The sequence below is a fragment of the Orcinus orca genome, chromosome 13, assembly GCF_937001465.1.
Source record: "Orcinus orca chromosome 13, mOrcOrc1.1, whole genome shotgun sequence".
NCBI lineage: Eukaryota > Metazoa > Chordata > Mammalia > Artiodactyla > Delphinidae > Orcinus > Orcinus orca.
The window spans coordinates 11,253,207-11,371,217 of NC_064571.1; the positions used below are offsets into that span (position 1 = coordinate 11,253,207).

General features: G+C 44.9%; 1 protein-coding gene and 1 non-coding gene across 2 annotated transcripts; one reads left to right on the top strand and one right to left on the bottom strand.

Annotated features, from left to right (window-relative positions):
• Nucleotides 1–2,731: 2,731 nt before the first annotated feature.
• Nucleotides 2,732–115,721, top strand: MERTK (MER proto-oncogene, tyrosine kinase). Its single transcript, XM_004276752.3, has 19 exons — nucleotides 2,732–3,114; nucleotides 27,126–27,546; nucleotides 38,067–38,167; nucleotides 41,271–41,444; nucleotides 52,260–52,346; nucleotides 55,650–55,765; nucleotides 61,328–61,511; nucleotides 68,460–68,611; nucleotides 82,136–82,289; nucleotides 85,890–86,043; nucleotides 89,046–89,131; nucleotides 90,869–90,964; nucleotides 91,687–91,767; nucleotides 96,994–97,086; nucleotides 98,616–98,734; nucleotides 105,044–105,153; nucleotides 107,164–107,323; nucleotides 107,996–108,132; nucleotides 114,824–115,721. Exons 1-19 carry the CDS (start codon nucleotides 3,054–3,056, stop codon nucleotides 115,335–115,337), a joined length of 3,000 nt encoding a protein of 999 aa, XP_004276800.2. The 5' UTR covers nucleotides 2,732–3,053; the 3' UTR covers nucleotides 115,338–115,721.
• Nucleotides 12,755–12,889, bottom strand: LOC117195404 (small nucleolar RNA SNORA70). The gene has a single exon (XR_004475130.1). It is a non-coding gene; the product is annotated as a small nucleolar RNA SNORA70 (small nucleolar RNA).
• Nucleotides 115,722–118,011: the final 2,290 nt, after the last annotated feature.

Consider the following 118,011-nt stretch of genomic DNA (forward strand, 5'->3'; position numbering starts at 1 on the left):
CATGCTTGAGGCATGCATCGTGATCACGATACCACTTGATTTGAGACACAGCCCTGCTACACTTGAGTCGGTGGGGGTGGACTTTCCCAGCCCCCGGATGAACGCTGCTATAGCCCCTTGACTTTCCCTCCTTTTCTTATGTAATAAAAGTAGGGGCTCCACCTCGTAACATGTGGAGTCTTAGCAGATATAGAAGACAGTGTGGGCACCGAAGTATGGGTTCTGGGTTGGTGTCGCCCTGCTAAAGTTGCACAAATTAGCCTTTGGGGGCAGACATCCTATAAGGATGGAAATAGTTGTGTAATATGGGGTCTGGTTTTTCTTTTAAACCCACATTTCCTGTCATATATTTTGATGACTTGAATAATTAGGATATTAACTTGCAATAACATTTAGATGCATGGCAAGTGTGAAAAATTAATACAATAGAGTTGATATCCCACATTTTAGCTAAGCTTTGTTCTTCGTGAAAGTTTTAAAAGGTTGCTGCAAATCCTTTGACCCTTCCATCATCAGGAGGTGGGAGCTACAACTCTTCCGCATGAGAGTGGGGTTGTGACTGCATCCACCAAGAGAGTCTGGTGTAGTGGAGTGGGGTGACCTCTGGGCTAGGTCATGAAAGGCCATGCAGCTTCTACCTTGTTCACTGGAATGAATGTTCACTCTTGGAGCCCTGAGCTTCCATGTAAGACTTCCAGCTACACCAAGGCCACCATGGAGAAGCCTTGTTTAGGTGCTCTGGTCTGCAGCCCTGGTCTTTTGAGTCATCCCAGTGTAAGTGCTAGCTATGTGAGGAAAGAGATCTTTAGATCAGGGGTTGGCCGACTTCTGTAAAGGGCCAGATCGTGTGGCTTCGTGGGCTCTCTGATCTCTGTCACAAGTACTCAACTCTGCTATTACAGCACACAAGCAACCATAGACAACACACAGTGAATGCCTGTGTTCCAATAATGCTTATTTGCAAACACAGACGATAGGCCCACACGCTATAGTTCGCTGACCCCTGTTTCCGATCATTCTAGTCCCCAGTCATTGAGCCTAACATCCCAGCAGAGATGGAAGAGGAAAGACAAACCATCTTCCTTGTGCCCCATCTAAATCTCTGACCCACAGAATCTGTGAATCGAGTACAGTGGCTGCTGTTTACCCCCACTGCGTTTGGGGTTGTATATCACACAGGAATAAATAATTAGACAGTTTTATACTAGGTGGGCCTCATCAGGAACCTGAGACTTAGCAAAGACCTGAAGGAGGAGCATTAACCAAGAGGGTGTGAGTCTGGGGGAAGAGCATTCCAGGCAGAGGGAACAGTCAATGCAAAACCCCACGGTGGAAGGGAGCCTTGTTCTCCCTTGCAGGAGAACAAGGGCTCTGCTGAGATGGCCCGGCGACCTTGCACATCTCCACATAGGCATGCAGGCGAGCCTTGAATGCAGCCTTACCCAGGTCTTGGGGGACTGTCCCGTGCTTCCTCCTGCGGCAGGGGGAGGTGAGCCTAGTGAGCAGCTGTTGCAGGCAGTTTCATATCTCTCTCTCAAGGCATGCCTGTTTCTCTTCCTTCTCCAGACTCTCAGTTGAGCAAGGTGTTTCCATGCCTTCCCTCCATGCCTCTCCCTGCCCCCAAGGACACAGCAGCAGCCACCTGTGAAACTCTAGAAACTGTACTTTAGAGTTGGCTGCTCAGCAGCAAAGCCACCCACTCCTCAAGTCTGTTCATCTGGCCCCTCGGGCTTGGTGTCATCCTATGGGACAAGGGACGCCAGAAGCTGACATCGTGCTGACTGCTTTTGCTGGCAGTGCAAGTGATAACCGATTTAAATCCCTGTGGGCTGGTTGCCTCCTTACAGCCAAATCTAGCCCAAGTGAGCAGCCTAGGGGTCAGGGACTGCTGGACCACAAAGCAGCATAAATGGAGGTGGAGTATGGAGATGAGGTCAGAGAAGAAAAGGGACCAGGTCGTGCAGGACTGTGGCTCTTATGCAGAGAGAAAGCGGGAACCACTGTCCAGTTTTGAGCAGAGGAATGGCTCATGTTGTCAAAGGATCGCATTAACACACATAAATTCTAAAAATGTTTCCTTAAAGTATATATATACATATATATGTAAGTTATTGTTGCGATTATTAGTAAAAGTGGCTGACATTTCTTTCACGGTTAACTTTCTCTGCGTCTGCCTTCCTGGCTCCTCCACACTTTGTCGTTTGGGGGCTGCCTCCTTCCACTCACGCTCTGCACTTTTTCATTGACGTTCGTCTCCCTCCGTGAGCATCACCTCTCTTGGATTCGGGGGCACAGCGAAGAGTTCTTCTCCAGGAGGCGTTGAGCTCCTCGACGCCGAGGCTGGTCTCACCCCTTTGGCCGGGTACCCAGGGTCGCTCGGGCGGGAGCGGATGCATGTGGCGCTCAGCAGGGAGCGCCGCCACGGAGGCCCTGGCCTCTGGGAGCGTTGCTGTCTGGGTTTTGTGTTCGCAGAGCCGAGACTGCGGGACTACCGCAGTCCCCAAGCTGCAGGCGCCTAGTCTTACGTCTGGTGGGGCGGCCTCCGCTCCCCCTCGCCCAACCCCGTCTCCTCCCTCTGTCCCTCCCACCTGCACGTGTTGGACGTCGAGACAGCCCAGAGCCAGGGCCCCTTTCTCCTCCCCACCTCCGGCCGCCCCTCCCCTTTATGGTCCCCACCTCCCTCCCCTCTCTTCAGCCCCCGCGCCCCCATCCCGGTCTGCCCAGGCTCGACCCGAGGCCCGCCTCTGCCCGCCTCTCCCCGCCCCTCCGGTCCAGCCCCGTCCCTTCCTCCCCCTCCGCGGCTCTCCTCTCCCGGCCTCCTTCCCGCCCCCTCCCCTCCCCGACTGGCTGGGTCCGCTCAGACTTGGCCCGCGTCCCGCTCCCTCCAGCCCTCGGCGCCACCCTCAGCGGCTCGGCTCCGCCACTTCAGCGCTGGCTCCCGGGGCCGCCGGGAGTGGGCTGCTTCGCGGGCGCGCTTGGCCGGCGACGCGGCAGGTTCTGGACGTCTATCTGTCCGTCGGTCCGCAGAGAATATCCAGTTCCGCGGCCCCGGGATGGGGCGGGCCCTGCTGCCGCTCCTGCCGTGGCTCTTCCTCCCCGCGCTGTGGAGGGGAGGTGAGTGCAAGGGGCCGGGGGCCGGGCGCGGGGGGCCGGGAGCTCGCCGACTCGGGCGCACCCAGCAGCTGGCAAGTTTGCAGACACCTCCCCTCCCACCGACGCACTGTCCCGGCACCCAGGCTGGGTCGAGGGCGCGCGTCCCGGTGGAGCCGGGGAGGGGTGGGCGCCGAGGGCTCCCCTTAACCTCCAAGAGGGAAACAGAGCTCGGCCGGGCGCGCTGCAAGTCCTGAAATTTTCGGCAGAGGGGAATGCGCCGAAAACTTTTCCCTGGACATGGTTGCGTGGTTGGACCCAGGCTCTGGCGGGAGTTGTGGGAGCCGCAGACCCCATCATCCCCCGAGGCGCCGGAGACCAGCAGGCTGCGGGAGTTGGGGTCGCAATCCGGGTGCTAAGATCCCCCAAGGCCCAGAGTGCGACCGGGAGGGACTGTGGTCCGGCTGCTCCCCCCGGGCCCTCATGGGCAACATTAGCAGGGACACCCTGGGAGCGTGGGGACCCCGGAAAAATGGGAAGCATTCTTTTCACCCCTGTTACTGCTGAACCGAATCTAACGTGCTTGGTCAGCGTCTAGGTTTATCTCGACTCTGCCAGGCATTCCAGTATAAATACTCTTACCCATCCAGTACTGGATGGGTAAGTGGTGGCAAGGGAGGGCAGGTCCCATTCTGCATCAGCAGCTTGTTTGGAGGGTAAGTGATTAACGGGTTAGAAGTTTAATCGCTGATGCATTGCTTAAGGAAGCTGGAAGAAATTTAACCAGGCTTTATACTGAATGAACACATCTCAGGCATTTTCCCTAAACTAAAAGGTTTAGCTTTCACCTATTATAGTCAAAGATGTTTTTTAAGAATACCTGGGAAGTTCAATTTATAGTTAAACAATTTACTTCAGATTTTTTCCCCGTGAAGTTTTCATTGGAAAGCTCAGTTGCTCAAATAAGAAATTCTTAAGCAGTGCACACATTAAATTACATAGACAATTTATAATTTGGGGCAACATAGCAATTTGAAGCAAACATCCGAAACATAAACCAAGCAAAGAATTAAAGCAATTCTGTTCTTTACCCCCAGCCCTCCACTAAACCCTCAAAAATTCCTCAGCATTACTGCCAGATCCTTTTTCATAATCTGCTGCAAATCTGTTATATTTTGCTACTAGGGAAGGCTGGCCATTAATGGTAATCTTGGACATAGTGAATGTGGTGAAAATTATGGGAAAAGTAATAGAAACAGTAGTTTTGGTGGAAGACATTTTTTAAATGGGCTGTTTTTCTAATTTTTTTAAAAAGCTGTAATAAAGAAACTTTTGTAGCCAATAATCAGTTTAGGCAGATAATCATAAAAGGTCTGTTAAAATCCACCCAGCGGGAAGAACGAAAAGTTTCTCCAGTGTTTCTTTCCCTACCTTTTGCTTTTCATCTCGAATTTATCTGTGAGATGTCTGGCAGTGTTACATTTTACTTTGTGAAAAGCTGGAAGAATGGGCTTCTCACTGGCCAAATTAGGGCAGAAGTAAGAGTGCTGTAGGAAGAGATTAAAAATGGTTATTGGACCCCTCGTCTAGGTTTACGATTTTCATATTGCATGTTGTGGTTTCAAGTGGTTTGCTCACCAGGCAGGAGAGGGGAGAGAGAGACAGGGTGTGAATGTGTGTTTAGACTCTACACTGTAGAGGAATGGATAATTACAATTTACGCATCACTTTCACCCTGGAATCCTCCCTACCGCTCACCCCCACCCCATACACACAAACACCCTCCCACAGAGACAAACACACACAGAACTGAAACTGCTGAACCAGGGGTGTTTCTGGGCTCACCAGTCTTTCCTTTCTGTTCCGTCTCTGATGGGGGTGCCAATGAGCAACGAATCAAGCAAAGGGTAGCTCTAGAGGGCCCAGGAGAAGCTAGAGGACCAGAAATACAGAGGTGGATAGAAGCGAAGGCATTGCAAGGACCTAGCCGTTGCCCCGAAACTCAGCCCTTAGAACTAATTGGGCTTTTAAAACTCTTCAGTGTTAGCATTTCTCTCCCAAACTGAAGCTGTCACCACGTTACAATATATTGTCAACATTTTCCCAGAAAGGACTTTAAGATGTCTAGTTGCTTATGGGCTTTGTATCAATGGACTCAAATGCTTTGTGGAAGTAAGCAGGGCACGTTTCAAAACTAAGTAATTTTTCAAAACTTATTCTGATCCACTTCCTTAAAGTTAGGGTTAGGGTTAGGGTTTTTCAAATTGAGAATAATTATTTTTTGTCTTATTTTTAGAAATAATTTCCAGGTTATTCTAGGAGCAGGGCCAGTGGGTTGCCAATCAGAGCTGGTTACGAACAGGTTGCATCTTTAGGTGCCGGTGAATTGGGAACATGCCGCCAAGGTAGGGAGGCTGAGGCCGGACCTTGGTTTAAATGGGTTCCCCGGCCTGGAAATGAACATATGCAGACCCTCCGCTTCCCACATAATGGCCAGAATGAGACTTTGAAGATGAATCGGGCTGGGTTGTCCCCTTGTCTGACGTCCTCCAGTGGCCTCCCTTCTTTAACGAGAGTTGGCAAGGACTCAGGGGCCTCCCTCTCCCTTTTTGACTCATTTCCAGTTACTCCCCCCTTGTGGCTGGAGCGGCACGTCTCTCTGGCGCTTTTGCTGTGGATGTCCCCTTTGGCTGGAATCTTTTCCCCAGGATCTCTGCTCACTGGCTGTTTCTAGCCGTTTGGGTCTCAGCTCAGATGTTCTCCCGGAGAGGCCTTCCCTCACTGCCACTGCTGCCAAAGTTATACAGACACACTCCGTGAAATAACAGTACTGCCACCTGATGGGTTCCTCTTCACCTTCAGAGCGTGATACTCATTTCAGGTGCTCAGCATCTGCAGATGGTATCAAAGACCCAGGCCTCTGCAGGTCTCACCGTGTGTTCCTCCCGCTTCTCTCTTCCTACTGGCTTTTCCAGAAACAGGTGCTGCAGCTCCCATGACCTTGTGCTTGGGGCTTGGTTGCTAGAAAACAATCTTTCGTTTCACCGTGATGCCAAAGTGATCTCCTTACTAGAAATGTTAGGGTAGATTTTTGGACTATATTAAGGCCAATAGAGCAAGGTTAACGTATTTTATAGTCTCTTAACGATCCCAACTTTAAAAATAAGTCAAAAGCCAATTTTTCATGTTAAAGACACAGTTTTAACAGCTCCTTGCCCAGGGCGAATTGCCCAATTCCCAGGTCATTGGGGTCCCGAGTGCCTTGACTCTGGCCTGTTGTTACTAGTTTAATCTTAAGCCAAAGCACATGGCTCTGCTTGGGATGCATCTCAGCAGGAAGTTAAACATTATAAAACCTGAAAAAAGCGGGTTCAGTCTGTGTGCTCCTAGGGCTTGGAATGAAAATCAACAGGGGCTGCAGCTCAGGGGCTGAGTGGCCAGTGGGCTGGGCTTCCTGTCCTGCCTAGCTGGCCTCTGGGGAGCCCTGGGGCAGTGACTAACTCTCAGGACCTCAGTTTCCTCACTGGTCCTGTGGGACTCTTTGTTATTTATGGAAGGATGAATGAGCTGGTGTCACATGGTAAATGCTTCAAAACTGTTAGCCATTATTACCCATGCTTCCTCTCCCTTCTCAAATCAAATTTTGCGGTAATTGTTTTTCTTAAACAAAAGGTATTGGGGGAAAAGTTTCTTCTTTTCTCACTGAAATATGTCCTAAATTGCAACTTGAAATACGAGGGCGGACCTATGGGCCATCCTCCACTGTTCAGAGCGCTCTGGTGGAGGGGCTGTGGGTGTCCTTCCCAGAACGCTGAAGTCCTTGCTCTGTGGGACTGTTTTCTATTAGTTCTGCTAGCAAAACCCACGCTTGTCGCCTCAGATGAGGCAGGGCCTGTCCTGACCACTCCCCTCTTCACCCCCCCATCACCCTCACTTGTCGAATTCAGGCTTAACTTAGTCCAGGAATCGCTTCCTGTCATGTGCCTCTCAGGAAGGTATAAAAATGAAGTCCAATTCCTGCTCAGCTTTTCCCACATCACTCTACTCTAAAGTGGGTGTGGTTTTGTTTTGGTTTCATAACTTTTGGGGGGGTTGTTTGAGTGTAAACATCCAGATAATTCCTTTCCTTTTTTCCAGCTAAAACTAGGTTTGCCAAATGCAGTCTTCTGGCTGCAATGGCTAGAGAATGAGGCTTTGTTTCTTAGATGACGTTCTGTGTCTGAGTGGGTGTGTGCAGGTAGTCTTGTAGCAGATAGACCGGACAGGGAGGCCCAGGTGCACTCCTGGCTTCCAGATGCTTCCTGCTTGGTGGCAGGTGTAAGCGAGCCCCCCCTTGGGAAAGGCCCAGACTCCTCTGCATCCCACACTCTGGGCATTTGCTAACCCCTGACCCAGAGGTAACTTCTTCCCTATCTTGTTCCAGCCCTGCTGCCTCCAGCTAAAATGCTGAAAATGCAGCGTGGCAGGAGGATCCTGTATGCAGCCCGTCGCAAGAATACCGAGAGTACCTACCAACCCAGCACTTTCTCTTTCCTGAGACTTTTTTTTCTTTGTCTGAAGTGTGGCTATTGAACCGTATGGAAGATTTTTAACCACAGTGAGAGCCCAGGTCTTCCCCAATTTTGTGAGGCCTGGAAGCCTGGCCCCTCCAGCACCTGGAGCAGCTGGGCAGCCCTCCCTTCTTGGTTGCCTTGCCATTCCCACTCTGTCTGGGCCTCTGTCAGCCAGCAGGATCCAGTAGGCCTGGCCTAGCTACCACGTCCAGGTCACCTTCTTAGGTCCTGGTGTTTTCAAGTGAAGGAAAGATAGTATGTCTTCAAGAGTTTGTTGAGAAACGTGCACTCCATTCTAAACCATTTTATTTCATCCTTTTGTCCATTTCATCCGCTGTTAATGCCTCTTTCACTTAACGATAAAATGGATTTTCCACGAGTCTTGGGGGTGGCAGGGGTGGCGGAAGGAGCAGAGCAGAGGGGAGAGGGAGAAAGAGAGAGGAGACATACGTTGACTTTATGTTTGGCCCAATATCATACATGAGAAGTTTTACACCAAAAGCTAAGCATGTTTGAGAGACTTCCGCTTGGAGAAAAACCATTGCATTTCATAAGAGCAATGCATAGATATTTGTGGCACCACATTTTGTGCTTGTATGTTTCTCCTTGTCCGCAGTCATTAACGGTGTCTTCCGGATTTTTCCCAGTCGATCCCTTCAAAGGTGTTGTCTAGCTTCTGGGGAGCCAGCCAAGGGCCCAGCAGGATCTGATCATCATGGGGTTAGAGCTCTGCCCCAGCTCACTCGGGGGGGGGGCCCATCCTCACAATTTAGGTCTCAGGCTGCCGCTCGACAGTCAGGCAAACACTGCTTGACAGATCCCTTTTCTTTGTAGTCTGCTTTTTGGGGCACGGGGTGGGGTTGGGTGCTCTAGCTACTACAGGCATTCAGGGCCAGTAGACGCCTTAGAATGTGCCTGAGCTCTGGTCCTGCCTCTCCTTGGACATACAAAGGAAAGCCTTGTTTATTTTGGAGACGAGATTGTTTCACTACTGTAAGCCGTGGGGCTTTTTAAAGCTACTAATAGAAGACCGATTTCATTATCGTTTTAGAAAATGATCTTTTTACCAGTAAGGACAGGCTGTCGTCGTGGAGGATATTAGAACATAGACTCAAACTTGCTGAAAGTACTCTTCTGTCCCTGCGCTACTTAGTGAATGCACAGCGAAGTGATGAATATTCATGGGCTCCCAAGGGTGGCCTGTCTTTGGAGGCCCGTTTTCCACTCGCTGCAGTTCAGGGCAGGCTGCCTCCACGCAGGAAGTGAAAGCAGCCTGTAAGCCTTTTTCCAATTCTGGCACACGATTCAAAGATTTGTGGATGAAAACAATGTCCTTTGAAAGTTTGGGGACAAAGAAAAAGAGAAGCTCTTAGATTTAGCATGAGATCTCAAGCATTAGGTTAAAAAAAAAAATAACCACTTTGAGAGTCTGAAGATGTAAGTCCTCATCCCAGTTTCAACGTGCAGGGACAGCTGGGGTGCGATGCTTCGCCTTTCTGAAATTCCACATCTCCGTTGATTAAATGGCGTGGGGGGCGGGTTGCAGATAGGTGATTCTGGGGCCTCTGGTGGGTAGAAAATGGATTGTATCTGAAGGAGACAAGTGGGCTGGGATGTTTTCTCATCGTGAGGTTCAGACATGGTGCCTTCCACGAGTGTGATGCCGCCAGACGCCAGCCCTGCGCCTGACGCTGGCAAAAGGAGTGCAGGCATCAGCCCAGAAGTGGGGCTAGAGGCAGCGTGGGGTATTTCTTAAAAATGAGTCATGCCAGTGGCTTCTTTACTGTGGGAAGTTGCCCTTCCCCGCTGCCTGGGCTGTGTCCCCATGAAGGACCCCCTCCAGCTCTATCTGGGGCAATAGAATAGTCCGGAAACACGGAGGTGTATTTCTGAGGATACTGGACCTGCCCAAACAAATGACAATATGTTAGGTCACAAATTAAGTCTCAATACATTTAGAAGGATTTAAATCATACAAAGTGTGTTTTCTGGGGCTTCTCTGGTGGCGCAGTGGTTGACAGTCCGCCTGCCGATGCAGGGGACACAGGTTCGCGCCCCGGTCCAGGAAGATCCCACATGCCGCAGAGCGGCTGGGCCCGTGAGCCATGGCCGCTGAGCCTGCATGTCTGGAGCCTGTGCTCCGCAATGGGAGAGGCCACAGCAGTGAGAGGCTCGCGTACCGCAAGAAAAAAAAAAAGTGTGTTTTCTGAACACGTGGAATGAAGTTAAAAATTAACAATGGAAGAAATTTAAGAAATCACAAAAGTAGAAATTGAACAACACTACTAAATAACGAATGGGTCAAAGAAGAAATCACAAAGAAAGTTAGAAAATATTCTGAGATGAATGAAAATGAAAACACAGCAACACTTATGGACTTATGGGATGCATCTAACGCAGTGCTAAGAGGGAAATTTATAGCTGTAAACACTGATATTGGAAAAGAAGATAGCTCTCAAATCAATAACCTAAACTTCCACCATAAGAAACTAGAAAAAGAAGAATAAACTAAACCCAAAGCAAGCAGAAGGAAGTAAATAATAAAAACTAGAGAGGAAATAAGTGAGATATCACTTTATACACATTAGGATGGGAATAACAACAAAAGGCCAGTAACAGAGGTTGGCAAGGATTTGGAGAAATTGTTCATACACTGTCGCTGGGAAGGTAAAAGGGAGCGGCCTCTTTGGAAACAGGGTGGCAGTTTCTTCAAAGGTTAAACATGAAGTTACTCTATGGCCCAGCAATTCTACTCTTAGGTGGATATCCAAGACAAATAAAAAATGTGTATTCACACATACAAACAACAACAAAAAAGTCTAATTATTCAATATTATGATATAACTTTATATTTAGAAATTTAAAACTCTTTTATTAAAAACATTGTAGAATGTTAAGCTCCAAAGCATTTTGGCTGCAAGAACCAGGAGAAAGGCAACTAGGAAGCATTTTCACAATACAGAAGCCCAGGTCCCACCCAGGACCTATGGACTCCATCTCTGGGGTGTGACCCTGTCCTGCGTGGGTCCAGGCCGTTGTGTGCCACATCTCTTGTTACACTCCATGGATCCAGTGTGTCTGATTCTTGAGGAGGGGTGCAGAGCCTCACACCACCCCCTGGACTCCTCCCCCCAGGGCATGTATCAGAACCTGGCCACTGAGGGTAAGAATAAAATAGTTATGTTTATCCGGGGAAGGCAGCAAGTCTGGGACTAGGATGAGAGCTGTGAGGCTGGATGATTCCTCAAGCCAAGTGCTCTTATTGAGACAGGAAGGGGGCAGGGCACACAACCTTTAAAAGAATGGCATAGCCCTGGAGGACATGACATAAACTGGTTAGAACCAACTAGGTCCAAGATGGCAGACGAGTCGACTTCCACTAGACTCTGAGCCTCATTATACACTCACGGTAATACATCAGCCAAATGACACACCCACAGGAGTCATGACAGTTCCCCGGTCAACCGTAAAATGTCAAAAAGTGGGCAGTGACCCAATTCCTGGAAATCCGCACCTTCCCCAAAATAGTTGCAATAATCTGCCCACTCATTAGCCTATGAAATTACCCACCCGTGTGAAAACCAACAACCCCCAGACCCTGGCATCTCTTGCCTTCTGAGACGGCCCACACTCTGTCTGTGGAGTGCGTTTCTCCCTGAATAAACCTTCTTTCACTTTACTATCGCTCACTCTTGAATTCTTTCCTGCGTGAAGCCAAGAACCCACACTTGGCGGCCCATCCCAGGGACTCGCCCGAGACCTGGGACGAGACCATCCTCTTGTGCCCCACGCTTTTTCTTGCAACATTATGATTTTGGGACCTACGGGTGGAAAAAAGATTCAAGGAGGGTTCCCATCATTCTTGTCAGGTGGGCCAGCTAGTAAACAGAAAGGCCTATCTTTCTCTTTTTACCATCATATTTTTTTTTTCTTACCTACTCTTTTATTTACATACTCAAATCTTGTGATGAAATATTTAGGATACACAGAAGAATATACAGGAATAAAACTCACCTCTGTGCTCACCACTCAGCATCAGAAATCAGACATGAGCGGTACAGTTGAAGCCCCCCACTGCTCCCCTCTCTAGTCTCATCCCTTTGCTCCCCTCCTCCTGGAGAAAAGCACTACCCCCTCCCCGCCATCGGTGTTTTAATTCCCACTCATCTCTCTATCCTTTGATCACGCATCATTATATTGGTAACACTGTAGTGTTACCATGTCCTTGGGGTTTACGTTTGTTTGCACGTTACAGAAAACCTCGCTTCAGCGGCTCCACCAAAGGGGACATCAACTGGGAGTCCTACCATTCATTTCGGTTTTGACACTAACTGCCTAGAGTGAGCAGAGGCTCCACAGGTTAAAGGCTCGATCCCGTAAGACTGCCTCCCCGCCAACACCCACTTCAGACACCAGCTCAGATGGAGTGTCCAGGCTGCCCACACTTCTGCCCAGCTGACTATGAATTCAGAATTCCCATGGCCTCCTCTCCCCCTCAGGTTTGATACTTCGCTAGACTGATTCACAGCCCTCAGTAAAGCGCTATACTTAGGATTACTGTTTCATTATAAATGGTACAACTCAGGAACAGCCAAATGGAAGAGACATATAGGGCAAGGTATGTGGGAAGGGGCTCAGGGCTTCCATGCCCCCTCCGGTGTACCGCCCTCTCAGCTCATCACCAACTCAGAAGCTCCTCAGACCTTGTTGTTTAAGCCCTTTATGTGGGATTTTATTATACAAGCATGATTGTTTAAGTCATTGGCCATTGGTGATTAAACTCAGTGTCCACTGTCAGACGTATTTGACCCCGAAGGCATCTGGGATGAGCCACTTTTCTGTCACCATAGTTGCAATTCGTCCTCATTAAACTTAGTAAATCCCCGCTTCTTGGGGATGTGGATTTTCTGGAGGCTGGAGAACTTGAACTTGGCCCTGCCGAGGGCCTCAGTCATGTGCTCCTTGTTCTGCCACTTGATGTGGATGGACATTATGACCTGGCCAGTGTGGCCACTGGCCACTGTGCCCAGGGGCTTTCCAAAGGCACCGTGCATACCTGTCTGGAGCCTAGATTGGGGTTAGCATGCCAGACATGAATGTCCACTGCAGAGGGCTGTCTCCAGGGTCCCTTAGAGCAACCCATACAGGCAACAGGCTGCGTGTACTTCCGAGGAGGCTGCTGTTTGCATCCACTGCACACTGGGCTCCCATGGGGAAGAGAGCATGGTGGGCTTAGTTGGCTGCAAACATAGTATTTAATTATTATACTTTTGATGTCTTCAGAGTCTATAGTGATACTCCCTGTTTCATTCCTGATATTAGTAATTTTTTTTTTTTTTTGTGGTACGCAAGCCTTTCACTGTTGTGGCCTCTCCTGTTGCGGAGCACAGGCTCCGGACGCGCAGGCTTAGCAGCCATGGCCCACGGCCCCAGCCGCTCTGCGGCATGTGGGATCTTCCCGGACCGGGGCACGAACCCGTGTCCCCTGCATCGGCAGGCGGACTCTCAACCACTGCGCCAACCAGGGAAGCCCTGATATTAGTAATTTTTGTCTTCTTTTTTTCTTTGTCAGTCTTGCTAGAGATTTATCAATTTTATTGATCTTTTCAAACAACCAGCTCTTTGTTTCATTGATTTTCTCTATTGCTTTTCTTTTTTCAATTCATTTCCTATATTTATTTTCTTCCTTCTGCTTGTTTTGGGATTGCTTTGCTCTTCTTTCTCCATGTTATGAGATTAAACTACTAAATAAAATTTCCCCTCAAAACTGTGTCAACTGTGTCCCACATATTTTGATACATTGTAATTTCATTTTCATTCAGTTCAATGTATTTTTAAAAAAATTTCCCTGAGACTTCCCCTTTGATCCATAGATTATTTAGACATTCAGTTTGCAAGTATTTGGAAAATTTCTTGTTACCTTCTGTTATTAATTTATAATAATTTCCATTGTAATCAGAGAGTATAAACTGTATGATTTTAGTTCTTTTAAATTCGTTGATATTTGCTTTATGGCTCAAGATAATGGTTTTTCTTCGTTTATATCCCATCGTCATTGGGAAAGAATGTGTATTCTGCTGTTGTTGGGTGGAATGTTCTATAAATGTAGTCTAGACTCTTCATTGGCAATCTCATCAAGTTCTTCTTTATCCTTGCTTATTTTGTGCCCAGTCCTTTGATCGATTGTTGAAAGAGAGATGTTGGAAGTCTCCAATTATAATTGTTGATTTGTTTATGTCTCCTTTCAGTTCTATTGGTTTTTGCTTCACATATTTTGAAGCTCTTTGCTTTAGTGCATACTCATTTAAGACTCCTGTGTCTTCTTGGTAGATTGACTCTTATCCTTACATAATGTGTCTTACTGTCTCTGATAATTTTCTTTGTTTCGAAATCTACTTTATCTGATGTTAATGTAGGCATCCTGCTTTTCTTTTGGTTAATGGTTGCATGATATGTCTTTTTTCTATCTTTTTGTTCAACTTGCCTATATCATTATATTTGGAGTGATTTTTTTATAACTGGCAGATAGTTGGGTCATGTTTTTTAATCTACTCTGCCATTATCTTTTAATGGAAATATTTATGTCATTTACATTTAATGTAATTTGTGGTCTATTAGGTGTTGATGTTTTACCAGTTCAAGTGAGTTATAGAATCCCTACCTTCTTCTAAGTCCCTTTACCTCCCCCATTTAAAGCATAATTATCTTAAATATTTCCTCTTCATATATAAAACCACATCAGACAGTGTTACAGTTTTTCTTCAACCATCAGATGTAGTTTAGAAAAATCAAGAGGAGGAAGAAATTCTATTGTATTGACCAGTATTCTTGCCTTCTGTGTTTTTTCCTCCCTCCTGATGATTCAGGTTTTCTTTTTTTATTGTTTCTTTTCTGTTTAGAGAATTTCCTTTAGCTATTCTTTTAGAGTAGGTCTGCTGATGACAAATTCTCTTAGTTTTCCTTAATATGAGAATATTTTGATTTCCCCTTCATTCCAGAAGAATTCTGAGTTGACATTCCTTTTCTCTCATCACTTAGGAAAATGGCCACTTCCTTCTATCCTCCATGGTTTTTAATAAGAAATTCACTGTCATATGAATTGGTTTTCCCCTCTAGGTAAGGTGTCATCGCTCTCAGTGCTTTCAAAATGTTTTCTTTGTCTTTAGTATTCAGAATTTTGATTATAATGTACCTTGCTGTGGATATTTTGGGGGGTTATCTTATTTTGGGTTCATTCAGATGTTTAATTTTGTAGGTTTATATCTTTTGTCATATTTGGGGAGTTTTCAGCCATTATTTCTTCAAGCGCTTTTTCAGCCTTGCCATCTTTGTCTTCTCCTTCCAGGACTCTGATGATACAAATGTTAGCTCTTCAGTAATATAGTCCTACAGGTTGCAGTGGCTCTGTTCAGTTTTTTCTGTTGTTCAGATTGGATAATTTTCTATTGCTGTATCTTCTGGTTCACTGATTCTTTCCTCTGCCCCTTCATTCTGCTGTTGAGCACATCCACTGAGTCTTTTATTTTGGTTATTGTATTTTTTAGTTCAAAAATTCCCATTTGTTTCTCTTCTCAGTCTTCTCTTTCTTTACTGAGACGTTGCATTTATTTGCTAAGGCTTCCTATTTTATTCATGTGTTTCATATTCATAATTGCTCATTGAAGTATTTTTATGATTCCTTCTTTAAAAGCTTTTTCAGATAATTCCCTGTCATCTTGGTGTTTGTATTTCGTTCAGTTTCAGACAGAATTTTTTAATTGAAACCTAGACATTTGGGGTACTATGAGACTGACTCTTATTTGTCTTTTGTTTTACTTGGTTTTCTCTGAAATGCTCTGGTAGGGGGCCTCACTGCCTGGTGGGGGTAGAATTCTAGGTTCCCCACTCAGCCTCCATTGACATCTAAGTATGGGCTGGTCCTCGTCCTCATTACTGCTGGTCAGGGGTGGGGTGGGAGTTCTGGCTGAGGGAGGGGTGGGCGTGCCTGCTTACTTTCCAACTGTTCCCCACCTGACCTCCACCGACGCTAGGGAGTAGTGAAAGCCCTGAATCTCTACTAGGCTTCCTCTCGTACCACCCTGCTGGGGACGAGGAGGGATGCCTTGTTAATGCCATGTGGGAATAAAAGTCGAGGCTCCCCACGTGGGCTTTACTAACACCAACCAGTAGGGATGAAAGTGCCTGTTCCCTCCTTGACCCGCTCTGATACCACCCAGTGGAACATTTGTAGCACCTCTTCACAGCCTGGGAAGGGTCCAAGTCTAGGCTCCCCACTTGATCTTTTCTGGCCTGGGTGGGGATGGGGCCGTGGTTTTTCCTGGGCTGTTTGCCTGGAGGAGAGCAGTTTACTGTTTAAAAGCCTTCTGTCTTGCTGAGGTGCCCTTTCCTAGTCCTTTGACTAGAGATAGCAGGCTTTTGTTGTTGTGTTTTGTCTTTGCCTGTTAGCATTTCCAAATCTGGGACACAAAGGACAAAAGGAGACCCAGGGAATTCGTCACCATGTTGTTCCTGGGTCCTGAGGTCCCTAGTCGGTTTACCATCTGTCCACTCTTCAGGGTTTTAAAAAATGTTCGTTTTATATATCAATATAATGCCCTGTGTTTTTAGGTGTACTTAGTGGAGGAAATAGGGGAAAGTCCATCTACTCTGTTTTTGGAGGGAATTCTGTGCCCTCTGTCACTTAAGAAAGACTTGGACAAACTGTGCTTGCTAAGGTGTTTGGTCTTTAGCGACGGTCACGTTTTAGAAGGAAATATTTTTTCCTGAAAAGAAAGACTAAAATTAATAGGATTTCAGGTATTGGTGGGCTGGAGGATGTGTGTCAGGGGTGGCAGGACAGAGGAGTTAAACTTGGGGACAGAGCGTCTCTCCTGGGTCTTGTGAAAACCATAGCTGGTTCTTGCGGAGAAGCAGCCCCAGATGACCCGGGGACCAGCGGGGCGGCTGCTTCACAACCCTGGCCAGAAAGTGTCCCCTCAGCCTTTCTGTGACACTTGGCATGCTGCCAAAGGGGAAAGAGAAGGAAAGCCACCCTTGGTTGGGTAAACATATTCCTGTTTCACTGCAAGAGGCTGAAGGATCTAAGTCAGCATAATCGGTTCCATATGTTGGCCTTTGATAGTCCAGACATGACTAGTTGCACCTTTGAAACCAGGCAGATCAGATGTTTCATGTTATGAAAGCCGTAACTGGCATGGATCGTGTGCGTGCGCAGTGTTCCGTGCGCAGTGTTCTGCTCTGATCTCTGAGAGAAGGAGGTGTTACCTGTCTTCCTTCACAGAGGAGGAGACTGAATCTCAGAAGGACAAGGGACTGGCGCCTGGCCTCTGAGTGGCTAGAGCTGGGACTGAACTCAGGCACCAGAGTTCTTGTTCTTCCCACGCTCCCAAGCCACATGGACTCTAAGCATCAGGTCTAAACCCTCAGGAGCGCCCCCCCCCCCACAAGATGATTTGGGCCACCGGATGGATCCATTCCCTAATTCTCTAGGAATTAGATCTGACCCTAATTCCTCTAGAATCACTAGAGGAGGTTTTTTAAAATCCCGAGATGCCTAAGCTGCACTGCTGGCCAGTTAATTCAAGCTCTGGGTGAAACCTAGGCATCAGAGCTTTAAAAGCTTCCCTAGAGATCCTGATGTTCTGCTGGTTTTGAAAGCACGGTGGAGAGCTAGAAAATGATGGGAAAGAGTCAGTCAGTTGCAGTCTGCTGGGGAAGCTTCTTTTGCAAAGCACTTCTATCAAGAAACAGTCAAATGGGGCTTCCCTGGTGGCGCAGTGGTTGAGAGTCCGCCTGCCGATGCAGGGGACACGGGTTCGTGCCCCGGTCCGGGAGGATCCCACATGCCACGGAGCGGCTGGGCCCGTGAGCCATGGCTGCTGAGCCTGCGCGTCCGGAGACTGTGCTCCGCAATGGGAGAGGCCACAACAGTGAGAGGCCCGCGTACCGCAAAAAAAAAAGAAACAGTCAAATGCTCGTCAGAAAGTGGGGTGCAGGCTGAAGGGGGTTATGGGGGGCTGCCTAAAGCCCTTTGAGTTCCTTGGAGCTTCTACTGCTAAAGTGTGTGCACAAGGCCATGCAAGGGGGAGAGGCACCTGTGGGGCTCCAGTCTTTTTTTTTGGAGCCAATGCATTAGGGGGCCGGGGGAGTGAGGAGTCACCCTGATAATCATGCGTTTGGCTCAGAGGCCCGAGCCGCCGCACATCCTCCAGGTGAGGGCACAGAGAGGTTGGCTAGCTTGCTTGGTGTGGTGGGGTCCCTGTTTGCCCCTCTACACCCCTTCCTCATCCTGCTCTAGGCCCCAGGAGGCCAGCCTGGGGGAGGGCGACAGTGAACTCCCTGGGCACCGGCTCCAGCTGGTTTGTGCTAAAGGATACTAAGTTGCATTTACTTAACTAAGTATAACCCACATAGGCATTGTTTATCTGAATTCCAAGTGTAAGTGGGGCATCCCATTTTTTATCTGGCAACCCGGTGCCCGCCCACCGGAGCCTGTGTAGAAAATCTGACTCACCAACCCCATGTTTTATACCAACCCCACTTTTTACCCGGTGCGGGCATCTCAGTGGTTCACTGTCACCTCTGATTTTTTCTGCTGAGGCTGTGACCCCTCCAGACACATGCAACCCACCAATTACTCCCCCTTGTTTTCCGGTAAAGCCCCTGCCGGGGCCCCTTCCCTCAGCAGCTCTCGGTTTCTGCCTGCACTTTTCCTGCACTAGGTGCATTTATCCCATGAATGGCCCTTCTTTTTTTTTTTTTTTTTTTTTTGCGGTACGCGGGCCTCTCACTGTTGTGGCCTCTCCCGTTGCGGAGCACAGGCTCCGGACGCGCAGGCTCAGCGGCCATGGCTCACGGGCCCAGCCGCTCCGCGGCATGTGGGATCCTCCCGGACCGGGGCACGAACCCGTGTTCCCTGCATCGGCAGGCGGATTCTCAACCACTGCGCCACCAGGGAAGCCCCCTTCTTCTTTTTAATTCTCTCCAAGTGGCAGAGTGCTGTGCACTCAAGTTAATTTTTACCATTTACAATTTGGGGACAATCAGGTCAGGTGATTTCAGGTTGAAGGTTTTTTTTAAATGTCCTCTCATTCAGTGTTGCTACGCTTTATCAACTGAGAATCCTTTGCGTTTGCATAAAGTGAAATGATTCTAAGTAGACAGTTTCTGCTTGTTCTGGGTTTGGCCTCAGCCATCTTCGGGGGTGAGAGGAGGAGTTTTTAACCAGGTGACAGCGAAGCGCCCACGGACACGACTCAAACATCGGCCTGGGGGGCACACATGGAATGGGGGGGGCTCTGGTCCACATAACAGCCCTTTCTCCTGGGCAGGGGGGCGACACAGGGTGTGACAAGGGAGAGGGACGGGGAGTGGACACAAACAGGATTCCAGATGCCAAAAAGCCTTTACTGTAAACTACACACCCGCCCCAGAATGGGGCCTTTCTCCTCCCAACCGCTGGGGCCTGCTTGATAGCAGATCCCACCGTGGGCAGCGAGGCCGAGGAACCCTTAGCGCCTGGGCCAAATCCTCCTTCTGCTCCGCAGTGGGGAGCAAAGAACCCCTAGGAGTTCAAGGATAAGTCCTCCCTCGTGCAGCTGCCTCTGGGTCTCCGGATTTTGAGGCTGAACTTCAGAGAGCTCGGCTCATGTCCCCACCTGTTGTGTTGTCTAAGGAGCAGGGAGAACCCAGTGTGGCTCCCACTGGCTGGCACTGCAGCCCTGCTGTTATTTGACCCATCCGGCCCAGGTGCTTCTGGTCCTTTCCCAGGTCTTCGGGGTAGTAAAGCGGGCTGATGGCACGTAACACCAGCGTGCACTCTCCCTCCCGCGCAGCTGCCGCCCTGCCCAACCCTCCTCTTGCAGCTTAGAGGGACTCCAGGGTCAGGGAGGCGGCGTGAGGTTGCCACTCCACCCAATACCCCGGGACGTGCGATTTCAGCAGCCGCTGCTTCCTTTATCCACCTTGGGCTGTGATCCTGAAGCTTCAATAAAAATCTAAAGGAGGGCTTCCCCGGTGCCTGCTGATGCAGGGGACACGGGTTCGTGCCCCGGTCCGGGAAGATCCCACGTGCCGCGGAGCAGCTGGGCCCGTGAGCCATGGCCGCTGAGCCTGCGCGTCCGGAGCCTGTGCTCCGCAACGGGAGAGGCCACAACAGTGAGAGGCCCGTGTACTGCAAAAAAAAAAAAATCTAAAGGAGCTCATGCTGGGAAAGAGTGGTGAAGACCAGCCCTGGAGAGATTCCTTAGAGCTGTCTTTAATGGTTGCATCGATGCCCACCTAACAGAAAGGACTGGGGGCGGGGGGGTCGCAGTTCTGCTGGTGAAAAGTGCTTTCTTTTGCAAAGCACTTCGACCAAGAAGAAGTCAAATGCTCGAGTCAAAAAGTGGGGTGCAGGCTGAGGGGGGTTACTTCACAGACTTGAAGTATGCTTTTGCCTCTCATTCATGGGTGGCAATTATGTTGCTCCAGTGTTGCCATTCTCCATGCATTGTCTAAGACAGACCTTACCCATTAGTCCCAGCGCTCATTCCCACAAGGCCCAGAAATTCCTCCTTGGTGTGGTCAAAGGCCGGGTTCAGATGCAGGCCAGTCACAGCAGCAGCTGGTGTCTGTGGAGGCACTGATCATCTGATCGTCTCCCACCCCGCCGGGTACTCCTGTCCTTACAGGGGGTCAGAGCATGACAGAGCTTTCCTGAGGTCATGGGTCAGGCATCCAGGGACTGGGTGGGCTTTGGCTCTCCAACCACAGGGTTGCTGGCCAACACCCAGGTATCACTGCCCACCAACCCGTCTGCCATCATGCACGCTCCACAAGCCCTCAGCAAATATTCATGGATTTAAGGGTGGGATGTGCTACTCGATCACACAGAAAATCGCTTACTTTTAAAATTTTATTTTATTGAAATATAGTTGATTTACAATGTTGTATTAATTTCTGCTGTACAGCAAAGTGACTCAGTTATACACATATAAATACATTGTTCATATTCTTTTCCACCATGGTTTATCACAGGATACTGAATATAGTTCCCTGGGCTATACAGTAGGACCTTGTGGCTTATCCATTCTGTATATAATAGTTTGCATCTGCTATTCCCAAACTCCCTCCCAATCCTTCCTCCCCCGCCCGCCCCGTGGCAACCACAGTCTGTTCTCTATGTCCTTGAGTCTGTTTCTGTTTTGTAGATATGTTCATTTGTGTCCTATTTTAGATTCCACATATAAGTGATATCATATATTTGTCTTTCTCTGACCTACTTCACTTAGTATGATAATCTCCAGGTCCATCCATGTTGCTGCAAATAGCATTATTTCATTCTTTTTTATGGCTGAGTAATATTCCATTGTATACATGTACCACATCTTCTTTACCCATTCATCGGTCGATGGACACTTAGGTTGCTTCCATGTCTTGGCTATTGTGAACAGTGCTGCTGTGAACATAGGGGTGCGTGTATCTTTTTGAATTAGAGTTTTCTCTGGATATATGCCCAGGAGTGGGATCATATGGCAGCTCTGTTTATAGTTCAGAAAATAGCTCCTTCCCTAGCATCCCCTCATTGACCAGTTTTGAGTCCGAGAGGCTGTGGTCCTCAGTATCTGCCCCACCGCAGCTGCAGGTGGTTTGGGGAGGAGATGCTGCTGCAGAGGCCTGGCTACAGACCCACCACAGTCCCACTCCCAGCCACAGCAGTGTCCCTGCCTGTGTCACACCCATTTGTTCTGTAGGTGTTTGCTGCATATCAGCTCCGTGCCAGGCATCAGGCTGGGTTCAGAGGATACTGCCTCCAGCCCTCAAGGAAGCTGCAGGCAAATTTGTTCAGAAAAACAAGGCAAACCTCAAACAATGGACCATAGGTCTAATCACTTTATTCGTTGGCTGAAGAAACATTTGCTAATCATATCCCATGGGCCTGTCCCCGTGCTGAGCACTGGAGGAAGATGATGGTAACACAATCCTTGTCTTTATGAAGCTGGCCTTGGAATCTGGTCAAGGCCTGGGTGGTCATTGGAAACACAGGGGCACACAGCAGGGGCGCTCCACGACCAACTCCAGGACTGGATGGATGTGGCCCCCTGGGGTGGGCGGATGAACGGCTGGAACATGTGGACAAGCTACTCTTGGACCTGAGTGGGAGGCCATTTATCCAAATTGTTCAGCTGCATTTGCTTGTGAGGCCAAACTTCCCACTTTAGCTGCTGTCCCGTCCACGTGAGAAAATAACCGTGAAAGAAGGTGGGAGTGGGGAAGGGAAGGGGGAGATTTCTCGTGAATTCCAGCGGCAGCCTGCTTTTCCACGTGTGCCATGGAGAGAGGACCAAATTCTCATTAAGTCTCTGGCTGTGGGCTTTTAATACACCTCTGACTCTGGCTAAAAACATTGTCTCCACAATGGGGATCATCAAACAGGCCCACCACGTTTGCTCTTGTCATCTTGAAAATGAATTAACAAGAACACGTTAATAAAAAGTAAAAGTTTAAAAGATTTTTGGTCTGATCGCATCCTCCTACTGTCACTACCTCGCCCCACCAACAAAATAATTTTAAAGTCTTCCACTTCTGTGAGGAAAAACAGGGGGAGGGACATTATACAACTGAAGTAGTCAGAACACTGAAAAATTAGCAGCTTAAAATGTAATTTCTAATCGATCATTGCCCTGACTTTGGGGTCCAAAACCTTGGAATCGTTTTCATCTTGCCTTTTCCCATATTATCCGTATTCAGTCAAGGCCCCCATATACAGCTGGCGAGGTTATGCCCTGCACAGCACATACTGTAAAGCACTGTTTACACTGAAAACTCTGCGGGGCGACACCCCATCCCAGCCCCACTCCTTGCCAGAGCTGCGCAGTGAGAACCTCACCAAGCATGCGTGGTTGTTCAGCCCTCAGCGTCAACCCCTGTAGGTCAGCAGTTCTCAAGTACTGGGCCGTGGCAGGTTTTACTGATACAAAGAGAAAGTAATAGAAGTAATAATCACTAACGTTTACTGAGCGCTTACTATGAGCCAGACATAGTAATGACTCCTTTATTCCTAACCGCAACCCTGTGGGACACCATTATTATTACATCCCCATTTTCCCTATGGGGGCCACGCTATCCAAGCAATGGCCAGGATAAAGCTGCCAGGTGTCCACTCCTGAGAGCTGCCCTGTGTTACGCCCTTCCTAAACATTTGGTGTCAAACTGACGTATCTTTTTTTTTTAAATATATATATATTTTAATTATTGAAGTATAGCTGATTTACAATGTTGTGTTAACTAATGCTGTACACCAAAATGATTCAGTTGTACCTATATATACATTCCTTTTCATATTCTTTTCCATTATGGTTCATCACAAGATACTGAATATAGTTCCCTGTGCTACACAGTAGGACCTTGTTGGTTATCCATTCTGTGTGTAGTGGTTTGCATCTGAAACTGACCTTTCTTTTTCACGTGATGGCAGTACTCGAGGACGCTGTTGGGATCAGCCCCTCTTCTCTTTCCTGCATCCTTCCTGCTACGTCCTGGCCCTTCCCGTAGTTAGGGCTCCGATACCTTCCTGCCGGGTTTCCTACGTCCTGGCCTCCTCCGTCCTCCCTCTCAGGCAGATGTCCACGCCCCGGTCAAGCACGGCTCTGATCTTCTCCCTCCACTGCTCAGAAACCTTCCAGGAATCCCTATTCCCTCCGCGGCGATTCAGGGCTCTCCACGTTCAGCCTCATTTCACTGTATCTCTCATTTTTCTCCTAGCACAGAAGCACCACCCTGCAGCTAAACTGGTGTTCCCAAACTATGAGGGCCTCTTCCTTTCACTCCAGTTTTCCACCACCTCTGCCCCTTGAAACCCTGTCAACCCTCCCCTACCCCTCCTTTAATTCATGCCCTTACCTATTCATTCAACAAACCTATTTTAAGCACCTCTGAGGAACTGACTACAGTGTGGGGGACTTTCAGTCAACCCGGCAGGGGAGAAAGAATTGAATGAGAAATTACAGATGTTACAAAGGGGAGGGTCCCAGCACCTGACCTGGGAGGTTTAACTAGACAGGGTGGCGGTGGGGAGATCAGGGAAAGCCTCCCACGAGCACACAGTTAGCTGTGTCCCCTCCCCCCTTTAACTCCTGGGACCCTCTGCTGCCTGTCTTCTGGGGCAAGTGCCTTTCCGTATCCCATTAGACAGTCACAGCAAATCTTAGACCTGGAGGGGCTGTTATATAAATATCTGTTGGCAATTCAATCATACTACCAGCTTCTGGCAAATGAAATTGTGGAGATCAGTTACCTTTTAAACCATCCATAGTGATTACGGGGTTTAACTGCTCCCCAGTTTCAGTGATGTCATCTGACTGGATGGCTTTGCCATTAGTTCGTTCAGTGAGCAGCTCATAGTAAACTAACGCTTATACCCCAGACTATAACCAGAGGTTATCTTGCACGGTTGGGATTACAAAACAGGTTTCCATTTTATACTTTCTGTGCTCCCATAAATATTTGAACTTTTTACAACAGACTTGTGTTACCTTTATAATTAGAAATGCTCGATTTTTTTTTTAACATTTATTTATTTGGCTGCGTCAGCTCTCAGTTGCGGCGTGCGGGAGCTTTCATTGTGGTGCGCGGGCTCTTCCCTGCAGCGTGCGGGGCTTCTCTCTAGTTGTGGCAGGTGGGCTCCAGAGTGTGCGGGCTCAGTAGTTGCAGCACGTGGGCTCCCTAGTTGTGACTCACGGGCTCCAGAGCGCACAGGCTTAGTTGCCCCACCGCATGTGGGATCTTAGTTCCCCAACCGGGGGTTGAACCTGTGTCCCCTGCATTGGAAGGCAGAGTCTTAACCACTGGAGCACCAGGGAAGTCCCAGGAATGTTCAGTGTTTTTAAGGAAATTAAACAAACCAAAGGAAGCATCATTTGTTTCTCCCACTCTACTTTTTTGCCTTATATTTAACACACAAGAAAAAAAAAGTTATTTGGACAAAACCCCTGACTCCCCACCTCAAGAAATAGGAAAGACTGCAGGTAAGTTTGCCTCCAAGAGGCAGAGGTGAACTGTAAGTGCTTTGAAGCCTGTAGAAAAAGAGTGTTCTGAGGAGGGTCTACAGGCATAAGATAAATAGCTAGAGCAGCCATTACCGCAGAGGGATCCCCAAATCAGACAAGATGGGGAGCATCCATTACTGCAGAAGGGACCCCCCAAATCAGAGAAGATGGGCTTCACCTCTTCCTACCATCCCCGTACATAAAGTTTGCCTGGCGTGGGGACGACAGGAGAGGCAGGGGCCCCTCTCTGCAGAATCACCCTGACCTCCACTCCTTGGAATAAATCATCACTCCCATCACAGCACACTAATCTGTCTGGACGACTGAGCTCAAGGCCAGCCAGCAGCCGACCCACAAAGCCCTCCCCCAGAGCCTGCAGAGAACCCCTGCACTCCCAGAGCCCCTGAGACCTCAGCCTCAAGGACAAGCAATGAGCTCTCCCTCATTTCTTATAGTGAAACCTCTTGTCCTCCAACCTGGCATTCACCCCGGACGCAGTTCCCAAATGCAGCAACTGGGAGAGTTGACCTGGTTGGGGAGAGAGAGCTGGATGGAGAGGACTCCCTGGCAGGAGCCCCGGCCCTCCGTTAAGGGATAAGAGTGACCTGCAGGGAGGAAGCCAGAGGTATAAATTCTCAGATCCCCGCTTTTGCCCCCAAATCTGCTTGTACCTCCATTCACCCAGTAAGTACTTAACTGAATCCTTATACTCAAAAAAATTTTTTAAGATTTTTTTTTTGATGTGGAACATTTCTCAAGTCTTTATTGAATTTGTTACAATATTGCTTCTGGTTTATGTTTTGGTTTTTTGGCCGCGAGGCATGTGGGATCTTAGTTTCTCGACCAGGAATCGAACCTGCAGCCCCTGCACTGGAAGGCGAAGTCTTAACCACTGGACCTCCAGGGAAGTCCCTATACTAAAAATTACTTGTTGTTTATCTGAAATTCAAGTTTAACTGGGTGTCTTTTGTTCTTGTTTGCTAAGTCTGCACCCCCTGCACACTCACACTCAGGAGCGCAGGAAGGTATGACGTCCTGAGCATGACAGGAGGCATGAGGTGCCTCTGTGTACCCCCGTCACTCACCCACAAGGTGCCAGCCTGTGTCTCTCCTCCCTGCCTGTCTCACCACCCGTGGTCAATGTATTTGAATAAATTACAACTAGTATAGAATGTACGTTTCAAAAATGCCATTGAAACTAAAAGTATGGGCTTTCCTGGTGGCGCAGTGGTTGAGAGTCCGCCTGCCAATGCAGCGGATACGGGTTCGTGCCCCGGTCCGGGAAGATCCCACATGCCGCGGAGCGGCTGGGCCCGTGAGCCATGGCCGCTGAGTCTGCGCATCCAGAGCCTGTGCTCCGCAACGGGAGAGACCACAACAGTGAGGGGCCCGCGTACCACACACACACAAAAAAACTAAAAGTACAACTGATGTGAGCCTATATTTTTAGAAATTCTTGTGGGTCAAATGAAATCAAAATATTTCCAGGTCTATTCCTGCAGGCAAGCATTTTGCTGGAAGCTCCAAGTCATTCTATAGCTGGTGACATAAGCACATGTTGATTTTTTTCCCCCCATGCTTAGGGTGGGTCATGCTGAGGCACAAGAATTGTAAACTCGCCCCTTTGTGACCAGTAGCAGCCTTTGCAAGACTGTTGGCCAAGCATAGTCTTGTGACTGAGAAGACAGTAGGAAGGTGATCTCAGGCGCCATCACCTGCCTGCCATGCTGGTGAGATGGGTATGAGGGATTTGGAATGAGTCACGAATTTCAAAAACTGGGTGAGGGTCTTCCCTGGCGGCCCAGTGGTTAAGACTCCGTGCTTCCGATGCAAGGGGCGTGGGTTCGATCCCTGGTTGGGGAGCTAAGATTCCACATGCCACGCAGCGCGGTGGCCAAAAAAAAAAATGGGTGAAGTGGTCAAAAGATACAAACTTCCAGTTATAAAATAGGTAAGTCCTGGAGATGCAATGGAGTTAATGCTGACTGTAGTTAATAGTACTGTATCATATACTTAAAAGTTGCTAAGAGGGTAGGTCTTAAAAGTTATCACAAGAAAAAAAAGTGTCTCACTATGTGTGGTGATGGATATTAAGTAGACTTATTGCAGCGATCATTTGGCAAAATATATAAGTATGGAATCACTGCATTGTACACCTGAAACAAATATGTTATATATATATATATATCAATTATGTCTCAATTTAAAAAAAGAAAAAATTTTGACGGGGGCATTGTATTTCTTATGTATTCTTTAGAAAGAAGGAAGTAAGTGAATGAATGAACTTGTGAAAGAGAATATTCACACTATTCGTGTGTGTTAAATAAATTCCGCTCATGCTTTCTGAGGACATTCAGGATGCCCATCACTCTCTCATCATGGCCTATTAAGTTGGGGACCTACTTGGAAAACTCCATTATTTAAAAGGCTAAAAATCCAATCTTCTGTTTTGCAGCTGTCGCTGAGGTGAGCGAAGAAACCAAGCCCAACCCGCTGTTCCCCAGATCTTTCCCGGGAAGCCTGCAGACTGACCACACACCATTTTCCTTTCCTCACACCAGTGGGTTCCAGCCCACCTCCACGTTTCCACCCATCCAGCCTGGAAGACCGCACACCGGAAATGCAGCCCTTCCCGGAGTGACCTCCGCCAGGTCCACGTCCCTACTGCCTCTTGCGTTTAATCACACGGTTGGCCACATAATACTTTCTGAACACAAAGATGTCAAGTTTAATTGCTCGATCAACATACCTAATATATACCAGGACAGTGCAACTATTTCTTGGTGGAAAGATGGGAAGGAATTGCTGGGGGCCCATCATGCAATTACTCAATTTTATCCAGATGATGAAGTTACAGCAATCATCGCTTCCTTCAGGTAAGCGTTCTTTCTTCCTTTCTTTTAAAATGTTGTTGTGGGGCTTCCCTGGTGGCGCAGTGGTTGGGAGTCCGCCTGCCGATGCAGGGGATGTAGGTTCGTGCCCTGGTCCGGGAGGATCCCACGTGCCGCAGAGCAGCTGGGCCCGTGGGCCGTAGCAGCTGGGCCCGTGGGCCGTGGCCGCTGGGGCTGTGCGTCCGGGGCCTGTGCTCCGCAGCGGGAGAGGCCACAGCGATGAGAGGCCCACGTACAGCAAAAAAAAAAAAAAAAAAAGTTGTTGTGCTTTTGCTGATTCAAAAGCAAAAGGCTTGTAAAGAAATAACAGCCTTCTGTTTTCTGTGTTAGCAACCCCACTGGTCCATTTAGAGGGTAGATTAATAGCTGATTGTATTGCTGATTTCTTTTCTATTGGCTTTTGGCCCTACTGGAACTCTTGGTGATCAAATGCTCTTCCCAGCTGGCCTGTAAGTCCTGTCAAGGCCTGCTGGACTCAAGAGCTCTCCCAGCGAGTGAGAACAGTGTTCCTACCTGGCAGGAGGAGACATCTAACTCACCAGGTGGGCGTGGAACTTGTGAAACAAGGCAGCCCTCCACCCCTTTCATTTGCCCTATCTCCTCTCCCTTCTCCCTCTCCCAGCACCCCCTGCGGCTGCAGATGTTGCCCTCCTGTTGAGGTAGGAAGGAGGCGGAAAGTGTGAAGTCTGGGGAATTGAGACAGATCTTTGGCCACGTGGCTCCCCATCTCAGCATTCCACTTTGTGTTGGCAGGGGCAGGCCCAGTGAGTTGGAGGGGGTGACACGGATAAGCCAGGCCAGGACATAAATGTGGAATAATCCATCATCCCAAGGATTGAGTCCTCATACCGCAGATACTAGAGACAGTGAGACAGCTGCTTCTCTTCTCACCGTCCCTTTTCATTCTCTACTCTTTCCTCTTAGCCAGGAGGGGTTTTGTTTGTTTGTGTTTATATCAGGACTTCCTGGCATGTACAGTTTTAGAATTAGGTGGACTGTGGTCACTGAAGTTTCTAAATGAATTCGGAGCAGCGTTGACTCAGGAGGCTTTTCTCTGGGATTCCTCCACTCCGAGTGGAGTCCTCTTTGATCTGCTGTGTTTTTACTTTCTCCAACCTGATGTTTGGGCCTCTTCCAGACTGTGTCATGTCTTCTGGTGAATCACTGTGTGTTTCCTTTTCAGAAAACCACCTCGGGGTTACCATAGACCTGATGACTCCAGTTAGAGTTTAGCGTGTCAACACATTCATAAGATGACCCCCTTTTTAGCATTTTCCAAGTTATCTTGGTCATCATCAAGGAAAGAAAACGATTTCCGCATTTCCCGATGGTCGATTTAACCTCTGGCTGGGTCTCTCGTGCTGCCATTCTCCGCCAGTGTCAAGACTCGGGTGTCTTGCCCATGGCTATACTTTTTTCTCCATCAACTACAAAACACAGATGTTTTTCCGTTATATAGACACAGCTTCTGATGGGAGAATTAAAATCACCATTTCATAATGAATGAGGTTTAAGGGCTTATAGAAACAAAAAGCTGGCACATTTGTCTCACCCGGGGTCATTTAGGAGGAAAGCACAGCCTTGCTCTCTGGACTGCGAGTCCCAAGTGGGGGTCCTGCCACCGGCCCCCATGAGACCGTGGGTGAGCCGCTGCATCTTCCCTGGTCTTCATGCCAAGGAGATGGGTTTGGACCGCCTGACTGGCAGCTCTAGGTGTGCTCTAAGGGGCCATTAGATATTCAAAAGATTTGGAGAGTTTTTAAACTTAGTGTCATATTCTGAACTGATGTTTTTAGAGTTCAGAAGGTGACTGGGTGATATTTTGAGAACTTTAGAGAAGAATGTATACTTTTGCATGTATTCGGCTGAACTCTCATAAACTCATTTGGAAGAGAAAAAAATCTCATGTGACCTCCCAACTAAGCAAATTTCGTGATCAGAATTCTTGCAAAGGAGGGACACTCAGCTGAACTGAGTAATATCTGGAACAGTAGTAAGTCCACCATTAGGATATTCTTCAACTTGATTAAAGTAATGTACGGGCAGCACTGTAGCTGTGGGTGATTCAGTGAAGTAAATTATAGTGACTTGATCAAGATTATCAATATTTGTGTCATTTCTTCCCAAGAGGGAAGGATGTTGGAGACCCTCATTTGATGTCTTTTATATGAGGACCCTGAGGTCCTTAAGAGTAGGGTGTCTTGCCCAGGATCACTAGGTAGTAAGCTGGTCATCCTTAACCAGGGAGCCTGATATGCACACCTGCAGTATCCTCTCTTCTCAAATCTTCACGGGCCCTGAGGAAATCCACTCTGGTTCCCAGAAACAGTGAAGAGTTAAACACTAGTTCTAGGTTTTCAATAGATGCCATTTTATCAGGAATTCGTTAGCCTGCAACTTTGCTGGAGTTGCCACTAACAGGACCGGCATGGACCACGTTTATTTAAGGGAATGTGCAAAAGATAGATGTCCGCATATAGGCAGGGGTCAGAGGAACTATAAAGAAAAACACAAAGTATTTTAAGTTAGATCACGGAACCATTTTTCTATAAGGTTATTATAATATAAAAGGACAGAATGGACACGAATTTTGAAATGATTAGGTCTCCGGATCGGGGAGTCCACAGTCTGCACCTGCACTTGTGCTTTAAATGCGAAGCAGCTGTGAGTCGCTGAAGCCTGGCAGGATTGTGGATGCTGCGTTTGGCTCTCTTAGCCTGATGCTGGTTCATGTTTTCCCTTTCATATCATGCAGACCCTTGGCTTTTGTCCACCCACACTTAAGCTCCCAAACTCCTCATTCTAAACGTTAGGATTAGTCACGCTTCTGGTCTTTGATCCTAAAACAAAACCTGTCCTGGTTGAAGGTGTAGTTTAAGAGGCATGCAGATTTAAAGCACTGGAACTTTCATCTGTTATTCCTTCCACTCTCTCACAGTGGCCATCATAGTGCTTTCCTTTCCAAAGGAAGGCAAGAATGGGATAAGTAATTTACACTAAGGAAAGCTTGAACATTGACTGGTGACATCATTTTGGACACAAGGAATAGAGATTTTGTTTTCAAATCACAACACAGGCAACTGCCCACTAGTTATAAAACCAGCCGGCCTTGCCCTGAACGTCTGGGCATTGAGACACGAAGGACAGACCTGGTCCCTGTCCTCCTGCTTGTGAACAGAATGGAGGGGAAGGAAGACTCCAATGTCAAGTGCAGAAGCGCTAAGGTGGTGTTGATGTGTTTAAGGTAGTATTGCCATCAGATTTGAAATTTGGCCTTTAGGGGAGGAGGGCCCTGCATCAGGACCAAGGGAAGGACACTTCTGCTGCTCAGGGGGGACCACATCTTGTAGTCAACCTCAGTTTATTGAAACTAGGTGTGGGAGGGTGGGAATGATAGGAGGAGCTCACAGGCATTTCAGCATGAGCCCCATGTACCCTGGAAAGCTTAAAGGAGATTTGTTTTGGCATCATGCGTGAGAGTATCCCCAGAAGATTTCTGAAACTACTTGGTCTTAGCTCCTATATATGTGCATTTTTTAAGTTATTTTAATAGTTACATATGTATTTTGTTTTCATAGTTATATGTATTTTGTTAAATACTTGGAAGATACCAAACAAGTACAGAGAAGGAAACTATGGCCCACAACCCCAAGAAAACTTTTCCAAGCATATAGAACTCTAAGATGCTTGAAATCAAATTAGTATTTTATTACATAGATGTATGTCTTATTTCATGCACTTATCATTGTAGGATGAACATTTACCTATATTGCTAAAAGTCTTCAAAATATTTTAATATTATTTAATATTTATATTTAATTATTATTTAATATTTTAAATATTTATTTTAATGCCACTGTAACTTGCTATTGTAAAACAGATTCATTTATAAAAAGTGCAAATGAAATTATAAAGGGAAAACCTTAAAAATTATTTTCAAAATGCCAAGGTTGGTGGCATACACAAGGGAAGAAGTAACTGATGTGGGACTTCAAATCCAGATGCCCTCTTGATCTGGGTCTATCCTGTGCTAACAGTTCACGTTTCACTTAGTTGTCTATTATTATTGATAGAGTCGAGTCATCTTTCATTAATGGGTGTAGGAAGCATTCAGTGTCTGCTAGTAGGTTGGAGTATTCTTAACTGATAGCTTGGTGATGAATACTGAAAATCCACACCACCCTCCCTACTTACCCCCACCCCCCCACCCCTTGCAGGGTACATCACTTGAAAGCAGTTGCTAGACTGTGGGACTTAGGTCACCAGGCTGAGCACCCCCCTTGACACTCCAACCAGTCTCCCGCCCCATCTACACCTGTTATCAGCTCGTCCAGCCCCAGGACCCTCTTTAGCCAAGAGCTTCCCCTGAAGTCTCTAAAGGACGGTGTAATTTGTGGGACATAGCTCTAAAATCTGGTATGGGGTGTAGAAAGCTCTCTCGCTTCGGTGGAAACACTCCCTCATCAGGAAGGCACCAGCCTTGAGATCAGAAGCCTTGGGGAGACTCACCCTCAAGCAAAAACAGAAGCTGATGTTCCTGTAACTGACAGGCCCTGCACATTTAGTTATTGGGTGATTTATGGAGGAGGGAAAGTATTTGATGTTTGTTTTCTTTGTAGTCTAGGTATTCTCAGTACTCTTTAAATTCTGGCATCCTTCCCAGTAGCTAAAGCTAGAAGGATTTTACTTTCTTCCTACATTTTCTTGGTAAACATGTTAAGTAGGTAGTTTGGGTCCCTGCGGGCTCCTGGCGCCTGAGACGCTTGTGTTGGCGGCGCCCCCGCAGGCGCTGCGTGCCGAGACCCTTGCCACAGGCGGGGCGGGGTGCAGTGCGGGTGTGCATCTGCCTGGTACCACTGCTGGCTGTTCTTTACCCCAAAATGGAATCGTGCATGAGAAATCAGCCAAACGTCTAGAAAGTAAGAACCTAATTTGTTGAGCCAAACCATCAGCTGGAAAAGTTATTTTTAGCCATTGATCTCTGAGACTTTTGGACTTGCTTTATATTCAGACTTCCTTTCAGCTCAGGTTTTGTCCAAGATCCCTGAACTCGGGTGATCCATGGAATCCTGTCAGCGCCGTTTGAACGATGGCAGAGGGTAAAACAGGATGCTTAGCAGTGGGTCGTCTTTGTATTTCTTTTAAAAGCTTTTTTTTCCATTTTTCATGGCTTTTTTTTTATTGTGGTAACATACACATAACATAAAACTTACCATTTTAGGGCTTCCCTGGTGGCGCAGTAGTTGAGAGTCCGCCTGCTGAGGCAGGGGACACAGGTTCGTGCCCTGGACCGGGAAGATCCCACATGCTGCGGAGCGGCTGGGCCCATGAGCCATGGCCGCTGGGCCTGCGCGTCCAGAGCCTGTGCTCTGCAACGGGAGAGGCCACAGCAGTGAGAGGCCCGCATACCGCAAAAAACACACACAACAAAACTTACCATTTTAACCCTTTTTGAATATCCAAGTCAGTGACCTTGAGTACATTCACGACGTTATGCCACTGTCACCACCATCCATCTCCAGAGCTCTTTCATCATCTCAAACTGAAACTCCATACCCGTGAAACACTAACTCCCCGCTCCCCTTCCCCTCCAGCCCTCGGTAACCTCTATTCCACATTCTTTCCCTGTGAATTCGACTACTCTAGGCATTCATCCAATATTGGTCCTTTTTTATATGTCTTCTAAGAAGGCTTGAGAGCTTAGGTACTCCTTGCGAGCCATTTCTGAGCAGGCCAGCCTAGTTGTAATAGGTCTGAGGGCCAGAGAGATGCTGTGTGTCCTTGTAGGATGCCCTGGGGCTACGTCAGCTGAGGGGATGCTGGTGTGATGGGCTTTTGCAGCTGCTGTCCCACCGCCATGGCTCTCTCCAGGTGGTTCCTGTCTAGACACTGTGGCAGAATCTGTGGTTTCTTTGGTCTTCCCCTGTTCAGATGTTTGACCAAAAGCTGATGGAATTCTTATACTTTTTTTTTTAAGTGCCTGCACACGGTAAAGTAGTCTAACTGTCCAAAAGTTATCTCTTGCATTCCAGCCCCCTTGCTCTTTCCCAGTGGGGAGCTGAGGTGACCCGTTTACTGGGTAGTTTTCCAGAGATACTCAGTCCATGAGTCGTGTGTGTGTGTATGTGTACGTGTGGTGTGTGTGCATGCCCGTGCCAGGCCCCAGCATGGTGTGTTAATCTAATAGGGTACTACTCATAGCTGTGGTTAAATCAGTACCCAGAGTTCACAATTTTTGTGGCTATGGAAATGCTATTTTCAGCCAAATCATGTAGTCAACTGTAATTACATCGTACTTGTTATAGAGCTTTTTGATTTTCCTGAATTTAATAGTTTCCTTGCCTGTTGGTTCACTGAATTGTCTAAGTTTCAATAGCTCATTCTCCCCCCACGTTTTAAAGGAAAATAATGCGTCTCCTCTCAAAATGACCAGATTCTCAGGACTGGTGTTTTTCCTTGGAGGTGCCAGTCCTGGAGCTGTCCCTTTTCCTCCAGCCCAGACACGTTGCCCTCCAGGTCTGGGGTCTGTGGCTGAGTCAACTTTGCTTTCATTTTGGGGAGCCTCGTTCCTGCTGACTTCCAGCATCTGTTCCCTGGAGCCCAGCTCCCCCTCTTCCTGGCTTTACCCCATCACCTTGGCATGGAGCCCAGCCTCTACTCACTTGCTGGGCCCTCACGTGTCTGAAAATGCCATGTTTTTCCCACCTCCACCTTGAGGTAGTTTGGCCAGCTACAGAATTTTAAAGGAAAATAATTTCCTGCTGTCATCTTGAAATCATTGCTCCATTTCCTTTTCGCTCTCAGAGTTGTTCTTGAGAAGCATGACACGTTTCTGATTCACTCGTAAATCACCTGCTTTTCTTTTCTCTGGAAGCTTCTGGGGGGTCTCCACTTTGTCTTAGAGGTGTGACGTTGCCTGGTGAAGCCCCTTGGTGGGTCTTGTCTCTCTTGCTGTGCTGCCCACCTAGGTGTCAGGTTAGGGAAGGCCCGTATCGCCAGTTCTGGACATTTTCCTGAATGATGCCTCCCTCCTCCCCTTTCTGTGTTCTTTCTGGAACTCCTTACTCAGTCATCGTCCGAATGCCTAGGTTGCTATTCTGAGCTCAGAGCCTTTCCTGCTGTTTCTGCGGGGGAGAGGGAGGAGATTGGGGACCAGTTGCCCATCTCCAGTCCCACCCCTCCACACTGCCATCATCCTGGGAGCCTTTACGTGATGTCTAGAAAGCAACAAGAGAATTATTTGTGAAAAACGTTTCCTGTGCTATAGGTAAGATGGATCTGGACTTGCTAATTAATGCAGACACGTTGTCCTTTTCACCCAGTGACGCTAGATCCTGCCTGACGCGAATGAGTAAAGACCAAGTTTTGATCACGTTCCCTTTGCATTCTCGTGCTTTACTCCTAGTCTGAATTTTCCTTGCTGGTTAGTTGAAGGTACTCCTGGACTTTTTTGTGTGGTCTGATTTCTGCTGCCGAAGGTCATTTGTGCCTGCTGGCTTCTTGGGTTCCCGGAGTGCTGACCATACCTGGGCTGGGTGCGGTCCCCCTGGGGATGTGCCCTGCCTCCCTCTCTGGCCTTCACTTCCTCTCCGGTCCCTGGCTCACTGAGTCACGCAGCAAGCCTGCTACAGCACTGGGGTCCCAGGCCGTGAGCCAGAGCCCAGTTTTCCGAGGGCGTAGGTGTCCTCAGCCTGTCAGATCTCATCGTCTGCCGCAGCCAGCCCCTCCCTGAGTCTTGCCTCAAGAAAATGTTGCTTCTTGTAAAGTGATGAGTAGAAAGGATCCTCTCTTCAGTAGCCGTAACCTTGGTTTCCCTTGGAACTGCTAAGACTAGACAGGTCAGCCGTGGAGAATCTGCAGGAGCTGCTGAAAGCCACGTCGTACCATCCAGCCTCTGGGTGTTACCCACGATGGGCAGCGCATCGTCCTAGACGCCTGCTCCCCTCCCGCTTTCTTCAGCCCCTTCCTGTCACCTTGATATCCTGGCAGATTCTAGGGGAAGCGTCAGCTAGCCTGTTATTTGGAGATATTTGTCCTGTGAGGTCTCTTTCTGTCTTCTCCTGGTGACCTCTAAGCATTGTGACATTCAGCTCCTGCCCTAAAGCATGGAGAGACCGGCCTTTCCTTGACCCCTGCATCCTCCCCAAGTCCAACAGTCATTCATCCGGTGCCTTCCAGAATTATATTGCTCCTACATAGGAATGAGGGGAGAGGGGAAGACAGAGTATTCCCAGTCAATGGGGCACTGCTTAGATTGGCACATCAGGAAATGCAGGGGACAGGGGACCATCACACTGCTGGATCCTGAGACCGTTAAGGAGGTGATGCTAACCCAAGCAGCTCTGGCCCTCGTAGTTCTGACTCATGCCGTTCTTTTTTTTTTTTTTTTTTTTTTTTGGCGGTACGCGGGCATCTCTCTGTTGTGGCCTCTCCCGTTGCGGAGCACAGGCTCTGGACGCGCAGGCTCAGCGGCCATGGCTCACGGGCCCAGCCGCTCCACGGCATGTGGGATCTTCCCGGACCGGGGCACGAACCCGTGTCCCCTGCATCGGCAGGCGGACTCTCAACCACTGCGCCACCAGGGAAGCCCCCTGATGCCGTTCTTGATGTGTACCTTCGTTACTCTGTTTATCATAGGCTAATAGGGGTCTGCAGAATAGTGTTGGGAGAAGCGGTATTTACAGTGTCCAGTGTTTGTTCTGAAAACCGTGGCTTCTAGAGGCCGGGGACCCTTCACTGCCGCCTGTCAGCTCCTGGTGGTGACTGTGCTGTGTTAATAACCCTGGCAGCTGCCCCTTCTGACCTTGCCAGCTTCCTGGTCTCTTTTAAGCCTTAAGCCGTAGCCCTTGACAGGTTGAGGACAGATTTTATTTTGCTTTGGGATAAACTGGTTATATTGGGGAACAAGCTGCTAGGAAGGCAGGTGGACCCCTCCACGTTTTTCTTCTTTTTTCTTTTTCCTTCATTCACAGTCTTCTTGGTTGTGTCTGATGGGCAGAGAAGAAATCAGTGCTTGGGGCTAATAAAGGCATCCTCTGTAGGAGAGCATCTGAGAGCATTTCAAAGTGTGCCTCATTGTCTCACCCCTTCCCACCCCGGCTAAGAGCGGGTCTCACGTCTGTGGTGTAACTCCCTGTTTGTAAACACATTGGGAAATTGGCAAGCAGGACTCTGAACCTCTTAGAGCCAAGGCTGCCTGTTTATATAAGATATCTTAGGTTCATCCTGTAATAAGAGGGAAACGAAAGGAAGGCAATTGATAATTAAATAATATGAATGTGAATATGTAAATGCTGGGTGTGACCACACCAGGAGAGATTATAATAAAGTCCACAGTGACTTGCCCCCAGGCACGTGGCAGCTGCAGACGGAGCAGTGCTGTCGGTGATCCATCTTCCAGACGATGACTGAGTCACAGCCAAGTTCCAAACAGGACAAAGGGATACTGGCCCTCCATTTTCACGGTCCTGGGAAATGACATGGATATTAACACCAGGCAAAATACTTAGTGTGTGTGTACAGTGAGATTAGGTTCTAGTCTCAGAAGGTCATTTGGGGGCTTCCCTGGTGGCGCTGTGGTTGAGAGTCTGCCTGCCGATGCAGGGGACACGGGTTCGTGCCCCGGTCTGGGAAGATCCCACATGCCGCGGAGCGGTTGGGCCCGTGAGCCATGGCCGCTGAGCCTGCGCGTCCGGAGCCTGTGCTGCGCAACGGCAGAGGCCACAACAGTGAGAGGCCCGCGTACCAAAAAAAAAAAAAAAAAAGAAGGTCATTTGGGATGTGGAAAAGTTGCCCCTGGCCCCTGAAAACCACGTCGCCCCTAGTTATTTGTGACCATCCAAAACAACTCCACAAATTTGCAAAATGCCTGGAGGGGTGGTACTCTGATACAGAGAATGCTGGTACAGAGCCTACCATGGAAATCCAGACAAGTGACAATATATGTGTTAGACCAGGTTCTTCAGAGAAACAGAACCGGTAGAGGACACACACACACACACACACACACACACACACACACAGAGAGCGAGAGAAATTTATTTTAAGGATTGGCTAATGTAATTGTGGGTGCTGCCAACTCTGAAATCTGTGGGGTGTCAGTGGGAGGCCCAGGGAAGAGTTGATGTTGCAGCCTTGAGGCCCAAATGCAGTTTGGAGGCAGGATTTCCTGTTCCTCGGAAGACCTCAGTCTATGCTCATAAGGCATTTAACTGACTACACGAGGCCCACGCAAGCGATGGAGGGTCATCTGCTTTGCTTTGAGTCGACTGGTCGGAATATTCATCACACCTGAAAAACACCTTCACAGAAAAATATCTTTACATCTAGAGTAACGTTTGACCAAGGATCTGGGTACTGTGACCTAGCCGTGTTGAGACACACGTGACACACATTAGCCATGTTAATCATCACCGCGAAGGACAAAGAAGTTGAAGAATGTTCCATTCCTATAGTAGGAACTCTAAAGGTCGTCACGATAAATATCTTTGTGTTTCTCCCGGAAGCATAACCAGTGTGCAGCGTTCAGACAATGGGTCGTATATCTGTAAGATGAAAATAAACAACGACGAGATCGTGTCTGACCCCATCTACGTCGAGGTGCAAGGTGAGTCCAGAGGCCACAGGGTGTCCAGTTGCCACAGGGCAGTTTGTTGTAGAGCCTGCATTAATCGCTTCGTGTATAATGCTCCAGAGTTTGGCATGCCCATTTGTTTGTTTGTTTTTTAATTGTTTTGATTGAGGTATAGTTGATTTACAATGTTGTGTTAGTTTCAGGTATACGGCAAAGTGATTCAGTTTATTATATGTGTGTGTGTATATATATATGTATATATATTTGTATATGTATATATATATATACATATATATATGTTCTTTTTCAGATTCTTTTCCCATATAGGCTATTACAAAATATTGAGGATAGTTCCCCGAGCTATACAGTAGGTCCTTGTTGTTTATCTATTTTATATATAGTAGCATATATATGTTACTCTCAAATTCCTAATTTATCCCATTTGTAGCTCTGTATGCAAACCTCGCAAATCCATAAGCACTGAAATTTTGCAAGGCCATCTGCTTTGTAGACTTTAGGTAGTTATGAAACTCACTTAATTCTTAGAGATTTAGCTCTATCCTACGCGCTATGGCTGAGCTAAAAAGAGATTGTGGACCTCCTTGCCCTAAGGTTATTTACAATTTAAAACAACCGAAGTCTTTTTATGTTAAGAAACAAAATGCAACCTATTATCCAGTTCTCAGTGCTGGCACCAGATGCCACTCACCTGGTCAAGTGCCAATTTGTTTATTATTCAGTATCTTTTACTGTCTTGCTTATGCAGACGGGGAAATCGGGGAGAGTGAGCTGTTTTCTTGATTGGGCCTGCAGCTCGGCCTGGGATTCCTTTTTAGGCCCTAGGATTTGTCAGGCGCGTGATTCAGTGCAGTTCGATGCCATGACATGAGATGGGCTTGGTGGGGGAGCTGGAGCAACAGGCAAGGAGAAGGCAGTCTCTGCCCTCAAGGAAGCTGGACTCTCGTGGGGAACGTGAGCTGATGCACAGGTGAGCCAGGCCAGGGGGGCCCGGGTCCTGCATCTCGGGGTTTGCACGTCCGGTTCGGCAATGGCAGGGCCTGTCAAGTGAGGCTTTGAGGAGGAAGCATCTTCATTATCACCCCAAGTGGCCGCTCCCCACTGTCCTAGGGGCTGCCCTCCAGGGTCCCTGCTCGCTGAGGTGCAGAGCCTTCAGAACAACTTTTCTGCTTTCTCCCGACCCTCCTCATCAAAGGCTTTAGAGCAGGTGATTAGCTTTTCAAGGAACTTCAACGAGAAGCATCTCCCACAAAAAGGCTGCTGAGCTACCCTTTCTTTTGCAGACGTGAACTTGCTACCCTCTAATGCTGCAGGAGGCCTGAGGGAGGGGCCCCTCAGAGTCTCTTTTGGAGCTTTGCTCTGAGCCCATCCCAGGCTGCACAGCCAGTGCCACAGGGATCTGTCTGCATCAGCCAGAGGGGAGGGTTGCTACATTTGCTGCTAATCTGGGAAAACTATTCAGAGGACATTTCACTTGTAAAATCCCAGAAAAAATGCCCAGGGCAGGAATGAGTTAGGTGCAAATGGAGTTTTGCAAAACTTTGAAACATGAAAAAAGAATCCCATTTTACCACTCCCACATCAGTCCTGCTGGGACCAGATCTGTGAGCTCCCAGTCCCAAAAGAACACAGCTTAAACGTCTGAGGCCAGTTAGCTTGATCTGTCAAATTTTTGTCACATGCCCCAAATAAGTACCAACTGGTTTTCTCTGAGCTATCCTTAACGTCCCTTCCCTATGACCCCGGTCTGGGATCATAGTGGGAGATCTTGGGGTTGTAACTGTGTAACTCTGTCTATACTCTTTTCATGAGAATGTGCTTGGAGAAGTGCTCAGCCCTGTACGAGTGTAGATTTTAAAATTTATTATCCCTCACCTGAAAGTCTTACACAAAATAGGTTGTCCTCAAAAACAGGCAGACCACATCGTTCAGAATGGCCATCATCCAAAAAAGTCTACAAATAATAAACACTGGAGAGGGTGTGGAGAAAAGGGAACCCTCGTATACTGTTGGTGGGAATGTAAATTGATGCAGCCAACATGGAGGTTCCTTAAAAACTAAAAATAGAGTTACCATATGATCCAGCAATCTCACTCCTGGGCATATATCTGGAAAAGACAAAAACTTTAATTTGAAAAGATACATGCACCCCAATGTTCACAGCAGTACTATTTACAATTGCCAAGACATGGAAGGAACCTAAGCGTCCATCAACAGATGAATGGATAAAGAAGATGTGGTGTATATACTGGAATATTACTCAGCCATAAAAAGGAGGAAATATTGCCATTTGTAGCCACGTGGATGGACCTAGAGATTATCATACAAGTAAAGTAAGTCAGACCGAGAAGGACAAATATCATATGATACGCCTTATATGTGGAATCTAAAAAGATGGTACAAAGGAACTTATTTACAAAACAGAAATAGACTCACAGACATAGAAAACAAACTTGTGGTTACCAAAGGGGAAAGAAGGGAAGGGATAAACTAGGAGTTAGGGATTAGCCTGTACACACTACTATATATAAAATAGATAAACAACAAGGACCTCCTGTATAGCATAATATAGTTGATATTGAACTATATTCAATATGTTGTAATAACCTATAATAGAAAAGAATCTGAAAAAGAATACATTTTTACATATGTATAACTGAATTACTCTGCCTACACCTGAAACGAATAACAACATTGTAAATCAAGTATGCTTAAATTTAAAAAAGAAAAAAAAAATTGGGTAGACTCTTATGTGGCTTCGTTTTCACTTTGTGTTTATTGGTAAGGAATCCTGAAAACCTGCCAGCCTTTCCCAGGAGTTTGAGCAACACCTAATTTCAGAACTGCCAGGCCTCCCTTCTGAAAAAAAACAGTTCTGAATCACCATTACTCCTTTGGGAAAGTGTCCTAGAAGACAGGCTAGAGCTAGGCTGGCAGGAATTAGCCCCTTTGTTCTTTCCTACCCAACTTCAGGGAGGTGAAAACTGGCCGTTTCAGACCTGGGTGGTGGACAGAGAAGGCTCCCGCTGCCAAGCTCCCGTGTGGTTTCCATTCCCCTGGGGGCTGTGCCTCGGCCTGTGGACCTGATACCTTCTTTCACTCACCTCTTCCTCTGCAGGTCTTCCTCACTTTACGAGGCAGCCTGAGAGCATGAATGTCACCAGAAACACAGCCTTCAACCTCACCTGTCAGGCCGTGGGCCCACCTGAGCCCGTCAACATTTTCTGGGTTCAGAACAGCAGCCGTGTCAATGAACTTCCAGAAAAATCCCCCTCCGTTCTGACTGTCCCTGGTGAGTCTGAGTTGTGGGATTTCCATACTGTTTGCCCTGGAATGGTGGAAGGGGAGCAGAAGTTTGATGAGCGCCGTGTGCACAGCAGCAGGGAGTCGAGGCGGATGAAACCGCAGGTGAGGCAGCTGAGGGTAGGGGCCAGGTGGAGGGGGAGGCGGGTGGGAATCTCGGGGGTCAGAGGTCACAGGGCAGGACTGGGGCGTGGGGATACGGCCACTGCGGGTGTCTGTGGTTAAGTTGGCGAAGTGGCCAGAGTCCTTGAGCCTGGGCAGCGCGAGCCCTGCTCACATCTTCCGTGGCAGCTGTGGCCCTGCTGGCTGGCAGGGCTTGCATTTCAGGAACCATTGATGGGACGACCTCAGCGAGGTTTGGCAGCAAGGAAGGTGCGTTGGCCACGGGGTTGGCTGCGGGAGGACTGAGTCACTGTGAGGCCGTGGCCGCCCTGATGGTCAGCGGTCATCTGATTTCCCTCTGAATGGGCGTGCCCTGGCTTCCTTGCCGTGCTCCTCCGACAGCGCTCTCGGGGTCCGCACCACTGATGTTTCTGTGCCGCTGAATCCAGTGGGCTCCTCTTTGGCTCCTGTCACTGCATCTTCCAGCAACATCTGGCAAGGTTACCAGCCCCGATCCTTCCTTTTTTTCACACACTCAGCAAACGTTCTGAGGGATGCGCACGCCAGAGGTGACCTTCAGGAAGCCCTGTCTTCCTGGCTTCCTTCCTGCCTCCCAACTCGTCCTCTTCCCTTGACAGGAGTTCTGAATGTGGGAGGGTGCCCTAGGGCTCAGTCCTGGACCCACCTCTGAGAGTTCCTTTGGGCCCCTGGCTTCGTGACCATCTGTGTGATGACAACCTTGAACTTCGTGTCTCCAGCTCAGACCTCCCCCCTGAGCTTCAAGCTCCTTGCTTGGCATTTCTACTTACTGGATATGGAAGCGTCTTAAAATGAAACTCTTGATTTCCCCCCAAGACTTGCTCTGCCCCAGAGTTCCCCATCTTAGTAAATGATATCACCATTTGCCCATCCTTCCTTCCTTCTCCTTTTCCACACTGAATGCATCAGCAGGTTGTCAGTTCTGCTCCAACAGTACATCTCAAATCTGTCTTTTCTCTGTCACTGCTGCAGTGCCCTGGTCCACGTCACTGCCAGCTCTTGCCAACAGCACTGCAGTAACTTCCTAACTGGTCTCTTTGCTTCTAGCCTTGTCCCCACTCTCGTCCTCCATGGCAGTTCATGTCCCCCGCCTGCTGGAACCCTTCAGGGGCTTCCCATTATCTTTGACTGGCACTCAGAGTCTGTCCTGCCCCCGCTCATAGGACCTGCGTGCTCTGGTTCCCGCTCAACTCTCCAGCCCAAACCCATCCCACTCTTTCCCTGCTTATTACGCACCAGTCACACTGATTGTCTTTCATTTTCTCAGAAACGTCACCTTTCTCCCTGCCTCAGGACCTTTGCACTTTCTTTCTGTCTGCTTGCCGTGTTGTTCCATCTGCCCTTCATCCCGTGACACGTCTCAGACATCACTTTTGCACAGAAGTCTTTCCTGGTCCTTCTTTTAGTTCCTCCCCACTCCTTTATTGACTCCCAGGCATGTATTCTTGTGGACTTCCTTCACTGCGCTGGTCACAGTCTGTAATTTCCCTGTTTATTCGTTTAGTTGCTTGTCTGTCTTCTTAGAGAATGTATACTCAGTAAGAACAGGGACTTTGTCTCTCCCAAGGTGGTGCCTGACTCATGGTAATACTCACTGAATATTTATGCTGAGTGGACCAGCAAGTGAATGCCAACCTGAGGTATTGTTTCTGAATCACTTTTCTTACTCCTGAGTCCACAAGCAATGTTATGTCTCTGCCTTCATCTGAGTTTTCTTTGAGTTTCTCCAAGGAATTGATCGTCAAGTAACTTATTTGTTCAAAATTAATTTTAAAAAAATACATTCCTCCCTCTCTAGGATGATTGCTTAAGTCCCATAAAGGAGGATTTATGGGGCATACAATGAAATATGTAGGTTAAATTGACATACAGTTAAATGCATAGCAATTAAGTGCACCACTCAGTGAGTCATGATAAATGTAGACACTCACGTAACCACCACTTCAATCAAGGTATAGAACAGGGCTTCCCTGGTGGCGCAGTGGTTGAGAGTCCGCCTGCCAATGCAGCGGATACGCGTTCGTGCCCCGGTCCGGGAGGATCCCACATGCCGCGGAGCGGCTGGGTCCGTCAGCCATGGCCGCTGAGCCTGCGCGTCCGGAGCCTGTGCTCCGCAACGGGAGAGGCCACAACAGTGAGAGGCCCGCATACCGCAAAAAAAATAAAATAAAATCTGAATGTTTGCAGGTAGGCACCCTGCTATCTTGGAATTAACCCTGAAGTAAACTTTTCCCATCCCTTCTACCAAGAGGAAGCTGAGTAGGGAAGTGGTTTAAAGAGCCCTGATTGCTGAGACATGTTTGAACAGGAAGGTCATACGCTTTCCCCTCTTGATATCGGTTTTGTTTTGTTTTTTCCTCTGTGATGTAAGCGCTGTCTTCAAGAACCATGAGCAAAGAAGTACTTTGTCTAAAGGGCATTATTCTGAGTCAACAAAGCCAATCTCAAAGGTTACATGTAAAATATACTTGGCGGCTGTCCTTGCAAGGCTCTTCGAAGGGATCTCTGTTTGAAATGTTTTCCAGCTGTGATTTCCTTTCTGAACAATCTGAGCCTAAGTCAATTTGTGGCACCTTTCTGCTCTCCAGATCTTTGTCAGAAGGCAAATTACCCGTATATGGCTCTCTACAATCATATAGATGGTTTTGCTGGTTTGGGCTGAGACTTTTACTGAATTGTAAAGAAATGATCCCATTGGTATAGGGGGAAAAAAAAAAGGTTACATGCTATGTAATTCCATTTAGACAACACTTTTTTTTTTTGAATTTTATTTTATTTTTTTATCCAGCAGGTTCTTATTAGTTATCTATTTTATATATATTAGTGTATATGTGACAATCCCAATCTCCCAATTCATCCCACCACCACTTTCCCCCCTTGGTGTCCATACGTAAATGACAACTTATAGTGATGGTGTACACATCAGCTCCTGCCAGATGTTAGGTTGGGGGAAGGATGTTCGTAAAAAGGGTGGCACAGGGAAGCTTCTTTTTGGTGATGGGACAGTTCTCCATCTGTACACAAATCTGTACCTGTAATAAAATTTCATAGAAATCCCCCCCACACACACACACAAAATAAAACAACCTAAAGCTGGTGAAATCTGAATAAGGTCTGTATTTTAGTTAATAGTATTGTACCAGGGACTTCCTTGGCGGTCCAGTGGTTAAGACTCTGCACTTCCACTACCGGTGGGGCGGGTTCGATCCCTGGTGGGGGAACTAAGATCCCGCAGGCCGCGAGGTGCGGCCAAAAAAAAAAAAAAAGTATTTATCATACCAAAGTCACCTTCCTAGTTTTGATGGTTGTACTATGATCATGTAAGATCTTACCTTTTAGGGGAACCTGGGTGAAGGGTGCTAGGAACTCTTTACTCTTTCTGCAGTTTCTTGTGAATTGAAAACTATTTCAAAGCAAAGTTTTTTTTCCCCCAAGGAAGTACTTTGTCATTGGCAAAATAAAGTCCCCAAATAAAGAGCAGAACTGCAGAAAGCTTTTGCTGCATGGTGTTCAGTGGTGGGATGCGTTACAGGTTAGTGGTTAAGATCCCGATCTATGATACAGACTAATGCCAGGTCACCACTGTGTCCCTAGGCAACTTACTCACCTTCTTCATAGAAAATAGGGGTAATAACAGTGTCTACTTCATAGAACATTTATGAGGATTCAGTGAAATAATGGATGTAAAGGCCTTGGTACAGAAGCAGCCTACAGGAATGACTGAAATGTTACCTGTTACAAATTTTCATATGCAACAGTTACTAACTCATTGTCAATTTTGAGCTACCTTTCTACCAAGACTGGGGGACTTAGGCTCATCTTTCTGGTTTTTACTTTTTAAAAACTACTCATTTTATATTTAAATCCACATTTAGAAAACAGCTAAGCTAGTTTTGGTTTTAGTTAATTGGCTATAATTCGTAATGTTCATTGTAATAACAACGGTAACAATAATAATGAGAATTTATATAAATCAGTTCGTCATTCTCACAGTGCTTTTGGTAAAGATTTACTTTGAGCCTCTTTGCAACCTGTGATATAGTTAGGCATTTTTCAATTCCCATTTTGCAGATCAGGAAAAAATTTGGAGCAATTAAGGGACCTTATGGCCGAAGGGCTAGTCTTTGCGTGGCAGCTGGAACGATCCTTATAAAACACAGACTAGATCATATCAGCCTTCTGCTCAAAGCCCCAGGTTCCCCACCTCACTTGGAGGACAAAGGCCTGACCCACATGTTCCCTCTGGTTTGAACCTTCCGTCACCCTCCAGAATAAACTTCGCCCGTTCCCTCACCCTGAGTCTTTCCTGAGAGGCCATTTCTCAAGGAGCTCCCTCTGACCTGCATATTTAAAATCACAGCCACTTCTCTCTACCCACCCTGACCCCCTGATCCCTATTTTTCCATCGTACTAATCACCTTCTAATAGAACATGCAGCTTACTTATTTATTAAGTTTATTATTTCCCACCCACTTTTCTCCATGAGAATGTGAGCTCTGTAGGGTAAGGATCTTTGTTTCATTCACGGATAGATCCCAAGTGCCTGCAAATGTTGAATGAGTGAATTCCGGGCAGATAGTGAAGTCCAAGTTAATAAGTGTAAGTCCTTCATTTATGCAGCGTATTCTTCTATCTCCTGCCTCTTTGGGTAGAAAGATGAACACTAGGGAAGAAAATTAAAGGGACAGGATTCCTTAACCTAGAACTCAAAGAACTGCCCTAACTGTGCTCTTAGAAGCTGATTCCTCAGTGATTCTGACTGTCCTTTCCTCCAGGAGACATCCTGTGGCTGGATGTTCCCTCAAATGTCTTTCAGACCTTGTGTCAGGGGCTGTCTTTTTTTAAACTAGCAGAGGACCAAGCAAGAGGGGCATGAACCATCATAATGGACTTGGGTGGGACATAATGGAGTAAGAGGGATGCCCACGAGAAGAGGACACAGTAACAGGAGATGTGGAGACGCTGGTGCTGGGGGCGCTCGGGAGAATGGGTGGTAGGGTGGAGACGGAGGGGTGTGTGGATGAATTTCTCCCTGGGAAGCCACAAGTGTTTGGGCTCTAAAACTTCAAGGTCTATTCCAGTCTGATTATTGTTCATCCCGAGGGAGAACAGAAAAGTGATGGGGGGGAGCTGTCTTTCTTAGTACATCTGGGTTGCTGTGTTCAACCCAGGCTTATAAATGAGTCTCCAGTTAGGAAGCTTGTGCCATTAAGCAAAAAAAACGAAAGGTCACTGAATACATTAAGCCAGGAAGCCTATATTTGGCCTTAAGTTTTGGCCCATCCAGTTCTGGAGAAAGTTAACCTGGGTTGGAAGCAGTTTCCACTTCTCTCTGCTGGCATCCTTTTGGCCTGTGGACATTCACCACCTCAGCCCCCAGACAGATCTGCTCTCCTAGATGGTTTGGCTACGTGTGGGCAGTTCTGAATCGGAGTGGGTGCCCTGTACCAGGGAATTAGCTGCAGATCGTCTTCCTGACTTTGTGTGTCCTCTGAAGAGAAACACGAAGAGGAAAAATGACTTCCCGCTTAACCTAAAATCATGTTCCCCAAGGAGCGGTTTCACTCTCAGTATTGATCAACCTTGCAGGACCGAAGAACTGTAGGCTTAACTCATCTTTGCGATCTATAACTAGATGGTGGATCTCCAGGAAATAACTCCATCCTCTTGTTTTCTAGCAGGGCTCCTCTTGCCCTCACAACCAGTTGGGAATGTCACTTGTAGTGTGTACTCAAGTGTTTCCCAAGAGTTTGGACAAGAGCGATTGAAATCAAATGACTGGTTTTAGCCTGCAGATGTCTGCTCAAATATGTACAAAATATAAGTTTTGATTGAGTGTCTTCTGACCGAGCCAAAGCTGATTTTTCTAAATATAAGCCAAGTTTTGCGAGTCCATGTAGCCTGGCAAAACGGGCCTCTCATTTGGGAGCTGATGACCTGGAAGCTAAGGTGAAAAGCCAGGTGTCACAGGCCTGCCTGGGAAAGTGACTGGCAGCAGGGGCCCCAGGTGACGGCTTAGAGGGGTCAGTGGATCCTCATGCAGTATGTGTCCTCTTTCCGAAAGTCAGTGCCTGACAAAATGCCCGAAGTCCTGACTCTATGCCAGTTTTTCTTTTTCACCTTCTACTTCCCTGTCATCTCTTTCTTACTTTACAAAAGACCTCTCTCTGCCTTACCTGGAGTCACAACAGGGCATCAGTTCTCCAATGCTTTAGTCTCCTCTTTACTGTCTTAAAAGTGATTGAAAACCTACAAGTTTTTGTTTATGTGAGATACACCTATTGCCATTTACTGAATTAGAAATTAAAACACAAGAATACACAAGCACGTTTCATTAGCTCATAGAGCTATGACATCATCACACATCATACACCTTATGGAAAATTGCATCATACATTCCCGAGAGCATGAGAGTGAAAAGGGCAAATAACATATTGCTATTCTCACAAAAATAGTTTTCAACTTGAGGCCCCCCCCAAAGTATCTCTGGGATGCCCGGGAGCCTCTAGACCACACTCTGAGAACAGCTGCTCTAGTGCATTGGCTCAAGGTTAACAAAATTCCAGACTACCACATAGAAAATTCCAAATTTTGTCCAGCAAAGGAGTTGTGCTTCCTATAAAATTTTGCTTTGTATGTTTAAAAATTACATGTATAGGGCTTCCCTGGTGGCGCAGTGGTTGAGAGTCCGCCTGCCAATGCAGGGGACACGGGTTCGTGCCCTGGTCCGGGAAGATCCCACATACCGCGGAGCGGCTGGGCCCGTGAGCCATGGCCGCTGAGCCTGCGCGTCCGGAGCCTGTGCTCCGCAACGGGAGAGGCCACAACAGTGAGAGGCCTGCATACCGCAAAAAAAAAAAAAAAAAATTACATGTATATTGTTTTGATCAGTTGTGCCCTAAATAATACTTGTAAAGGTCATCAATCTAGAAGAAAGTTTGTTTTCCAATTTCAATACGTAAGTGTAATTTTATCACCGAGAAGTATCATAGGGTGATTATCAGTGACTTTCAAACACACACATATATGCCATTAGGATAAAATTCTGCAGGGGAAGTAGCAAAGTCATGATTGAAAACTTCTGATTTCTGGGGAGAATTATTTCAGCAGGTGATGCTGGGTCTGCCATCCCAGTAATATGTATATTGCATGGGACTCTAAAGGGGTTTTACTTTAAATTAGCAGCATATCCAGGGTACCTGAAATTACATTTTTTGCAGCTGTTTAAATGATGAACAGTTTAAGATGCAAACCTCAAAATGTGTAAGAGGCTACATATATTTTTCAAAATTCTTTGGGAGGAATACAAGCAGAAGATCCAAAGACTCCTTGAGGCCGTGTATTTACAGATGTTCTTTTATAGATGTGGCTGGTGGGTTTGAAGTAAATATTCCTCTTCAGTGAAATAAATATTTTCTAAACCATCACACCATCTATTAGTTTCATCTCTCATTCGAGAGGAGGTGACCCAATGTGAAAGAGCTGGTTCCTACCTGGAATTTTAGTTTCTTAGCACTTGGATTTAGAGAATCTAATTAAGCAATCTGATTTAGGATTCTCCTCCAGTCTGAGGGGAATCCTCATCTTGGAAAATGAAAATACCTGAAGTAGCTATCATATTCTGATCTAAAATTATTTAGGAGAAGTCAAAGGTCACCACAGAATTCTAGGACAGAGAGTCTAGTCAAAAGAGCTCAGCTGCTGGGACAGACTTCCATGTGGATGGAAAAGAACAAACACCCACCAACACTGATTTTTTTGTGCACAGCTAATCCCTCAGGAGAGGCACTGACTTGAAAGGGATCAGATTTGCATTTCTTCCTAGAACTTCTCCCAGGCCATGTGGCCCAGCCTCAGTGCAGCCTTCACTGTGTGGGCATCCAATGTGGACAGTCTTTCCTGGCTGGTTCCCGGCTGGGTTTCCCTCTGCAGCTTGTTTCAAATATTTAATGACTTCATTAGTGACGAGTTTTGGATTTTAAAATCATCCAATGGAAAATATCCTACACAAGTAGAGAGAAACAAACAAAAAAACATATAAGCCTTTCTGGCAAGAAGTGAGTGATGGTGTATTTTCAAGAATTTTATCTGTCTTTCTCCAGTTTATGATATAAGCTCTGGGCCAGGCACCTTGTGTGTCAGAGAGAAAGTTTCCAGATTCAACTAGATGGTAAATATATGGCTGTGCTTTTTAAAAATAATCTTTTAAAACTTTAGAATAGTTTTAGATTTATAGAAAAATTGTGTGCCATCTCGTACAGATTATTCCCATAAACCTCACGCCCACACTCCCCTGTTATGAACATCTTACATTAATTAGTGTGGTACATTTGTTACAATTCATAAACCAATACTGATAGCATCATTTTTGAACAACTATATTTAATGTGACACAGTATAGTGTACCATAAAAAATTATTTCACTTCCTTATACCCATTGCATTACTTTTAGAACTTAGCATAATGAATCAGGAATGAAACGTTCCCTAACAGGTTTGTAGATTCAGCTTCTCCAGAGAGATTTTCACAGGTGTTTTTGAGACTTTGGGAGGTAGTGGACCTCAGGGTGTCCTTCTGAGCAGCCCTTCCAAGCATGCCTCTTTTTTACAATTTTTAAATAATGTTTTGGCCGCACCAAACAACATGTGGGATCTTAGTTCCCCAACCAGGGATCGAACCCGCGCCCTCTGCTTTAGCAGCACAGAGTCTTAACGACTGGCCCACTAGGGAAGTCCCAAAGCAAACCTCTTTATCTCGCTGAAATGTCCCTTCAGTAAATGTAAGCCTGAAACTAGCACATAACTGATTATTCTGTTATCTCTGGAAATTCCTGATACATCATTACTAACTAAAGTCCATAGTTTATTCAGATTTCCTCAGTTTTTACCTAATGTCCTTTTACTGTTCCAGGATTTAGTTGTTATGTCTCCCTAAGGCGCCTCTTGGTTGTGACAATTTCTCAAACTTCCCTTGTTTTTAATGACCTGGGCAGTTTTGAGGAGTACTGGTCAGGTTTTTTGTAGAATGTCCCACAGTTTGGACCTGTCTGATGTTTTTGGTCGTTTTTCTTATGATTAGATTTGGGTTATATGTTTTGGAGGAGGCAGACCGCAGAGGAGAAATGCCATTCTCATCATATCAAGGGTACATTCTGTCAACACGACTTACCATTGTTGGTCTTGACCTTGACCATCTGGCTGAGCTGGACGTTTGTCAGTTTCTCACTCAGAAGTTTTCCTTTCATTCCCCTTTCCATACTGTCCTCTTTGGAAGGAAGTCACTTTGTGCAGCCTTAAGGAGTCAGGAGTGATGCCCCTCTTTGGGGGCAGAGCGTCTGTATAAAAATCATTTGGAATCCCTCTGCATGGGGCATTTGTCTCTTCTCCCCCTTTTATTTAATCATTTGTTCATATCAATATAGACTCATGGATATTTGTTTTATACTTTGGGTTACAATTTAATGCTACTTTATTTTCTTGCTCAATTTGTCCCAGCTTTGGCCATTGGGAGTTCTTTCAGCTGGATCCCGTGTCTCTTTGCTGTACCCCCATCCGTGTGTGTGTGTGTGTGTGTGTGTGTGTGTGTGTGTGTGTGTGTGTGCTGTTTGTGTTATATTTTGGTCCAGGCTCACGTGTGTTTTGCTCCAACCTGACATTCATCCATTTCTCCGAGGAGCTCTGGTTCCTTTCACTGGAGAACAGTATTATAAGAAACCAAGATCTGGATTGCCTCTCTTCCTTTCTCCTTAAAACTAATGTCAACTAATTTTTTTCATTTCCAAGATGTCTTCAGACCTCTGAAATGATAGAATTTTCTTCATTCAGCACCAGTGTCTTTTCTTCAAGTAATTAATAATGATGCCTTGTGTTTATATAATTCCTTACGAATACATTGATTTTTACTATTAAAAAGGGATTCATTACCACAGATCACCTGAAATTTTTAAAACCGTAACTTTTATCCTGCTGTTTCTGGTACCCTGACGTGTCCATACTGTGCTGTGGACGCGGTGCTAAGCAGGAGAGTGTCTGTGTGAGCCTCAGAAACTACTTGTCTTGATTAGGGGGCCAGGGATTCCCACCCCTCCTCGCAGAAATTTTAAAACTAAATGATACTGCTTTGTTACCTAACGTTTCATCATCGGGGAAAAATAAAGGCTTTTAATGAATTACAGCTGCCTTTAAAAAAATTTTTTTTAACATCTTTATTGGAGTATAATTGCTTTACAATGGTGTGTTAGTTTCTGCTTTATAACAAAGTGAATCAGTTATACATATACATATATCCCCGTATCTCTTCCCTCTTGCATCTCTCTCCCACCCTCCCTATCCTACCCCTCTAGGTGGTCACAGAGCACCGAGTTGAGCTCCCTGTGCTATGCGGCTGCTTCCCACTAGCTATCAGTTTTACATTTGGTAGTGTGTATATGTCCATGCCACTCTCTCACAGCTGCCTTTTAAGCCCATGGTTGCCTTGCTCCTGGTACCTAGGGTTTAATCCTAGGTTTGGTTTTCAAACACCAACACGTATTTTTAATTAACTTTGCATTTATGGCTTGAAGCAGTGAACCAAGAAGTAAAAGGATGCTGAAACCCCCATAGGATTCTGATAAACAGAAGCCCGTCTCTCTGCAGCTGGTCTCACAGCTCTCCTTCCCCTCCAGGTCTGACTGAGACCGCGATCTTCAGCTGTGAGGCCCACAATGACAAAGGGCTGACCGTGTCCAAGGGCGTGCAGATCAACATCAAAGGTAAGCGGCAGGGTGGAGTGCCCCCTGCATGTTCCGGGGGTTAGGGGGTACAGTGTGATCTCTGCAGCCGGCCACCTGGGACTGAGTCCTGGCTTCCGTTTGTGACCTTGGACAAGTCACTTAACCTTTCTGCCTTCGGTGTTCCCCTGTGTAAAATGGGGATAATTACAGAACCTACCTCCTCTTGAGGGTTCAATGAGATAATGCAAGTAAAAGTACTCATAACAGGGCCTGACACTTGTCTTTGATCAACATTAGCTAGTTTAGTTCTGCTCAGATGGAGAAGAAAATTGTCTGAAATGCTGACCCTGGATCATCTTGGCTCCTACTTTCACTTTTTCCTTTTCTACCCTGAACTAGTCCCCATAACTCCTTGAAGAGCCCCCAGGGTGGGCACAGCTTGGGGCACTGATCTGAGGATGGGCTCTGTCCTTCCTTGGGCATCTGGGGCTGAAGCAAGTCTCCACCAGCAGCTGTCCTGAGGAAGGAGAAGGTCAGAGTCACTCTTCTTCTGGGGGCACAGGGCTCCTGTCCCTCTCTCTCCTAACCTCCTCCACCCCCCTTGCTTCCTCTGAGGTGGGATATAACAGAATGAAAGGCGCATGTTGGAAACCTCCCCCAGGCTGGTGGAGACATTCCAGTCCAATTATCTGCCATTGGATTGGACAATCCAAACCAATCATCAGATTCCTCCTCCTTTTGTGGGATCAAAGGTATTTAAACCTGAAACTTGAAAGGAAAGGAAAACCGTCTTTTTATCCCTTTCAACTCATCTCCCTTAACCTTTCTCATAGAAATTCAGGGAAATGGTATGTTTTAGTATTTGTTCTTAATTTATTTTTAATTAATTTATTTTTATTGAAGTATAATTGATTCACAATGTTGTGTTAATTACTGCTGTATAGCAGTGATTCAGTTATATATATATATATATATTCTGTTTTTAATATTCGTTTCCTTTGTGGTTTATCATAGGATATTGAATATAGTTCCCTGTGCTATACAGTAGGACCTTGTTGTTTATCCGTTCTCTATATATAAAAGCTTACATCTGCTAACCCCAGCCTCCCATTCTATCCCTCCCCCACCCCCCTCCCCCTTGGTGACCACCAGTCTGTTCTCTATGTTATTTGTTCTTAATTTAAATATTGAGAGGCAATATTGAGTTTATATTCCTTTTGGTCTTATCCTTGGGGAGATAATAGAGGGGAAAAAGTAGAATGTGTTTAATAATGAGTTAAAGGGTGGGTAGTGCACAGCAGAAGACTCAAAATTACAAAAGACATACTTTTTAAAGGTGCTGATGGTTTAGTTTCAGCAAATCAACTAGAAGAGGCTATGAGAGGGCATTTTCAAAAAGTTCATTGGAAGAAAAAAAATGAGCTAACTGAAAGTTACTAGGAGAGGAACTGAATAACTTCCTTCCTTCATTACGAATTCCATTATTACAATTTTCAAAAGAAATGTTGAGAATTTCGGGAATCCACGCGTGGGCATAAATTTATAAAGACATTTTCATAAAATATCAACATCGTAAAGTTTAAAAATCCATAAAATGAGAAGCACTTCCTGAATTTTATGCTTCAGACAGAGTCGCAACTAGGACTTTATTTTAATAAAGCCTATTTCCAAACCTTATGTGTGGGGCTTTCGTTGATTTAAGCATGTATATCAAAGCAACCAAAACTCCCTGCTCGTCTGTTATCAACTGAGGTATATACGTGGCCAAACTTTGATCTGGAAAGGCAGATACTCTAGGGAAGTGAGTCAAACGAAACACTGACTCTTTCCCATTCATCCGTCTGTGTCTCCTGGTAAAACTGAAACTCCTGAATACCGTACCCAGTGAGCGCTTAACACGGTCCCAGCCTTCCTTCCCTCTCATCCCCTGCGCATCCTGTCCTCGCCTTTACCACCAGCGCACCTCCCCCAGACCTTGTACGTGCGTTACCGCATTTCATCCTCACCCCAGCCTGTGGAGCAGTGTGGTCACTCCCCGCCCTTAGTAGAAGCGGGAACTGAGTTTAGAGAGGGCATTGAGCTGTGCCACGGGCCATGCAGCTGGCTAAGTGGTGACCCCACTCCCCAGTCCCTGCTGGTACTCGCTGGTCTGCTTGCTGCCCCTGCAACCAGCTTCCAGCGTCCTGTTGAGGGACACTAGTGCTGGAGTCAGGCAGACCCGAGTTTAAGTCCCCATTCTGCTGCTTATGAGCTCTGTGCACTTTGGCAAGTTTTCAACTTCTCTGGTCCTCAGTTTCCTCATCCGTCAATGGGGATCGTAAGATTGCTGCTCTGATAGGGTTCTTCCTGTCAGACTAGTCATGTTTAATGAAGTCCATAGGTTCCGGGCACAGAGTAAGCACTCAAAAACATGAGTCATCATTTTGGATTATAAGTGCGGTTATTACCATTAATTAAGAGTTAAACGTATGGGAATTTTCTGGTGGTCCAGCGGTTAGAACTTCGCGCTTTCACTGCTGAGGGTGAGAGTTCCATCCCTGGTCCGGGAACGAAGATCCCGTGCGGCACAGCCAAAATAAATAAATAAAAATAATATTGATTCACAGATTTTAATATATATTTCCTTTTTTAAAAAGAGTTAAATATAGCACAAGAAACTAAAACCCTCAAACTTCAGATCCTTGTTGGATTCTAATTTAAATATCTATCCACGTCCCACCCGTGGCTGAGGTCATTGCACGTTCATTACGGTATGCCCTCCCCTCCCCGCAAGCAGATGCACTTGGGTCTTTTGCTTGAGCTGACTCTCCCCTATTCCTCGGCCTGGAAAGCTTCCTTCCTCCATCACACACGCGCATATGCACGCACGCATGGACACACATGCTTGTTCCCATGGTACCCCTCTTTTCTCAGCACAAGGCACTCATTCTCAATTAATGTGGGTCTCCCCAACGCAGCCTTTAGCTCCAAAAGGGCAGCGCCATGGCTCTTCACCCCCATTGAGAGCACTGGCGCCCAGTGACGCCCCTGCATACAGCAGCAGGAAATGGATGTCTCCCCATCCTTGTCCAGCTAAAACTTCTCACTTCATCAGGGGTCAGGAAAGCAGGTCTACATCCCACTTCTCTGGCCCTGGCCGAGCCATCCTATCACTGCAAGACTTTTCCGTAGGCTAATACCATTACCCTTAGGGGTACGATGGCTCGTCTTTAAAACTTGTGTTTAATTTTCCCAGTCTCAAGAAACAGAAGTAGCCTTGGTATTATTAATGCATTTGTTTGGTAGCTGTGGCCTCCCGTGGTTTATAATTGTGTCTGTGGTGTGTCTTTGTTTTTTACATAGCAATTCCCTCCCCGCCAACTGAAGTCAGGGTCCGCAACAGTACCGCACACAGCATCCTGATCTCCTGGGTCCCCGGTTTTGACGGATACTCCCCGTTCAGTGACTGCAGCATTCAGGTGAACTTCCGTAATGAAAAGAAGTAGCTGTTTGGTGCTCAGTGGGTCTGCCTGATTTTTCTTCCTCCTGAGGATGGGTGCTGAGATCATTTCAACACCCCCGTTCAGAATCCCTTGACCTTCCCCCCGATCAGCGTCCACTGGGCATGCACCATTTTATGATGTTCTGCCCCTGCCCCTCCCCGCGCCCCTGTGATGCTGCCTCTTTCCTGTGCATGGTCCAGGGCCAACTGGAAGAGAAACATGTTTCTGAGATAGAATGTCATGAGACCAGGGAGAATTCATTTTTAAGATACAAAAACCCATCTGGCTTGTAACCAGGAATCCAAGGAGCCAGGTCCTCTGCAGCCTGGCTTCTCCTGGGTTGGTGGCCGTGAAGGACAGAAGGGCAAGCACAAGGTGGATCATCTTCACTATTGAATGTTGCATCTCAGCCTGTGGCTTCCAGGGAAACCTGGGCATTACAGGCCTTACAGAGTCATCACCCACTTTTAACCACTACCTAAAATTGGTATAAAATAGAGCTGTAAGAAATATAGGTTAGCCATCCTAAAATGACACCTTGCCATGAGATAGGCTCTGCTCTGAGTGTTCATTTCATAAAAAAGGGAAGGGTAGGGCTTCCCTGGCGGCGCAGTGGTTGAGAGTCCGCCTGCCGATGCAGGGGACACGGGTTCGTGCCCCGGTCCGGGAAGATCCCACATGCCGCGGAGCGGCTGGGCCCGTGAGCCATGGCCACTGAGCCTGCGCGTCTGGAGCCTGTGCTCCGCAGCGGGAGAGGCCACGACGGTGAGAGGCCCGAGTACCGAAAAAAAAAAAAAAGGGAAGGGTAGCAGTAACTACCTTTTACCGAGTGCCCACAATGGCCCAGGGACTTTGCAGACATTATCTTAACTTGGAACCCACACCAGCACTGCAGGGCCACAGTGCACACACAGCCTGTGAGTGGCAAAACCGGAATTCAAGCCCAGGAAACTCTGATGCCCAAAGCAATGCTCAGGACCACCTGCTCCTCCGTGTCTCAGGAAGACGTTGCAGGTGGGAACAGGTAGTTGAACACACATGGATTATCCGCTGAAAACATGAATGCATTCTGCCTGTACTTGACCATACAGTAAGGTCAGGGATTATTCTTAGTTTTATAAATGTCTGGTCTTATTAGGTAAAAACATATTAACCTGACATGGGCCAGTCATGCCAACTCAGCTGAGAGAAGTGACTTTCATAGAATTTTATGTGTTGACAACTAGATGTTTTTAATACCAAGTGGAACTCATTTCTCTGCTCTTATTGCCTCCCACCCTTGTGTAACAGCTGTTTCTTCTCAGAAGAGTAAAAACATATCATCCCCAAAATAGCCTCCACCCTCACCCTGCTACCCACAGCCTTGCTTAATCTTGTCCATCGTTATTTGCAAACCTCCCAAGTACTGGTAAGTGTTAGGAATTCTCCTTGTGTCTACAAAGTCTCACCAGGGATATCCTTTTTTTTGAACAGCTTTTTTGAAATATATTTTACATACCATAATATTCACCCATTTAAAGTGTACAATTCAGTAGTTTTTAGTATAGTCAGAGTTCTGCAGTCATCACCATTACCTTATTGGGACTGTATTCATAAGAGATATTGGCCTGTAGTTTTCTTGTGTTAGCTTTTTCTGGTTTTGGTATCAGGGTGATACTGGCCTTATAGAAAGAGTTGGGAAGCGTTCCCACTTCTTCTGTTTCTTGGAAGAATTTGAGAAAGGTTGATGTGAAATTGTCTTCAATATTTAGTAGAAATCACCAGCAAAGCCATCTGTTCCTAGGCCTTTGTTTGTGGAAAGTTTTTTTGAGTAATACCAGCTCAATCTCTTTACTTGTTATAGATCTATTCAGATTTTCTATTTCTTCGTCAGTCAGTTTTGGTAATTTGTGTGTTTCTAGGAATTTGTGCGTTTCTTAGGTTATCTAATTTGTTGGTATACAGTTGTTCATAATCTTCCATTAGAAGCTTTTTTATCTTTGAAGTTAGAAGTGATGTCCCCTCTTTCATTCCTGATTTTAATAATTTGAGTTGTCTTTTATTTTTCTTGGTCAGTCTGACTAAAGGTTGGTCAGTTTTATTGATTTTTTTGAAGAACCAACTTTTGGTTTCATTAATTTTTTCTATTTTTTAAAATTCTGTTTCATTCATTTCTGCCCTAACCTTTATTTCCTTTCTTCTGTTTACTTTAGCTTAATTTTTTTCCCCTTTTTGTTTCTTGTAGTGAAAGTTTAGGTAATTGATTTGAAATTTCTCCTTTTTTGATATAGGCAGTTATACTATACATTTCCCTGTAAGCACTGCATTGGCTGTATACCATAAGATTTGGTATTTGGGGGTTTTTCCATTCAAAATCAAGTTTTTGATCACTTTTCTTATGATTTCTTCTTTGTTCTATTGGTTATTTAGGAGCGTGTCATTTAATTTTCACTTAGTTGTGAATTTCTTAAGTTTTCTTCCTTCGTTGGTTGTGTTTAGAGGATATACTTATTATGACTTCCATCTTTTTTTTTTTTCTTTTGGCCACGCTGTGCGGCATGCAGAACTTCCCTGACCAGGGATTGAACCCATGCCCCCTGCAGTGGATGTGTGAAGTCTTAACCACTGGACCACCCTGGAAGTCCTCATCCTTTTAAATTTATTAAGGCTTGTTGTATGGCCTTGCATATGTTCTATCCTGGAGAATGTTCCATGTGCAGTTGAGGAGACGGTGTATTCAGCTGTGGTTGGGTGGAACGTTTATATGTCTCTTAGGTCTAGGTGGTTTATAGTCCTGTTCACTTATTCTGTTTCCTTGTTAAACTTCTGCCTCATGGTTTTATCTATTATTGAAAATAGGAAATCGAGGTCTCAACTATTGTTTTTGAATTATGTATTTCTCCCTTCAGTTCTATCAGTTTTTTTGCTTCACATATTTCAGGACTCTGTTGTTTTGGGAACAACCAGGGCCTGTTTCCCTGTATATGGACATAACTGAACCTACATATGGACACAAATACAGCATGAACCAGCCCTTTTTTTAAGAAAAAATGAGGTATAGTTTTAGGTACACAACATAGTGATTCAAAATTTTTAGAGATTATGCTCCATTTATAGTTATTATAAAATATTGGCTATATTCCCTGTGTGGACCAGCCTTTTTAAAAATTGTTTCCAGTTACTGAACTGTTTGAAGAGTCCAAGAGGACATGAGACTCCTTCCCATAGGAGGGTGTTACCTTCAGGGAGACTGAGGAAGAGTACTGCCCCCACTTGGAGAAGAGTGTGTCTCAGGGTAGACGTGAGGTAGAGGGGAGGTAGAGTAGGGTGGTGGAGTGGTCTGAAAACACCAGGTCACCCCTACAGGTGGAGGATGATCACACAAGCTTCACTTGCACTCTCTTTGCCTTGGCTTTGGGTGGCCAGGGCGTGAAAAATCATCCTGAGACTGCTAAATTGCAGCCCCTCTTGCCCACCTTGGATCCTATTGTGCAGGACATGGTTATCCTGTCTGTGCCCCACCAGCTAGCTCAGGCTTCCTTCACCCATTCTCCTTTCCATCTCTCCTAGGTTTACCGGATTTAGCAAATAAGAATCCAGTTACTTTACAAGTTAATTACACTGTTGATTTTGTGTCATACCTATACCCATAATTATTGGTGGTCTATCTGAACTTTAAATATAAACGGGTGTCCTTTATTTTCTCTGGCAGTCCTAGTGAGGTCGATCAAAACTGGCTCCACAAGTTATATACTTTCACATTCTGTTGATTAACAATGTATTCCCATTTCTGAAGGGACCAAGTATCATTTTGTAGCAGAGTCCCAGTTTGTTACAATTTTAAACTCTGACTTGGTAACAAATGAATGTTTTGGACAAGATTCACATCCACCCACTAGCAGGACACACCCTCTCACTTCCCCTGGTCTTGGCATTAGTTCCTTTCTTCACCCATTTTTGGGCTATGGACTCCGTTTCTATTTTTAACTCTCCCACATATGTCTTGCCGTTTCATGCCCTCCTTTCCCCCAGAACCCACTGAGCACTGTCAGAGAAACCCGTCTTCTTCTAGGAACATGCCCTCCAAGAGTGTCCCTGTGCCTGGAAATGGTCCAGCGCGTTGTTCCGGAAATAGGGCAGGGGTGGGGAGCCAAGGTTTCCTCCACCTTAGTTCCCGCGCTTGGTCAGCAGGAAGTAGGTGCAGACTCTAAAGTGAAGAAACAAAGAGTGATTTCTGCCAACAGCCACCACCAAGATAAGCACACAGCTCCTGGTTTCTCCTCTGGTGGCTCCTCAGGCCAACTGGTACCCTCTTGTCACCCCGCAGAGTCTGCGGGTCTGAGTCAGAGGTGAGACTCGGTCCCAGCACCGCCCTCATGGTATCCACTAGGGGATTTGGAATTCCAAAATGTTGATCTGTGGCCCCTTGACCTAAATGGCAAACACACATATCCTGAAATAACAGCATTGTTTCCACACCCCATAATTGCAAGCCCCTTATTATCAGAAATATATTTTGTGGGTTTAAGATTCTTTTCCCCAAATTGTTTTTGGTGGCTTCTTTTTTGTCCAATACTATTTTTGTCTTTCTGATTTTATGTGTACAACATATTTTAGAAGTTGTGAAAAACATACAGTGAGAGAAAACTCTGCATGATCCCCGTTCCCAGATAAGAGGTTTCCTTAAAGGAAAAGCTGGAAGTTTAGCCTAAGACTGAATTTTGCTGGGAATCCCTCTCTCTTGCCTGTGCATACAGAAGACATGGAGAGGGATGTGGAGAGACTGGTGGAGTTTATGGAGAGAAAGATGAGGTACAAGGACTCAGGGGAAAGAGCTGATGGGTTTTTAAAAGATTTGGAGAAAAGCTTGTTGGGTGAGGTGCAAATGACCCTTTCCTATATCTCCCCACCAAAAAATGCCATAAAATCTATACTATCTGTGTTTGCTTTTGGAGTTGAATCTATATGGGAGTGGGAATTGGGGGGTAAGAATAAAGGACATGCTAAAATTAGCCTCAAAGCAAGAGCAGAATTCCTCAGGAGACATAATGAAAAGAAATACAGATTTTTTTTAAAAAAAAATTAAGCATCTTATCTTCTAAAGTAGGATTTGGGAAATATTTTCTCTAAAGGGTCAGACAGTAAATATTTCAGGTTTTGCCCCACATACGAAGTCCCTTGTCTTTACTGCATATTCTGTGAAACAAATGAAAACAATGATCAAAAAGCGAAGTGATTCTGAGGAAGAGCTACTTTTATTATAAGTTATAATGTAGAATAACTATAGTGTTATGATGACGATTATTTGCTCTGTTACCTGCTGGAGCGAGAACACTTATTTTAGGCATTTTTCATCAGGTCCTCAATTGTTGCACCCAGTGAGTAGCATGAGTAATACACAGTGATCCTGGTGGGAAATTTAAGGTGTGGCCCGAAAGGAAGCAGGTACTTCCCCTCAGTGGAGAGGAAGGGCCATGTACACCGAATGCATGAATGCCCCGAGTCTGACATTCCTGCCCCCTGACTAACGCCTGGTCCACAATTTTACTCTTCATTTAGGTCGAGGAAGTTGAGCCACTGAGTCATGGCTCAGTCATGATTTTTAACACCTCTGCTTCACCACATCTGTATCAAATCGAGCAGCTGCAGGCTCTGGCGAATTACAGCATCGGTGTGTCCTGCATGAATGAAGTCGGCTGGTCCGCAGTGAGCCCTTGGATTCTGGCCAGCACGACCGAAAGAGGTAATTCCTGGGGTTCAGAATGCATATTGTGCCTGATGGCATGTGATGAAACAAATCCTTCCCAGTGGCCTGATTCAGAGTTTAACTTTTTCTTTGTGTGGCCTTCGCCTCTGGAGGATAATTTTATGGAGGTGACCAATGAAAATAAGAAAGATGTTTCCTTCTATAATTGAAAAGGGTTTAGTGACAAACTTTATACTTACTATGTATAGGGAATATTTTCTTTTACATAGGATATTAATAGTCCCATACTCTTTATAGCATATATTATTTTAATTAAAATATAAATATATGAAAGTTATTACTCATAGCATCAAACTTAAGAAAACTAATAAATGTGGAAGTGGCTAATGTTCAATAAGCACCTACTACATGCCAGGGACCATCTTAGGTACTTTACATGCATTATTTCATTAGCTCCTCATAGCAATCATATGAAGTAGGTACTGTTGTCTCTACATTATTTTCTTATAGCAAATTTTATTTACATCTGTAAACTTTCATTTCTGTGTGCTGCTTTTGGTTTCCAAGCGTTTGTATTTTTTCTATGAATATTGTAGTTATGTTAGATTTGAATTGTCCAGTTTCCATTATTTTCCAATTTAGAGCTCTGGATTACTCAGAACCTCTTTCCTGCCCTTAACTCCAGCCTTACATAATCAGTGCTCCAATTTTAATACAGACGGTGGGACAGGTCTAGGTCATAAATTGTTAGGGCTTAATCCTTGCACAAATGAAACTAGTGCCAAGATTGTAAAATATCTTAAATGAGGAAGAAAAACCTCTGAGAACAATTTTTATATGGTGTTTCCTTTTCATTCAGTTTAAAAAACTTTCTGGTTTCTGTTTTGATTTCTTCCTTAACCCATTAGTTATTTAGGTGTCTACCGTGGTTTCCAAATACTTGTATTAGTGATTTCTAATTTCATTCTGTTGGGGCCAAAGAACATAATTCATATCACTTGAATCCTTTGAAGTGTATCAAGACTCAATTTTACAGCCCAGAACATGGTCTATCTTGACAATGTTCCATGTGTACTTGAGAATGTGTATTCTGCTCTTATTAGATGGAGTGTTCTATAAATGTCACCTTGGTCAAGTTAGTTGACAGTGTTTTTTACATTGTATTCTTATTGATTTTATGCCTCCTTTTTCTATCAGTTATTTAGCCGGGTGCACTGAAATCTGTAGTTATAACTGTGAATTTATCTATTTCTATTTGTAGTTCTAGCAGTTCACATGTTTTGAAGTTCTGGTATTTTGTGCATAACTATGTAATATTACTATGCTCTCCTAATACATTGGCCACTTTATCATTATGAAATTATTTTCTTTATCTTTGGTAATATATTCTGTGAAATCTATTTTATCGATATTAATAATAGCCATTTTACTCTTTCTTTTGATTCCATGGTGTATCTTTTATTCATACTTATTTTTAACTTACTTGTATCTTTATATTCAATGGGTATTTCATGCAGGCAGTACTTTACTTCACAATCCTTGCCTTTAAATTGGGGTATTTAATCCATTAAAATGTAATGATATCATTCATATGGGTAGGTTTACATCTGTCTTCTATTTGTTCTGTCTGTAATTTGTTCCCCTTCTTTTGGGTTCATTGAATGTTTTTATTCTATTTTATCTCCTTTTTGACTTCTTAGCCATAACTCTTTTCTTCTGTTCTTTCAATGGTTGCTTTAGGGTTTATAGTATACAGGTTTAACTTATTACCATATGCCTTCAGGGGATGTTATACCACCTCAGGTATAGTGTAGGAACCTTAACATAGTATACTTTCATTTTTCTTTTGATATCTCCAGATATTTATGCTATTGTTGTCACTCACTTTACTTTTACATATGTTATAAACCCACACTAGATTGTTATTATTTTTGTTCAAAGAGTCCTAATCTTTTAGAGTGATTTATATAATTATAAAAAACCTATATTTACCCACTTGGTATTTACCCAAATGGTAGTTACCATTTCTAGTGTTATTCAGTTTTTTGGTGTAAATCTGTACATATTTCCATGTGGTATTATTTTCCTTCTTCCTAAAGGATTCTTCATTACTTCTTATAGTGGGAATCTTGGTGAGAAATTCAGCTTCTGTATGTCTGAAAGAAATCTTTATTTTACCTTTGAGGGGTTTCTTTGGACTTCATTTTGTAAGATATTTTTATTAGGTATAGAGTTCTAGGTTACTCCACTGTCTTCTTGCTTGCGTTGTTTCTGATAACAAATCTTTGGTAATCCTTAATTTATTCCTCTGTGTATAATGTGTCTTATGTCTCTGGTTTTCCTTTTGTATTTGATTTGGAGCAATTTAATTATGATGTGCCTTGGTGTAATTTTCTTTATATCCCTTGGGCTTGGGGTTCATTGAACTTCTGAGGTCTGCATGTCTATAGTTTGCATCACATTTGGAAAATGTTGGCCATTGCTTCTTCAAATATTTTTTTCTGTTCCTGCCTCTCCGCTCCTTTGAGGACTCCAGTTACCCATGTATCATATCTTGAAGTTATCCATAATTCACTGATGCTATTGCTTTTTTCCCTGCTTTCCTCCTTGTGTTTTATTTTGGGTAGTTTCTATTACTATGTCTTCAAATTCACTAATCTTTTCTTGTGCAGTATCTAATCTGCCATTAATTCTATCTAGTATATATTTCAACTCTCACATTGTAATTTTTGTTTTTTTTTTGTATCTTTCCTGTCTCTACTTAACTTTTGGACCATATGGAATACAGTTATAATAACTGTTTTAATGTCCTTGTCTGCTAATTCTAACATCAGTCTTATTTCTGGAGTGGTTTTGATTGATTCATTTATATTCCTTGTGGAGAGTACTTTCCAATTTTTCTACATGTCTGGTAATCTTTGGTTGGATTCCTGACATTGTGAATTTTACTTTGTTGAGTGCTAGATATTTTTGTATTCTTATAAATAGTGAGCTTTGTTTGGGGTCACAGTTAAGCTAATGGGAAAAGACTGATCCTTTTGGGCATTGCTTTTAGTATTTGTTAGGCTGGACCAGAGCAGTGCTTCATCTAGGGTCAACTATTACCCACTATTGAGACAAAACCATTATGTGTACTCTACCCAGTGCTCCTTGAATCATTAGATTTTCCAGGCTGATTGATAGGAACAGGCACTATTCCTGGCCCTGAGTGAGGCCCAGCCACTCTTATATTTAATTTTTTCATATGGTTCTTTTCCTGTCTTCCTCCAGAGTCATCCTAGTGACTCCTTTGCCGTCTCCTGGGCGTTTGTCTTTCTTGGTTTACTGTCTCTCATTCTCATGGAGCACATTCTCAGTTAGCTCTAGAGAGAATATATATATAAATAAAAACTGTGGGACCTTGCATGTCTGTTTGTCATACTGGATTGGTAATTTTTCCTAATAGAGAATTTTAGGTTGGAAATGATTTTCCCTCAAAATTTTAAAAGTATTTCTGCATTGTTTTTTAGCTTCATGTGTCATTGTAGAGAATTTTGATAACTTGAGTTTTCTAGGTGAACTGTTTTTTAGTTTTAATTTTTCTTTAATATCTTTTCTCTTTAATCGTTGTGCTGTAATGAGCTGTGATGTGGGATTTGTTTCATTCGTCATCATAGGCATTCAATCTAGGAATGCAAATGCTTTGGTTTTGAGACTTTTTCTTATACATTTTTTCCTTTCAAAATGTTCTTCTATTTTTCTTTCCAGATAACTGTATTAGACATTTGTTGAAACTCCTTTAATTGCTTCCTCAATTTTTTTTTACCTCAAATTGGCCTCCTTTTTAAAATTTTTATTCTACTCTTCTTTTGGAGATTTACTTGATTTATCTTCTAATTCTTCCGTTGAATACTTTATTGAAATTGGCAATGTAATATATAAGAATAATTTTATTTTTCATTGACAGTTTTTTCCAGTTCTCAATTATGAGAGCCTTTTCTTATCTTTGGCTATGTTCATTATTGGTTTTGTTTGTTTGTGTTTTAGTTTTCTCTAGTTCCCTACGTTGTCTCTGCCTCCTCTTGAGTGCTCTGTCCTGTGTTTTGTTCTGGTCTCTGACATTCATGAAGGAGGCCTCCCCAGCCTCTTCTGATCTTCCACTGTCTCTCCTATTGAAGAGTGAAGAGCCAGCGATTGATGGGAAGCTCTGTGAGCATGGGTGGGGCTTGTAGGCTTCACTGTCAGGTGATTGGCCAGCGACCTAAGTGTTTTAGTTTGGATACCCCCAAGTGTCAATATTGGCTTTCTTTCCCCCGGAACCACTTACTTCCTCTAGAATTGAGTCTCCTGTCTGCTGCCTCAGGAATATGAACACAGCTGCTGATGCTCTAAGATCAGGTGGGGAGGAGCCAGAGGTGGAGTCCCCCTCAGTCAATGTATGAACTTCCTCTTATTTCCCTAGTTGTCAGCCCCTCATCGTGCCTCCATTCTACTGGTGCCCCAAGTCCAGTAGCTTTTCAGTTCAGAGAATAAAGCATCCTGTCTCCTGTGGGAATTTGAGGGATACCTGCCAGCTGTGTGTGGGAATAGGTTAGAGGGATCTCGAGGGCTACTTCCTGATCAAACTTTCAATCTTCCAGTTTTAGTCCCCACTCTGGTCCCTTGGCCCTCTGCTTCTGAGCCTCTCTGTGGTTCTTTGGGGAGAATCCGTTTACTGAGCTAATTACACCTTCTTACTCTGCTTTTCAGCTTTCATATGTATGTTGGCATTTCTCTTCCACTGTTGACTCCTCTGTACCCTGTGAGTTTATACTGTTTTAAATTTCTTATTGTCATCATAGAGGGGTTTAAGGAGGGAGTAGACATAAAGACATGTTGAGTCAGCCATGTTTCCCTGTAAATTCTACTGTGTGACTCGTTTCATAGGTACACCTTTAGCTATATATTTCCTAAGCTGAAATTTGCTCTAACTTCATTATTACTGCTCCTGGAATCAGCAGAGACAAAGAGGTTATAGTGCCCTTTTGTTTCCCTTTCAGGTATATCAGAAATATACAATTTAATCTCCCGTAAATAAAAATACAACAACAGTTTGGTGTATATTATTGCATATTTACTCTTCCTGTATGTAAAGTACTTATTTTTTAATTTCTAAAATGGATCATTGATACGTACCTTTTTGCAGTTTTATTCACCCCCCCCCCCACCATTAGATATTCTTTCATATCAATTTACATGGTCTCTCAAATTCTTTTCAGTGTGGGGTAGTGAGTAATCCATTGGAAAATTATCAGAGTTTATTATATCGTAATTATTGACTGAACATTACATTTATTCCTTTCTGTCACTCTTATGCTTCAATGAATATAACACTACCTACAGGAGAACTTTTCTAGATTAAATTCGTGGAAAGAAAATATTGGTCAGGAGGCATATGTTTTTCGGTTTTAATAGCTACAGTCACGTTCTTCCCGCCCAAAAAAAGAATGTAGTTGTGATCTTGACTTGTTTCCCAAATTATTTCATACACATACTGTACCCGCATACATACTTTTCCTAAAAAGCGCGTTAACGTTTATTATCCTCGTATATAGACATTTTGACATAAAGTGGTTATGTGGCTTGTGTAGGATTTACTATAAACCAGAGAGTGAAAACCAGCGCTAAATTCTACGGTTCGTCACCTAACCCAGCAAATAGTATTTGACCCTCTGATCTTCATTCATGAGGTGTCTTACACACACGCACGCACGCACACACACATACACATACATATTTAAATTTATTCACTGATTAGCTCTGTTCAGATCATTAGTAACCTGGCTCTGGACTTTAAAACGTGGCTTCCTTCTGAGATCAGCAGTGTTCCCTGCCTTGTACAGCTCAAATGACACAGAGCTGATCCCCAGCTGGCCTTCTTGGCCTATAGCTGCACAGGTGTCTACTGGAGAATCCTCTTGGAGTTGTGTGTGTTTTGCTTCCCCAAGAGGAGTCCGTGAGCTCTACCTACCTCCTTCCCTGTCTTCCACTTCTTTGTTGTTTTAGTTTGGAAAGGGCTTACTTTTTTTTTTTTTTTTAATTTTATTTATTTTTGGCTGTGTTGGGTCTTCGTTTCTGTGCAAGGGCTTTCTCTAGTTGTGGCGAGCAGGAGCCACTCTTCATCGCGGTGCGCGGGCCTCTCACTATCACAGCCTCTCTTGTTGCGGAGCACAGGCTCCGGACGCGCAGGCTCAGTAGTTGTGGCTCATGGGCCCAGTTGCTCCGCAGCATGTGGGATCTTCCCGGACCAGGGCTTGAACCCACATCCCCTGCATTGGCAGGCAGACTCTCAACCACTGCGCCACCAGGGAAGCCCTGTGTGTGGCCTTTTTAAGAGAATTTTATTTGAGTGGTTCTTACAAAGATTGTTGCAATATGAAAGTCATTTATTTGATAGAAATATCAAGCTGTCTTGTCAAACACACTAAAGTAACCCAAAATATATTTCAGAGCTCACAGAGCCTAAAAGGAGCAAAGATTATATGCAACAAGACAAAACTATTTCTGCATTTCCTATTTCTTGCTCGGACTGCCTTGCCCACCAGCCTGTCACTAAACATCTTGAGGAAATGCAGGGATCATTTTGTTTGGAATCTTAGACACAAAGCTTACTTTTCTAAACTCACGATATCTTAATGGTCCTCGATTGAAAAGAAGGTGAAAGTCCACTTTTTTTTTTTTTAATGTGACATTGAAGAGATTTTATCACGAAGGAAGCGTTGGAAAATGAGAAGAACTAACATTTTCTGAGTGCCTGCAATGAACTAGACACTGTGCTAAGCGCTTACATATAATATCTTAATAAATCTTCATAGAAATGTATGAAAGTCCACTATTAATCTCAGCCTCATTTGAGTGCTTTCCGTAGAAAATTAAAAAAACAAACGTACAAAAACCAAGAAGAGAACGACTCTCCATGTGCCTTTCTTCGTACTTCCTCATCCTTCTCTCCTTTCTCTTTTGTAGCCCCGTCAGTAGCACCTCTGAATGTCACTATGTTTCTGAATGAGTCTAGCAACAAGGTGGATGTCAAATGGATCAAGCCTCCGATTAAGCGGCAGGATGGGGAGCTGGTGGGCTACCGGATCTCTCACGTGTGGCAGAATGCAGAGACGTCTGTAAGTCTGAACTTTAACAGCGTGCACTTGTCTTCTTGGATCTGCTGATTTAATACTGCTTTAGGATCTTGCCTTTTGTCGTGAAAAGGCCTGATGTTATTGGGTTAGGCAAGGCACCTTTCAGCGGGAGATAAACAATGTAGTAAAAATTAGAAGTGCCTGAAAAGTTACAAAATTCCAAGAAATCTTTGGGGCTTTCCTCACTCACTCTTCATCCATTCATTTATTTCATTAGTCAATGTGAATAGAACTCATCCTCTGTTGTCACCTGATTCTTGCCTTCAGGGAACTTAGGCTCTTTGAAGAAGACAGTGTGAACTACTGAGAGGGGTTACCGGGCTTAGCAGTCCTGCAATTCATAACCTCTTGAAAATTCCAGAAGATGATTGTCAGGGAAGCCCCCCAGCCTCATAGCGGATGGCAAGAGTAACTGGACCCCGAAAGAGAGGGTCGAGCAGGCTAGCAGGTGGATTGGCACAGCCCTGTAGGACGTACTGTATAGCACAGCTTTGTTAGACGTGACTCCAGTCAATCCCAGAGGGCCATCTGATTTTGATTGCCGAGAGGTCTAAAGATGGTGGGAACATCTGACCCAAGACAGAAGTGGTGAGGGGGACAGCTGACTGTGGTTAGGTGGGCAGCTCCCAGACAGGCCCCTTTCCCACTTGAGAAGGGAAGAGGGTTGAGGTGACACTGACTTCTCATGACACAGAGGATCTGTAGAAGAGCAGACGCACTGGCTTTATCCTCAGGACTGTCTCTTCTTTACCGCCATTGCGGAAAGCATGCTTTGTTGTTTTGTGTTGTGTTGTTGTTCTGTGTTGTTACAGTCCTCCTTGATCTAACCCTGGTAATAGGTCAGACCTCAGCATCCTTGTGGCATCTGTAGGGAGCATCACAGGACAGTTACAATTTCTTGGCACGAGAGAGGAAAGGGGTGAACAGCTGCACTGACGGATGACGTCCAGGCTTTGTGTCAGTCACTTTTAACCTCATGTCACCCAGCTTTTACCAAAACTGCTGTCTTCCAAAAGAACAATTTGAATTTATTTTTTTTTCTTTTCCTGCCTCAGTTTACCTATCAGGAAGCAGACTGTCGGAAGCAGTAGTGATGGAAAAGGAAGAGAGCTTAGAAATCCATGGTTTGTTCTGCCTTATAGTAGATGATAAAAGGATGCTACTTGTACCAGTCGAAACCCTGCTTAAGAGAGTTGCAGCTATGAGATAAGAAGTCTCTCACTTCCTGGTCTTTTGTCTCAGAGCATTTTGCAAGGGGCCTGTTGATCACATTTGCACACTGTCGAGTCAGGGGAATCAAATGCCTCTCTTGGAGAATGGCTCCTGATTACAATACTACATTCTTAGTAGAGATACACGAAGGTCCAGCGATTGCATTCTGATTCAGTAGGAACTTTGGGCGGAAGATAATGATTCTTAGCAGACACTTGAGTGATATAGGAACAAACCAGTTTCTTTGAAGAGTTGCTGGTCATCCTTTCTCCTTCTCCCCTGGTGTGGGTGAAAGATACTTCTTTAGGGGGGACCCCTGAAGCAGAGGCGCGCTGAAGGGCAGGAGTGATGAAAGCCTTGCAAATGACATGACGTGGCCAAGGAGCCTAACACACGAGTGCCATTAACACCCAGCCTTGCATTCTCTCTGCCCTTTGTTCAGAATGCCCCCCTCTGTAGTGAGAACAATACCGCCACAGTTAGGGCTGTGACCTTTCCAGTCATTACCTCCTTGGAGATGCTAGATCATCCCAGCAGGAAGGTCGTTTGCATTGTACTCATGCTGTCCTCTGTGCATCATGACAGCCCTGTGACAACAGAAGACTTAGTGGCTCACTTTACTTTGGGTAACATTCTCTGAGGCAGCTAAGCTCCCAGCTCAGCAGCTGCAGCTGGAGACAAATAAGAACACTGAAGAGAAGCTCAGCCCGGGAGGGGCCTAAAACCCCCTTCCAAAGTGAAGCTTGAAATGACCTCTGTACCTATCACTTCGGTTCCCTAAACTGCCTTCTTTTCCGAAGGGCAAGAGTTAGACACAACTTCCTCTCGAAATCGTCCTTTCATTTTCATTTTAAAACTGTTACTAGGGACATCTCTGGTGGTCCAGCATTTAAGACTCCACGCTCCCAATGCAGGGGGCCTGGGTTTGATCCCTGCTCAGGGAACTAGACCCCGCACACAGCAACTAAGACCCAGTGCAGCCAAATAAATAAAAATAAAATAAATATTTTTTGAAAAGAAAGAAAACCGTTACTAAAACTACATCTTCTTTATGTAAGGTGATGAAATTGGATATTTTTGGAAGATATTCTTATTTATTACTCTAATAAGGGAGGGGTTTTTTGTATGGAATTTCAGAACATTCTTGAAGTAGTCTTTGGGTGGGCTATTACAGTTTGCTGGAAATTTAGTTTTCAAAATTTGTACCTTCAGTATCCTACAACTGTTGTGTCACTTTCAGACTAAGAAACTCCTGGTATTTACTGTACGGACATTTACTGTATCTTGATGAAGCCATCGATGTTTTTTGCTCTCTTTTTCTTGCTGTCCCTTGCCTTCCAAATCAAAGCTTAAAATACAAAGGTCAGGATCAAGTCAAATCTGTTCTCCTTGAAGCTGGAGCTGTGCCTTGCCCATCTTTGTACCATCTGAACACAGGACCTTAAACTTGCTTTGTAGGCATTTATGGCACTATGAACTTGATGTATGGACCTGACTGACATCTAAACCAGCAGGAGAATTTCTCTGTCTGAATGGGACAGTCTTTTGATGAGTGTGGACTGGTATTTCTTGTCCCATTCCCATAAAGTGTCAGTAGACCTGTGAGAATTCAGTGAGCAGATAAGTTTATAAAATACTGCGTATTATACCCCCTTCTGGAAGATCCACAGTGTATACTGGCAAGTTCAAGGTTCTCCAGTGTTCTGCAGTAAATAAATCTGTTTACCTTTGACCGAGATTTGCCCGAACCTTAGACAGAGACTCATTTTTATACGTGTCATTCTTGTAGAGCTCATTGTTTTGGGATTGGGGCTCTAATGCTGGTTTAACTGTGTTTGGAAAGGGTGGAGATCTTTGATCAGAAGGAAGTTTCATAGCCGATTATGATGGGCCAAGAGACATGACATGTAGAACCAGCTTATTTAAAGACACAGGGAAGCCACAGGGCACTCAAGGCTTCCTTCCTTGGGCCCAGACCCCTGCCTCCTAGCAAGCAGCATGCCTGGAGGGTAGATGTGCCCACTGCCTCTTCCCTTTCCTCATTTCTCCCTCTCACTCACTGTCACGGGAGGGCAGAGCATGCGAGCTAGTGTCATTTTAAGGTAAAAAGAACAGGTGAGGTTCTTGTGAGACAGGCCAGACAGGGGTCTGAAATATTTCTGAAACCCAAGGATCCGTCAAGGATGGTACCTTTTGCCTGGAAGAGAAAGCTACAATGAAGAGCAGCTCTATGGATGGGTCAAATAAAATTCTTGCTTTGGGAACTAGACAGCCTTGATTATTTTCTCCAATGCACCAAGACTTGAAAGATACTACTCGCTCAGTTCTATCCTAGAGCCTTACAGTTATAGGGAAAGAAGATCAAAATACAGCACCTTACAGGTGCTATAGGAATGTAGGAATAATAATAACCATCATCAGTTACTTACAGTGTTGATTACTTACAGACCCTGTGCCAAGTGTTTTCCATGAAAGGCCTCATTTAACCCTTACAAAAACACTGTGAGAAAGATACTATTTTCTCAATTTTCATTTGAGGAAACTGAAACTCAGAAACATTGAGTAACTTACCCAGAGTCACACAGCTTAGAATTGCAGCATTGAAATAAGAACCCGGGTCTCACTGACTCCAAAGCCAGTGCTTTTCACAGCCCCACTACTCTTCTCCAGATGCCCTTGGCTTTCTTCACAGTACAGTGTTTCTTGTTCAAATTCCACAGCATGGCCTCTTAGCAGAAAGAAGTGAAAACAGGACAGGTTTCAAGAGTAAGATGTGAGGGTTTTACATGATGATTGTGCACTTGAAGCCCTTTTGAACACGTTTGTTGTCGCATGGGGTAGTTCTTTCCCTATTGAAGGTTACTGTTCTTTGAGTTAATAAAATGGACCATATTCTTCTTTTTTTTTTTTTAGCCTAAGTAATTTGATTTATTTATTTTTGAATTTTATTTTATTTTTTAATACAGCAGATTCTTATTAGTTATCTATTTTATACATATTAGTGTAAATGTCAATCCCAATCTCCCAATTCATCACACCACCAGCACCACCCCGCTTTCGCCCCCTTGGTGTCCATACATTTGTTCTCTACATCTGTGCCTCTGTTTCTGCCTTGCAGTCTGGTTCATCTGTACCGTTTTTCTCGATTCCACATATATGTGTTAATACACGATATTTGTTTTTCTCTTTCTGACTTACTTCACTCTGTATGACACTCTCTAGGTCCAACCACATCTCTACAATGGAACCAATTTCGTTCCTTTTTATAGCTGAGTAATATTCCATTGTATATATGTACCACATCTTCTTTATCCATTCATCTGTCGATGGGCATTTAGGTTGCTTCCATGACCTGGCTATTGTAAATAGTGCTGCAGTGAACATTGGGGTGCATGTGTCTTTTTGAATTATGGTTTTCTCTGGGTATATGCCCAGTAGTGGAATTGCTGGGTCATATGGTAATTCTAGTTTTAGGTTTTTAAGGAACCTCCATACTGCTCTCCATAGTGGCTGTATCAATTTACATTCCCACCAACAGTGTAAGAGGGTTCCCTTTCCTCCACACCCTCTCCAGCATGTATTGTTTGTAGATTTTCTGATGATGCCCATTCTAACCAGTGTGAGGTGATACCTCATTGTAGTTTTGATTTGCATTTCTCTAATAATTAGTGATGTTGAGCAGCTTGTCATGTGCTTCTTGGCCATCTATATGTCTTCTTTGGAGAAATGTCTGTTTAGCTCTTCTGCCCATTTTTAGATTGGGTTGTTTGTTTTTGTAATATTGAGCTGCATGTGCTGTTATATTTTGGAGATTAATCCTTCGTCCCTTGATTCGTTTCCAAATATTTTCTCCCATTCTGAGGGTTATCTTTTCGTCTTGTTTATAGTTTCCTTTGCTGTGCAAAAGATTTTAAGTTTCATTAGGTCCCATTTGTTTATTTTTGGTTTTATTTCCATTACTCTGGGAGGTGAGTCAAACGAGATCTTGCTGTGATTTATGTCAAAGAGTGATCTTCCTATGTTTTCCTCTAAGAGTTTTGTAGTGTCTGGTCTTACATTTAGGTCTTTAATCTACTTTGAGTTTATTTTTGTGTATGGTGTTAGGGAGTGTTCTGATTTCATTCTTTTACATATAGCTGTCCAGTTTTCCCAGCATCACTTATTGAAGAGACTGTCTTTTCTCCATTTTGTATCCTTCCCTCCTTTGTCATAGATTAGTTGACCAGAGGTGTGTGGGTTTATCTCTGGGCTTTCTATCCTGTTCTATTGATCTATATTTATGTTTTTGTGCCAGTACCATGGTGTCTTGATTACTATAGCTTTGTAGTATAGTCTGAAGTCAAGGAGTCTGATTCCTCCAGCTCCGTTTTTTTCTTTCAAGATTACTTTGACTATTCGGGGTCTTTTGTATCTCCATACAAATTTTAAGATCTTTTGTTCTAGTTCTGTAAAAAATGCCATTGGTAATTTAATAGGGATTGCATTGAATCTGTAGATTGCTTTGGGTAGTATAGTCATCTTCACAATATTGATTCTTCCAATCCAAGAACATGGTATATCTCTCCATCTGTTTCTGTCATCTCTGATTTCTTTCATCAGTGTCTTATAGTTTCCTGAGTACGGGTCTCTTACCTCCTTAGGTAGGTTTATTCCTAGGTACTTTATTCTTTTTCTTGCAATGGTGAAGGAGACTGTTTCCTTAATTTCTCTTTCTGATCTTTTGTTGTTAGTGTAGAGGAATGCAAGAGATTTCTGTGCATTAATTTTGTATCCTGCAACTTTGCGAAATTTATTGATGAGCTCTAGCAGTTTTCTGGTGGCATCATTAGGATTATCTATGTATAGTATCGTGTCATCTGCAGACAGTGACAGTTTTACTTCTTCTTTTCCAATTTGTATTCCTTTTATTTCTTTTTCTTCTCTGAATGCCATGGCTAGGACTTCCAAAACTATGTTGAATAATAGTGGCGAGAGTGGACATCCTTGTCTTGTTCCTAATCTTAGAGTAATTGCTTTCAGTTTTTCACCTTTGAGAATGATGTTTGCTGTGGGTTTGTTGTATATGGCCTTTATTATGTTGAGGTAGGTCCCCTCGATGCCCACTTTCTGGAGAGTTTTTATCATAAATGGGTGTTGAATTTTGTCAAAAGCTTTTCCTGCATCTATTGAGATTATCATATGTTTTTTATTTCTCAATTTGTTAATATGGTGTATCACATTGATTGCTTTGTGTGTATTGAAGAATCCTTGAATCCCTGGGATAAATCCCACTTGATCATGGTGTATGATCCTTTTAATGTGTTGTTGGATTCTGTTTGCTAGTATTTTGTTGAGGATTTTTGTATCTATATTCATCAGTGATATTGGTCTGTAATTTTCTTTTTTTTGTGGTATCTTTGTCTGCTTTTGGTATCAGGGTGATGGTGGCCTCATAGAATGAGTTTGGGAGGGTTCCTTCCTCTGCAACTTTTTGGAAGAGCTTGAGAAGGGTGTGTGTTAGCTCTTCTCTAAATGTTTGATAGAATTCACCTGTGAAGCCATCTGGTCCTGGACTTTTGTTTGTTGGGAGATTTTTAATCACAGTTTCAACGTAATTACTTGTGATTGGTCTGTTCGTATGTTCTATTTCTTCCCGGTTCAGTCTTGGAAAGTTATACCTTTCTAAGAATTTGTCCGTTTCTTCCAGGTTGTCCATTTTATTGGCATAGAGTTGCTTGTAGTAGTCTCTTATGATGCTTTGTATTTCTGCGGTGTCTGTTGTAACTTCTCCTTTTTCATTTCTAATTTTATTGATTTGAGTCCTCTCCCTCTTTTTCTTGATGAGTCTGGCAAAAGGTTTATCAATTTTGTTTATCTCCTCAAAGAACCAGCTTTTAGTTTTATTGATCTTTGCTATTGTTTTCTTTGTTTCTATTTCATTTATTTCTCCTCTGATCTTTATGATTTCTTACCTTCTACTAACTTTGGGTTTTGTTTTTTCTTCTTCCTCTAATTCCTTTAGGTGTAAGGTTAGATTGTTTATTTGAGATTTTTCTTGTTTCTTGAGGTAGGATTGTATTGCTATAAACTTCCCTGTTAGAACTGCTTTTGCTGCATCCCATAGGTTTTGGATCATCGTGTTTTCATTGTCATTTCTCTCTAGGTATTTTTTGATTTCCTCTTTGATTTCTTCAGTGATCTCGTGGTTAGTTAGTAACGTATTGTTTAGCCTCCATGTGTTTGTTTTTTACATTTTTTTTCCCTGTAATTGATTTCTAATCTCATAGCGTTGTGGTCAGAAAAGATACTTGATGTGATTTCAATTTCCTTAAATTTACCAAGGCTTGATTTGTGGCCCAGGATGTGATCAATCCTGGAGAATGTTCCATGTGCACTTGAGAAGAAAGTGTATTCTGCTGCTTTTGGATGGAATGTCCTATAAATATCAATTAAATCTCTCTGGTCAGTTGTGTCATTTAAAGCTTGTGTTTCCTTATTAATTTTCTGTCTGGATGATCTGTCCATTGGTGTAAGTGAGCTGTTAAGTTCCCCCACTATTATTGTGTTACTGTTGATTTCCTCTTTTATAGCTGTTGGCATTTGCCTTATGTATTGAGGTGCTCCTATGTTGGGTACATATATATTTATAATTGTTATATCTTGTAGGATTGATCCCTTGATCTTTACGTAGTGTCCTTCCTTGTCTTTTTTTTTTAATTTATTTATTTTATTTTTGGCTGCATTGGGTCTTCATTGTAGTGCGAGGGCTTTCTCTAGTTGTGGCGAGCAGGGGCTACTCTTCGTTGTGGTGCACGGGCTTCTCAGTGCAGTGGCTTCTCTTGTTGCGGAGCACAGACTCTGGGTATGCGGGCTTCAGTAGTTGTGGTGCACAGGCTCAGTAGTTGTGGCTCACGGGCTCTAGAGTGCAGGCTCAGTAGTTGTGGCGCACGGGCTTAGTTGCTCTGTGGCTTGTGGGATCTTCCCGGACCAGGGCTCGAACCTGTGTCCCCTGCGTTGGCAGGCGGATTCTTAACCACTGCACCACCAGGGAAACCCCTTCCTTGTCTCTTGTAACGTTCTTTATTTTAAAGTCTATTTTATTTGATACGAGTATTGCTACTCCAGCTTTCTTTTGATTTCCATTTGCATGGAATATCTTTCTCCATCCCTTCACTTTCAGTCTGTATGTGTGCCTAGGTCTGAAGTGGGTCTCGTGTAGACAGCATATATATGGGTCTTGTTTTTGTATCCATTCAGCAAGCCTGTATGTTTTGGTTGGAGTATTTCATCCATTCACATTTAAGGTAATTATCGATATGTATGTTCCTATTACTATTTTCTTAATTGTTTTGGGTTTGCTTTTTGTAGGTCCTTTTCTTCTCTTGTGTTTCCCACTTAGAGAACTTCGTTTAGCATTTGTTGTAGAGCTGGTTTGATGGTGCTGAATTCTCTTAGCTTTTGCTTGTCTGTAAAGCTTTTGATTTCTCTGTCAAATCTGAATGACATCCTTGCCTGGTAGAGTAATCTTGGTTGTAGGTTCTTCCCTTTCATCACTTTAAATATATCGTGCCACTGCCTTCTGGCTTGTAGAGTTTCTGCTGAGAAATCAGCTGTTAACATTATGGGAGTTTCCTTGTATGTTACTTGTCCTTTTTCCCTTGTTGCTTTTAATATTTTTTCTTTGTCTTTAATTTTTGTCAGTTTGATTACTGTGTGTCTCGTTGTGTTTCTGTTTGGGTTTATCCTGCCTGGGACTCTCTGTGCTTCCTGGACTTGGGTGGCTGTTTCCTTTCCCGTGTTAAGGAAGTTTTTGACTATAGTCTCTTCAAATATTTTCTCTCTCTCTCCTCCTTCTGGGACCCCTATAATATGAACGTTGGTGTGTTTAATGTTGTCCCAGAGGTCTCTTAGGCTGTCTTCATTTCTTTTCATTCTTTTTTCTTTATTCTGTTCCATGGCAGTGAATTCCACCATTCTGTCTTTCAGGTCACTTATCCGTTCTTCTGCCTCAGTTATTCTGCTACTGATTCCTTCTAGTGTATTATTCATTTCAGTTATTGTACTGTTCATCTCTGTTTGTTTGTTCTTTAATTCTTCTAGGTCTTTGTTAAACATTTCTTGCATCTTCTCAATTTTTGCCTCCATCCTTTTTCCAAGGTCCCAGATCATCTTCACTATCATTATTTTGAATTCTTTTTCTGGAAGGTTGACTTGATTTAGTTGTTTTTCTGGGGTTTTATCTTGTTCCTTCATCCGGTACATAGTCCTCTGCCTTTTCATTTTGTCTGTCTTTCTGTGAATGTGGTTTTCATTCTACAGGCTGCAGGATTGTAGTTCTTCTTGCTTCTGCTGTCTGCCCTCTGGTGGGTGAGGCTATCGAAGAGGCTTGTGCAAGCTTCCTGATGGGAGGGACTGGTGGTGGGTATAGCTGGGTGTTGCTCTGGTGGGCAGAGCTCAGTAAGACTTTAATCTGCTTGTCTGCTGATGGGTGGGGCTGAGTTCCCTCCCTGTTGGTTGTTTGGCCTGAGGTGGCCCAGCACTGGAGGCTACAGGCTCTTTGGTGGGGCTAATGGCAGACTCCGGGAGGGCTCATGCCAAGGAGTACTTCCCAGAACTTCTGCTGCCAGTGTCCTTGTCCCCGTGGTGAGCCACAGCCACCCCCCACCTCTGCAGGAGACCCTCCGGCACTAGCAGGTAGGTCTGGTTCAGTCTCCTATGGGGTCACTGCTCCTTCCCCCTGGGTCCTGGTGTGCACACTGCTTTGTGTGTGCCCTCCAAGATTGGAGTCTCTGTTTCCCCCAGTCCTGTCTAAGTCCTGCAGTCAAATTCCGCTAGCCTTCAAAGTCTGATTCTCTAGGAATTCCTCCTCCTGTTGCCAGACCCCCAGGTTGGGAAGCCTGACATGGGACTCAGAACCTTCACTCCAGTGGGTGGACTTCTGTGGTATAATTGTTCTCCAATCTGTGAGTCACCCATCCAGCGGTTATGGGATTTGATTTTATTGTGATTGTGCCCCTCCTACCATCTCATTATGGCTTCTCCTTTGTCTTTGGATGTGGGGTATCTTTTCTGGTGAGTTCCAGTGTCTTCCTGTTGATGATTGTTCAGCAGTTAGTTTTTATTCTAGTGCTCTCGCAAGAGGGAGTGGGAGCACGTTCTTCTCCTCCACCATCTTGAACCGTCTCCCCCTGAGTAATTTTGAAATGGGCCATATTCTTTTTTCTTTTTTGGCTGTGCTGCATGGCTGCAGGATCTTAGTTCACCAACGAGGGATTGAACCCAGGCCCTCGACAGTGAAAGCACAGAGTCCCAACCACTGGACCACCAGGGAATTACCTATATTTTTAATTACAGTTACAAAGTATGGGGTTGTGAATTCTTACAGAGTTGAAGATATTAAGGTCTTTTTGATAAGTGAAAACAAATATCTAATTGCCCTGACCAACACTGAAGCCACACAATGAGAAAAAAGAAACTGTTTCCAAAGATGTGCTATTACTTTCCCCAACAGGCAAGGTCCGTATGTTTTCTGTGTAAGTAAAGCTGTAGTCAAACTGATTTCATTACCTGACAATGCCTTTAGGTTTTGAGTTCTTAGAGATATGGGCCTGTGTTGGTGAAATTGAAAGCTCACTAAATGAGAAATGTGCAGCTGACCCATGACCTGTGTCCTGTGGCCAGACCACATTGTGCCAATGAGATGACCCCTCCTTCGGCGGTCTGCACCCTGACAGCAAGAGAGATAACACACGGGGGTGAGCGGGGGGCTCCTACAGCTGTCTGAAATTAGAAGGATCTCTGCCACCTTTCAAGATCAAAACTAGAATACTTGGGGATATGGATGTGCTCACACCTTTCTTTACGTATTTGGCATCAAAACAGTATGAATAAATTACATCAATTTTTAACATTGGAAATCATGTTTAAATTATATTTGAGATTACTGTTTAAGGATATTCTTGGAGAAAATTGGACATCTACACTAAGTGTTTATCATTTATCTTTCTAATCACTACTTCAACATTGATTACAATTCCAGCCCTAAAGTGGGATGATTTTTTATGTATTTCCAAAATGGATTCCCAGTGAGCGGTGGCTGGCATCATTTCCATGCTTCAAGATTCAGGATAGGACTTCCCTGGTGGCGCAGTGGTTAAGAATCCACCTTAACCAGGAGACACGGGTTTGATCCCTGGTCTGGGAAGATCCCACGTGCCGCGGAGCAACTAAGCCCCTGCGCCACAACTACTGAGCCTGTGCTCTAGAGCCCGTGAGCCACAACTATTGAGCCCATGTGCCACAACTACTGAAGCCCGTGCGCCTAGAGCCCGTGCTCGCAACAAGAGAAGCCAACGCAATGAGAAACCTGCGCACTGCAACGAGGAGTAGCCCCCGCTCCCCGCAACTAGAGAACGCCCGCGCGCAGCAACGAAGACCCAACGCAGCCAAAAATAAATAAATAAATAAATAATTTTGTAAAATTAATTAGTTAATTAAATTTTTAAGAGATTCAGGATAATGCCAACTGTGATGGTGGCCATTGTGACTCTTGGATAACCTTTGCTCTGGGTCAGGCACTGTTTCAAGCACTTCACAGATTAACTCCTTAAATTTATTAACTCAAAGAGTAGGAGGTGGAAATTAAAAAGTAACTCCTCTGGGTTTTCATAGGGAGTTATAGGCCCTATGGGAATAGGTGTTATCAACTGCTTTTATGTTCATTTCCAAAAGGATAATTTTGGTTTTGTTAGGATTTCTCTTCTTCTTGGGATTGAGTTCTTTCAAAACTATGTGTGTCCCCTTATTTTAAGACAGTTTTTCTCATAAACAAGGTATCGTGTTTGAATCTTTGCAGACAAAATGTGTGACACCAGGAGCAGGCCCCACGTTCCTTGTCAGGCATGAAGTCTTTTGTACTTTGAAGAGCTGTTAGGTCTTAAGCTGTGGGGTATATGCACTATTTCTCAGCTGCCCGTCACGGTCCCATGACTGTGAGGGCTTTGACAATGAAGTTACTCTACTTGATGATTTTCTGTTCTTCCCAAATTATACAGAGAATGACGAACTAACACATAATCAAAACTGGGTTAGCCATACAGAAAATGCTTTTTGATATATCAGAAAAAATGACTAATTTGTCTACCTAATTAACAAAAAATCTGTGGCAAATCTTTTAGGCACTGAGTCCAATGGGGTTAAAAAACCAAAAAAAAAAAAAATTAAGACCATAGTTTTCCCTTTCATCCCTTGTCTGGGGACGTTTCTAGGTCCTGATGGTCACTGCCTGTTTAGATTATAAACAGTCTCCAGGTGGCTGACCCAGGTGTCCCCACTGGTCATGAGTGATGGGACTGCCCTCTCCATGAGGGCTGACCTGGTTCCACCCAGCACCATTGGGAGAAGTGACCAGCATGAGTGACTGGGGGAGGAAGTTACCACCCACACCAGGCCCCTGCTCTCCATTGCTGATCCATGATATCTGTGCTCCATGTGTGATATCTCTCTGTGAAAACAAATCTCCCTAATTCAGAATTAAAGACATGTTCCTAGTGCTACATTTCAGCCTTCACCAACCCTGTGGTTCCTATTTGAAAAGCCAATCCCAAACGCAAAATTAGTTTCCCGCACCAGAGAACACCATGATAGTCAAGGTTTGGAACCAAAGGGGAAAGTATTTTTTCCCCTGGTTATTTTTTCAAAAATCTCCCCCATCCCCCATGTTTTAATGGGTCAAGTTGTGCAGCGATGGCTTTAAAACAAAATAAGTAAAGCCAGATTTTTGAAAACGGAGCACATTGTGTGTCTGTCGCTGGAAGAAAAAGTGTCAGTGCCCTTCTAAATGTAGACTGTAGTCACCACTCTTAGAATTGCAAGGAACACGAGCCCACTTGTGCTGGTTCAGGGAAGCTGGCAGGGGGTCAATGTCAAGGTTCAGTGCAGCTCCTGGGCAGTGTTCTCTGGGGGTTCTGAGGGCGGGAGTGTCGAGGAGACAGTCTTGCTTTTGCCTTCGGGTGCATCTGCCACGTATTCCCTTTCTTCCAGAGGTTTCTTCACCGACCTCTCTAAGTACCATGTTCGCACGACCCTAGTAGGCCCAGATCCCCAAGACCTGAGGATGCTGCCAGCCTGTCCTGCATCACTGCCCGCCTATTGGCTCCCTTGGCTGTGGGCTGAGTGAGGAAGGGATGCTGTGGGAACACGGCCGCTGCCCCCGGGATGTGGGTGGGGCAGCTTCCCTCGGAAGAACTTCCCTCGGGCGACAAGGCCCCTGGTGCCTCAGTATCTCCTTTCCTTTCCTTTCCTCTCTGTCCCCAGAAAGAGCTCTCAGAAGAAGTCGGCCAGAACGACAGTCTCGCTCGGCTTTCTGTTCAAGTCCACAACGCCTCGTGCACCGTGAGGATTGCAGCCATCACCAGAGGGGGAGTCGGGCCCTTCAGTGACCCAGTGAAAATATTTGTCCCCGCACACGGTGAGCGCTGGTGCCCGACTGACTGACGGAACATCAGTCCGGGCAGCACACAGGTGGCCAGAGAGTAGCCTGTGGCATGGACGGCTTGTTTAAGAATGAAACGTAAAGACCAAAAGGAAATTTCGCAGGGATGAGGGTAGTTGATCGCTGATCACAGAGCTGTCGGTACCCTTGAGTCTTCCCACGACTGTTACTCTCCAGTGTAATAACTTCCTAGGAAGATTCATCCCTTTCAGAACCCAGAATTTGACTGGACTTAATGAATTTAGGTGTTTTGGTTTTGCTTTTAACTTTTATTAGAGTATAATTGATTTACAATGTTGTGTTAGCTTCAGGTGTACAGCAAGGTCAGTCAGTTATACATGTACATATATCCACTCTTTTTTAGATTCTTTTCCCACATAGCTCATTACAGAGCATTGAGTAGAGTCCCCTGTGCTATACGGTAGGTCCTTATTAGTTAGCTATTTTATATATAGTATTGAATTTGTTTAAATGCGTCCATACTACATGACTGAATTTTGGGTAGGCAATGTGGCTAATCCTCAGCTCTCTATGATTGGCACCGTTTTTCTTTGTTTGCTTTAAGCGGTGCAGGTTGCTCAGTTATTAGCCATTCAAACCTTAGGTAACATGCTTTGTGATTCATTGGTACAGAACAAGAAGCGTTTCCTATAGAAGCCATCTTTACACGGCGCTGGGCTCGCTCAGCTAAATGCCCATCCGTGCATTCTGGTTTCTGCTTGTTGTTGGAGTGGCCTTAAGCAAGGTGACGCCATGGTGCCCCAAGTGGCCCAAATGCTGTGTTTGCTTCTGTAGACCAGGGCAGCCGCCTTCGTTCTGACTCTGACCTGCCCTAGGTTGTTTGCTAATGAACTGCTACCATGAACTCTACGCAGACATCTATATGGGTATGATTTGTGCATTTACAAGTTCTTGCCAAATATGTAGCCTTTGTAGCCGAAGCAGACAGGACTTGGGAACAGACCGTTGAGTCCCCCTATGTCTGTCCCAGTGACCCTCAAATATGTTCTCCCTTTTAGTGCCAAATTGGATCCATAATTCAGCTCCTACAGCCCATAAGCCCAGTCCCGAGGGAACATTAGTAACTGGTGTTGGGGACACAAGGCATGCCTACCTGGCAGAAATTCAGGGACAATGAGATTCTGATTCTAGAGGCACAGGTTAAAAATCAGAGTTTAACACAGACATAGAAAACAAACTTATGGTTACCAAAGGGGAAAGGGGGTGGGGGAGGGATAAATTAGGAGTTTGGGATTAGCAAATACAAACTAGTACATATAAAATAGATAAACAATTAGGTCCTACTGTGTAGCCCAGGGAACTATATTCAATATATTGTAACAAACCATAATGGAAAAGAATATGAAAAAGAATATATATATTATATATATATATAATATATATATAATATACATATATATATACACACACACACACAAACATATAACTGAATCACTTTGCTGTACACCAGAAACTAACACAGCATTGTAAATCAACTATACTTCATTTTTTTTTTCCCCGCACCTTGTGGCATGTGGGATCTAGGATCTTAGTTCCCTGACCAGGGATCGAACCCACGGCCTCTGCAGTGGAAGCACAGAGTCTTAACCACTGGACTGCCAGGGAAGTCCTATTCAATTTTTTTAAAAAAAGTCAGGGTTTAAGATGACAGAGCTTTCATCTTCATTCATAATAAACTGTCCAAAACTGTAAAAAGCTTTGCTGTTCTGGCAGTCCTGGTTTTGCATGGCTCCTGTCTGCATACATTTCAGTTACCACAGTTTAGTGACATCACACCTGTTCCCCAACAATATGGTTCAAATTTAAGGTGCCAGCCCATATTAACTGTGAGTAATTGTGTAAACTTCACCGCCAGCTCTTCAGTGCACAGATCACTCCATAAATAACAGGGGCATCTTGGTTGTGACCAGTTGGGTCACTTCTTTCAAAGTCTGTCTGTGGTTGGTCACCGTGCTTTCCTTATTCAGTTCACATGCATCTAACAGGCATAGAGCTGTGCTACTTCCTTGTCTCACAGGGGCGAACCCACATGACATTTCACAGAAGCAGATAATTGAGAGACGGAGCTGGTGAACAAAGATGAAAATGTAGAGAAGAAAGAAAAAGTGATAGTGTTGGAAGTGGAATTTGAATTGAATGTGTGTGGAATTACGAAAGAAGTAGTTGACTGTGGGCATGTTGACGCTGCTGCCATTTGGTCCATGAGACGTGCAGCCAGGGAACTCAGTGAAGGTGGACTTACCCACATGAGTGAACTGGTTGTGCTGAAAAGGAGAAAGATGTCCCAGAGGAAGTTACACTGGCCACAGTCTTCACATGTGTGTCAGGGTCCCCGAAGCTGATGTACTGAATTGAGAATATGCAGATTATGGCCCACTGAATGAGGAGCGCACACCACCCCCATGGGGTGGGTAGATAGTTCCCTCAGCATCTGAGCTGCCACTTTGGGGAAGTGAAAACCCTGGGGTCATTTTGATTGTGCAGTTTCAATACACCCACACAAGGGAAGCAGAGTCACAAGATCTATTACAGATCCCAGATGCGGGTGTGGGGTGAGGAGGTGGGAGAGCCAGGGCAAGGGTGGTCCTTCATCCCACGTCAGAGCAGGCGGTAGAGAGGGGGTAGAAAACGCCTGTGCTTAACTTTTCAGGGGCTCAACTCTAAATGGTTATTTTAAAAGGTGCCCCTGGAAAAGCAAAGCAGAAACTTGCAGCAGGACTCCTAAGCTCAGATCCTCATCAAAATGCCCAGACTCTGAATTGTCATACTGGGTTGTAAGCAGGGTTGTCATACTGTACAGTGCCTCAGCAGGGACTTCCCTGGCGGTCCAGTGGTTAAGAATCCGCCTTCCAATGCAGGGGACGCGGGTTCGATCCCTGGTTGGGGAACTAAGATCCCACATGCCGACGGGAAAGTGAGCCTGCGCGCCACAGCTAGAGAGCCCACGCACTGCAACTACTGAGGCCGCGCACTCTGGACCGTGCACGCCACAACTAGAGAGAAGCCTGCACGCCACAACAAAGAGCCCGTGCGCCACAACAAAAGATCCCACGTGCCACAACTAAGACCTGACACAGCCAAATAAGTAAATAGATAAATAAATAAATATTTTTTTAATAAAATAAAAGAAAATGCCTCAGCAGCAACTCAAAGTCTCTGCCTTCTCATCACATTAAAGGAACTCACAGAGGTATTTTACGACACTGAAAGCGCAAAGGATAAAACATTGGAAGCTGATCCAGACTTGGAAAGGAGTATGACACTTGTCAGGGCATGGAAAATACATTCTCTCTATATCCTAAGCTATGTGGCTAGAAGCTGGCAAGCAGTGTTCAAACTACTCTTGATACTTTTTTTAACAAAGAAATAAAGCATTTTGATTCTCAATATTTCCAGTGTTTTAAATTAGAGCGTACCAGTTAAATACTAGTTTTACTATTTTTTCAATTGCTTATACATTCATAACTGACATGAAGAGAGTTCCCCAATACTGTAAATCAGCTACCCCGAATCCCAAAGAGATGTTTTGAATTGAGTCTGTTGGTGTTTTACCAGGTTGGGTCAACTTTGCCCCCTCGTCAACCCCAGCACCTGGCAACAAAGATCCTGTGCTCATCATCCTTGGCTGTTTTTGTGGATTTGTTTTGATCGGGTTGACTTTATATATATCTCTGGCCATCAGGAAAAGATTCCAGGAGACAAAGTTTGGGTAAGTTTCTCAGTTTACAATGTTTCGCTCAGTGGTATCGATGAAGTTGCTCTGCCGAGCATTAATGCCTCTTCTGCTGGCCCAGCTCCGGTACCCAGCTGGGTCCCTGTATTATGCACACCCCGGGGGGAGGGGGTGGGAGGCAGCTTCCTTACTTAGGCCAGTGCCACAAAGGCAGGCAAGAGTGAAAGCTTTTTACTTCTTGCAAAGTCTCTTCTTGCTTTCCTCCTTTCTTGTTTGCCTTTAAGAGGAAACTTAATATTTTTTAGGACATTAAATGTTGTGAAAATATTTTGATTCTGGTTTTAAAATGCATTAAAGTCAAAGTGCTAGAATGACATCCCATCCACAATAGCACGAGAACTATAAGGTTCCTAAGAAGAAACCCAATATATGTACAAGAGCTTTGTGGAAAAACTTATTAAACTTTACTGACATTGCAGAAGACAGCGCAAATAAATGGAAAGATGTGTACCATGTTCATAGATGGGAAGGCTCAGTTTTGTCAAGAGATCATTTTTCCCCAAGTTAACCATAAATTCAATAATCACCATCTAAATTGCTGCAGGATTGTTGATAAAAGCTGATTTGAAAATTTACCTGAGGGACTTCCCTGGCAGTCCGGTGGTTGAGACTTTGCCTTCCAATGCAGAGGGTGTGGGTTTAATGCAGGGGGTGCAGGTTCGATCCCTGGTCAGGGAGCTAGGATCCCATATGCCTCGTGGCCAAAACGCCAAAACATAAAACAGAAGCAATGTTGTAACAAATTCAATAAAGACTTTAAAAAAGGTCCACCTCAAAAAAAATCTTTAAAAAAAAAAAGAAAGAAAGAAGATTTACCTTGAAGAGTAAATGAGCAGAGACAGCCAAGACAGTTTTGAAAAACACAAAAGTTTGGGTGGAGAGGGCTAATCCTACTAGGTATAAAAACATGTTAAATGATTAGAACAGCGAGGTGTTGGTGAGAACTCAGTGTATGGACATCACAGGGTGCCCATATGTGTGTGGGAATAGAATATACAATGAAGATTGCATTTCAGATCTGTGGAGAAAGGAAGGAACATTCAAAAAACAGAACCTGTTCTAGGGGTTGGACGGAGAGAGATGAACAAGACAAGCATGGGGCTGCCCACATGTAGCTTATAGTCTAGCAGTTAAGAAATGCAGAAGAAAATGCTACATGTGAAAACATTCTTATCAGCTAGTCCTCCACTAACTCATGGTTCCACAGAGCCCAGAAGCTTACCACCAAAATAGATCTTAGATATTATCTGATTCAACCCTAGCTGTAATAATTTGGAGAAGTTTAATGTTGAATGTTTTCAAACTTACCAAAAAGTGGGGCTGCAAAGTACAGCAGATATATTAATAAGATTCCAGTACTGTTTCAAATGTTTAGAAATAAAATCATCTCCAAGAACCATTAAGCTGAGCAGAAGTGGAAAACAAGTGAAAAGTTGATCACAGGTTATTTTATACATTATTTTATACTGAAGTCAGTTTCCTTGGGTCTTCACTGCAACACCCTCTTCATTTGTTCATTTTGTACAAGCACCTTTCATTTGTTCATTTTTAAATGAAAATACCTTTATTTTCCACTTATAAAAGTAACATTCTTCTAGTTTTTTTAAAAATCAAATTATATAGAATAGTTGAAAGTAGAAAGTGAAACCCACCTGTAACTCCAGGGTTTATACCTGGTCTCAGTTGCTATTTTGGCATAAATCCTTCCAAATTCTTTACTTTGCATACAAATATGTTATTTTTTAAATGTGTTCTCTCTTTTAAAATAATCTATACAGGCAAGATAACGTGAGGTTAAGTCTATAATTTAGACTCATGAATTCATAGTACTTGCCACCAATTAGTCTAAAACAGTGACTAAATGGATTTTTTTAAATAGGTTTTATTTTTCAGAAAAAAGTTTTAAATTTACAGAAAAATTGAGAAGGTAGTACAGAGACTTTCCATATACATCACATCCAGGGTCCCCTGTTATTAACATTTTATGTTAGGACAGTATATTTGCTACAATCAGTCAAACAATATCAATACATTGTCATTAACAAAGTCCATACTTTATTCAGATTTCCTTTGTTTTTGCCTAATATCCCTTTTCTTTCCCAGAGGCCTGTCCAGGACACCACATTACATTTTGTCGTCATGTCTCCTTAGGCTCCTCTTGGCCATGGCAGTTTCCCAGCCTTTCCTTGTTTTTGTTGAACTTGATAGTTTCCGGGAGTACTGCTCAGGTATTTTGTAGGATGCCCTCTCTTGGAATTTGTGTGATGTTCTGCTCATGATTAGACTGGGGTTACAGGTTATTGAGTGGAAGACTACAGAAGTAGAGTGCTATCTTCATCCCATTACATCGAGGATACACGTTGTCAACATGATTTATCACTGTTGATGTTAATCCTGATCACCTGGCTGAGGTGGTGTCTGCCTGATTTCTCTACCATAGTTATTTTTTCTCCCTTTTTATACTGGACTCTTAGGAAGCAAGTCCGTTTATGCAGCTCACACTTACAGGGTAAGGAGTTAACGCTACCCCCCTCTCTTAAAGACAGAGTATCTATATAAAATATTTGGAATTCTTCTGCACAGGAGACTTCTCTCTTTCCCCCATTTTATTTATTTATACACATATACACACACACATGCGTGTGTGTGTATTATCAGTCTGGACTCATGAATATTCATTTTATACTTTGGGTTATAATCCAATACGACTATCTTGTTGGTCAAACTGTTGCAGCTTTGGCCGTTGGGAGCTTATCAGTTGTTCTCAGCTCTTGATGGTTCCTAGACAGGGTTGTTTGATATTGCCAGGTAAGCCTAAAATGGATCTAAGGAAAGAAGCCTATTTCTCCCAGTGAGAAAGGTCTTTGTACTAGAAGAGCCCTTTTAACAGGCAGAAGCTTAGTAGCATCTTGTGGAACCAGCCCCAGCCTGGGTAGCCTTCTGCTGCTTGTGTGAGATGTCTGTTCTCATTCACCCAGGAGCGGCTTCACAGAGGAGGATTCAGAATTGGTTGTGAGTTACATAGCAAAGAAGTCCTTCTGTCGGCGAGCCATTGAACTCACCTGTAAGTTGACTCTCGTTTCTCTGTTTTGGCAAAAGTTAAAATGGTTGAGAGCAAAGAAAACCACAAATTGATAGATTTCTAACAAAAGCCAAAGGAGTCGAGGAATGTCTATCTTTAATATGCAAAATGTCTCTGGAAACCAACAAGTAGAGAGTCAGACATGGCCCTGGGCTTCCCTACTGGCCAGTTTCCTGGAAATCTGGAGCTGGACCCACGGTGAAGTGACCGGGGTTAAGGACTCCCGATGCCATGAAACATGGAGGGAAGAAGGAACTCTCAGGGTGAGAGGAGAAGATGTGGGCAGAGGGATTTAAAGGAAACAGCAAAGCAACTGTCATAATCTTGAGCTCATTTCCTGTTTTTTCCTGACAACCAAGTCAGGGAACAATTTGCTAGCATACTTTGTGACAGTTACGGTTTGAGCTTTGCTGAATCAGAGCGGGAACTCTTTTAGTTTCAAAGAATGGGAATAGACAGATAGCTGTGTTCTTGAATAATTTCAGAAACAGTGTTGGAAGTGTGTGAATATTATCAAATTCAAGCTTCAGGATGTTTGCCAAAAAACAAAACAAACAACAACAAATAAATATAAGGATGATGGAAGACAGGTTACTATGAAACAAAAACTCATTTGATGTAGGATGTTATTACTTCTCTAATCTAGAAGTTTTGCCTTTTAGATGTCTATTCTTGCATTTTAAAAAATCTGTCATTTAGACCAATTTCTTTCCTTGATGGAAGCACTATTTGGGTAAAATTTTTTCACTAAAAGCTAATGTGTCCTTTGTAATTACCACATTTTTTTTTCTTTCTAAGTCTTGCTTGTTCCCTGACTATGGCACAAACTGAATCATTTGCCCAATGGCTATTGAATTGGCCTCCCTCTCCTGGTTAACAGCCTTTATTGATAACACTGATTGTCAGTGCTGCATATCTACACCTCATAGAAAATCTTAACCTTCAGTCCCCCACCAAGTATTCAATTTAGCACTTTCTATGTCATTATAATGAGGTTCTATATACCATATGTAAAACCAACTGTACCTTGTTCTCCACATGTTTCCTGTGGATTCTGTGCCACCTTCCCTGGCATGGGAGGGCAGGGGAGGTGTCCTGATGACGTTTTTTGTATCCCACACTTAGGGGTATACTAGTAAATGCTCCACTAGAAAGAATATTGACTGGGGACTGCCCTGGTGGTCCAGTGGTTAAGACTCCGAGCTCTCAATGCAGGGGGCCCGGGTTTGATCCCCAGTCAGGGAACTAGATCCCGCGTGACGCAACGAAGATCCCTCAGGTGGCAACTAAGATCCCGCGTACTGCAACTAAGACCCAGCGCGGCCAAATAAATTTATAAATAAATACTTAAAAATTAAAAAAAAAAGAAAAGAAAGAATATGGACTTAGCTTCCTCACTCCTTTAGAGTCAAGGGCAAAGGTCCCCTGCATGCATCGGAGTGCCAGCTGCTGCTACCACCCAACGGGAAGAGAAATACGGTTCTGATTTTTATAATCCTGCAGGATTAATTTTGCCCTGAAACATTCATTTGACTCAGTTTAATCATTAAGTAGGATTAAGTGTGATATTTTACTACTGGCATTTTGCGGGGAGAGCTACGGATATAAAATGAGAAAAATGTTTAACTTTTTTATAGGACTTTATATACAATTTTAATTATATTCAGATGAAAGGAAGCGTACTGACAGGTCATGTATGTTCTGTGACTCCTTTTATAGTACATAGCTTGGGAGTCAGTGAGGAACTGCAAAATAAACTAGAGGATGTCGTGATTGACAGGAACCTTCTAATTCTTGGAAAAATTCTGGGTGAAGGTAAGCAGTTTCATTCTTTTAAAATATGAGTAAGAAGGTAAACAGTTCACAGTCATTTTCAAAAATATATATTTATTAAATAAAATACCATTTTTGTGACTTGAAGTTATAATACAAATAGTTCTGTCTTATAACTTTTAAAATGACAAAGGAAATAGTGATTTTTGAAACTCAGATTTGGCCTATGAAAAAGGCCTCTGCAGAGCCTAACAAACACGGTAGGCTCTCGAAAAATATTCATTTCCTCTCTTCATTAAAATGCAATGCAATTCATGGGTCGGCTTCCTATATACTTTCAATTTATTCCTCTAGTTCTTAAGTTTACTATTCTTGTCACCTTCCTAATTAAATAGGAACAGAGGTGAAAATACTTATTTGTCAAAATGGTCTTAGGATAAATGATAATGGTATTAAGAGTTTGTACTTGATGCATGTCAGTAACAATTTCCATGTTGTCTTGTAAGTTTCTTGAATCAGTTATGATGCTTAATAAAGTGATGAGCTGAGCTAAGTCTGAGCCAACCAAGCTTGTGACAAGCAGGAGGCTAGGCCATGGCCTGTGCCCTGGGTTTACCAGTGTGGGTGACCTGGCCAGCTCTGCCCGGCTGCTGTGTTGGGGTCACAATGGAGCCACGTGAAAACAGCAGCTCCAGTGCTATTGCATTTCTGTGGGCAAGAGAGATTTTGCACAAGGTCAATATAGATGTTGTTTTACTTCACAGGAGAGTTTGGGTCTGTCGTGGAAGGAAATCTTAATCAGCAGGATGGGACCTCTCAGAAGGTGGCCGTGAAAACCATGAAGTGTGAGTTAACCCTGATGAAACCCATTCTTCTAGGGGTGGGCAGCTGCTTCAGTATCCGGTGCTTCATCAGGCCAGTGATGAATGATGGAGTTCATGTGTCATGGTCTCGGTCACCAATGGGTCAGAAGGCCATCCAGAGCACTGTTAAGGTCACAGATGGAAAGTTACTGTAATGAGCTCTTCATACCTGCATTTTTTATATATATATATATATATATTTTTTTTTTTTTCAAACTGAACATGAGGAAACACTAATTCAGGGCTTGTCTGTTTGGGGGAGGGGTCTGAAGCTCTGATGGTGCTTTTTTTTTTTTTTTTTTAATTTATTTACGTATTTATTTATGGCTGTGTTGGGTCTTTGTTTCTGTGCGAAGGCTTTCTCTAGTTGTGGCAAGCGGGGGCCACTCTTCATCGCGGTACATGGGCCTCTCACTATCGCGGCCTCTCTTGTTGTGGAGCACAGGCTCCAGACGCGCAGGCTCAGTAACTGTGGCTCACGGGCCCAGTTGCTCCGTGGCATGTGGGATCTTCCCAGACCAGGGCTCGAACCCATGTCCCCTGCATCGGCAGGCGGACTCTCAACCACTGCGCCACCAGGGAAGCCCTCTTTTTTTTTTTTAATGTTTGGTTTTATTTATTTATGTATTTGTTTATGTATTTATTTATTATTGAAGTATAGTTGGTTTACAATGTTTCAGATGTACAGCAAAGTGATTCAGAATATTATATACTCTTTACACTTGTCAGGGAGGGGGAAATTTCCCCCTCCACCCCTTTTAAGTTCTTGTGGCTGGCCTAATAAAATTGACACAAGACAGATTAACAGGAGAAAAAGAAATAAGTTTTAATTCATGTGCAGGAAATGTCATAGAAATGGGACCTACGAAGTGGCCGAAGAGGCAGCTTTTATATGTTTTAGACAAAGAAATAGTAAATTTGTGAGGAATTGACAGGACAAAGAAACGTGGGTTTTAGGTGCTCAATAAATGAAGAATCAAAGCAAAGCTCAAAGTTTGGGCTTGGGGTAGTCAATTTAAAGAACTAACAAGGGAGAAGGTGTGGAGAAAAGGGAACCCTCTTGCACTGTTGGTGGGAATATAAATTGATACAGCCACTATGGAGAACAGTATGGAGGTTCCTTAAAAAACTGAAAATAGGGGCTTCCCTGGTGGCGCAGTGGTTGAGAGTCCGCCTGTCGATGCAGGGGACACGGGTTCGGGCCTTGGTCTGGGAAGATCCCACATGCCACGGAGCGGCTGGGCCCGTGAGCCATGGCCGCTGAGCCTGTGCATCCGGAGCCTGTGCTCCACAACGGGAGAGGCCCATGTACGCAAAAAAAAAAAAAAAAAAAAAAAAAACTGAAAATAGAACTACCATACGACCCAGCAATCCCACTACTGGGCATATACCCTGAGAAAACCATAATTCAAAAAGAGTCATGTACCACAGTGTTCATTGCAGCTCTGTTTACAATAGCCAGGACATGGAAACAGCCTAAGTGTCCATCGACAGATGAATGGATAAAGAAGATGTGGCACATATATACAATGGGATATTACTCAGCCATAAAAAGAAACGAAACTGAGTTATTCGTAGTGAGGTGGATGGACCTAGAGTCTGTCATATAGAGTGAAGTAAGTCAGAAAGAGAAAAATACCGTATGCTAACACATATATATGGAATCTAAGAAAAAAAAATGGTCCTGAAGAACCTAGGGGCAGGACAGGAATAAAGACGCAGACGTAGAGAGTGGACTTGAGGACACGGGGAGGGGGAAGGGTAAGCTGGGATGAAGTGAGAGAGTGGCATGGACATATATACACTACCAAATGTGAAATAGATAGCTAGTGGGAAGCAGCTGCATAGCCCAGGGAGATCAGCTCAGGGCTTTGTGACCACCTAGAGGGGTGGGAAAGGGAGGGTGGGAGGGAGGCTCAAGAGGGAGGAGATGTGGGGATATATGTATATGTGTAGCTAACTCACTTTGTTATAAAGCAGAAACTAACACACCATTGTAAAGCAATTATACTCCAATAAAGATGTTAACAAAGAAAGAAAGAAAGAACTAACAAGGTTTGTTTATACAGGCTTCTTCAGCCAGAATTCCCTCTCTCTGGCAATAAGGGTGTCCTTCATCCTTCACATGAGAGAGTTATTTCCTGCTTTCAGGAAGACAGAAAGGAGTGTTAGAGTGTCAGAGTGTCCCCCTTGCACTGGCCATTTCCTAAGTAACTGTAATTCAAAGTAATCAATATGCCATCGTGACATATTTTGGGGTGGCCCACCCTGAGCCCCAGCACACTCAAGGCAATAACATTTGTTATTTTTACTCTCTCCCTCCCCCTCTGTCATCACTTAGTAGAGATAATGATTCCAAAGTAAAGCATGAATTTCCAAGGCAGGACTGAGCTGGTAGCAGCATCTGACCCCAGGGGTTGGTCTGACTTGGCTTGGTGGGTTCACTTCCTCACTTGAGGGTGGTTGTATGGCCTGCAGGAGGCTGTGCACTGCCTGGAAGGTAAGATTCCCAGAGAGAGGAGAAATATTCTTTGGTTAAAGGCATATCAAGAGCTATAATCATAAACTGCAGTCTCCAGGGGAGCTGGGAAGAGTGCTTACATCTGGGTCAGGAGGGGCCTGAGAAGTCATCACACAGAATCTGTTTTCATCCCACAAGTAGTAAAGTGCTATTAAGAGTCTTAAGCAAATGAGGACAAGAGCATATTATTACATTCTAGAAAGTTCACTTTGGTCGCAGCATGGAGGAGAATGAATTACAGTGTTGACAAAAATAGTGGCAGATGCCAGTTAGGGCCCTTTCAGAGTCTGTGCCCATGTCCATCTAGACAAGGAAACGAAGGCTCAGAAAGGTGGTGACTTGTCCAAATCAAATAGCTAGAAAGGAGGAGGGTCGGGCCGGAGTTTTCCTCACCATAGAGTGACCAGACTGCAATGGTGGAACATGATAACGGGTCCCCCCATGCCCTTCTCCAGGAAGCATCTCCAGGGCCTGGAGAAACATGATTGTCTAAGTTCGGTTCTTCAGGTGTCCAGCTGGGCACCCATGAAATTGACCATGATCGTATACCATTCACCTGAGTTGTCCTCACCATTCATACAGAGGAAAATTATTTGGTGCTGTGTTTGTTAATGCTCTTAATATTGCTTCCTCATTTACCCCTTGGATGTATTCAATATTATTTTTGATCAAGGGGTAAAGTAAAATTGGTTTCTTCCTAAAATTTAAATCCACTGTTTATTGGGCATTAAAGCATCAGATAGATTATAAGCATGTACTGAGACTTCTTAACCAGAATTGGAGGCTGAAGTTTTAATTTAAATATAAAAAGTAACCCTAATAACCAATAAGTCAGACGGAAGCTTTCTATACACATAATAATGGCCAATACTTATGTAATTCTTACTGTGTGCCAGAGAGCACTACAGTTATTCCCACATTTCGTCAGTACAGCAGGAGCAGGAAATCAATACAACTAGGAAGTAGGTGTGGGTCATCTCCTCCATAGACTGAGAAAACCCTAAGTTAGAGTACTTACTGGAGCTGAACCCGTGTGGAACCGAGTCTGGGTATCAAGCCACAGTCAGCATCCTTCCTGCCTCTCTCATTTTTCTGTTAACCCCCCAGTGTGTCCCTAGGAAGGCTCCTTCCATCAGTTATCCCAATTGACCGAGTAGAAAGTTTAGGGGCCCTAGTAAAAGGAGCTGGGCCTGGAACCTGTTTCCTCTCTGGCCTTGGCTCTGCAATCCTTTAACTTAGTTAGAGTAACTTGTATGTGAATTGCATCCATGCTAATTATCAAAGATTAAAAGCCCAGTCTCTGGCCTCTGAATCCCAGGCTCATCTACATTTGCCTGGAGGGGTCAGACCCTGGGGGAGGGGTTTGCCCACTTCACCTGGTTGTTTGGGGCAAAGTTGGCAGACATCTTGCAGGTCTATAGAATTTTTTTGCTTAAATTTGCTTTGATAGGAAGGTTAATATATCTTAAGCCCATTGGAGGTACAGACGCTGTACTCCATGCTCTTACATGTAATTTCAGTCAACACTTCCCCCATGTTAAAGCAGATTCCCTAAGGCACGCTTGGCCCTGTGTTTGATTTTAACTGTGGTGAAATACACATAACATAAGATATACCATCCTAACCATTTTTAAGTGTACAGTTCAGGGACATTCAGTACATTCACACTGTTGTGCAACCATCACCACCATGCATCTCCAGGACTTTTTCGCCTTGCAAAACCGTAACTCCGTACCCATTAAACAACAACCCTCCATCCCCCGTGCCCCCTCCTTCTGGCAGCCACCGTTCTACTTTCTGTCTCTGTGAATTTGACTTCTCGAAATACCTCATAAAAGCGGAATCATACAGGATTTGTCCTCATGTGACTGACTTATTTCACTTACCATAATATAGAATTTTAAATGTTTCTCTTAAATTGGCTTAATTGCAAAAACTTGGTATGAAAGTGTATCTAGTTCACAAAGCGTGATTGGGCAACCAGACTTGCAAGAAACGTGGTGAGAGAGAGAAGCATGTGTTCTTTCTTTTTTGAAGGCAAAAATCATTGCCACAGATCAGTTGGATTTGATTTTAGTTTTTTTAAACTAATATGCTTTCATTTTAGAGCAGTTTTAGGTTTATAGAAAAATTGGGCAGGGACTTCCCTGGCAGTCCAGTAATTAAGACTCGGGGCTTCCAGTGCAGGGGGCATGGGTTTGACCCCTGGCCAAGGAACTAAGATCCCGTATGCCTTGCAGCTCAGCTGAAAAAAAAAAAAAAAAAAATTGGGCAGAAAGTAGAGGGTTCCCATATGCCCCCTCCCCTCACACAGTCTCCCCTGTTAACATCTTGCATGGGTATGGTACATTTTTTATAATTGATGAACCCGTAGTGATACATTATTAACTGAAACTCATAGGTTACCTTAGGGTTCCCCTTGTGTTGTATGTTCTGTGGGTTTTGACAAATACATAATGCCCTGTGTCCACCATTCCAGGGTCATACAGAAGTTTCAGCTTCCTAAAACCCCCATATGCCGTCTATTCATCCCTCCCCCCACCAGTCTCTGACAACCACTCATCTGTTTACTGTTGCTATCATTTTGCCTTTGCCTGATGTTACTTTTAAAGAACAAAATTGCTATTGCCCCCTCCCCTTCTCTGAGTAAATAACTCGTGCCTAACATTTTCTGTCTTTTCTTTTAGTGGACAACTTTTCGCAGCGAGAGATTGAGGAGTTTCTCAGTGAGGCTGCGTGCATGAAAGACTTCAACCACCCAAATGTCATCCGACTCCTAGGTACTCAGAGAAACATAGGACTGGGTGGCCAGAGGGGCTCAGCTGATCCACTCTGGGCCACAGGAAACATCTCTGGGGCAGATAAATTTTACACCTTGTGTAACTCCGAAGCTATTTATAACATCGGGTTTTTCAGGACTTCCCTGGCGGTCCAGTGGTTAGGACTGGGTGCTTCCACTGCAGGGGGCCCGAGTTCAATCCCTGGTCAGGGAACTAAGATCCTGCAAGCCGCACAGTGTGGCAAAAAATAAAATAAAATAAAAATAAGGGCGTTTTCACCCAAAAGACTTCTTATGGTTATATTTTCTGAGGCTGGTCGTAAAAATAGGCCTGCATTTTCCTGGACATCAGTGGGCTCAGGACTGTTCAGTGTCCACAGAGTTCTAGGTGATTGTGGATTAAAACAGCCCCCGGTCACCCCAGTTACAACACATGAAAGCTGGTTATGCTATAATTTGTATTGATTGAGTTTACCCGTGAACCAAAAGCTAGTGGAGTAAAGCTGTAAAAGTAGACAAATTCCATGGCTCATCTTTGAGAAACAATTTATTGACATATTTCAAGTACTGATTTCTCAGGATCTGCACTGACAATTTCATGGCACTCGATTCAAGTGATTGGAGTCAGTGATTTAATGGGCAGAATTTGGTTTTATGGCACTGTTTGCTAAAAAACACAAAATGGAGAGCCCGTATCAAGTGGTTGCTGTGTGATACTATTCCAGGAGGGAAGAGCGACTTAAAAATAATTGAATATTCTGCTGACTTTTTTTTTTTTTTGCTGTCCTGTGACTTGATAAATGCTAAATTCTTTGGGGAACTCTCAAAGGTTTATTATGATGGACACTGCAGAGAGATGGGAAAACTAATGTTTGGAGACGATGTTATGTCAAAGAAACTACTGTTGCTCATTTGTAACTATTGACTTCGGCGGACTCTGAGAACAGTGGTGCTTTGTAATTGTGCCACCATGTGCAAGAGCATTGTAAGCTTGATCTCAGGTGACAGACAGGCTCTGATTCTAGCATCCATGACAAATGATGTTTTCTTCCCCCCGTGTATGTGTTAACATTTAGAGATGTGAATTTCACCTCTTGGCCCTCAGAATTCTTCCAGTAGTTTTAAGCATTCGGTTGCAGGGGACTTCTTCATACGCTTAAGTATTGAACCATCACATGAAACTAGTTTGCCCTTGAATTCTGCTGCAGTCACTACCCCTCACTTAGACTCAGTATAACAGAAACGCCGTGGGTTTATAGATGGCTGTACTTGGTATCGATTAATTTTTGAGAGCTTTCATGTGAAGATTGGCAGTAGTCTGAAAGAAAAAGAAATACCAAGAAGTGGCCCCAGTGTGTGTTCCCTATTCTAGAATACAGCGTGTGGGTTGTGAGGGTTTGGTTTGGTTTTGTTTTTTTAACCGCTAACTTGAGAGCACATGTTTTCAATTTGGCCAGCGCTCCTGCAGTGCTTTTTCTGGTCACTGGTAACAAGGGCTCTTTGTAACTTACTCTCTGTTTTTAATTCCAGGTGTGTGTATAGAAATTAGCCCTCAAGGCATCCCCAGGCCCATGGTAATTTTACCCTTCATGAAATACGGGGATCTGCACACCTATTTACTCTATTCCCGATTGGAGACGGGACCAAAGGTAATTAATCACCCGGTTGCGTGGCCTCTGAACAGTGCTTGGGGCTCCCGTGACAGGGCCTGGACAACACCAGCATCTAACCTAGAAAATGAAGGAGGGAAGGAGGGGACATTGGCCTCTGTTCCGTGCTCGCTGTGCACCCTGGGGGTTGAAATGTGGTCCTCATAACCGGCCTGCCCATAGATTTCATTATTCCTGTTTTATGTGAGGGAGAAGCAGGCTGGGAGTGGAGCAGAGGGCGCCCCTCTTGCTGTCAGGGTGGTCTCTTTCCTTGAAAGTCTCCTCTTTTTAGATTGTTCACTCTGAAATTCCTGAATGCCGGAGCCATCTCAGTTTTCAGGGAGAAGTTGCATTGAGTTGTTTTTCAGAGACCCTGAGGGGGTCCACGTTTCTCTTTATCCCGAGCCGCTCTGTCCTCAGAATCAGAAGGTGTGTTGGGAATTGGTGGGCCAGCCTGCCTGCCTTCCAAGGTGCCCCTGAGGGGAACACTGACCCCACAGGGCAAACCCTGCCCTGAAGCCCCACAGAGCAGAGACACCAAATGGAAACGAGCTCTTAGACTGAAACACCTCGCCCACCGGTCACAGGTGGTGGAAAGAGTCGTGATGAGATAGTAGTAATAAGATGGTGCCTGGGGAGCTTCATGGGGAAGGTCCTCATCCCAAGAGACAGGTGAACCTGTAGGAACGGCCATTTATTTATAATACGGCGAGGCAGTTGAAAAAAAACATAAAACTTGAGACCCAATTTAGGGGGAACATTTTCTAGAGCCTGCTTCCCTGTGTCTGGCTGCCCCTGTTGGTAGTTTACGCCTGTGTGTTACGAACAGGCCAGGAGATTTTTGCTTTCCTTTTTCTTGTACTTGTTCTGTTCTTTCCAGGGACGGCGTAAGGGACCTAAATGGGAAAGTGAGCCCCTTCCTTTTTTTAGCTAACCCCATGGTCCTGTGCTCACACCTGTTTTGTTCATGGCTTCTTTAAGTCTTTCACCAGCACAAATACTAACCAGAGACAGGAAATTGTAGCCACATCACAGAGCAATTACAAAGTCACTGGGGCTCCTCCAAAGAGGCGAAGGGCCTAATCCAAAGTAGGGGACTCAGCATGGCTGAGTGCTTTCCTTCTCTTCCCCGTCCCCCAAGAAACAGACAGTAACATGATAAGAAGCCTGGAGAAGAAGAAAATATTACCCATAATTCCCAACACTGGCATCCTTGGACGTTCACGTCGCAACCGTTTATTCCACATCTGTGTGTTTCACAGGCAGGGGCTCCGTATGTACACATCTGTCTGTAGGCCAGCAACAGGGGCTAACGTCTCTCAAATGTTTGGCAGGGGCCAGCCTGTGTTTCGCATATATCAATGGCACCGCCACCATAATAAGTAGTTACGAATAGAATCTCAGGTGAGGAAACTGAGGCATGAATCAGCAGTGGTGGAGGCAGAACTGGCTGCAGACCCCATGCCTTTAGTTCTTCTCTGCCCCATCCCATGGGTGCCCCTGCCCGATAGGGCCGCCTCCGGACAGATGTCTGTGAATGGCTGCATAGCATCCCCTTGAATGGATTTCACTTCATGTTGATGAGTGATTTTGCCTACATTTAATTTCCTGGTATATTGTATGATTTTTCTAATAATTTGCAGGGGGGGATTTCATATTTCACAAGAGTGATTTCTGTCGTAAAAAAAATAAAAATACACAGGTTTGTTTGATGACCAACAGTCATCCATCTTGTGAAGCTTAACTCTCCTCCCTTTTTTGGACCCCTGTGCAAGTGTAGTGAGCCTCAGATTGGATGTCTTTCTTGAATCTTTGTAGAAGAGAAATAGGCCATTTATATCCTTTATAAAAATACTTTAAGGGCTTCCCTGGTGGTGCAGTGTTGAGAATCTGCCTGCCAATGCAGGGGACACGGGTTCGAGCCCTGGTCCAGGAAGATCCCACATGCCGCGGAGCAGCTGGGCCCATGAGCCACAACTACTGACCCTGCACGTCTGGAGCCTGTGCTCCGCAACAAGAGAGGCCGTGATAGTGAGAGGCCTGCGCACCGCGATGAAGAGTGGCCCCCGCTTGCCACAAGTAGAGAAAGCCCTCGCACAGAAACCAAGACCCAACACAGCCTAAATAAATAAATAAATAAATTTAAATCATATGGGCTTCTAAGAAGACCTCTGCTTTAAAAAAAAATTTTTTTTAATTATCATACAGAAAAAAATGACTTTTTTCCCTTTTTGGTTTATAGTTATATAAATTATAATGCATGTATAGATTCATATACTACCGTTACAATCAGGATACAGAACAGTTCCATCACCAAAAACTCCTCCTCCTGCTACTACCCCTTTATAGTTACACCTTGCCCACATGGCTAACCCCTGGCAACCACTGATCTGTTCTCCATCACTACAGTTTTGTCTTTTAGAGAATGCCGTATAAATGGAATTATATAGTTTGTAATTCTTTGAGACTGGCCTCCTTCACTCAGTATTACGCCCTTGGAAGCCATCCAAGTTGCATGTGTCAGTAGTTCATTGCTCTTTTTATTGCTGTGAAGGCTTCTATTGTATGGCTGTATCACAGTTTGCTTTTTCCATTGGCCTATTGAAGGACCTATGACGGTTTTGAGTTGCTATAAAAATTCACATACAGGTTTTTGAGTGAACATAACTTTTCATTTCTCTAGGCTAAATACCCACGAATGGGATGCTAGGTCACATGGAAAATGTGTGTTTATCTTTATAGTAAACTGCTAAACTACTTTCCAGAATGGCTGTACCATTTTACATTTCCACCAGGAAGGTATGAGAAATTCAGTTGCTCTGCGTTCTTGTTAGCACTTGGTATTATCTGTAGTGTTTTGTTTTGTTTTGTTTTTAGCTGCTCTGATAGGTGTATAGTGATAGCTTATCATGAAATTTATTTGCATTTCCCTAATGATTAATGATGTTGAGCATCTTGTGTTTATTTACCATCTTTATATCCTCTCTGGTGTCTGTTAAAGTCTTTTGTTTATTTTTTAATTGGGTTGTTGGTTTTCTTGTTGAGTTTTGAGAGTTCTTTAGCTACCGTTCCTCTGTTGGATATGTGATTTGCAAAGACTTTTCTTCCAGTTTGTAGCTTGGCTTTGTATTCTCTTAACATGAGCAAAAAAAGTTTAATTTTGATGAAGTATATAGTTCATCAGTTTTTTCTTTTAATGGATCATACCTTCACTGTCATTTCTAAGAACTCGTTGCCTAACTCCAGATAAAAAAGATTTTCTTCTGTGTTTTCTTCTAAAAATTCGTGGGTTTACATGTTACGTTTAAGTCTGTGACCCATTTTGAATTAATTTTTGTATAAGGTGTGAAATTTAGTTTGTTGCTTTTTTTGCATATAGATGACCAGCATCATTTGTGAAAAGACTATCCTTAATCCACTAATTGCTTTTGCACCTTTGTGAAAAATCAGTTGTACACGTGTGGGTCTATTTCTGAGTTCTCTGTTCTGTTCCGTTTAGCTATGCACCATCCTTCGCCCCTATCACACCATTGAGATTACTGTAGCTTTATTGTCTTAAAATCAGGTAATGTGATTCCTCCAAATTTATCCTACTTTTTCAGAGTTGTTTTTGCTATTCTAGTTTTGTTGCCCTTCTGTATAAATTGTAGAATCAGTTTGTGTCTGCCAAAAGTACTGCTGTCATCTTATGTTCTTTTGAACAGAATAACAAGGAAACAAGTACACAGCATTTTACTGACTAATGAATAGTTTCGATTTGCAAAAATATAAAGTATATCTCCAATGATGGAAACTCCCAGGTTTTATAAAAATTTTAAAGGAATGTTTTTAAAAGGAATGTATTTTCATATTTTGACACTTTGTAGCCACATGTAAAGCTGAAAGTCACAAAATGCATCATAGACAAACTAGAAAATCAAGCTTTTATTCAAATCTCTACTGCCTTATCAGTCAGTTCCTTGGCAATAAATACCTCTGGTCTTGCTAGAGTGGCCCAAGACTAGGTCTCAGTCATATAAGTGTGCTTCTTCAGCACGACCTGGGTGCCATTCTGTCCTCTGTGTGAATAGCATGCCTGCTCTTCCAATCCATGAACACTGGATACCTTTCCATTTATTTAGAAACTAATTTAATTCTTTGCTTTTGTAGTTCTCAGAGTATAAGTTTTGCACTTCTTCTGTTAAATTTATTCCTAAGTATTTTGTTGTGGATTCTTTTGCAGATGTTGTTTTCTTAATTTCATTTTCAGACAGTTCATTGTTAGTGTGTAGAAATGCAGTTGAGTTTTGGATGTCAATCTAGTATCCTGCAACCTTATTGACCTCATTTATTAGTTTTACCACACAATGATCTTTTAAACGACCTTTGGTCACAGCCTGCAAGATTAACATAGTTCTGCTTGGAAAAAACTAACACAAATGAATAGCACCGGATATTCATTATACTTTCATGAATGTCAGCAGATTGGATATTTCTTAGCACCCAAGTCCTTTCCTGGAAATTAGCATCCAGAAAATCAAATGCCCCACATATATAGAGCAGAGGCGTAAGGCTTTCATGCCTGACTTACTTACCTTTTTTTTAACAACTCCATTATGTAAGGGTAAAGGATAAAGCATTTTTGTTATATATACAGTCTGTGACTGACACGTGTCTTAGTTGAGAAATCTAAATCATTAACAATTCAGTGTCAGGACTTCTGTGGTGGTCCAGTGGTGAAGACTCCATGCTCCCAAATCAGGGGGCCTGGGTTCGATCCTTGGTCAGGGAACTAGATCCCACATGCCTCAGCTAAGAGCCTGCATGCCACAGCTAAGACCCAGCACAGCCCAATTTAAAAAAAAAAAAAAAAATTCAGTGTTTTCACGAGTACCACTTTAGAAGACTCATGTGCCATATAGAATAAACCAGAAATCCAATGCTTTGGGGAAGAATATATCACGGGTGGACCCATTTATGATTTCTAGGAACTTTGTGAACCCTTTTCTTTAGGGCTCTGACTGCACTAAAACATTGAATTACTACACAGAAGTCTTCATTAGTCATCATCCTCGTAATCAGTCCCAACACGGCAGGTTTTCTAACACACAGTCTGGTTTGATTTTTACAACGTAGAAAAAAAACATTAGGCTGTTAAAACTTACAGGAAGGCCCTAGAGAAACAAAAGTGAAAATTCCCGAATACTTACTTGTGGTACTTTGGTCCCATGATAAGGGGTAAAGACCATTCTACTTTCTGTCCAGAAGAAAAAAAGCCTCTTTTGAAACATTTCAAAATAAAATGATACCAGATGTGGGTGCATAATTGGGAACAGCTCCTTCTCCATGGGCTTTTTGCTGTCAAAGCATTAGATCCTCCCCCACTGAGGCCAGACCCCCCTTCTTTTCCCCTCTTTGTCCCACTGCCACTCAGAAGGACACAAGGATCGCATTTGAGCTCATAACTTGTGAAAAGAATGTTATTAACTGGCCACATACGCAAAATAAATTGTTGGCGGTATCTTTGGAATTGCATTAAAGTTATAAATTAATTTTTTTAATACCTTTAAAGATGAGGAGAAGAAAACGTGATACTTACCAAGAAGTTTTAGGGTTTGTTGGGTTTTGTTTGTTTTTCATTCATTTTTAAAACCTTATTTGTGACATTAGTGATATGGAAATTTACTCGTTTCATGGCCACGCTTCTCAGTCATAAAGCCATCATTTCACCCCCTCAAATGGAAGTAACTTGGTTTCCTTTGAAAATATAATCCTGGACTTTCCTGGTGGCGCAGTGCTTAGGAATCTGCCTGCCCACGCAGGGGACACATGTTCGGGCCCTGGTCTGGGAAGATCCCACATGCCGCAGAGCAGCTAAGCCTGTGCTCCACAACTACTGAGCCTGCGCTCTAGAGCCCACGAACCACAACTACTGAAGCCTGCGTGCCACAACTACTGAAGCCTGCGTGCCACAACTACTGAAGCCTGCGTGCCTAGAGCCCGTGCTCCACAACAAGAGAAGCCGCTGCAATAAGAAGCCCACGCACCGTAACAAAGAGTAGCCCCTGCTCGCTGCAACTAGAGAAAGCCCGGACGCAGCGAGAGTCCCAACGCAGCCATAAATAAATAAATAAATAAATTTATTTAAAAAAAATAATAATAATAGTCTCTCAGGAATTCCCTGGCGGTCCAGTGGTTAGGACTCTGCGCTTTCACTGCCAGGGCCCGGGTTCATTCCCTAGTCAGGGAACTAAGATCCTGCAAGCCACATGGTGTGGCCAGAAAAAAAAAAATAATAATAATCTGTCTCCTGTGTCTTCCACCCCGTAGCATATTCCTCTGCAGACACTATTGAAGTTCATGGTGGACATTGCCCAGGGAATGGAATATCTGAGCAACAGGAACTTTCTTCATCGAGATTTAGCTGCTCGAAACTGCATGTAAGAGCCCTGGCCCATCCTGGAGTGGGTTGGACCTCATGGTGGTAGATATTTGTGGGCCTGTGGGGTGGCCTGTTGATGTTACAGTATGGAGGAAGATTAGGCTTGGGAGGTGACAGTGGGGCAGGCTCCGGAGATGGGGTTTCTACCGCCCTGACACATGACTGGGTGTTTGCTTGAGGGTTTTCACTACCTCTGCCTCTAAGAGTCTGGCTGGCCTCCAAAACTCCCCTGGGACTTCTTTTTTTTTTTTTTTTTTTTTAATTTTATTGGCGTATAGTTGATTTACAATGTTGTGTTAGTTTCAGGTGTACAGCAAAGTGATCAGTTATACATATACATATATCCACTCCTTTCTAGATTCGTTTCCCATATAGACCATTACAGAGTACTGAGTAGAGTTCCCTGTGCCATACAGTAGGTCCTTATTAGTTATCTATTTTCTATATAGTCGTGTGTTTATGTGTGACTACTTCTTTATTTTCACACTCTCACTCAGCTAGGAGCATTAGGTGTGAACTCTGGGATCCTCCCCAACTGCCATCAGCTTATTTGGATCCAGAGTTACATATAAGTCAGCTGATCATGAAGACAGTATGAAAATCATAATGGTTTTGTCCCTGAGTTTTCATGATACTGCCTTGTGAAGTCGTTTTGTCCTGACTACACCGTAGCTTTCTTTTTGCAGCAGAGAGACAAGGGCTTATCCAAGAACTTCGAACTTCACCTTCCCCATCTCTTCAGTCTGCTTCAACAGCCATTATCTGCTGTAAATCTTCAAAAACAATAACTATTTCTTGATTGGAAATTCACTATTGCAAGAAGAGAGAGTGTTCCTTAAATGTATTGCTGTTACTCGTTTTTCTTCGTTGGAGATGTGACAGTGGAGCCTGTCCCCTGCCTCCTCCTAACCAACCCTGCCCCCCGGCCCTCTGTCACTTGCACCTCATTTTTGAAAACCCAGAAGGGTCTTGGTTTTGGGTTTTTTTGTTTTGTTTTTTTGTTTTTTGTTTTTTTTGCGGTACGCAGGCCTCTCACCGCTGTGGCCTCTCCCGTTGCGGAGCACAGGCTCTGGACGCACAGCCTCAGCGGCCATGGCTCACGGGCCCAGCCGCTCCGCGGCATGTGGGATCTTCCCGGACCGGGGCACGAACCCGCGTCCCCTGCATCGGCAGGTGGACTCTCAACCACTGCGCCAGCAGGGAAGCCCTTGGTTTTGTTTTTTATTTAAATAATTTGTCTACCATGGAGGGAGAATCATGAAAACCTTTTCTTCCCCTTAACATTTTTTTCATGGTTTTCCCACGAGGTAGTGTGACCAGCTGTCCGGTTTGTCCAGCATTGAGGGATTTCCCAGGATGTGGGACTTTTAGTTTTAAATGTTAGCGTCAGGCAAACAGGGACAAGGTAGTCGCCCTACGTCCAGACCACTCATTCCTCCCCCTCCTCCTCTCCTTCTTGTCTAAGATCAATTTTAACTGCTTGGGCCGTAAATGCAATTGTATTCCTTTAATTTTCCAGTTAATTCCTCAGGTACCACCTGGCACCGTCTTAGCAGGAAGTCCAGTGTCCCCTGCGCACAGCACGTGCTTCCCCACTTCCCCCAAGCTGTCAGGTGGCTTAATCTATGGAGCCAGTGCTGCTTCCAGACGTCAGGCAGGAAGGCTACTGGGCTCTAGATGAGTCCACGAGGGGGCCCTGGCTTGGAGCTGCTTATCTTTCTACTCCCGTGCCCCTCTGTTCCTCCAGATGGTTCCATCCTCTGTGCCCAGGTGCCCTGGTTGGTCCAGATTCCCACACAGACCAGAAGGGTAGAAAGTTATAACTCATCTGGTTCCCCCTCACTTGCTCTGCCATTGGTCCCAAAGCAGGACCCTCCCAGGCTGTGGGGTCTCTGTCTTTTGGTTACTCGTCGTGAATGTTCTCAGCTGCATCAGGTGCAGACCTGTGATTTCAGGCTTTGCCTCCGAGGCCGCTGAGGACATGAACTCACTCTGTCTCTCTCTGTAGGTTGCGAGATGACATGACTGTCTGCGTCGCGGACTTCGGCCTCTCTAAGAAGATTTACAGTGGCGACTACTACCGCCAGGGCCGCATCGCTAAGATGCCTGTGAAATGGATCGCCATAGAGAGTCTCGCGGACCGAGTATACACCAGTAAAAGTGACGTGGTACGTACGTACAGAGTTTTGATTCGGGGCCCCGCGTTGCAAAGATGAAGCCCTGCTGAAAGAGATGGCTTAAGCTGGTGATGCAGGACATCTTACTCTTTGATCAACTGAGGATTGGGGCAGCTCACACTTCTCTATTTATCGCTAGATGCTTTAATTCAGGCGGAACATTAGATTCTGATGAAGTAGCCTGACATTCAGAGGATGGCAAAGGCCCTTAATTCATCTCCACTTTCCTCTGCTACAGTATAGTGATGCATTGTCTGCAACTAAGATATTTCATATTCACATTAAATTAAATGAATTCATCCCATGGCTGTTTGGGACTAGGGTGCTGTATAAAAGGTACTGTGTATGGATACCCTTAACCAGAGATCAGGAAAAGAAAACTCTTGCCGACAACAGTAGGAAGAGAACATTAAACAGAGCACTGATGTGACACAAGGCTAGATCTGCCTTTGTCTCATTTCCCAAACAGCTTTAGTAAAAATGGGGAACTGTGACGTTCCGACCCCACGTTATTGCCGTTTTGGGAGAGCGGCGTATCTCAAACATAATTGTGAGCTTTGTGCATGACTGCCGGGGCTCTAAGGAAATGACCTTTCCCGATGAAAAAGTCCATTCAGCCTTTCTGAAAAGACTTGCATCCTGATGTTGTCACTTTGTCCTCAGTGGGCATTCGGCGTGACCATGTGGGAAATAGCCACACGAGGAATGACCCCCTATCCCGGAGTCCAGAACCACGAAATATATGACTACCTTCTGCACGGCCACAGGCTGAAACAGCCAGAGGACTGCTTGGATGAACTGTGAGTCAGCTGCTCTTCATCTCGGGGCACCCTGCAAAGACCTGGGGGACACACAGCCATAGTGGGTGGGGACACTCAGCCAGGCGGGTGTGGGCAGAAGATGACACACGCAGATGTCCGGCACAGGAGCGTCTCCTGGTGTGGGAAGCGGTGTGTGCACATCTCCAGTGAGCCCGCACGTGTTCTGAAGTTCTGTAAGCCCCTCTAGGAAATACAGTCGGCCCTCTGTATGGGTGGATGCAGAACCCACAGATACGGGGGGGCCAACTGACTGTAAGGGACTTGAGCATCTGCAGATCTTGGTATCCGCTGGGGCTTTGGGAACCAATCTGTCATGGACACCGAGGGATGACTATATATCCTATAGATAAATAGGCCGACTTTACAATGCATGAGGTACTTGGATAATTCTCTGCCCTCTTTTGAAGCAGTCGTGCTTCTCTTTTCATTCAACATCTTAAACAAACCAATCACAGGAATATCTTGAATCAGGAAATTTAGAAATCTGAGCCAGTGGCTTTGCTTTCAGGCTGGTCCTCAGAATTGCTTAGGGGAGATTCTAAGAATGTGATTCCTCAGCCCTGTGCCTGGAGACTGTGATTCTCTTGGTACAGAGCAGGCCCAGAAGTGTATATGTTTTAAAACTATCCCAGGGACGGACTTCCCTGGTGGTGCAGTGGTTAAGAATCCGCCTGCCAACGCAGGGGACACGGGTTCGAGCCCTGGTCCGGGAAGATCCCACATGCTGTGGAGCAACTAAGCCCGTGCACCACAACTACTGAGCCTGCGCTCTAAAGCTCACGAGCCACAACTACTGAGCCAGTGAGCCACAACTACTGAGGCCGTGTGCCACAGCTACTGAAGCCCGTGCCCCTAGAGCCCGTGCTCCACAGCAAGAGAAGCCACCGCAATGAGAAGCCCACGCACTGCAACAAAGACCCAACGCAGCCAAAAATAACTAGTTGAATAAATAAAAATTTATAAAAATAATAATATTGTTAAAAAAAAAAAACTATCCCAGGGAGACTGTACACTCAGCCGGCGTGAGACGCCCCCCAGCTCCCAGCGTGCAGGACCACAGTGCCCTTCCCATCCCAACAGGCCCCTCTCTCTTCAGGGTGGACAGTACGGGGAGAGGCCTGGGACTTGGAGTCAGAGAGGCCAGGCTCTGCCTCCTAACTAGCCACGTTTGTGGCCACTGCAGCTGCTTGACCACTCCGTGCCACGTGACCAGCCACCAAAAAAGTGTAGTCACGTATTCTGCAGAGGTATCTGGAGGGTTAACAGAGAAGTGTGTGGAGTTCTCAGCCTGCAGGAAGCACGCACGCTAAGTGTCACATGTGGTGCCCGTGATTAATAGCATCTTTACAACTCGATCCCCTCCCAAACACCTTGCCGACTTTTAAAAAAATCATTTCTTGTGGCACTGCCTCTAGCTTGGTGATCTGAACCTTCCTAATGATGAGTCTGTCCCCAACGTAACAGGGGTCATGGGCTTGGAGAGGGTTATTCTCACCATGTTTAGCAAGAACATTTCAGGACCGTGGGCCTGCGTGGGCTCCGCCGTGGAACACCGGGCCACGCTGCTCGGGCAGGTGGGCCTGTGCAGGACTCCACACACGCGCACCCACACTCACACTCTGGCCCTGCTTCCTCGTACCGGTGAGGAGGCCCGGGTCAGTTTGCACATGGGCCTCCCAGATCCACCGTGGCCAAACAGAAGGAAAGTTTTTTTTGATCAGAGCCTCACAGTGCTTGGGGGGGTGTGAAGGAATCACAGTGCTAGTGGTGGTGGTAATTATGGTTGTAAATCTATAACATTTAGAACAGACACAGAAATCATAAGCCCTTTAAAAGAAACATCATAAAATCCTAATTCAATTAGATCTGAGGCTTCACGGTCCTTTCTGAAAGGGCCACATGAATGAAACGTTTGCTTCTGCAAATGAGGAAGCCATTTCTGTCAAACAATACTGAATGGAGACTTTTGTGGCTGTTTCTTTCTTGGCTTCTTCGGTGCTCCAGGGGAAGTTGATTATCTGGGGTCTTAGCAAGGTCTAAGCTGTGTCACGTTGTGGTTTTAGATGCTGCGTGTAGAGCCATGACGAGGGAATGCTGAGTTGGTTTTTGAGAGGTGGTTTTTTAGGTGAAAGAGCTGCAGTGTCAGCAATGCCCTGCGGCTGGGGGAGGGAGGCTGGGGAAAAGCCGGAGGAAGCAGCGGCTCTGCGGTCCCCACCCCCAGGCTGGTTCCTCACACCGCGGGCTCGCAGAGGCTCTGGTGAGCCAAGCCCGCTCCCCAGGTCCCCTCTGAGTCTGGATACTGGCGAAGGACAGAGAGCTCTCTGCATTTCCATATCTGGGGTCTTTTCTTTTAAAACTGAGGCAGATATTTCGGAGCACCTCTGTTTGCTCTCTCACCTTAGTGGAGATGAGTTGACTCCTGTGTTTGGTTGCCCCTCGGTCATTTTACAGTCAACCCTGAGAAATACAGCAATGGAAATAACAGGGTGTGCTTGGAGCCCCGCTCCCCAGTCCTGCCCGCTGAGGGCCACCTCTTCTTACGGCATCACCCCCACCTCTGGATGACCAGGTCCCCATCACCCAAGAGGCCGCTCTGGGCGGTGCGCCCATCACCTCCAGGGGACCTTTCCTCGGCCGAACTCACAGCCTCCCAGCTGCAGCCACTGTGGTTCGTGGCGCCGGCCCTCGGTCTCCTCATCTCCAGGGTGACACGCAGAGGCCACCTTGTTCTTTCTTATCCCACTGGGTCCCCACAGCCAGCAGGTGTCTTCAGGGTCCCCCTCCCCTCCATTCCTTCTCCCAGTACAAGCGCGCCTCCCAGATATTGCGGGTTCAGCTCCAGAGCACTGCAGTAGAGTGAGTCACAGGAATCTTTTGGTTTCCCAGTGCATATAAAAGTTATGATTACCATACTGTAGTCTGTTAAGTGTGCAATAGCATTATGTCTAGAAAATGGTGTACATACCTTAATTTTAAAAACACTCTGTGGGGACTTCCCTGGTGGTCCAGTGGCTTAGGCTCTGTGCTCCCAAGGCAGGAGGCCCGGGTTCAATCCCTGGTCAGGGAACTGGATCCCACATGCCACAGCTAAGAGTTCGCATGCCACAACTAAGGCCTGGCGCAGCCAAATAAATAAATTTTTTTTTAAAGAAACACTTTATTGCTAAAAAATGCTAACCATCATCGGAGCCTTCAGCAAGTCATAAGCCTTTTGCTGGTGGAGGGTCTTGCCTCGATGCTGGTGGCCGCTGACTGATCAGGGCGGTGGCTGCTGAAGGCTGGGGTGGCTGCGGCAGTTTCTTAAAATAAGACAACAGCAAAGTTTGCTGCATCGATCGACTCTCCCTTTCATGAACGATTTCTCTGTAGCACGCAATGCTGTCTGATAGCATTTTACCCCCAGGAGAACTTCGTTCAGACTTGGAGTCAATCCTCTCAAACCCTGCTGCTGCTTTGTTAACTCAGTTTATGTAATATTCTAAATCCTTTATTGTCATTTCAACAATCTTCACAGCATCTGCACCAGGAGTAGATTCCATCTCAGGAAACCACTTTCTTTGCTCATCCATGAGAAGCAACTCCTTATCCATTAAAATTCATAAAATTGCAGCAATTCAGGGAATTCCCTGGCGGTCCAGTAGTTAGGACTGCACACTTTCACTGCCGAGGGCCCAGGTTGATCCCTGGTTGGGAAACTAAGATCCCGCAAGCTGCTCCGTGTAGCCAAAAAAAAACCCACAGGTTAAAATTGCAGCAGTTCAGTCGCATCTTCAGGCTCCACTTCTAATTCTGGTTCCCTTGCTCTTCCCCCCACATCTGCAGTTACTTCTTCTAGTGAAGCCTTGAACCCCTCGAAGTCATCCATGAGGGTTGGAATCAACTTCTTTCAAACTCCTGTGTATGTTGATATTTTGACCTCTTGCCATGAATCACAGATGTTCTTAACGGCATCTAGAATGGTGAATCTTTTCAAGAAGGTTTTCAATTTACTTTGTTCAGATTCATCAGAGGAAACTCTTATCCATGGCAACTCTAGCTTTACAAAATATATTTCTTAAATAATAAGATGGGAAAATCTAAATTACTCCTTGATCCCTGGGCTACAGTATGATGTCGTGTTAGCAGTCATGAAAACAACACTCATCTCATTATACATCTCCATCAGAGCTCTCGGGTGACCAGGTACATTGTCAATGAGCAGGAATATTTTGAAAGGAATCCATTTTTCTGAGCAGGAGGTCTCAACAGTGGGCTGAAAATATTCATTAAACCATGTTGTAAACAGGTGTGCTGTCATCCAGGCTTTGTTGGTCCCTTTATAGAGCACAGGAAGAGTAGGTTTAGCATAATTCTCAAGGGTTCTGGGACTTTTGGAATGGTAAATGAGCACTGGCTTCAACTTAAAGTCACCTGCTAACTGCGTTAGTCCCAAACAAGAGAGTCAGCCTGTCCTTTGAAGCGTTGAGACAAGGCATTGATTTCTCCTCTCTGGCTGTGAAAGTCCTAGGTGGCATCTTCTTCCAATATAAGGCCGTTTTGTCAACATTGGAAATCTGCTGTTTAGTGTAGCCACCTTCATTAATGATCTTAACTAGATCTTCTGGATAACTTGCTTCTACACCAGCACCTTGTCCTTTTGTTATGGAGACGGCTTCTTTCCTGAAACCTCATGGACCAGCCTCTACTAGCTTCACACTTCTCTTCTGCAGCTCCCTCACCTCTCTCAGCCTTCATAGAACTGAAGAGAGTTAGGGCCTCGCTTTGGTTTTTTTTTTTGGTTTTGGGTTTTTTTTTTGCGGTACGCGGGCCTCTCCCTGCTGTGGTCTCTCCCGTTGCGGAGCACAGGCTCCGGACGCGCAGGCTCAGCAGCCGTGACTCACGGGCCCAGCCGCTCTGCGGCATGTGGGGTCGGACCGGGGCACGAACCCGCGTCCCCTGCATTGGCAGGCGGACTCTCAACCACTGCGTAGGGCCTTGCTTTGGATTGGGCTTTGGCTTAAGAGAATGTTGTGGCTGGTCTCAGACTCTCCGCATCAGCAGTAAGGCCGTTTTGCTTTCTCATCACTCATGTGTTCGCTGGAGTAGCACCTTTAATTTCCTTCAAGAACTTTTCCTTTGCATCCACACCTGGGCTGTTCGGCACGAGAGGCCTAGCTTTCGGGCTGTCTCAGCTTTTGACACGCCTTCCTCACTAAGTTTAATCATTTCTAGCTTCCTTAAAGTGAGAGGCCTGTGACCCTTCCTTTCAGTTGAACACTTAGAAGCCATTCTAGGGTTATTAACTGGCGTCATTTCACCGGCGTTGTGTCTCAGGGAATAGAAAGGCCCGAGCAGAAGGAGAGAGGCAGAGGATGGCCGGTCGGTGGAGCAGTCAGAACGCGCACGACGTCCTTTGATTGAATCTGCTGTCTTACGTGGACACAGTGTGCGGCACCTCAAAAATATTATCCTAGTAACATCAAAGATCACAGGTCACCCTAACAAACATAACAATAATGGAAAAAGTTGGAAATATTGTCAGAATTCCCAAACTGTGACACGGAGACCCCAAGTGAGCAAATGCTCCTGGGAAAATGACACCAATAGACTTGCTCGATGCAGAGTTGCCACAAACCTTCAACTGGTAAAAAAAAAAAAACAACGCAGTATCTTTGGAGCGTGATAAAACGAAGTGCAATAAAACGGGGTCTGCTAGTACTGTCAGACCATAGAGGTCCAGGGCTTGGCGGGGCCTGGGGGTGGTGACACTTGTGGGAACTTTGGCGCAGTGACATCCACAGTATATGTACGTGAACGAGCGGGTCCCTGTTTCTTACAGGGGAGTGCAGGCTCCTCTGTCTCCTGACTTGTTCTTCTCATCACCCCCAGGATCCTAATACATCCTTTGGGTGACATCCAAAGCAACTTTCCTAACATTATCATCTGGTCGTGGGAACGCACCGAAGCACAATCTTTCTGTGGTTCCCCCTTGGCCACAGGGTAGAACCTAAACCCGTCAGGGTCTGACCCATAGCAAGCAGGGCTGCTCCGTGGTTAAGAACATGGGCTCTGGCGTCAGACACTCTTTGATGTGGGTCACAGCTTCACCCTCGTCCTGGGGCCAAGCATCACGCTCTCAGGATCCTCCTCTGTAAAATGGGGATCACAGTACCTGTGTGTGGGCTCGTGCTGCCAAGCAGGCTAGTGTCTCTAAAAGTACCTTACACGCTGGCTGTCAGATAGTAAATGCCGGTGACAGGTCAGCGGTTATTACTTTTACTGGAGGAGGTCGAAGTCACGGAGAAGAGCAGGGGCCCCGGAGCGTTTCTCCTTCACGGGGCAGCATCAGGTGGCCAAGGTTCAGCAGCCCTACACGTGCCACGAAGCTGCGGCCGCCTCAAATCAGGGGCTGTCCCAGCCCAGGGCTCACCTGCCGCTGTCACAGCACTGCCCTTATTCTTCACACACCTGCCCACGCCAGCCCCCCTCTCGATTTCATGCCTCGAGCCTCCCAAGGCCTGGAACGATGGTGAGTGTGGAGCTGGCGCCGACACCTGTCTGCTCCCAGGACCCCCGCTCCTCTCCCCCTCCCCCCAGCCCCTCCACTCCCACCTGAGTGGGAGAAGCAGGGGCGGATTGCACTTGGGCTGTGCGTGCTGTGCCAGGAGATAACACTCTTCTTTGCTTCTAGGTATGAAGTCATGCACTCTTGCTGGAGAGCTGAGCCCTTGGACCGCCCCACGTTTTCAATGCTGAGGCTGCAGCTAGAAAAGCTCTTGGAAAGCCTGCCTGAAGTTCAGCACGAAGCCGACATCATTTACGTCAACACACAGTTTCCGGGGAGCCGCGAGGGCCCGGCCGAGGGCCCGGCACTTGCTCAGCTGGACGTGAACATCCATCCCGACTTGGTCATTGTTTCTTGCACACCCGGCGCCACCGTCAGCGTGGTCACCGCAGAAATCCATGACAACAGACCTCACGAGGGAAGGTACATCCTGAACGGGGTCAGCGAGGGCTGGGACGAGCAGGCTCCTGCTGCCCCGGCGACGGGGACGGCGGGAAGGAACGGTGTTTTACTGGAGGACAGGCTGGTAAGGAATGGGGTCTCCTGGTCCCAGTCCAGCACGCTGCCCTTGGGGAGCCCAGCGTCAGATGAACTCTTATTTGCCAACGACTCCTCAGAAGACTCAGAAGTCCTCATGTGAGGAGAGCTGAGACACATTCCCAAATCCTGGAAATTCCTCCATACGAGAACCCACATACACTCGATGTTTTTGGTATATGTCTTCCTTACCAAGTCAGTGCCCTGGCCCAAAAGCACCACGTGAATGTTGTCAAGTAAGTCATCGTTTAGAATACGTAACATATATTTATTTAAAGAGAAAATATCTATATGTATATGGTGGAAAGAGACAAAGATATTCTATTTTAATAAAAGATGACTTATGTCACTTTTCTGGATGATCTTAACATTTAAGCTCTAACAGCCCCATCTCCACAGCAGTTCCTGGATGTTCACGTTGGCACAAAGTTGTTTTTTTAAAGTTCTTTTCCTTTTTCATGACTATTAAATATTTGTAAAATAAAATGCCATATTTGCCTTTGCTTCTGCTCTTAAGAAAAATCTGGTATTCCCACCTGAATCATCTCTTTGATAAGAGTGATTCATTTCATATTTAAAGTTTTATAACCGATGAATTCTCCGATCTGGCTTCCTAATAAAATATGAATGAGGAAAGATGCGTGGTACTTACTTGAGACTTGGAAAGACATGGCCACTGGCTGCCTCAGTGCCTTTGCAAAGGAATTCCCTTGATGCGGGGCCCTCGATGCAATTGCTCTGACCACTCGACATTGTTTTTTTTAAAGATATGGAAAAACCACTCCAGAGAGCCCAAAGATGAAGAACAAAACAAAATATTAGAGGGTTGAAAAATACAATCTGAGTGGAAAGATTTCAAATAAATCGTAGAAGGGACTTCCCTGGTGGTCTAGTGGTTAGGACTCTGCCCTTCCACTGCAGGAGGCACAGGTTCAATCCCTGATCAGGGAACTAAGATCCTGCATGCCACGTGGCATGGCCAAAAAAAAAAAAAAATTCTAGAAGAGGGTCCAAGAAGTTAAGCACTTTTCTGTGGGAAGGCGAGACTCGTAGGAGGGAGACGCGGGCAGTGGACAGGGAACAAGCTCAGAGCTTAGGACCCCTGAGTTCACGTCCTGGCTCTGCTGGGTCATAACAGCCATTGCTGGTTGAGCACTTGTTATGTCTCAAGCACTTTATGTGAACTGTACATTAATATGTACATCATTAACGTGGGTACCAGTGCCATCATCACGCATGGGCCAGGAAACAGAGGCTGGAAAGGTTGAGGGCCTGCTATGGCCCGTGTCTAGAGAGGGCGGGAGCTAGAATTCAGAACGAAGGAATCCAGTTCTGGCTGGCTCTAAGCATGTGATTTGGGGGTCTGTTCTAGAGCCTCTCGACCTTTTAACTTTTTTTAACAAACACATAGATAGCCCTTATTATGTGGCCAGGCCTGGCAGTCATTTAATCCTCATAACAACCCTACCAGGTAGGTACTACTGTTATTATCTCCATGTCACAGCTGGGCAGACTGAGGCAAGAGGAGGCTCACTTACTCTGCTAGTAAAGCAGTAGACTGATGTGGTCAGTTTCAGTGTTGATCCCTTCAGCCCCTGGGGCAGCCACGCAGGCGCAGGGCCACTGGCATCCCCAGGTGTGTTGCAATTGTGAGTAGCCTCACCCAAGCCACTGCAGCCTGCAGGGATCAGTGTGTGGCCCTCACAGTCTGGGTCCTGGTCCCGGATGCCAGCCCAGATGCCCCAGTCTCCAGGGTCTGCCAGCTCTATTGTTACTGTGAAATGCTCCAGACAAGAAAGTTCTGCGGGTTGGCGAGGAAACTGCATTGTTAGGAGAAATGCTAGCACCACATTTTATCCGTGAAAGGAAAAAAACAAAAGGCTGTTAGAGCCTAGAAAGATCATTTCTACTGTTGGACAATTTTGAATGGTTATCTGAAAATCCGTAGAAAATTTTTATTTTTTTACTTTGTGCAAATAAAGTTTCCTACTGGTGGTAACTATTGAGAATGTCTTGATCAGGAACTGACTGGCTAGTTTAAGCAAAAAAACCCAAGGTAAAAAGGTATGTTCGTGGGGACTTCCCTGGTGGTCCAGTGGTTAGGACTCTGTGCTTCCACTGCAAGGGGCATGGGTTTGATCCCTGCTCAGGGAACTAAGATCCTGCAAGCCGTGCAGCTCCCCCCCCCCCAAAAAAAAGGTATGTTCGGGACTTCCTGGTGGCACAGTGGTTAAGACTCTGTGCTCCCAATGCAGGGGGCCCGGGTTCGATCCCTGGTCAGGAAACTGCATCCCACATGCATGCTGCAACTAAGAGTTTGCATGCCACAACTAAGGAGCTGGTGATCCGCAACTAAGGAGCCAATGAGCCACAACTAAGAAGGCCGCCACTGCAACTAAGGAGCACACATGCCGCAACTAAGGAGCCCATGAGCCACAACGAAGAAGCCCACCTGCTGCAACTAAGACCCAGCGCAACCAAATAAATAAATTAAATAAATATTTTTTTTTAAATGTATATTTGCATCTGTAAGATAAATAAGCAAATTGAAAAACATACTTGGGAGTTTCATACACATTTAATATTAAATATCTAAACTAATACACTTTGTGTTTTGTGTTTCTAATTTTAATTACATAATGTAAATAAATATATAATGAATAGGTCGTCAAATGCCCACAGCCCCCCAAATCCTGTCCAGTTTGCTCAGTATATGCCGTGTGGCCCGAGAAGGGCTGGAAAGCCTGGGCCAGTTCTGCTGTAGAGAGAAAGCTGTG

Coding starts and splice junctions, on each gene's coding strand:
- MERTK (XM_004276752.3), top strand. CDS start 3,054: ATGGGGCGGGCCCTGCTGCCGCTCCTGCCGTGGCTCTTCCTCCCCGCG. Junction 86,044..89,045: donor TTCCAGGAGACAAAGTTTGG/GTAAGTTTCTCA, acceptor TCATTCACCCAG/GAGCGGCTTCACAGAGGAGG. Junction 98,735..105,043: donor GATTGGAGACGGGACCAAAG/GTAATTAATCAC, acceptor TCCACCCCGTAG/CATATTCCTCTGCAGACACT.